Consider the following 140,455-nt stretch of genomic DNA (forward strand, 5'->3'; position numbering starts at 1 on the left):
TTAAAATCTCTCTGTGTGTGTGTGTGTGTGTGTGTGTGTGTGTGTGTGTGTGTGTGTGTGTGTGTGTGTGTGTGTGAGAGAGACTACAACTACAATTAGAGTTGAAAGAGTTAAGAGCGGATAACTAAAGATAAACTATGATGAACTAAACAAAAATGTTAACTAAAAAACAACCATTATTTTAAACATTATTTGTTTTGAATTATTTACCATTATTTAAATCTTCACCTCTGTATAGACTGGGTGTTTTCTTCTGTATTGAGGGGGAGTGTAAGGGGGGCGGAGACTGGGGGGGATTTTACACACCCTCAGGCAGTTCATTCCACTTCTGTCATTGGGGAGAGAGGATGCGTTTTTTGCTTCAGCCTGTATAAGAAACCATTGTTTTGTCTAAACTAAATAAACATTTAGCAGTAAATTGTAATCTGAAAAACTTAATATTATTTGTTTTGCTTTTATTGTTTTATTCATTTTGAATCGCTGTGTGTGGGTGTGTGCACGTGTTGAAACAATTAGTTTTGAAAGAGCCAAGAACAAATAAATGAACTACATTGCACTAAACAACACATGTTAAAAACAAAAATAAGTATTATTAACCATTATTGAACTCCAAACTGATACATTCTTCTGAGGGGAGTGTTAGTGGGCGGAGACTGGGGATGATTTTACACGCACCCCCGGATCTCACTTATGATTTAGCCATCAGGGAGAGAAGATGCGTTTGCACTGAACTCTGTAAGAAAACATTGTTTTGTCTAAACTAAATAAAAAATGTAACATTAAAATGTAATGTGAAAATAACTTAATATTATTTTCTTTTAATGAAAAGTGTGTGTGTGTGTGTGTGTGTGTGTGTGTGTGTGTGTGTGTGTGTGTGTGTGTGTGTGTGTGTGTGTGTGTGTGTGTGTGTCTGTGAGACTTGAGACAATTAGAGTTGAAAGAATTAAGAGCGAAAAACTAAAGATAAAACAAAACTGTAACTAAAAACGACCATTATTTTAAGTGTTATTTGTTTTTAATTATTTTACCATTATTTAAATCTTCACCTCTGTATAGACTGGGTGTTTTCTTCTGCTCTGAGGGGAGTGTTAAGGGGCGGAGACTGGGGGGGATTTTGCATGTACCCCCGGCTCTCACTGACGATTTAGCCATCGGAGGGAGAGGATGCTTTTGCACTGAACTCCATAGGAAAACATTGTTTTGTCTAACTAAATAAAAATGTAATGTTAAAATGTAATGTGAAAATTACTTAATATTATTTTGCTTTTATTTTAATCACTTGTGTGTGTGTGTGTGTGTGTGTGTGTGTGTGTGTGTGTGTGTGTGTGTGTGTGTGTGTGTGTGTGTTGAAACAATTAGTCTTGATAGTGTCATGAACAAATAAATAAACTACATTGAACTAAACAACACATGTTAAAACAAAAATAAGTATTATTAACTTTTATTTACCATTATTGAACTAATGCATTCTCTAGCATTGAGGGGGAGTGTTAGGGGCGGAGACTGGGTGGGGGAACTTTACGCAGCCTCAAGCAGCTCATTCTGCTTCTGTCATCGGAGAGAGAGGATGCTTTTGCACTGAACTCTGTAAGAAAACATTGTTTTGTCTAAACTAAATAAAAATGTAACATTACAATCTAATGTGAAACAACTTAATATTATTTGTTTAGCTTTTATTTTTTATTTTACTTTTATTCGTTGTACCAGATCAATGGGAGTGTTAGGGGCGGAGACTGGGGGTGTGTCTTTACACACGCTCCCACAGCTCATTCCGCTTCTGTCATCGGAGAGAGAGGACGCTTTTACACCAAGCTCCATAAGAAAACATTGTTTTTTTTTCCTAAAGAAAACTCGTGTAAGTGAAATAACATTATTCGATATACTTTCTTTGATATGTTTAATACATATACCTTTTTTGAACCTACTCTATAACTTGTCTTTATATTTACTTTTTTAAATGATTGAACATTGACTTTTTTAACAAAAAGCTGCATGTATGTCAAAAAGAAAAACAACTTTAACTTGTCTTTATCTTTAAACATACCATACCCTTGTATTTAACAGAGACGTTTTTTAAAACATCTAAAAACATCTAAAATGTATGTGAAATACAATCTTTGTTTAATAAAAACTGATTTCCATGATCTTATACTTGTCACTGCTATTCCTATGACATTACCCCACTCAAGAGTACATTTGAAACATTCTTTGATTGTTTTCAAACAGTTACGAAAACACACATACACAAAGTTACCAAAACAGTCATAAATTCCTTTGAAAGGGGGGTGTATAGGAGGGGAAGGGTGGTAAGAAAACAGATGGTCAAACTGATAGTCATAAAACAGGTGTCCGGAAATTGTGTCCAGGAACAGGTGTCCAGTCCGGTGGGAGGGAGGGGGGGGGGAAGGAGGGGGGGTTATGGAATTTTTATTACCCCATCAATCAATCAAATTTGACACATGGTGCCCTCTATTCTCTCTCTTGCCATAAAGAGGATGCTACTAAATTACTTATAACTAAGGTTCGACCTCTATATGACATATTAGGAATTAACCACTTCCATTTTTCCAGTCGACCTTTAACTTTTTCAAGAGTTCCTTCCCAATTTTTTTGTACAGTTGCTTCATCTCCCAAAAAAACCCCTAGATACTTAAAACCTCCTCTCTTCCATACTAAACCGGGAGGAAGGGTGAAAACGTTTTTTTTCCAATCCCCTACTAGTAGTGCCTCACTTTTTTCCCAATTAATTTTAGCAGAGGACAGTTTTTTAAAATCATCAAGCACACTCATTAAAACCCGCACATCACTCTGTTGACTAACAAACACTAAAACATCATCAGCATATGCAGAGAGACATACTATTTCCAGAATTAGCCAATTTAAAACCTTGTACATTTATTCTCAATTGTTGCAACAACGGTTCAATTGCTAATGAATATAGCATTCCAGAAAGCGGGCATCCCTGTCTCACACCTCTAAAAACTTTAAAAGGAGTGCATAAGCCACCATTAATTTTAAGTATGCTCTCAACATCACTATACAAAACAACATCCTATCAATTGTTGAGTTGGGGACATACACACAAATAAAAACAAAATTATAATTCTCCACTTGTGCTCTCACTTTTAAAAGTCTACCCTTTAAGAACTCTTCAACTTGATACGAGATTGGATTAAAGGTTTTTGCAAATAATATTGCTACACCTCCACTTAAAGTTGTGTTGTGGCTGAAAATAGATAAACCTTCCCATTCCTTCATCCACTCCTTTACATTTTTCACATCACTATGCGTTTCTTGAATCAAAGTAACATCTATTTTTTTCTGTTTGATAATTTCATACAGCTCAGCTCTTTTCCTGTAATCCCTTGCACCATTAACGTTTAAAGAGGCAATCCGCACTTCAGCCATACTAAAATAAATAAACAAACAAAAAAACACAAGCAACCCAAGGTTGCCAATATTCTTAGTCTTCATTTTCATTTAAAACTATGCCAACCTTCCTCACAATTTTCTTCAAACGGTACATTTCCTTATTTGAAAGGCAACCTTCTGCTATTAGGCTTTTGGCTTTATCATGGAATTGTTTCAGATCAGGGAAATATTCCTTTACAATCACACCTCTTTTGTTTTTTGTGGTATTGAGGAACCGTTTTATGTCATCAACATCATAGCTTCTGTTTATGCATTCAGTCTGTGACAACACTGTACTTGAATCAGACATTTTCACTTTCACTTTCTGACTCTTTCTGATCTTCAAACACACCTTTTTTAAAACACTTCGCACTACTGATCGTTTCAACATTCCTCCTTTTTTTTGGTACTTTGAACGTCATCTCTGCTTCTAACTCGGACACATCCTCTTCTACATCACTGTTCAACAATGGTTCTGCAAATACAGGGGTTTCTGAAGGATCCCTACCTTCATTCATTGACTCCGTTGAGGTCGATCCAGCCGCCACAGGCCCCATAACAGATGTTCCTTCACCAGCAGTTTTATCAGCGGTCGGCACTGCTTCGGCCGAACCGACCTCAGACGGCTTTACAGTACGCTCCTCATGTACAGCATCCTTACTACCTCCATTTGCGTTAGTTTTATCAGGACATGAACGGATTAAGTGGCCCGATTTACCACATCCAAAACATTTCATTTTGTCAGTAGTCACAAACACTACATATTCAAAATCGTCCACACGAAAATTTAGTGCCAAGTCTAATTCAGCGTCATCTTTGATTATCATGAAAGCGAATCTCCTAAATGAAACAATATGCTTCAGTAAAGGAGACTCGCACCCAATTGCAATCTTTTTGATCGGCGAAACCAACTTTCCATAACGTGAAAGCGCTTGTGTCAAAATATCATCACTGAGGAACGGAGGGATATTTGATATTGTGACCTTTTTTGACGGTAACAACAGAGGCAAAACAGGTGTAAGTGCTTCGTCAATGATTATACCACGCGCAACCACCTCGTTTGCCCTTTCCACCGAATTCAAAAAAATCACGGTCGCGCCATTCATTCTGGATGCAGAGAGAATATTTTGATGACCAACCACTTCTCCTACACCCAGACAGCAAACCTCCACACTCGCCACGGATACTATCTTAACTCCGTGACGCCGTGTGAGGAAATCAATCCCAGTCCCACCCTGAGCTGCCATGCTTTCTAAGAAAGCAGGCAGCACAAACAAACAACACACAAGATAAATACTAAAACAAATAAACAAACTAAGAAAAAAGAGAAAAGAAAGAAAGAAACACACATAAGAAGAGCAAATACACGCGCTCACACTCACTGCTCGCACACACTCCACAAACGCCACACATGCGCAGAGAGAGAGAGAGAGAGAGAGAGAGAGAGAGAGAGAGAGAGAGAGAGAGAGAGAGAGAGAGAGAGAGAGAGAGAGAGAGAGAGAGAGAGAGAGTGTGTGCATGGGCGTAATTTATGGGTATGTATTTATTTAAAGGCACAATATGTAATGTTTTAGCATTAAAAATATAAAAGATCACTATATCTATGTTATATATTTTTTAAAGTTGTGTGTTTACATTATCCCGACAGTTCCAATTAACTTCTAAATCCAGAGAAATTAATATTTTAATTCGAAGACACGGACCGTGTCTTTATTTCCGTTATGTCGCCCGTCTTTCACGTCATATCCACGTTTGCGTCTTGCTTCCTGCGGAACTCGGCGGAACCGCCAAACTCAAAGAGGAACACTGACAGACAGTATAAGGGGAACACCCGTATAAAAAAGTCTGTATGATAATGGATCATGACTACTCTTTGCCTGTACGTTTTGCCAGCTCAACAAAGCGCAAACGTACGGGTGAAAAAAAATGACCCGAGAAGATTTTGGGACAGTAGAAGAAGCAAGAGACGTGTAAACCTTGGAGAAGCCTTTGAAAGATGGCGAAATCTTCGTGACAAGCTCGGACTGCAGAGAGATGCTGATCTCGCTTGTGTTTTAATAAACAGGTCATTTAAGTAACCATTCAGCTAACATAATAATCATATAATCATAACATGCTGTATGTTTGCATATTGCATAGCGATCTTGACCACATTGAGACGCGTTTAGCTGAATACTTTGATGATCAATTAAAGTCAATGTACTTTTAAAACTGAAAATAGCTTGCTGCTATTTCATTAGATTGACATTATATAAAGTGAAAAGCCGTAACTAAACTTAACAATAATAGAGATGTAATATAACAATTACCTTGTCAGTGAACATGTTTTCTGCTGGAGATGCCAGATTCGCTGGTTGACAGTGACAATGACAACAACTCCCATGAGCCCACGCACTTTCCCGACGTCATCAAAGTACGTCTGTTGTTATTATTTTGAATGAGTGACCCCTAGTGGCCAAAAGTTGCATACTGCATGTTTAATGACAATAAAACTCGGGTGTTACAATATATTGTTTATAGTAAATTTTAAGGATGAAACAATCATGACATAAACATGAATTTTGTGATCAATTAAAGTCAATGTACTTTTAAAACTGAACATTAAATATTGTACATATCTGACACACACTTCTGTCGACAAAGTTACACCACTGTGTGTGTTTATATATAATTTATTAATGAGAAGGATGGGCCTGCTTATTCTGCACAATCTGGCCCAAGCCAGTTCGCAGGATGAGAGGGCAACACATGTCCGGAGAAGCATCCAGCCGGTTTCGTTTTTTCGTCTTTGTTTTGGTTAATACTGAGAATCCAGTAACGCATATACAGTGAGGAAAATAAGTATTTGAACACCCTGCTATTACCCTACCTTATTTTTTAGATTGTCTCTCTCACAGTGGATATGCACCTACGATGACATTTTCAGACCCCTCCATGATTTCTAAGTGGGAGAACTTGCAAAATAGCAGTGTGTTCAAATACTTATTTCCCTCTCTGTAGGTAGTTGTGAAGGGTAGTAGCAATGAAATGCTTGCTTTGCTTAACATGGGATACTCATTACATTTTTTCTGTTTTATGATGAATTTTCAAAGTTTGCACAGGTCAATTGCAGCATTTCTGATTCTTCAGGAGGAGTTAAATTCAGTTTAGCAATTGAATCTGGATTTTCAAAGTCAAAGAGATTTTTCACCCACTGCTTGTCTTTTAATTAATTAAATTTCTCCTGGGGAAAAAAAAGCATGAAAAAAATTCCCATCAGTGCATCCAGATGTGACTGAATAAGGCCAGCGACTGATTGCTTGGACACCTTTTCTTCGATGTGTTTCATCATTGTCGGGAACATATAGTAGCTTGAGGTTTTGAGTCGCAGCTGCCAGAGTTTGAGTGATCTCTGGAAAGCTTGAATTTGTTTGCAATGTCTGAAAATGTGTTCCTCCTGTCCTTGTAGTTTTAGATTCACTTCGTTTAGAACAGAAAATATGTCAGCAAGATAAGACAGGGTTGAATACCATTTCTCATCACTGAACAAGCTTATGTTTCTCAGTCAGAAAAGCATGCATTTCAGCTTTCAATTTGTACACACTGCTGACCTCCCTGCCCTTCGACAGCCTTCTCACGTCTGTATGATAGAGTAAATGTTTGTACTTGCAAAAATTTTACTGGCCCCAGCACAAAAAAAGTAATAAATAAAATAAAATAGGCCTAGTTATTGTTTTTGATCCATGTTACCTTAAAAAATAAGGTTAACTCCAAAAAGCCTACATTTTTTATACATTTTATATTTAAATATTGTATATACAGTCTTTAATAAAATAAACAAATAGAATTACGAGCAGCAGCACAAATAAATATAACAGAACAAACATACAAATGAAACAGTTCTTTTCAGGTTTTTCATGGGTCTAAACTAGATTTTCAGTAAGGCTACATTAACAGTAATCAAATATAAACTATCACTGCATAGTCTTCACTGTATAAATATAGATTAACAATTATTTAAATGATTCAGTCAAGAGGATTTCTTTCTGTCATTTATCTCGTCTTTTATGAGAGAACCATTGGCCGTGTAAAAGGAGAAAATGTTTCCCTGCCATTGACAATATTTTCTGGCTTTCCGTGTTTTCACTGTTATATGGCAGGGGGCGCTATTACCTATCTCCTGAATGAATACAGAATCTCCTGATCAAAACACAGGGAAAGAAGAAGCAGAAACGAGCTATCTTATATAGGCAGATGCATATGAAATTTAACGCGATCATCAGCAATAAACAGCATCTAAATCAAAACGGCTGTTATTGAATAAAATGTCAACCCAGGACGAGATATAGGACTATGAAGCTTTGAGGGTGTTGATGGACTCCATCTGTGTTTGATCATCACTCTGAATCTGATGTGGATGTAACGTTAGTCTTTGAGAAAAACATGATTTTCTCATTACAAACTCCAACAAACATCAAGTGGTATAATGTCTTTAGATCAGATCGCCCAAAAAAAGTGGTGGAGTTGCAGTTTATGTTAAGTCAAATTCAAACTGCACCTGTATTTATTCTATTAGCTTTCTTTCTCTCTTTGAACTGTTGACAATTAAACTAATTTTTCAAATGGTCCTGGCATCGTCATTGGATGTTACCATCCATCATCTGCATGAAGTGAAGTTATTACTTCACTTACTGATCTTCTTCATTTCTGTAATGATGTAAGTGACCATTGTGCTTGTTATGTGTAAGAAATTGTAGGATTTAAAAAAGTAAACCACATATTATTTTGAGACATCAGTTTAAGCATTTAAATGAGCAGGCCTTTTTACAAGAGATTCATCATAGTGTTTTATATGTGGTTTCATTGATACCTGGTGTTGATTTAGCATAGGAGTATTTTAAATTCTCTTTTTTGAGTATATGTGATAAACATGCTCCTTTAAAAAAATGTAGGGTAAGAGGCAGAGAATCCCTTGTTTAATTTAAGTTAATTTCTTCTCGAATCTAAAGCCCTATTCGGACAGGATTAGTTTAACATGGGAACGTGGGTGTAAAGTAATTTTACCTCAGGACGTCTGTAATATTAAAGGGAAATTCGCATGTGATTAAGACTTCCCAGTAAAACCATCAGAAGTGGGAGGAGTAACTCACTTTACGCACCACAGTAACCTCCTTGTCGTAATGTGCGTATGACGTTGCTGTTATCATGTGAGCAAACACAACATGAACGCCAGTCTGAACTCCGTCTCCTATATATATATATATATATATATATATATATATATATATATATATATATATATATATATATATATATATATATTTATATTTTTTAAAAAATAAAATAAAAATAAAAATAAAATAAACAGTTAGGTCCAGTTTAACGATTCTGATTGTATTGTGTTGGTAATAAACACTTTCCTCAAGCTAAAATAAGTGTTGTGCCTCTAATAAGTGCTTGATCTTCTTTTTGCTTAAAATGATATGTGGAAAATATTGGACGTTTGCCACAGAGTTGTCCCTCCACCTACAACGCAACCGAACGCTTCAAGCAAAATGCGGTTTTGTTTAACTTTTTAAACAGGAAATGACGGGATTTTACCATACATTTTTACAGAGGGTCTGTTCAAATGGGATTAGTATTACCTGGGGTAATTTTTCCAGACCTTTTTACAGAAAGTAAAAGTCTCTGTAATCTTCACTGACATTGTCCGTAAGGATTACCGAGATTCGGACGGGACTAAAATCACTGAGAACCTCTGGTAATAATTAATTTACCCCCTCGTCCCCATGTTAAACTAATCCAGTCCCAATAGGGCTAAAGAGTGTGATGCTGCATGGGTTAAAGCCAAGAAAACAAATAACCATTTGGACATGGTACATTACAGGACACAAGAAATAATTGTACAAAACTGGTAATTTTTTTAAATGTGATTATTATTTTAATAAGATAAATGAAAATCTAAATGATCCCTCTAAATTTTGGAAGTTGACCAAATCAGTTTCTGGTGTAAAATCCATTACTGGTTTACCTGACAATTTAAAAGTTAGGAAGAACGAGAGAATTATAAAGGGGAAAGAAAATATTGCGAATAAAAGTTAGTACTGAAGCTGATACATGTAGCTCTATGCAGATTTTTACTTTTCCTCCTATTTTAGTCAAGTCAACTTTATTTATATAGCACTTTCACAATGACGATTGTTTCAAATCAGCTTCACAGTGTCAAACAGGAATATATTGCAACAAAATTTAATTTGGCTATACAGTCGTTCTGGAGAAAACGGTGATGTCATCAGCTTATTTTAATTTATCATATAGCGGCAATGTGGGCAGATCAGTATTATAGTTCATAGAATTAATTTAGTAATTCATTTAATTTGGATATTTTGTTGAAAACTTTTTTTGAAATTTCAGTGCCCCCAACTGAGCAAGCCAAGCCAAACCCAGATAGCAGACAAACGCTGAATCAGCATTGAATCAATGTTAATGCATCAACTACAATATCATTGAATCAATGTTGAGATTTAACATTGATTTTTCATCAGGATTTCACCCTGAAATAAAGTTATTTCTGTAGCGACTGGGCTATATATTAGGGATGCAACAATACAGTTAGTCCACGTTTCAATACATACCTCGGTTTTTAACCACGGTTTTTCGGTTCGGTTCGTTTTTTTTTGCTACACCAGAATTGTACCGTAAAAAATACGGCAGTTACGTTTTAGTTTTTACGGGGCAACAACATTAAATTTAAAGGTTTATAATGTAATAATCACGGTTGAAAACCGTTTATTTTACCATTCAAAACTGTACACTGTAAAAAAATACCCATCAAATTTATGGTAAAAAAAACTTTACCATAAAAAAATACAGCAGGAACATTTTAGATTTTATGGGACAGCAGCATAAAATTTAAAGGTTTATAATGTGGTAATTACGGCTAAAAACTGTTTATTTTACACTTCAAAAACATATAATTTGAAAGTTTATATTGTAATAATAATGTGTACACAGTGCACTATAAACAATTACGGTAAAAAATTTTTTAACTGAAATTAAATTACCAACTTATTGAAATGCTGATATCTGTTATGTACCTTTGATATAGATTGACAGCCACCAATTACAGTGGTGATGAGAATCACATGATCAATCAATCAATCAACTTTATTTATATAGCGCTTTTACAATCACGATTGTGTCAAAGCAGCTTCACAGTGTCAAACAGGATAATATTGCGACAAAATTAGATTTGGCTGTACAGTCGTACTGGAGAAAACAGTGATGTCATCAGCTTATTTTAATTTATCATATAGCAACAATGTTGGCAGATCGGTATTATAGTTTATAGAATTAAATAAGACCTAATTCATATATTTTATTTGTATAATAAGTTGAATAACTTAAATCATATCTTTAGTGTCCCCAACTGAGCAAGCCAAGCCAAAGGCGACAGTGGCAAGGAACCAAAACTCCATCAGGGCGTGATGGAGAAAAATAAACCTTGGGAGAAACCAGACTCAGTCGGGGTGCCAGTTCTCCTCTGGCCTATTAACACACAGTGTAAGATTATTATTCTGGCAACCTTACAGTTCGGAAACCATATTAGATCGGATTATTCAAAATGTTAAGGGTATCACGGAAGAGACAGATTTATTTAGGATGGGGCGTCGATTACACAAGAGTATGAATACATGAAAGATCGGAATTATTGCGCCGAAGACGGGTTTTGAGCATGTCGTGCCAGTGAGGCAAATTCAGAGGAGACACCATTCGACACGGTCTCAGCAGACACTCCAGGATGCGTTGGTCATGTCCAGGCAGGTCCACCATCCGATCCGGACAGGGCCCAGATCCGGGATAAACCTCGGGATAAACAGAGAGACTAACATTAGCGTAGATGTCACTCTTTTTATGATGTAACGAGTACATCAGGTGTTATGGGAAGTGTTCCTGGTTCCGGCTGACCTAGTTAATGCAGCCTAAAAATCAGTCAATTGAATTGAATAATGAAAGTTAAAAATGTTCTATGTGTATGCCATAGTAAAGAGATGTGTTTTTAGTCTAGATTTAAACTGACAGAGTGTGTCTGCTTCCCGAACAATGCTAGGAAGACTATTCCACAATTTAGGAGCTAAATAGGAAAAGGATCGACCGCCTGCAGTTGATTTAGATATTCTAGGTATGATCAACTGGCCAGAGTTTTGAGACCGCAATAGACGTGATGGAGTATAATGCGTTAAGAGCTCGCTTAAGTACCGGGGAGCTAAACTATTTAGTGCTTTGTAAGTAATAAGCAAGATTTTAAAATGTATGCGATGTTTAATAGGGAGCCAGTGCAATGTTGACAGAACTGGACTAATATGATCATACTTCCTGGTTCTAGTAAGAACTCTAGCTGCTGCATTTTGGACTAGCTGGAGTTTGTTTATTAAGCGAGCAGGGCAACCACCCAGTAGAGCATTACAATAATCTAGCCTTGAGCTCATGAACGCATGTACTAACTGTTCAGCATTTTGCATTGAAAGCATGTGCCGTAATTTAGATATATTTTTAAGATGATAAAATGTGGTTTTACAGATGCTAGAAACGTGGCTTTCAAATGAAAGATTGGTATCAAAGAGCACACCCAGGTTCCTCACTGACGACGAGGGCTTGACAGAGCAGTCATCAAGTGTTAGACAGTATTCTCGGTTACTACTTGTGGAGCTTTTCTGTCCAATAATTAAAAATTCAGTTTTATCTGAATTAAGTTGCAGAAAATTACTATTCATCCAATTTTTTATATCAGCTATGCATTCTGTTAATCTTGTGAATTGGTAGGTTTCGTCAGGGCGTGAGGAAATATAGAGCTGAGTATCGTCAGCATAACAATGAAAACTAACGCCATGCTTCTCAATGATATCTCCCAGTGGTAGCATATACAGGGTGAAAAGCAACGGTCCTAACACTGAGCCTTGCGGTACCCCATACTGAACTTGTGATCGGTGTGACATCTCTTCATTTACTGCTACAAACTGATAACGGTCAGATAAGTACGATTTAAACCATGCCAAAGCAGTTCCACTAACGCCAACATAATTTTCGATTCTATTCAGAAGAATATTGTGATCGATAGTATCAAATGCAGCGCTAAGATCGAGTAACACTAATAGAGAGATACAACCACGATCAGATGATAAGAGTAAATCATTTGTAACTCTAATTAGAGCAGTCTCAGTGCTATGATACGGTCTAAATCCTGACTGGAAATCCTCACATATACCATTTCTTTCTAAAAAAGAACATAATTGTGAAGACACGGCCTTTTCTAGTATTTTTGACAGAAAGGGTAGATTCGAGATTGGCCTGTAATTGACTAATTCATTAGGATCAAGTTGCGTTTTTTTAATAAGTGGTTTAATTATAGCCAACTTAAAAGTTTTCGGTACATATCCTAATGTCAAAGATGAATTAATGATATTAAGCAGAGGATCTATGACCTCTGGAAGTATCTCTTTTAATAGCCTAGTCGGTATAGGGTCAAGCATACATGTTGTTGATTTTGATGATTTTACAAGTTTAGCCAGTTCTTCTCCTCCTATAGCAGTGAATGAGTGTAATTTTTCCTCAGTGACACTACAGCGCTCTGTCTGAAGTGATACTGTAATAGACGGCTGCATGGTTATAATTTTATTCCTAATATTATCAATCTTACTAGTAAAGAAGTTCATAAAGTCATCACTGCTGTGTTGTTTACAAACATCAGAAGCTGAAGCTTTATTTTTTGATAATTTAGCCACTGTATCGAATAAATACTTAGGGTTGTGTTTGTTTTCTTCTAAAAGAGATGAGAAATAAGCAGATCTAGCAGTTTTTATGGCCTTTCTGTATGCAATCATGCTCTCTTTCCACAAATTGCGAAAAACCTCTAGTTTTGTTTTCTTCCAGCTGCGCTCCATTTTTCTGGCTGCTGTTTTAAGGGCCCGAGTGTGCTCGTTGTACCACGGCGTTGGATTATTTGCTTTAATCTTCTTTAAGCGCCGGGGAGCAACTATGTCTAAAGTGCTAGTAAGGAGAGAGTCAATAGTTTCGGTTGCAGCATCAAGTTCATCTTGGCTATCTGTAATGCTGAGGAGATGGAACTGATGAGGAAGATTATGTACAAAGCAATCTTTAGTCGCAGCGGTTATCGTCCTGCCATATTTGAAGCGAGGGGATGGCTTTGCAGCCTTAGGTAAATTAAGTATACATGATATTAGGTAATGATCTGAGATGTCATCGCTCTGCTGCAGAATTTTAACAGTATCAACATTTATTCCATGTGACATTATTAGATCTAAAGTATGATTAAGGCGATGAGTGGGTCCCGATACGTGTTGTCTAACTCCAATAGAGTTTAGAATGTCTCTAAATGCCAATCCCAATGCGTCTTTTTCATTGTCTACGTGGATATTAAAATCCCCAACAATTAGTACTTTATCTACAGCTAATACTAACTCTGATACAAAACCAGCAAATTCTTTGATAAAGTCTGTATTGTGCCCTGGTGGCCTGTAGACAGTAGCCAACACAAATGTCAGACGGGATTTATCATTTACACTACACAACGTTACATAAAGCACCAAAACTTCAAAGGAATTATATTTGAAACTAGACTTCTGAGTAATACTGAAAATATTATTATAAATTACAGCCACACCTCCCCCTTTACCTTTCAGACGTGGCTCATGTTTGTAACAATAATCTCGGGGGGTGCACTCATTTAAAGTAATGTAATCGTCAGGTTTTAGCCAGGTTTCTGTCAAACACAGCACATCTAAGTTATGATCTATAATCATATCATTGACAACAAGCGTTTTTGGCGAAAGGGATCGAATATTCAGCAACCCAAGCTTTATCAATTGTTCATCCGTATTATATCTGTTGTTTATTTGTTGGACATCAATTAAATTTTTACTGTTGAATGGTTTTGATGGTTTTTTGTATTTACTAATTCGGGGAACAGACACAGTCTCTATATGATAATATCTAGGTGAAAGAGTCTCTATGTGCTGGGATTTAGCTGATTTTGGTGACGTGAGACAGCTAGCAGACGGTTGGTTTAGCCAGTTTGTCTGCTTCCTGACCTGGGCCCCAGTGAGTCAAGGTTTAGCTCTAAGACTATGTGCCAAATTACTAGAGAGAAGAGCAGCACCAGCCCAGGAGGGATGAATGCCGTCCATCTTCAACAGGTCAGGTCTGCCCCAAAAACTTTTCCAATTGTCTATGAACCCTATGTTATTTTGCAGACACCACTTAGACAACCAGCCATTGAGTGATGATAATCTGCTAACTATTTCATCACTCCTTTTCGCGGGGAGAGGACCAGAGAAATATACGGCTTCGTACTTGCGAGTTTACACACCTCTTTAATGTTAATTTTGGTGATCTCCGACTGGCGAAGTTGAACATCATTAGTGCCAACGTGAATAATAATCTTAGAGAATTTACGATTAGCTTTAGCCAGCACTTTTAAATTTGCTTTGATGTCAGGCGCTCTGGCTCCCGGTAAACATGTGACTATGGTGGCTGGTGTCTCTATTTTCACATTCCGTGTAATAGAATCGCCAATAACTAGAGCACTTTCAACAGGATCCTCAGTGGGTGCATCACTGAGTGGGGAGAACCTGTTTGATGTTCTAATCGGAACGGAAGAGTGGTTTTTTGATCCGCGACTATGTTTTCTCATCGTCACCCAGCCCTGCTGCGCGGGCTCAGCCGGAACCAAACAATGAGTGTTCACTAAGCTAGTCGCATCCAAAGCAGTATCTAAAGCTGTTACATTCTCACTACTCTCACATAAAGCTTGGATGCGTGTCTCTAAATCTGAAATCTTCTCCGTCAGCCTGATTAATTCCTTACATTTATCACATGTGAAGCCCTGTTCACCAACGGAGATAGATATGCTAAACATGTAGCATGCAGTGCAAGTGACAATGACAGGAGAAGAAGACATGGCTTACCGTATTTGTTGATGAATCCAAAACTTACCACAGTTGTCTGATGGAGTCTTTTTAATAATCCAACTCACCACAGTTGTCTATAGAACTCAGAAAACAGGAGACCTGGATGCTGGGATGGAAAGCTACCAGGCTAGCGAAAAGCTAACGTGTGGTAGTGATTTAGATTAAAAGCTAGTAATGTCAAATTTAAATTGATAGGCTATATTAAACACTATATGGTGATGAGTAAGTTATATTTAGCAGTGTAAATTACAAAGAAAATATATCAAATAGAGATTCAAACACAGCTATACAGAGCTACAAACACTGTGGTGGCAGCAGCAGCAGGCAGACAGACAGGAGCAATCGATCAGGAACAATCAATCAGCCAGGAGCCAAAGCCAGAGTCTCTCAGGGCGGTGTCAGGCCAGACTCTCAATGATGAATCAAAGATCATCACACGCAGCTTTTGGAGGAACAATATTAACATATAGAAGGTGCACACACACACACTAAACACCAAACACCATCATGGTAACAGATATGGCTTTTTAAAAATGCAATAAACATTAATTTAACAACATTAGATGTAAAATAAAACCTTAATGTCCATAAGTGATTAGAAAAAAACTAAGAAGAAACATTGTTAATTCAATGAAAATGCATCAAATTCGAAGTGTCACGTGGGGAATTCTGGGAATGTCAATTTACGGTTTTTCACTGTTAATTACACAATGACCTGTTCTTTTCACTTCGAAAAACTGTAAATTTAACGGTGTTTTACTGTTAAATAAAATAAAATGTATAAACTTGTAAATTATACAGTTTTAACCTGTAAAATAAATGGTTTTTAACCGTAATTATTACAGTATAAACCTTTAAATTATACGGTGCTGTCCCGTAAAACCTAAAACGTTACTGCCGTATTTTTTACGGTAAAGTTCTGGCAACCACAGCTGCCGTTTTTTTACCGTAAATTTTATGGGGAAAAACTGTTGTTTTTACGGGAAAACGCTGGCAGCTGCCGTTACCAGAGAATTATGAAACTATGCACACTATGAAATTCAAAATTAGGCGTGGTTAGAGGAGGCACTGTTTTTTTTTTTTTTTACATAAATATAAATATAAAATCAGTAAGTATTACATAAAAATGTAAAGACTAAAAGAAAAAAGAAAAAAAAGCATAAGATTTGTGTATTTATATTGCATTTACATTTTCAATGGATTTTGATTTTTTTTACATAAACAAATTAATAAACTTAATGTGATTCATATTTGTAATGTATATGAAACTGGCATATATCAATCACATTCAGTTTATTAATACAATTACACAAATCTTACCTGTTATACGTAAATTAAACAGGATGGAAAAGCACACCAAAAAATGCTCATGTTAAATTACCACTTCCCGGTGTTCATGTGTGTGCTCACTACTGAGTTAAAGTACCATTGAAGCAGTGTTGATGTTAATGAGATAATTAAGTGATGATTGAGCATTAGTGGTGAACACCTGATGATAACCATGATGGTGAACAGTGTTTTCTTTAGTTGGGATCTTGACCCTTATCTCTTTCACATTAGTTTTCTGGCTGCTTTAACTGTGTTTGTAAAGCACTTTTGTTACAGCATGGAAAGCCAAGAAAGAAACATGGCCAGGTGATTTGGCTCTTTAATGGTGATTATATAATCTTCATGTAGTGGTTGAATCACTGAGCTCATTCAGATTCTAATGCGCTGGTAATAAAGGCGATGTGTCGTATGTGTAATAATAGCCATGTGGTTCACAGTACGATATTCAGTATGGTTGTCGTAATCAAACAATATGCAGGTTTATAAAAAAAGTTTTAAACTACAGCATTATTTAGACACACACAGACATCAAGAATCAGTGTATGTGTCTCTACAATGGTGACAAGCAAAAAAAAAAAATCAGATAAACATCTACTCTTAACATGAAACAAGCTACTATAAAACGTCACAAGAAAAACAGCAAAAGTAATAAAAAAAAACGTAAGAATCAAAGAAAATTTGTCAATTCAGATGCATAATTTATTCATGCCGCAATGCATGCTGGGACCCATGGGAGAGTTTTGATTGGTGGTACCCAGCATGCACTGCAGCATGAAGCTTTTCATTGATTGTCACCATTGTTGAGATTCATACACTGATTCTTGATATCTGTTTGTGTCTAATAGTTTCCATAGATTAAAACCTTTTGCACACTTTTTTTTAACTCTGCATATTATTAAATTGCCACAAAATTGCTAAAACTCATGCTGTAGAACAAAATAGCTAGTTGACCACTATTATGAATAAATCAAAATTAACACACATAACAAGGACATTAGACTATGAGCAAGACCAGTGATCACTAGATGATGATAGCCTCATGAACAAAGAGCCAAATCACCTCGCCATGTCTTTGCTCTGCTTTCCATGCCATAACAATAGCGAGAAAACTAATGTTGGAGAGTCAAGGGTCAAGAGCCCAACTAAAGAAAACATAGCTCACCATCATGGTGACTTCAAATATAACAAATAAAAAATGATTTTCTTTTAAACATAAATTACACAAATAAAGTCAGTCTGGTTAGTAATGCATGAAGCTGGTAATGCTGTTTGTGGAGTTGTTTAATCCTCTGCTGAGATCTTCAGAGATTTAATGTCTTCTTTTATCTTCAGTTGATTTCATCTAAAGCTGTGGCTGAAGTCAGCTGTCGTTCTCGTGTTTCTCTTTCCTTCAGTGATTCTGCTCATTATCATCAGGTGTTCATCATTAATGTTCAATCGTCTCTTAATTATCTCATTAACGTCAACACTGGTTGAATAGTACTTTAACTCAGTAGTGAGCTTCTCATCTGAGAATCTTACCTGTTTCATTTATGTTTGATTTACAAATAAGATTTTCATTAAGTTTATTCATTTGTTTGTCAAAATTACATAATCAAAATGCATGGAACAATTATATGCAATTCAAATACATGTTTAGACATTTTTTTAAGTGCATAAACTTGTAAAATTACTTACATTTCTAAGAACAACTGACTAAAACATAAGTTTTTACAATATTTAGATATCAAATTAACAACATAGTTTTTTACAGTATTACAGTATTTCTCTGTTGTTGATACCAATATTTGTAGGTTTAACAAACAAATTTGTTTATAATCACATATTGTTGTAAATATAAAACAATATTCTGTTTAACAGTTTACAAAAGTTCATTTTGATTTAAACAAAAATATATGTTTTTGGGGTTCTAATAATATTCTTTTGGGATTTTACATTGTTTTTTTGTAAATTGTACAGGCATAAGGTTAGATCTATTACAGTTATTCACCGTATATAGTACGGAACCTGTACTGTTTCCTACGGAAACTTTCTGTTTACCAAATAACAGTTTTTAACCGTAGAATATTACAACCTTACACCGTTAAAATCACGGTCATTTTTTAGAGTGTATTCTATTCTTAGGCGACAGGATCAGAAAAGGGTTAAAGAGAAAATCTTTTTATTGCAATACTCTTTCTTTATTTTACTTAAGCCTTTAGAACCTGAAGCTAAAAAGAGGCGTTTTCACATTTTGTTTGTTTTTTAGACTGTAGAATTATAACAGAATGTGCTATCCTCAAGTCCAAGGTGTTATTTTTTTTCAGAAGACAACTGGCTTTCAATAAATTACAGTTATTGACCCTCACTGTATGTGGTAAGTTTGAATTTAAATAGGCAAAAAATGCAAAAACAGGAATACATTTTACTGCTTTTTATTGAGAAAAAATCAGAAACCCACTGAACGAAAGAATCTAACACTTTAAACTTGAAGAATAAACAATAATACATATATACAAGTCTTTTTGTGACACTGGGTTGCAGAGTTTTCACTCAGGAGCCTTTTTCTTTACTCCACGGCCCCTCTGAGGTGGTGGTGTGGAGGGCCCGTTTGCTTTTGTACAAGCCACACTGGGGGAAAAAACAAAACAAGCATGTATTACAAACCCACAATATATTTATAAATGTATTTTCCATTATAAAATAATACATTAGTTAAAGCAAAATTGTAAAAAAAACAAAAAAACAAATAACAATGAAGTAATAATAAAAAAATAATCACTTACACACATGCCAACACATTCATGTACACATCACACACATGTAAACACATGAACACACGCAAACACATGAATGTAGTGCATGTAAACACATGAACGGACACACATACACATGCAACGCATACGTGCGTGTACACACACACACACATTATGATGCGTGAAACAGTGGTATTTTTCACCGACATTTCTCACAGTTTCAGCATAGAAAAGACAAGCTTCACTTACCAATCCATGTCTAGATCAAGGGTAGCAACAAATGCCTCCTCAACATCTGAATATGCAGTCTCTGGGTCTGTAGAGTCCCTCTCAGCCGCCTTCCAAGTGTCAAAGATAAACTTAATCGCCTCCTATCTTGTATACACTGTCTTCGCCATGTTTTTGTCTGTTTTAAATTGTGTTTTGTAATCTAAAAATCCTCTAAAACTCTGCCGCGCTCCATCTCTCCGTTCAAATCGCCCCATCCGGCTCCCCCACCGAAAGCCGCGGTGATTTGCTGATGGAAAACATGACAGTACCGTAATAAGCCGTATATAGGCGGAAAGCGCAGGATGTCTACTTTCAGGAGCAATTTAAATTATTATAATAGTAACTTCAATACAGCTTGGTTGGCTGTGTCGTCGACGACACGTTCGGTTTTAAAGGGTCAAAAGACTTGAAAACCCTTACTTTAACTTAAAACTTTACCTAAAAAACCCTTGTACACCTTCCCAGTGTATTGTATTGTAAGGCTGCCAAAATCGTCCCAATGGAGGCTAACGATGGTCTGGTGAAGGTCGATGCGCGTTCGGTCTTTTCAGCGGGGCAAAGGGATTTTATTCCAATTTCTCTTTATCTGACTCCATTTAATCATAATTTAGAATTTAGGTTAGAATGCCAATTGGTTATTTGGTCATTTATATTTAACAGTTAAAGTACACGTTTAATTATTCCGTTTAACCCTTTGTTGAAATTATGCCCGTTCATAACCTGAATAATTCCAGAGCAAGTCAGAATCAATCAAAGTGTAACCATTTATTAACAGTCAGGTAAATGTATAAAGCCAATTACATAATCAATTCAAAGGTAATCCATATATAACATCAAATACTCTGAAGTAAAGAATGAAATATATACCTGACTTCTGAGAATTACATAATGCTGGCTATCTTGAGACATCCAGGATTACGGGCTGACCTGTTTAAAGTGTCAAGCCCCGCACTGTAAAAAAAATTGTTGGTTTTTGTTGGTTTAACTTAAAAAAGTAAGTAACCTGGTTGCCTTAATTTTGAGTTTATTGAAATTAAAAATTTGAGTTGATACAATGAAGAAAATTTGTTTAACAAATAGAAACTCAAAATATTATTGTATCTGAACCACATAAAAAATGGATAAATCATGAAAATAGCACAATTTGGCATGTTTCACTGCATCATCACAAATAAAACACACACAATTACCCAATATGCTTATACATTTTTTTTAAAAATCTTTTAATAAAGGTTGTCGAAAATCCAAAAAAAATTCATTGTATTAACTCAAAATTTTAATTTCAATGAACTCAAAATTTTAAGGCAACCAAGTAACTTTTTTTTCTAAATAATTTTTTACAGTGTGAGCTCTTTGCAACATTCCCTTAAATACCCAGAAACAAATGCACAAACTCTTTCAAATGTAAACACTAGTTCACAATGGGAATCTGCATTAATCAAGTCCTATAGACTTTGAAGCAAGGCCAAATGGCTGAAAGCCACACCCACCATACTAAGACAAGATATCTCTAAACTCTTAAAACATTGATTATCTTTTGGTTAACTTCTGTGAGGATGAGATCTTTGTACCAGTCGCACTGAGACATTTCAAATGATATCAAACACATATAATACTGTATCGTGTGGATTGACATTGTAATCTAGAGATTGTGTGTGTATTTTCAGTGATCTCAGCATGAGAGAGGGAAGGAATTGGGGGAGAGGAAGTCAACAGGGAAAGATGTAGATTAGCTGATAGTGAGGTGAGACTTGCGTCTCCAGTGGTGTGGGAGGGACAGTTCAGATGTTAATTTCCTTTATTTTCTCAGAGAGTCCTTGTTCCTCATTCAGACATTTCGGCATCTGCTAGTTTTTTCAGCCTTACAGTATAATATAAAATAAATATATAAAGATTCACAGTGGCAGCTAGGGTGACCACCCATCCCGCGTAGCGCGTGCGCGCACAGCGTTTGAAGCCAAATCCATGCGTCCCGCACAATTTAATGCTGGCTCAAAAAAAGTTGGTCACTCTATATCTCTTGCCTCAGGCAGCCAAACCAACATTACTTGACAGTTCAGCACGCTACTGTTGCCACACCCACCCCTCAGTTGAACTGCTGTTGTCAACTTTTTTGTTGTTGTCATGACAGCACATGGACTTGCATACCAGACACAATTGGAACTTTTTAGATGCGCACTTTCCGATTCGAAAAATGAGGCACGGCAATCATCAATTAAAAAGAGAATGAGTGGATACAAGAAAGAATGGAGAAATGTATATTTGTGCACTGTAAAAAAATGCTGTAAAAAAACGGCCACATTTTGACAGTAAATTGCTGTTTTCCATTAAAACAGTAATATACTGTAGAAAACAATGCATTCTGGGTAATATTTGTCATTTTCGAGAAAATAGCCAACAGTAATATACTGTGAATTAACACGCTTAAAGTCGACACTCAGAGGCTGTGTTCAAATTCACTCCCTCTTCCTTATTCACTATTCCCTACACTAGTTCACTGATATAGACCACTCGACAGAGAGAGAGGAAAGAAGAGAGTGAATTCAGACACTGATGAACACCTGCTGTTATCACTGAAGGAAAGAGAAACATGATTTCATCAACTGAAGATAAAAGAAGACATTAAATCTCTGAAGATCTCATCAGAGGATTGAACAACTCCACAAACAGCATGACCAGCTTCACACATTACTAACCAGACTGACTTTATTTCTGTCAGACGTCTACAGAAGCTCTTATTGAGAATTAACAGATGATGTTTTATTGGTTCTTCTGACGTTACCATTATGGTGATCAGTGTTTGCTTTAGTTGGGCTCTTGAACATCGACGCAATAACATTAGTTATTCTCTCGCTGCTGTAATGGTGTGTTTTCAATACATGTGTTATAGCAAGCAAAGCTGAGAAAAAACCATGAGTTGGTTATGTTGACTATTTAATAATGGTTTAATTCACTAATAATTTACTAGTCTTATCTAAAAACATGTAGTTGACGCTTTATTTTTTGCAGAACTTGAACCCTACAGTTTTATAACATCAGTATTGCAACAACCAGATAATTTGAAGAGCATGGGAACGCTTGTGGTCAAAACATCTGAATCAATTTGACTCACACAGACATCAAGAATCGGCGTATGAATCTCAGCCGTGGTGACACTCAAAACTCCCAGCATGCATTGCGGCACGAATAAATTATGCTGCTGAATAGCCTGGTTATTTTCTTTAATTCTTATTATTTGCGTTTATTTTTGGTGCTGTTGTTGTGTTGACTTTAAGTAGTGTTTTGTGATGTTCAGAGTTGATCTGTTCGTTTTTTTTATTGATTGTCACCATTGTTGAGATTCATGTGCTGATTCTTCATGTCTATGTGAGTCTAAATGACAGCAGAGAGCAAACTAATTTTTGAACTCATGACTTTATAAATTATATCTAATTCCTAATCAGTGGTTAATAATTTCAGAAGGGTCCCAGTTTAATAACGTAAAATAAGAGTTTATATGTGTTTTTAAAAGAATGGGCTTGTTTGGGGAAGAAACACTGGACAAGATTAACAAGCTAAACATCCTATTACAATTATAGCAAAACATAGTCAATCATTTCTGACCATGGTTTTTTTCTTGGCTTTTTTTGCTACAATAAATGTGTTTACAAAACACACAGTTATAGCAGACTGACTATCATTACAAAGTCAAGGGCCAAGATCCCAACTGAAGCAAACACTAATCACGATAATGGTGACCAAATATTTTCAATTAAACATCAACACCTAAAGATCTGATAATTCCCAATAAGAGCTTCTGTAGACGTCAGACAGAAATAGAGTCAGTCTGGTTAGTAATGTGTGAAGCTGGTAATGCTGTTTGTGGAGTAGTTTAATCCTCTGCTGAGATCTTCAGAGATTTAATGTCTTCTTTTATCTTCAGTTGATTTCATCTAAAGCTGTGGCTGAAGTCAGTTGTAGTTCTTGTGTTTCTCTGTCCTTCAGTGATGTTTGTTAACAGGTGTTCTCAGTTATCACTTAATTCATCTCTTAATTATCTCATGAACTTCATCAATGCTTCAATTACTCTAACACTCTGTAGTGTGTACACTCCTCAGTGTTGATTTAAAACTGAAGATTTTGCTGTGGGGTTAAAAGGGTTAAAGGGGTTAGATGAAAAAACCCACAGAGGGAACCGTAAATTAACAGTAAGAAACTGTAAATTCATTTACAGAAAAGTTCTGTAAAAAAACGGCACTTTACTGGCAACCAGAGCTGCCAGTAGATTACCGTTAAATAAAGGAAAAACAGTAATATACTGTAAAACATAACAGTCTAATTTACCAGATGATTTAAGATATTTTCACTGAAATATTAGTGCAAGTTAATAGAAAAAAGTTGTGCAAAGTCAGTAACTGATAAGGAGAGTAAATATTAAAATGACCTGTGTTTGTGTTGTTGCACAAGATGATATAGAAGAGATGTTTTAGTTGAATTCATTAGTTTTGTGGGTTACCGTTGTGCTGAAGAGTAGAGCCTGTGCTTCAGTCCAGGATGAGCAGAGAAACATTGATGATATGCTGCCTGATGCTTTATTTAACGGCAGTGACTGTGTTTGCTGATGCAGTTATGAGCCGTTTGTTGAGTAATTTATCACATGCGTGTGTGCTATTGCTCACAATGAACCGCAAAAAGTGAAGTTAAAGTCATGTTTCTAAATTATTTCACTACTACACCTTACAAGTGTGAAAGGACTCAAAGGAAGTTTTACGATACAAACACCTATAAATACTAGTTTTAAAATGAGAACTGTTTGAAGCAATCAGTTTTCCAAATGAAAAGTTACCTTTCATGGTATTATTACGGTAAAATACTGTAAAAAATGAGAGCTATATATAAACAGTAGAGGGCTGTAAATTAACAGTACATTGCTGGCAACCACAGCTGCCAGTAGATTACCGTTATTTTACGACACAATTTTTTACAGTGTGACTGAAAGCTGTTGAGGTGGATACAGCTAAACACCCCTAACTTTAGTGCATATGATTGGATATTTGCTCAAATCAGCTAGACTCACAGGCACACTCGAACAGAGCCAGAATAAACTGAGAGGAATATTTAAATCAGAGAGAAATGGAAATAATTAATTAAATGCAAAACTGAAAAAAATGCAATTCACCAGCACGTATTGAACCGTGAATGCCGTACCGAACGGTTCTATATTATATTGAGTATTGTGACTTCCCTACTACATATAATAATAAATTAAATGAGCTCAATAGGGAACTATGTGTATTAATATTTAATTATTTATAATTAATCATAATTGGTTATGAACAAACTATAAATCTCTAAATCACCCGAAAAGAAATACCTAACTTAGGTATGTAAGCAATATATTACCAATATATATATATATTAAATCATTACAGAATAACCTTTAAAGAATGAATTCATAACTCATCTGATCTGTTTGTTTAACGAACGATCAGTACAATCTCTTATCAACTCTCAAAGCTTTTATTCTTTCTACCAAATCTTCGGGAAGGTTACTCTTCTGGCCACAAAGAATAAACTTTCCGAGCTATTGGGATATTAGTCAAAGTATTCAAAGATAGGTATGAGAGCTGTAGCTGTAGATCGGAACATTAAAGTGACTTGTGTTTTGTGAGCAGTAACAATGACAATTAAACATGGATACAATGGTTTTAATAATTGATACTACGAATACATACGACTAGATAAAGAATACATGTATATACAGAGTAACAACGAAAAGAAAACGAGAAAGCAGAGAAAGGAAGTGTTCAGAATGGCATTTCACAAACATTACTACAGAGAGCCAGCAAAGAACAATATCACCTTAAACAGGTTTACGAGTCTTAAACGCATCTAAATTTCGATGGGATTTATACTTGCATGGGTTGCTTTGTGTTGTGTATAAAAGAATGTGTGTGAGTCCTCTCAGAGTGTCTCTCAGAGTCCTCTCAGTTCTTCCAAGTGATCTCCGATCAGCGGGAAGTTTGAAGGTAGTTTGAAAGTGAATGTTGCCAAAAGGAGAGGAAGGTCTCCTTCGAAGTTGAGGAAGTTCCTTGACCACTGAGATGGCGCTCAGTGCCTGTTTCCATTGTCTTTTAAGACAATTAATCCACACCCCTTCTGGGTTAGTTTACCCAATCCAGAGGGTGAATTCTGAGCGGGAAAGATTCTCTTTGTCTCTGTTTACGAGCCACTTTGCATGTTTTATCAGGTGTCGTAAAGGGGGTCGAGTTTACACAGTTTTACTCCCACGTTTGCTAAACATACTAATGACACATCTCATAATCCTATTCTGTGCATCGCTGATTAAGACAAAGAGAGAGGAATATTTAGATATCAATCACGTTATGGCTGGGAGATATTAAAGCAGAGATACATTCTTACACAGGAATACAAGCATTTAAAATGAACTTATATTGTTTATACATCATGACTATGTTGGTATGACACACGGAGCATACATACACACAGGGATACGTATACATACACATTCTGGAATAGTTTAATTGAAGGCTGCATAATGAGTGTGTGTGTGTGTGTGTGTGTGTGTGTGTGTGTGTGTGTGTGTGTGTGTGTGTGTTTGTGTGTGTGTGTGTGTGTGTTTGTGTGTGTGTGTGTGTGTGTGTGAGCCTGTTTATGTGGTTTATGATGTGTGTGTGTGAGCCTGTTTATGTGGTTTATGAGGACACAAATTTGTATTACATTAAATTGTGTAACTACATGGGTATTACACTGGTATTACACTATAAATGTGGTTTATGAGGACATATCAAATGTCCTCATAATTCAAATGACCTTAAAAACATACTAAATGATGTTTTAGAGAAAGTAAAAATGCAGAATGTTTCCTGTGATGGGTAGGTTTAGGGGCAGTGTGTGTGTGTGTGTGTGTGTGTGTGTGTGTGTGTGTGTGTGTGTGTGTGTGTGTGTGTGTGTGTGTGTGTGTGTGTGTGTGTGTGTGTGTGTGTGTGTGTGTGTGTGTGTGTGTGTGTGATGGGTAGGTTTAGGGGCAGTGTAAGGGGATAGAAAATACGGTTTATACAGTATAAAAACCATTACGCCTATGGAGAGTCCCTGTAAACCACATAGACCAACATGTGTGTGTGTGTGTGTGTGTGTGTGTGTGTGTGTGTGTGTGTGTGTGTGTGTGTGTGTGTGTGTGTGTGTGTGTGTGTGCGTGTGTGTGTGTGTGTGTGATGGGTAGGTTTAGGGGCAGTGTAAGCGGATAGACATTATAATACGGTGTAATACGGTTTGTACATTATAACATTATAAAAACAATTACGCATATGGAATGTCTCCATATGTCACAAAAACAAACGTGTGTGTGTGTGTATGTGTGTACTACTCCTATTGTGCATGCCCTAACTTGGATGAGTTAAATGCAGAGGGATACCATACTTGGCCTTCACATCATTTGTTTTTTCTACTTCTAGACTCTCAGACTGCAGTATCACAGAAGAAGGTTATAAAGCTCTGGCTTCAGCTCTGAGATCAAACCCTTCACACCTGATAGAACTGGATCTCACAGGAAATGATCCTGGACCATCAGGAGTGAAGGAGCTCAGTGATTTACTAGAGGATTCAAACTGTCAACTGAAGACACTGAGGTGAGACGAGATTAAATAATAAATGATGTGCAGGTGAATCTATTGTTGTATCAAAACAGAAAAATTAAATTAGGATAAAATGTTTTTATCTAGAACAAGGCAGATAAAGGATGATGCTTTAATTTTTGTCACTTGCCAATACTGACCCGAACCATTCCCTTACGAGGGAACTTCGCACTGGGTCGGAAAGATGAATTTGGGGAACAAGTACCCACTAGGCCACACCGAGGGTCATGCCTTCCCTAGTGTGAAGCTGGAAACAAGCCACAACTAGGACTGGACCACTCTAGCACTGGGCATTGTAGGGAGGTGTAAGCTGTAAAACCTTATAAAAGTGTTCTGATTTCCTTCACTGCGCAGACCTTTCCAAGTATATTCTTAGTGCTCTGACCAGGCAGAGCAGGTTAAGTCTCCCCTCTTACACCGTCACGTGAGGCGGAGGATAGAAAGCTTGAAGAACCAATGACCTGGCCAAACTAGATGGCACCTTAGGGACCTAGCCTCCCTAGGATGTTAAATGGCCTTAACTTCGCCTTAAGTCAGCATCACCGCCAAGGCCTGGAGGTCCCCCACTCTCCTCAGAGAAGTGATAGCAAGGAGAAAGGTCACCTTAAGGTGGCTGCGGATGTCCAGGAAAAAGCTCCTCAGAGCTTTGTAGACCGCCAGCATTTCCAGGCAGTTGATGTGCCAGGAAGAATGCTGGGTCCCCCACGGACCCATCGCAAAGCGGCCTTCCATGACCAAGCCCCAGCCAGTGAGGGAGGTATCTGTTGAAACGGTTTTCCGGCAACATGATGCTCCCAGCACTGGCCCCTGGGACAGAAATCAAGGCCTTTTCCATATGACGAGGGAACGGAGGCATCTCCACGTTACCCTGTTCACACGAAAAGGATTCCCCTTTGGGGGAAAACCCCTTGGTCTTCAGCCACCACTGTAGGGGTCTCATGTGGAGCAGGCCGAACTGAATCACATTCTAGAACTGCTTGACAGTGAGGCTGCGGCCTAGCTTCACCCTGGAGACTGTTGCCAGTATGAACTCGATATGTGCGGGGGACAAATTGTCGCATTGTTGTTGAGTCCCATACAACCCCCAGGAACGTAGTCTGCTTGGAGGGCGTCAACACGCTCCTTTTCATGTTGATTCTCAGCCCCAAGCCCCTCATGTGGGCCAGAATGGCATCTAAATGCCAACCCGCAATATCGTACGACTTGGCCAGAATAAGCCAGCCATCGATATAATTTAGTACACGGATACCCTGGAGTCTCAGCGGAGCCAGAGCCAATCCATGCACTCCGTAAAGGTGCGAGGGGAAAGAGCCAGACCGAAGGGAAGAACTCAATATTGGTACAACTTTGCCCTCAAAAGCGAAACTCAGGGACTTCCTGTGGGCAGGAAGGATGGAGATGTGGGAATACGCGCCTTTAGATCCGTCGTGACGAACCAGTCCTCGAACTGGATCTGACTCAAGATGGGATAGTGAGCATCTTGAACCTGAATCTCCTCAGAGAACGATTCAAGTTCCTCAGATCTATTAAGGGATGCAACCCCCCATCCTTTTTAGGAACAATGAAGTATCAGCCGTAACAGCCGGACTCCCTGTCTGGTGGAGGGATACACTTTATGGCCTCCTTACAATCAGGGAGCACACTTCCTGTTCCATAAGCTGCCACTGGGCTGGACACACCACAGTCCAGACCACACCGATAAACCTCGGTGGTGGAACACTGAACTGTAGTCTGTACCCTTTAAATATATTAGCTAGAGAAAACAAAAGAATACAAATCATATTCGTTGATTTAATTTGGTTGAATGAATGAATCAATGAATGAATGAGGCATTTATATAGCGCTTTCATATGTACTACTGTGCACTCACCACACACCAGCGATAGGTGGAGAGGAGAGAGGGTGATAGACCCAATTCAGTGGATGGGGATTATTGACAGTGAGGTTAGCAAATATATAGTCAGTTATGTCCATGCATGATTATGGCTGTTAAAATGCATTGTAAAATCCTCGGTTACTTCCTCTGTTAATGCATTCTCAATCATATTTTATCTCTTATTTCATAGCTCATATAATCAGAACATATCAGTGATAAATGAATGAATGAATGAATCGCGTCTGAAGTATGAATGAAACTAGTCCAATCCTTATTGGTCCTACGTCATGACGTAGATGTGACGGCATACCCGGAAGCTATAAAGGGGAGCCCGGCGAATTGTAGCGTCAGTTATCGCTCTTCAGCATAACGCTCTGTGTGTGTGTTTGAACATTGTCTGTCTATTTATTGTTGTCTGTCCCAGAAAAGAGAAATACATTAAGAAAAGAGACCTAGTATTCGTTTAAATATATATATAAATAAATAAATATGTCGAATTCTGAGTTTAAGAGGTGCGTGCATCCGTGTCCCCGCTACATCTCGGGAGTGGACACGCACTCTCTATGTGTTCAGTGCCTGGGCGTTCAGCATGCTCAGGCGGCTCTCAAGAGGGAGCCGCCTGCAGTCATTGTGAGCTGCTGACGCTCAGGGTACTAAGGTCTCGGTTGGTGGTCTTTGATGAGGCCGGCCAACCACGCGAGCCCCGTGGTTCTGGGCCTGCATCCGCCGAGGCAGCGCAGCATCGCAGATCATGGGGCAGGCAGCTGGACTTATCAGCGGAGATTGAGACTGCCGAGGCACTTTCTCAATCTTCCTCTGATAGTTCAGAGGTTCTTCCACCTCGTGAGGAAGCCTGCGAAGCGGCTTCTTCCCCCGGGGTGGAGAACCCGATGTTGATCCTCTCCGGGTCCGAGGATCCGGAAGAGATCAACATCGAGACGGGTGGAGCCGCATACATGTCACCACCGCATTCACCCGCCCAAGAGGAGCTTATTGAGGTACTGACTCGTGCCGTGGCCAAGTTAAACATCGACCACAAGAGAGACAGGAAGTCCAGCCATCCAGCAGGCTGGACGATCGGTTTATCTCGCGCCGGGCTCAGTTACCTCGCCGGGGCTTGCCGTTTTTTCCGGATGCGCGCGGAGTATTGTCTGTTCCAGGACCAGCACAACTCGTTGTGCAGGTCCTGGAACAGACCATACTCCGCGCGCTTATACAACCCCCCTTTATTAGACTATGCAAATGTTGTGGGTGCGCGCAAGGCCGGCTACGGGACGATGCCGCGGGTGGAAGATGCTCTCGTGAGCTATCTGTCACCCAAATCGGCATCGTCCCTAAAACCCCCGGTACTGGCATATATGGCGGCGGGTCGGGCTGGTAGCTCTCTGCACACGCTCTCTATCTTGCAGGCGTACCAGGCCGACCTTCTCAAAGAACTAGACAAGGGAGAAGGTCCCTCTCCTGAGGATATTTTAGAGCTCAGGAAGGCCGCTGATCTGTCTCTCTGCGTCACCAAGGAGACGGCCCTTGCCATCGGCCGCTCCATGGCCTCAATGGTGACGGTGGAGAGACACCTGTGGCTAAATCTGTCGGGGATGAAGGAGAAAGATAAAACGTTTCTCCTAGACTCCCCGATCTCGCCTTCTGGCCTGTTCGGCGACGCCGTTAATTCGGTCGTCGACAGGTTTCAGGAGGCGAGGAAACAGTTAGCGGCCTTCAGACAGTTCCTCCCTCGTCGGCCAAAATCAGGGAAGGCTGCCACTAGTGGGCAGCCTCAGCCGTCAGCCAGCTCCTCGCACCACCAGGTGCAAAAAGAGAACGTCGCCTCTAGGAGCCCCTCCTCCAGGAGCCTGGCAACAGAGGCGGCGCTCTCACCAGCAGGCTTCCGTGCAGAAGGGCGATCTAAGGAACGTCCTTATCGCTAAGAAGGCTGCTGGGAAGAAGTCCTAGTTGCGGTAGGACTTCTGAGAGCGATCCCCTTCGCGCGAGAACAACCGAGGTTGTCTCTCGCGCGACGCTCTCGAAGGGAAAACGATGTGGTAATCCCACCGTCACAGATGCTTCGGGCCACAGCGTTTTCCCCCGGACACGTCATGCTCCAGTCGCCTCGAAAAAGACCTGCGACTGGACGGGACGAGTGTCCAAATATCGAAAATCGTATTTCGTTCCCTGCCGGACATCCGCTTCAGGGATCGAAAAACGAGACTCAAGTAACACCCGAGACCAGCCTCGAGAGGCTGATTCCCTTAGTAGATAATCTCGGTGCATGGAAATGCCTTCCGAATATATCCATGTGGGTCCTGCGTACTGTAGAAATAGGGTACAGACTGCAGTTCGATCACCCCCCTCCAAAGTTCAATGGAGTGTCATGGACTGCAGTGGTGCCAGAGCGGGTTCGGGTAATGGAACAAGAAGTAAAATCCTTGCTGGCAAAGGGGGCCATAGAGTGGGTCCCGCCGTCGGAGAGGGAGGCCGGGTTCTACAGCCGGTACTTTATAGTTCCAAAAAAGGATGGAGGGCTTCGGCCGATTTTAGATCTGAGGTATCTGAACCGGTCTCAGATTCAGGTTCAAGATGTTGACCATCCCCACCATCGTGAGTCAGATCCAGCCCAAGGACTGGTTTGTCACGATAGATTTAAAAGACGCCTATTTTCACGTCTCCATCCTTCCTTGCCACAGGAAGTTTCTGAGGTTCGCTTTCGGGGGCGAAGCGTACCAATATCGAGTGCTTCCCTTCGGTCTAGCTCTTTCTCCTCGCACGTTTACCAAATGCATGGATGCAGCTCTGGCTCCATTGAGACTTCAGGGCATCCGGGTACTAAATTATATCGACGACTGGCTAATACTGGCGAGATGGTAGTTCAACATCGAGATGTAGTTCTAGCACATATCCAACGCTTGGGGTTGAGGCTCAACATGAAAAAGAGCGTGTTGACGCTAGCCCAGAAAACGAGTTTTCTGGGGGTAATATGGGATTCGGTCTCGATGCCGGCGCAACTTTCCCCCGCACAAATCAAGACCGTTCTGGTGATAGTCTCAAAGATAAAGCTGGGCCAAAGTATCACTGTGAAACACAAATAGTGTTCAAATAGTGTAAGGGCATCTAGCAGCAGCATCCAACATCATTCCGTTCGGCCTGCTACATATGAGGGCCTTACAGTGGTGGCTGAAGACCAAGGGGTTTTCCCCCAGAGGGAACCCATTCCGTATGATCAGAGTCACGCGCAAATGCCTTCGGGCACTAGGTATATGGAAGAAAGCTTGGTTTCTGTCCCTAGGGCCAGTCTTGGGAGCATCATGTTGCCGGAAAACCGTTTCAACAGATGCCTCCCTTACTGGCTGGGGCGCGGTCATGGAAGGCCGCTTTGCGAGGGGTCCATGGGAGGACCGTCATTCGACCTGGCACATAAACTGCCTGGAAATGATGGCGGTTTACAGGGCTCTCAGGAGTTTCCTCCCGGAGCTTCGCCGGCACCACGTTCTAGTCCGTACAGACTTTATGGCAGTCGTGGCATACAAAAACCGCCAGGGGGGTTTGAGATCGCACCCACTATGCAAACTGGCGCATCTCATTCTCCGCTGGTCACAAGACAAACTGCTATCCCTCAGGGCAATGTATATCCCGGGGATACAGAATCAGGGGGCAGATATACTATCGAGACAGGGGCTGAGGCCCGGGGAATGGCGGCTCCACCCAGAGGTGGTGGAGGCGATTGTCAGGAGGTTCGGCCCAGTGGAAGTGGATCTGTTTGCGTCTCGAGAGACGTCCCACTGTCCAATGTGGTTCTCCCTCCCTCACGCACCCAGCCCCGCTGGGGTTGGACGCCATAGTACAGACATGGCCGAGGCGGCGTCTGTATGCATTTCCCCCCGTCGCTATGCTCCCAGGAGTCCTGGAGAGAGTTCGGCAACAAGGAGTCAGTCTCTTTCTGGTAGCTCTTCGTTGGCCGACTCGAGTATGGTTCTCGGACATAATAGCTCTGCTGGCGGATCACTGTCGATCACTGCAGGCAGGGGGCACAATATTTCATCCCCGCCCCGAAATTTGGATCCTCTGGGTCTGGCCCCTAAGGGGGCCAGGTACCGAGAGGAGGGATTGTCAACGGATGTTATAGAGACCCTACTTAGCTCTAGGGCCCCGTCTACTAGGAGATTGTACAACCTCAAGTGGAATGTCTTCATCACTTGGTGTAGAGAACGTGAGGTGGACCCAGTTAACTGCCCAGTGGCTTCAGTATTGGAGTTCCTCCAAGATCGGTTCTCTGCAGGGCTTACCCCGTCCACACTTAAGGTGTATGTGGCAGCTTTTGGAGCTTTCCACGCTCCGTTAAGTGATGGGCCCTTGGGTAGGCACCATTTGGTTGTACGTTTCCTTCATGGAGCACGGAGAATGAGACCTGTAGTGCGTACCAGAGTTCCAACTTGGGATCTGGCAGTGGTTCTCGAAGGCCTGGCCGAGGCCCCCTTCGAACCACTAGAGGCAGCAGAACCTAAAAATCTCACGCTTAAAGGGGCGTTCCTCCTAGCTATTACCTCTCTCAGAAAAGTGGGAGATCTTCAAGCCTTGGCCATCACGCCAACCTGCTTGGAGTTTGCCCCGGGTGGAGTAAAGGCCGTACTGCACCCCAGGCCAGGCTATGTGCCTAAGGTTCCGTCTAGTACGGTCAGATCGTTGGTTCTTCAGGCATTTCATCCTCCGCCCCACGTGACGGCGGAAGAAGGGAGATTGTTCCTTTTGTGTCCAGTTCGGGCCCTAAGGATTTATCTGGAAAGGTCAGCTCAGTGGAGGAAATCAGACCAGCTGTTAGTGTGTTTTGGCTCAACCAAGAAAGGGCTGCCTGCATCAACCCCTACTATTAGTAATTGGATTGTGCAGGCAATAGCTTTGGCATATCAGGTGCGCAATCTGCCTTCACCTATTGCCTTGAGAGCCCACTCGACCAGAGGCATGGCTTCCTCGTGGCCCTTCTGTCCGGAGTCCCTATGCAGGACATCTGTGAAGCGGCCGGTTGGGCTACTCAGCACACGTTCATAAGATTTTACAGCTTATACCTCCCTGCGACCCCCGGTGGCAGGGTACTCCAGTCCTAATTGTGCCTGGTCTCCAGCTCACAATAGGGCAGGCGTATTCTTGGTGTGGCCTAGTGGGCACTCGTTCCCCAATTCGTTGTTTCGACGCAGTGCGAAGTTCCCTCGATATAGGGAACGTCTCGGGTTATGTATATAACCCTTGTTCCCTGAGAGGGAACGAGCACTGCGTCTCGTCGCCACACCGGGTATCGCCTGAGAGCGTTTTGCTTCATCGCGATAATTGACGCTACAATGCGCCGGGCTTCCCTTTATAGCTTCCGGGTATGCTGTCACATCTACGTCATGACGTTGTCAGGACTCGGGTTTGATCATTGCTTTTCCTGCTCTCTCAGTTGTTTCCCTGTATTTTTCCATTGCACCACAGCTGTGCTGTATTCTTAATCAGCACTACTGCACACCACTCTCTCACCTGTCCCTCATTTGAGTTTCCCGCTCTTGATTTTGGAGGCAGCTGTGCTGCATTATAATCAGGGCTCTTGCACACTTCTCACCTGTTTCTCCTTTCGTTTAATTTCTCACATTATTTAGCTTCCACTCTTATCTGCCTTCCCTGCCAGAGTGTTTTGACTGCTTTTTTGTCATGCTCCAGCCTCTTAGATGTCAAATCTATTTTCTGTCCTGTCAAGTTTTGATGCTGTTTTGTTTTTCCCTAGTCTGGTCCAGCCCTGCAGCTCGGTGTTGCCATCTCCATTTTGGGGATTGGCTTTTTGTTATTGAGTCTGTGCCAGTTCTTGGACTTTTCCCTGCCCTGCACCTTGCTGTGTCATTTTGTTGGCCCTGAACCTACCTGTCCCTCGATCACTCTCCTGGCTTGCCCTCTTGCATTACTGCCTCACTGGACTGTCTACCTGTTGCTGACTTCTGCCTGTTCTTGGATTGTGTCTACAGCTATTTCCCCTGACGTGGCAGCTCGGCTGCCCAGTTAAATATTGTTTTCTTTTACTTTGGTTTTTGTCCTAATAAATATTTTGAACTGATCTGCTCTTGGGTTCTGTTCTTCCATCCAGCCCTCACAGACGTAGGACCAATAAGAATTGGACTAGTTTCAGTCATACTTCAGACGCGTTCATGCTTAGGGAGTATCCCCCAATTCGTCGTTTCGGCGCAGTGCTCGTTCCCTCTCAGGGAACAAGGGTTATATACATAACCCGAGATGTTTTCCCAGTTTCCAAACCAGGTACTGACCACGCTCAGCCCTGCTTTGCTTCAGTGGGAAACCAGTCTTGGGCTACAGGGTGATATGGCTGCTGGCTAGTGAGCGGATAATGCGTGGGTTGATCCAAATGAGCGGGTGCCTGCGGTCACCCACGGTTACCCGCGGTTACGAGTCATCCAAAAATATTTTTAATGATTTTCGGGTCGCGGTCGGTCGGGTCGTTTGAAATAAAGATGCCAATTAAACCTTTGTAATATATATAGTGCTAGACACAATTTACTATGAAATCCATTGGCAAGGAGGACAATATTATTATACACAGCATGAGGAAAGCTAAAAATAAGAAGGCTAATCTTCTGTATTAGGCCATCACTTATAGCCCTTTTAAAGGGATACTTCACCGCTTTTTTATATTAAACTGTTATTCCCTTAACTAAAACAAGTTTATACATCCCGCTCTCGCTATAATGTATGGCGGAATAGCACTTCTGAGACTGTGAAAAAAACGACTTGAAGTGTTGAAGTACTCTCAGAAGTGTTATTCCGCCATACATTATAGTTCTCCTTTTTAATCCGGTTAGAAAAGTGCCATGTTTTATTTTATGTCATCATACTTGATCGTTCAACTATTAGTGTAACTGTACATTAGTGTAATCAGTACACTTTGGTACCATAGTGAATGAACTGGGCTTAGTGGGCTAAGCTAAATGCTATCTGATCGTCAGCGCGCGCCAGATCGATTAAGTGCACACACTGAGATGAGAGAGGGATGTATCAACTCATTTTAGTTAGGTGAATCACATAGTTTAATATGAAAAAGCGGTGAAGTATCCCTTTAACCCCTTTACTGACGTGGGACAAAATGCCCGATTGGCGATTTCCCAACACGCTGAACTGAGCAATGACATTGTACCATTTTAATAAGCTACTTTTAAATGCATATAGCTCAGTAATGTCAGTTTTATGTAGGCTATTTTCTAAGAGAGGGCGGGATTTTTGTTGGGAACTTCCGGGGAGAGACGCACACTTTTATTAGATTGGATAAACACATGCAGCATCTTAATTGTTAAGAAAGTATAACGAAATAAATGAATAAATTGACGCAACGATGAGCATTTAGTAGTTGTACTTTTAAAAATATGCAGATCAGGAAGCGGGTCGGGGACAATATTTTCTTTTTTCTTTTTTGCGGTCTGAGTTGCGTGCGGGTTAGTTGAATACGTCGGTCGGGTGCGGGTTGTTTATAGATTGACCCGCGCATCACTGGCGAATATTAAAATCTTCTTTAGCAGGGTTTAAAATTAAGGATTTTGGTTGGGTCAGTAGTTCAAATGTTTAGATACCAGTTAAATATATCACACTAATCTATTACAATTTTGTAATATAATATGAATAAATAACACTCTATAGTCTTCACTGAATGCATTAAATATAGACAAATCTTTATTAAACATGTGCCGGTAACAGTGTTGGGCAGTAACGTGTTACTGTAATTGGATTTTTTTTAGTAATTTAGTAATTTAGCGCTTTATAATTTCCAAAATAGTAATTAGAGTACAAACGGTAAATAGAGTAAATCATCACTGCCGACAGAATGCAGTGTTTTATTATCTAGATTTATTATCTAGAGAAATAAAGTCTCAGGTCGTCACACACGTGACATCTTCTACATGACTTTTGACTAGTAAGAACCTGTGAGGCGGGTATACCAACCAAAAACAAACTCAGGAAAGAGAGAGAAAAGTACACGTTCTTGTAATACGGTTTGTAGATGGGAAGGAAGGAGGCGGGAACCGGCGAACGTTTCAACAACATTTATTAAAAATAAATAAACAAAATGAAAGTAAAACCGCGGACAGCCCCTCACGGACGACTGCCCGCAAACACACACAAAATAAAACGTGGACAGCCCCTCACGGACGACTGCCCACAAACATATAAACAAAACATAACATAAAATTCCAGGCCTGGTCCTCTCTCCTCTTCCGCTGTCCTTGCTCCTCCTTATATGCTCCCGCCACATGGCCGCGAGACGAGACCGGTGTGCCACGCAGCTGGCACTCGTGAACGTTAATCACCGGCCCGCTCTCGCGGTCCCTCGCCCCGCTGCTTGCCACACCACATACCCCCATCGCCCCTCGCAGGCCGGGGGGCACTCCCGAGACGGCGCTCTACTCCCCCTCCCCCCCTCTCCCGGGGGGGCCGATCACGGCGGCCGCGGCACCTGGGGGTAAGGACAGAGAGGCGAGAGAAATGTAGACGGGAGCACGAGGAGCCCACGGAGCCCGCGGACGAGAGAGCGGAGAGAGGGAAAAAAGAAAGAAGGGAAAAAAAAAAAAAAATTCTGGTCCGGTTCCCAGACACACTGCCGTTCGTTCGGCCCTCCGCCCGCCGAGAGGCTCTTCCTCGCGGTGCTGTGCGATGGCACTGGACGCCTGGTGGGCCGCTCGATCCTCCTCCGCCCCCTGGCGGCCGGCGGTGACTCCTCCTTTCGAGGGACCCGGCAGCGAGCCCCGCGCTCCCTGCTCCTCCCCTATCAGGCGGATGGCAGCAGGCTCCGGCCCCCGGCAAGCGCGGCGACTCCTCCGCTCCCTCTCGGACGGCAGCCACCCCACCTCGACCCAGGGGCACGGCAGCGAGGTCTCTGTCCCACCTTTCCCGCTCCAGCACCATCGCCTCGGGCAGCCCTCGCGGTCTTTCCTCATCCGCGCTGCCCGAACTCCTCAGCACCGCGATCCCCCTCAGCAGCGAGGGCTCCCCGACAGCGCGTCCCTCCTTCCTCCCGGGCTTCGGCACCAATGTAATACGGTTTGTAGATGGGAAGGAAGGAGGCGGGAACCGGCGAACGTTTCAACAACATTTATTAAAAATAAATAAACAAAATGAAAGTAAAACCGCGGGCAGCCCCTCACGGACGACTGCCCGCAAACACACAAAATAAAACGTGGGCAGCCCCTCACGGACGACTGCCCACAAACACATAAACAAAACTAAACATAAACTCCAGGCTTGGTCCTCTCTCCTCTTCCGCTGTCCTTGCTCCTCCTTATATGCTCCCGCCACATGGCCGCGAGACGAGACCGGTGTGCCACGCAGCTGGCACTCGTGAACGTTAATCACCGGCCCGCTCTCGCGGTCCCTCGCCCCGCTGCTTGCCACACCACAGTTCTGTTTCTGGAAATACAGTCATTATTTTGAGTTTATTTCTGTCAAAGTCAAGAACATTATTGTTAGGCTAGACGTTTGCCTTGCCTAAATGCAGCAAATCATACGTGATTTCTTCAAATTCTGAACGGATTATCACCTAGAAACCGTACATAAACGCGCTTCCTTTTATAATTACTAAGCTGTCCCTCATCTTTATTAATTCCATTCTGACGAAGTTCTGCTAATCAATAATGCTAACCGTACATAAATATCTTATTTAGTCTGTTTGTTTAGACTTTTGTGTTTCTAGTTAAATTATAATGAGAGGATTTCAGTACGCAGACAATTAAAAATATTTAGTAATTGTAGTTCATATTAACATTTACTAATACATTGTTAAAATCAAAAGTTGTAACTACTGTATTATTTAATGGACCTGAGCTAACAAAGAATAATAACTTTGGTAACAAATGTAGCTAATATTGCTCATTGCTCATCCCAGGATTTAATCATATTAGCTACATAGGCCTGGGTAATAAATCGGAAAGTAATCAAAACTGAAATTCAGAACCTCTGACCGAATTTTCCCATGTCGTTTATTTTGGTTTTAGTCACGTGACTCGGCCCCGTCTACACTTCTTCTTCTTCCTCTTCTTCGGCGGTCACTCGAGACGAGTATGACTGTCCTCTCTGTCGGGTCATCTTATTTGTGGATCCTCAGGTGGCTGTAAAGGCCGATCTCTGATCCACAGATTCTGCTGTAATGTTGGCATTTGAAGGTTGAGGTGGTGTATAGTGGTGGAGCCCTTCTCTGTTTGTCCTTGCGGTGTTGCCGCCTTGCATCTGTGGCATGGCGGAGTTCTGTTTCGTGGTGTGCTGGACCTTCCTGCACTGCCTTTCTCCAGTAGTCCCTGTTAAACACTAGATTCTCCCAGTCACAGCTCATCAAAGATTCTTGTCCTAAGTTTGGCATAGGCTCCGCTGGCACAGCTCAGGCTATGTTTAACTTCATAGTCTATATCAGCTTTGGAAGAGAGAATGCTGCCAAGATAGGTGAAGTGGTCCACGCTTTCCAGAGTGGTGTTATCTACTTTAATTATGGGCTGGAGTGATGGCTGGTTGGGTGGTGGTTGATACAGAACCAGAGTCTTCTTGATGTTCAAGGCCAGACCCAGGGCTCTGTATGCCTTGGCAAAGGTATTTAGGATGCCCTGGAGGTCTTCAGGGGAATGTGCTACAATAGCATTATCATCAGTGCACTGTAAAAAAATGCTGTAAAAAAACGGCCACATTTTGACAGTAAATTGCTGTTTTCCATTAAAACAGTAATATACTGTAGAATACAATGCATTCTGGGTAATATTTGTCATTTTCGAGAAAATAGCCAACAGTAATATACTGTGAATTAACACGCTTAAAGTCGACACTCAGAGGCTGTGTTCAAAATCACTCCCTATCCCCTTATTCACTATTCCCTACACTAGTTCACTGATATAGACCACTCGACAGAGAGAGAGGAAAGAAGAGAGTGAACTCAGACACTGATGAACACCTGCTGTTATCACTGAAGGAAAGAGAAACATGATTTCATCAACTGAAGATAAAAGAAGACATTAAATCTCTGAAGATCTCATCAGAGGATTGAACAACTCCACAAACAGCATGACCAGCTTCACACATTACTAACCAGACTGACTTTATTTCTGTCAGACGTCTACAGAAGCTCTTATTGAGAATTAACAGATGATGTTTCATTGGTTCTTCTGACGTTACCATTATGGTGATCAGTGTTTGCTTTAGTTGGGCTCTTGAACATCGACGCAATAACATTAGTTATTCTCTCGCTGCTGTAATGGTGTGTTTTCAATACCTGTGTTATAGCAAGCAAAGCTGAGAAAAAACCATGAGTTGGTTATGTTGACTATTTAATAATGGTTTAATTCACTAATAATTTACTAGTCTTATCTATAAACATGTAGTTGACGCTTAATTTTTTGCAGAACTTGAACCCTACAATTTTATAACATCAGTATTGCAACAACCAGATAATTTGAAGAGCATGGGAACGCTTGTGGTCAAAACATCTGAATCAATCTGACTCACACAGACATCAAGAATCGGCGTATGAATCTCAGCCGTGGTGACACTCAAAACTCCCAGCATGCATTGCGGCACGAATAAATTATGCTGCTGAATAGCCTGGTTATTTTCTTTAATTCTTATTATTTGCGTTTATTTTTGCTGCTGTTGTTGTGTTGACTTTAAGTAGTGTTTTGTGATGTTCAGAGTTGATCTGTTCGTTTTTTTTATTGATTGTCACCATTGTTGAGATTCATGTGCTGATTCTTCATGTCTATGTGAGTCTAAATGACAGCAGAGAGCAAACTAATTTTTGAACTCATGACTTTATAAATTATAACTAATTCCTAATCAGTGGTTAATAATTCCAGAAGGGTCCCAGTTTAATAACGTAAAATAAGAGTTTATATGTGTTTTTAAAAGAATGGGCTTGTTTGGGGAAGAAACACTGGACAAGATTAACAAGCTAAACATCCTATTACAATTATAGCAAAGCATAGTCAATCATTTCTGACCATGGTTTTTTTCTTGGCTTTTTTTGCTACAATAAATGTGTTTACGAAACACACAGTTATAGCAGACTGACTATCATTACAAAGTCAAGGGCCAAGATCCCAACTGAAGCAAACACTAATCACGATAATGGTGACCAAATATTTTCAATTAAACATCAACACCTAAAGATCTGATAATTCCCAATAAGAGCTTCTGTAGACGTCTGACAGAAATAGAGTCAGTCTGGTTAGTAATGTGTGAAGCTGGTAATGCTGTTTGTGGAGTAGTTTAATCCTCTGCTGAGATCTTCAGAGATTTAATGTCTTCTTTTATCTTCAGTTGATTTCATCTAAAGCTGTGGCTGAAGTCAGTTGTAGTTCTTGTGTTTCTCTGTCCTTCAGTGATGTTTGTTAACAGGTGTTCTCAGTTATCACTTAATTCATCTCTTAATTATCTCATGAACTTCATCAATGCTTCAATTACTCTAACACTCTGTAGTGTGTACACTCCTCAGTGTTGATTTAAAACTGAAGATTTTGCTGTGGGGTTAAAAGGGTTAAAGGGGTTAGATGAAAAAACCCACAGAGGGAACCGTAAATTAACAGTAAGAAACTGTAAATTCATTTACATTTAAAGTTCTGTAAAAAAACGGCACTTTACTGGCAACCAGAGCTGCCAGTAGATTACCGTTAAATCAAGGAAAAACAGTAATATACTGTAAAACGTAACAGTCTAATTTACCAGATGATTTAAGATATTTTCACTGAAATATTAGTGCAAGTTAATAGAAAAAAGTTGTGCAAAGTCAGTAACTGATAAGGAGAGTAAATATTAAAATGACCTGTGTTTGTGTTGTTGCACAAGATGATATAGAAGAGATGCTTTAGTTGAATTCATTAGTTTTGTGGGTTACCGTTGTGCTGAAGAGTAGAGCCTGTGCTTCAGTCCAGGATGAGCAGAGAAACATTGATGATATGCTGCCTGATGCTTTATTTAACGGCAGTGACTGTGTTTGCTGATGCAGTTATGAGCCGTTTGTTGAGTAATTTATCACATGCGTGTGTGCTATTGCTCACAATGAACCGCAAAAAGTGAAGTTAAAGTCATGTTTCTAAATTATTTCACTACTACACCTTACAAGTGTGAAAGGACTCAAAGGAAGTTTTACGATACAAACACCTATAAATACTAGTTTTAAAATGAGAACTGTTTGAAGCAATCAGTTTTCCAAATGAAAAGTTACCTTTCATGGTATTATTACGGTAAAATACTGTAAAAAATGAGAGCTGTATATAAACAGTAGAGGGCTGTAAATTAACAGTACATTGCTGGCAACCACAGCTGCCAGTAGATTACCGTTATTTTACGACACAATTTTTTACAGTGTGTATTGCAGCTCCATGATGGTGGTATTCCTGACTTTACTCTTGGCTTTAAACCTGTTGAGGTTAAAGAGCCTACCATCAGTCCTATAAAGGATTGGGATCCCCTGTGGCAACTATTGGCCAATAAGGTTAAGTATGGCTGCAATGACGATGTCAAATAGGTTGGATGCAATGATACATCCCTGTTTGACCCCAGTTTCTACAGTAAATGGCTCAGGTTCAGAGCCACTGTTGAGCACTGTGGCTGACATGCCGTCATGCAATAGCCTCAGTACACGGATGGATTCGGCATGACATCCATACTTTGATAGTATGCTCCACAGTGCCTGCCCATCTACAGACACACACACACACACACACACACACACACACACACACACACACACACACACACACACACACACACACACACACACACACACACACACACACACACTGATGGGGCACATAAGCCCTGAAGCCAGATCACTTTCACTTGCGTCCTCATGAAGTTTGTCAATTAAATGCGTTTAAAGGCTTGCCCGTTTGAACATTCAAGCGATTGTACACTATTTAAGAGCAACAGTATGGCAAACATCTCCGTTCAGGGCTCGTGAGCTTCTTTCTGTGACACAGAGCCGAGTTGTGTCGTGTGTCTGACAACGCTCGCACCCTGAAGACAAATCACTTTCACCTGCGTCTTCACTAAACTTTGTCAATTGTATGTTTTAAGGCCTGCTCGTTTGAACATTGAAGCTGATTTTATCGGATGTTTATGATGTTGAACTAATGCCTGATAGATTGTGACACACAAACACTCATACAGATGTAACTCGCACATCACGTGAAGATCTCACACACAGAGAAACATTCAGGAGCACAGAAACTAAAGTAACTAAAGTAGCTAAGAAACTCAACCGTTATAGCAGATACTTTCCTAGCTTTAAAATCCCAGTTAAAAATACGTACAGTTAAATTCATTAAAATGTATTTGAGCATGTTTTTAGTACAATACAAATATACTATAATGCATTTTTAATACATTTAATCCTTTTTACCTGGGATAACTACACACCACAGCTTCATAATTAAGAGACGTCATGACTAATGGAATGACGGAATGACACACACACACACACACACACACACACACACACACACACACACACACACACACACACACACACACACACAAACACACACACACACACACACACACACACACACACACACACACACACACACACACACACACACACACACAATCACTCTCTCAATATGCATTCAAATAAATGTAATGTAGGCCTACTGTGTTATCTACTCTTCAGACCTACTCTGCATCTGATGTACAACAAACAGATATCTGACAATAACTACAATATTAGACAATAACTGCTGAAAGTGAGCAGTTTCTTTCAAGTATTTTAAAATCACAAAGAAATTCTTCTTATCAGTGATCAGACCTTATCAGTGAAATATGGGGGCAAAAAAAGAAAGAAAAAAAAAAGAAAAGAAAAGAGAGCAACATATTTGTTTATTATTCACATTCGAGTTAAAATGAGATTTTCCCATTAATCGAGATTTTGATTTGAGGTCATATTGTACAGCCCTACGGCTACATCTGTTCCACATGAATCAATTTAAACAAACATAATTTGTTCACATAATTTCAACATGATGGAATGAAGTCATTTTTAAGTAACCCAATACGGCATTTCAGAATGTTTTAAACAATCGCCTCAAGATACTTCCGGGTGGCAGAACGCGAGCGGCTTCTCCTGACAAACTGAAGAGATCAGCCAGCTACTGTACACACTTACAGAGTTAAGAACATAGTTGTTGATTAAAGTTGAAACTATGACCAAAACGTGTTGTGTTTGGGGTTGCGCTGTCAGATATACAGCAAAAGGTGTAGGATTGTATCGATTTCCTTCAGAAAAAGTAAATATATCCAGCAAAACCTGTGGGTGAGGAGGCTAAAGCGAGTGGACGCCGTTAAAACAGGCGCTACGGAGAAGTATTCTCAAAACGGTCCATCTACAAAATCACAGCAGAGCATAATTATCTACAGCTGGGGAAATTCAAGACTAATATTAATAAACTTTAGATCTCTTTTAAAGATCGAACTCATTGCCAGTCACTGCCTGAAGTAAAAGTAGGAAGAGATTGAACTTCTAGAGTCATGTAGGCTACTGATCGAATGTCAATGAAAATAGGAAATAGGAAAAGCAAAGCATAGTTGTAGGCTGATGGATGATTGATGCGTGTACCACACTGGCTTCATCATCACCGCGAGTTTAGTTTGAGGGAATGCCTAACGTTAGCGGAGGAGCGCTATAGTCTACAGCACGCTATCCTTTTGACCATCAGAAGCTCACGTCTGTGCCGTCTGATCCGACCCCAACCGAGCAACAGAAAACCATCATAGCCTTTTGAGTTAGATAACAGGGAATAGACCATCTACGATAGCCTAACGTATTGTAAGTCAAACAGCAACAGTCACTAAAATAACTACTCAATGGTAGGCTGAGGCTGATTTAAAAATGATGGTATTAGACTAGCGCTACATCTACTGGAGCAAGGTTAGGCATTTCATGTATTCCCATCTCCTGAATTAGTTAACCAGTCCCTCAATAATCATGTTAACTAAGTCTGAATCCCAAGCAATTTACTAGCGCTCGCGCTCCCATAGGAACGCTTCTGCTTTTGCCACCCGGAAGAGCGTTTATTACTGTTGTGACGTCATGGTGAATTGTCGTATTAAGTGATTTTAATATGGTTCCTTAACAGGATTCATTTATTTAATTTTGTCTCATATGGCGCTTCTCCACTGTTACAACTCGGCTCGACTCGCTTCGGCAGTTTGCTCTTCCACCGCAGTTAGTATCGCCTTCAAAGTAGCAAAATGCCACTAATAATCATAATGTTCTAATAATTCCAGCATAACTGAACATTAAACATTATTAAACCCTATTGAGTGTCCACTCCTTTTCTCATCTTGCTCAAACACACATTTTACATTCCTCATTAACGCTCCCTTCATGTGCTGTCAGAAATGTCTTACTTTCCACTCCTGGAGTCGTGATTAGGAGCTCATTGCGTTCACATTTTGATGTGAGAGGACGTTCATGTCCAATTTTTTAACTGGGAAACTGGTATTCATGCAGCATAAGTCCCAAGCAAAGCATGCTGGGAACTACAGTTTCAGCTAAATCATTTAAGTACTTGATTAGAAGAGAAAACACGGTAACACTTTACTTGAAGGGGTGTGCATAAGACTGACATGACACCTTCATAATCATGACATGACACGTGTCATGAATATGAAGGAGTTTTTATGCATGTTTATAACAACTGTCATTAAGTGTCATTCGCTTAATTATGTCATTTTTAATGCAATGATGACATTTCAGAGTTGTCTTTGTTATGACAACTTGACATAAACCAATACATCATAACCTGTCAGTGTCTTTGTCATGACAACTTGACATTACCAAGACAACATAACCTGTCATAAACATGACATAACAGATTATCAAATTTAAGAAACTTACTTAGCTTATAGGGTTAACCTTAAACTGTTATGTGGTTGGTTTTGATGTTGACTGAGGCCATTATAATGTCATACATTTTTTTCAGTGGCAAAAGTTTAATTTGTCATTAAAATGCAATTAGGTGTTAATACGCTGTCAAATTATTTTTTAATAACAGCATCATTAATATTTTTCAATTCATAATGTTTTATTTTATATTTTAAGTTTCCTCCACCAGCTTCAACAGAAGGTTAGATAATAGACAATTTCAAATGTCTTAAAAATATGAAAAGGAGTTCGAGAAATAAAATCAATCATTTAATTTTTAAGACCTGCCCTCTCACAGACAGAACTGACTCTTAAAAACACAAGGCATGAATTTATACACAGGTGACCAGCACCAATTAACGCAAAAAGGGGAAAACACGTACACAAATAATGGCCATTACACAAAATAAACATATATATATATATATCAACATCATATACACACATAAACAAACACAGAAAAATAACACTTTGTCAAATGACTTCACTTTATAAATTATCTTCCGATGTATAAAAATAAGAGGAATAGTCTTTAGAGCCCCACCCCAGGCTGAACAAGGAATGGTTGTGGCTAGAGCCTAGGCGGAACATTATATATAGGGCCAACGTTTCCGCACAAACCCCTTTAGACGGTGCACCAGCACACGAGACTCCACCATAACAAACAAACAAACAAAAAAAAATGGTAAGAATAAACTCAAACTATTCGTTAAAGAGTGAGCGAAAGTTTAAATAAAGTATATTAAACCCAAAATAATGTTGTTGTGAATTGTTTTTACTTACTGCAAACTAAATTGACATTAAACACCTAAACAAACTAACCTGACTGAGGCTCTGCCAACAACTGTTACAGTACACATTACCAGTGGTGCCACCATAGACATCATCATATAGGTGTATATGTCTATGCCACTCTATCATTTTGAGTTATATTAATAGTTTTTAATGACTCGATTAATAGTACGATTTCCTCTATGATGCCATATTTCAGGTCAAGCTAAACAGAGTATTGACACTTAATGACATGTTAATGACAAATTCAACTTGTACCACTGTATTTCATTTCATTTCATTTATTTATTTATAACCCTTGTCAAAAAATCCTATTGGAATTTCACTTTGTCCTATAGGATCTTATTAGATTCTTAGAATCCTATTGGACATTCTGATTTATTTTAATGGAATTTCAATTTGTCCTGTAGGATCTTATTGGATTCTTAGAATCCTATTGGACATTCTGATTTATTTTAATGGAATTTCACTTTGTCCTATAGGATCTTATTGGATTCTTAGAATCCTATTGGACATTCTGATTTATTTTAATGGAATTTCACTTTGTCCTATAGGATCTTATTGGATTCTTAGAATCTATAGGACATTCTGATTTATTTTAATGGAATTTCACTTTGTCCTGTAGGATATTATTGGATTCTTAGAATCCTATTGGACATTCTGATTTATTTTAATGGAATTTCACTTTGTCCTGTTGGATCTTATTGGATTTTTAGAATCCTATAGGACAATCTGATTTATTTTAATGGAATTTCACTTTGTCCTGTTGGATCTTATTGGATTCTTAGAATCCTATTGGACATTCTGATTTATTTTAATGGAATTTCACGTTTCAATGAAAAAACACAGAGATTGGCTTAATATTGTTATATAACCAAAGCAAATCGTTTGCATAGAAAAACAATCACACTTTCAAATGAAATAATTAGGTTGCGTGTTCCTATAATAATACAAAATACATTAATATAAAATATATATAAAAGTGCCACTTTGTCTCACTATCTAGTACAGGGGTGGCATTTTGCACCTATGAATGGCTCATATGACTAATTAATTTTAAATTCATGATTTAAAATCAATGAGATTTTTTATTTATGTAATGTTTTAAATCTAGATGGTTATTTATGTAAATGATGTGTGACTGTGGCGTTTTAATGCGCATGCGCGTTGGACATTCGAATCGCGTTCTTCAAACCACACTGGAGCAGAGTTGCCATGGAAACGGGGACTCGGAGTCAAACGAGCGGCACTTCCTCAGACGCTGTTTTCACTAGTTTCAGGTGAGTTTAGTCCCTAAAACCACACAAATAATACACACAACTGTTCCTGACACCTTTCTTACGTTAACTGACACACTTTATTTGAATATTTACTTGATAGAAGTGTCTTCGGGAAAAGTCGGCATCTCAACTGTTTTCACAAGAGGGTAACTTAAGCTAACGCTATCAATTTGATCGATTGAGCCCTTGTTTTTGAGAACTTGAGCTTTTAAATAAATCTTTATGTGAAACTTAAATGTTTTGATGGTTTTGTTAAGGTTTTGCTGCTAATTTGTCAATGGTACGTATCAAAAATCTAAAAGTATACACTGTAACATTACTGTTCATCGATGATGTCAGTTACATGGAGCGCGAAAATTAGCTGCAAACTGGTAAACAAATATTGTAAAAATGTTCTGTGATTTCAGGAGGGACAAAATAACCCGTCTACAACAGAGGGGAAGATTCCAACATTTCTGGAGGAAGCTGCTGCCAGAGCTGTAAGAAACGGGTGAACTGAGGAAGGTAATTTTAATGCATGTATTTCGCATAATATTTGACATAATATCAGCATGATTTTAGTTATTTTCTTTAGCAAAATTATACATATTAAGAAGGCTTTGGCATTCAAAACATAAGTGACAGTGAGCAATATTAAATTAGCAAGTAAACCTAAAAACACAAACCCTGTTTATATTAAAACAGGCCACAAAACTATTGAGTTTTACTGGTTTTATCTATAGTGGAGATGAGTGTGATGAGGTTCAGGTGTGAGTAATCAGTATTCGGGAGAGGGAGTGCGCTGTGATTGTCTGGTGTGAGAACCTGGCAGATTTATAACAAATAGAAATTGAATTTGAATCTAAAATCGTGTTCTGTATTGTTAAAGAATTAGTTCACCCCAAAATTAAAATTTCCTGATAATTTCCATCGGTCATTTACTAAATAAAAAAAAGCATTTATATACCTTTTACCTCAAATGCACGACTTTGATGTTGTTTTCCCACTGCGTATTAAGCCGGAAAGGTCAGTGCTGACCAAGTGCCGAAAAACTCCATCTCATGTTCTCCTTTAACTTTAAAATTGTCCGACATTGTTGTTTTACCTTTTATTTTTGTAAAGGGTGTTTGATTTAGTCTTTGCACGTTTGTTTTAACACTGGGACGGTACTTCCACATACGTCACACGCGTGACCTTTCCAACGTAATGACGCCACAAAGCCTTACATCAAAGTCGAGCATTTGAGGTAAAAAAGTATATGTTACATGTTTATTTATTTTCTACTGAAGAATGAAAGACATGAACATCTTGGATGGCATTGGGGTGAGTAAAAGATCAGGAATTATCATTTTGGGGTGCACTAATCCTTTAATGTACATTCTTTCTGCTTTACTTTTGGAGCCATAATAATTTATGGGTTGTGAAAACACTGAATGAATAGACATCATTGTACTTGGACATTATTAAATGGCTACTCGATAGTACAGTTAAGAATTCCAGCAAGCCGTGTGTTAATGTGGTGTGTATTCTGCTCCTACATCCTTTTGGGCTGAAGGTCAAGACAGAACCAAACCAAAGCTGGACTGTAACCTGCCGGCCTATACGACAGACTTCACACTGACAGCTGCTGGCATGGATGCTGCATCACATGTTTTTGACACTTTTCCACCTAGAATGTATTCGTCCCCCACCAGGAGACTTCATGTCTTCATCTATTGTGAGTGGATATCATTTTAAAAATTATTTAAAAAAAAAACACTAATTTCTTCTAATTTTTATTGTGTAGTATATGTATTTTTTCGTAAAAAGAAAAGAAAATTTTAGTAATGTTTTTAAGTAATAAAGTAATTAATTGTTAAGTAATGTTGTTATAATATAATCCTGTTAATTTATGTACAGTATAAATTGCAAACGTATGCTTGTTTTGGGCACATGTTTACAGCTTATAGACATTTTAGTGGAGGAAGATGCTGTGTATTTAAAGGTGCTTTAAGTGCAAGTTTATATTTTTGTTCAGATTATGTAATTTCTGTAATAAAGTTTGTATCATAGAATGGTAACTTCTTTCTGTTGTTATTTTGTAGATGTTTGTTGTAACTTAATTACTTAAATGTACTTCAAGATAATTTAGTAAAACCGTGGTTACACTGTGGTAATACAACCAATTTATGGTACATAATCCATGTTTTTTTAAAACCATGTTTACTGCAAAAAACATGGTTGCTGCAGTCATAGTTACAATGGTTTTACTGTAGTATTACTACAATATAACTGTAGTAAAACCATGGTATTAAAACCATGGTTGTTAAAAATACCAGTTACTACAGTAATTAAAAACTACAGTTTTACTATAGTATTACTACAATATAACTGTAGTAAAACCATGTTTTTTAATTAATTTTAATATTTTTTTAATTAACCTAACTATAACGACTTCCGCTCTGAGAAACCCGGAAATGTGAAAAGGGTCTAATTCTACTTTTTTTTCATTCTTACAGTGAACCAAGTATCCAGACATAGTAGCCTTGGTACACTTTGCTATCTTTGCTTTGTCCGAATATGCCTTCCCATGTAGAAAGTAAAGATAGCAAAACCGTGTGTGTGCGTGCGTGTGTGAGAGAGAGAAAGACCCAATTGGATCCAATAAAATCCTGTTAAAATTATCCTAGAATATGTATGTATTGTCTTATAAGACAATTCTCAAAGAATCCTATAGGAATCAAATAAGAATCTTAAAGGACTAGACATAAATTATCCTATAAGATTATTTCTAACGGAATCCTATAGGAATCAGATAACATTTGGAATCTTATTGGAATCCTTTAGGATTTACCCTATGGGATATTTATGTATTATCTTATAAGACAATTCCCAAAGAATCCTATAGGAATCAGATAAGAATCTTAAAGGACAAGACATAAATTATCCTATAAGATTATTTCTAACGGAATCCTATAGGAATGGTTCCAAAATATGATAGAAATTTTTAATGGAATCCTGTACAGATTTCCATTAAAAATCCTTAAGGATTTTTTGACAAGGGAAAGCACAAATAAACACAACAAAAGTTGACCACTGTGCTGTACAAAGAACAGTAATAAAAATAAGAATAATAAATAATAATATAAACACAACAATAAAAGAGAATTAAAAAAATAATTAAAATAATAATAATAATAATAATAATAATAATAATAATAATAATACATCACTAAATTTAAGCTTAAAAGGAAACCATGAGTTATAATGAATGGAATGCTTGATTTAAAAAGTAAGACTGTAACTTCGATTTAAATTCATATATCGATGATGCAGACCTCACAGATAATGGAAGACTGTTCCATATCCTAGGACCAGCCACTGAAAACACACGGTCACCTCGCAACTTCAATCTTGTTCTAGGATATGCCAATGTAATACGGTCTGAGGATCGCAAACATCTAACTGACTTATTTACAATCAAAAGATCTGACAGATATGCAGGTGCCAAACCATTTAACGACTTATAAACAAACAACAACATTTTAAATTCAACTCTATAATGCACTGGCAACCAATTAAGAGACGCTAATACCGGAGTAATGTGTTCGCGTTTACGAACCTTAGTTAAAAACCTAGCCGCGGCATTTTGGACCATCTGAAGCCTTGCAATCGAAGATTGAGGTAATCCGATATACAAAGAGTTACAATAGTCCAAGCGAGATAAAACAAAGGCATGTATAACTCTTTCGAGGTTTCGAGGACAGTAGTTTAAGATGGAAAAAACATGATTTTACTACCGAATTTATATGTTTGTCAAATTTAAGGGACAAATCAAGAACAACTCCCAAATTTTTAACCGTTGGTTTGATATAAGAGTTTAGTTTACCACAGTTAAGATTTAGATTTCCTTTTTTTACTGAAGGCCCAAAGACAATTGCTTCAGTCTTGCACTCATTTAGATGCAAAAAATTCAAAGACATCCAAGATTGTATATCCGCTAAGCATGCAAGCAATGTTTCTAAGCCATGCTTGTCATTATGATTTAGGGGTAAATAGATTTGGGTGTCGTCTGCATACAAATGAAAAGACACTCCATGCTTCCTAAAAATTGAACCTAGTGGAAGCATGTAAAGGGAAAACAAAATGGGAGCCAAAATAGACCCTTGAGGAACACCACAGGTAAGAGATGCTACAGATGAAGTAGCATGACCAATACCTACTGAAAAGGTTCAATTACTAAGATAAGATCTGAACCAGCTCAGGGCAGTTCCTTGGATTCCCACACACTTTTCAAGGCGTGATAAAAGAATACTATGGTCCACTGTATCGAAAGCTGCACTCAAATCTGAGAGTACTAAAATTACTGAGTTCCCAGAATCAACTAGTAATAAAATATCATTCAGTACTCTTAGAAGTGCAGACTCAGTACTATGATTTTTCATAAAACCAGACTGGAATTTTTCTAGAATACTGTTAGTGGCCAAAAAACTATTTAATTGCAAAAACACAGCTTTCTCTAAAATGTTTGCAATAAACGGTAAATTAGAAATTGGCCTAAAATTTGATAGGACAGTTGTGTCCAGGTTTGGCTTTTTCAACAGAGGTTTAACCAAAGCATGTTTACAAAAAGCAGGAACAGACCCAGAAAGAAGGCTCTTATTTATAATTTCTAGAATCCAGACCCCAACACTATCAAATACCTGTTTAAAAAATTGGGTAGGAACAATATCGAGAGCAGAGGTAGAAGGCTTCAGCTTAACAACTGAATCCATTAAACCCAGCATAGTAATCGGCTCAAATGAATTTATAAACTTAGTGGGAATCAAAACTTCTGCAGGGTCATCAGTACAGGGAGTAATGCACTGTCTAATTGAATCTATTTTATCCACAAAAAATCTCAAAAAGTCTTCACACAAAGAAGAAGACTCCACTAAATAATTATTACTTGTTGGATTAAAAACAGAATTCAATACTTTAAATAAAGTCCTGGAATTATTTGTGTTATTTGAAATTATCTCCAAAAAATATGTAGATTTGGCAACTTTCACCGCTTTTTGATATATAATTAATGACTCCCGTAGGATTTCATAGGATATTTGGAGTTTATCCTTTTTCCACCTGCGTTCTGCTCTTCTGCAGGCTTGTCTTAAACTACGAGTTTCACTGTTTAGCCATGGTTCAACTTTGTTTTTATGTTTTTTTAGTTTCAAAGGGGCAACACTATCTAACACACTGGTGCATACAGAATTAAACATGTTAAGAAGCTCATCCACATTTAACACAGTGGTAAGATAATCAACAGAAAGCAGATGACAGGCCTCATTGAATGCTGCTGAAAAATTTACAACATTGGTTGGGCCAAATAAGCCAACACGTGACCATTTCGCAGGTCTTGTGATTTCAGTAGTATGACAGGAAATATCAGCAGAAAACATTATAGGCCTATGATCCGAAAAACTTAAATCACCAATATGAATGTCTGAAATAGAAAGGCCATGTGTAAGTATCAAGTCTAAAATATGACCTTGTGCGTGTGTTGGTTCTTTCACCCACTGAGAGAAATCACAAGCATCAATAAGACTAATAAACTCTTTCGCTAATACTGTGGAGTCACAACAAACATGAATATTAAAATCACCAACGATTAGAATTTTCTCAAATTTAGGGGTAATGCCACCTAGGAATTCCGAGAACTCATTAATAAAGTTTTTATTTGATTTTGGTGGACGATAAACCACTGCTACCACCAATGAGTTCTTGGAGTCCACTGAAAACAGTTGAACTTCAAAGCTTGTGAAAGTGTTCGTTTCTATTATTCGGCAACAAAAACTGTCTCTAAAAACAGATGCCAGGCCACCTCCCCAGCCAGACAAACGGGGAGAATTAAAAAAATTATAATTAAGAGGGGTAAGTTCAGAGAAAGGACTATTATCTCCGACAGATAGCCAGGTCTCAGTCACAAATAAAAAATCTAAGTTGCCAGAGTTTATAAAGTCGTTGAGAATAAACGTCTTGTTTCCAAGCGACCTCGAATTTACTACAGCCATTTTGATTGAAGATGAGTCACCGACCTGTTGTGAGGCGATATGTGACGCCCGACACAGCGGACGAAGATGATGATAGTCCACCCCACCCCGCCGAAAACAAGGTGAGCGTCTGCGAAGAGGCTGCCGTAACGTATCCGCTGACAGAGGCACAATCAGAGAGTAGTTTCTGTAGTTTAGGTCAAGAAATATATTCATGACAATGTTATAAAATTATTTGACAGAGTATTGACACTTAATGACATGTTAATGACAAATTAAATTGATAAAAAAATCAGGACATTATAATAGCCTAATGACAGCCAACGTCAAAACCAACCACATGACAGTTTAATAATAATAATAGATTTTATTTATAACGCACTTTTTTAATTCCGAAGGATCTCAAAGTGCAACAAAGGGAAAAAAATAACAATACATGAATAACAAGTAAAAATGACATCTCAACATCATGCCGGACGCTGATGACGCTAGCATGGAGCAAACTTCAGCCACCATGCAGTTCAAGCCCGAGGGAGACCACCAGTGAGCAGCCGACACCCAGAAGAGAGAGCCGCCGCAGCGAGCAACATCAAATGTCCTTCAAACCAAAACCAAACACAAATTCAAACAAAAACAGAGGCGGTGAAAAAACGGCAAACAACGTCCTCTCAGTGGCTGCCAGCAATCAGCAACAGTCCCAATAGTAGCTCTGTTAGACTAGTCACAAACATAAGAAAATAAAATAACATCTAAATTTAATAGTAAAGTTAACATGATTTGTGGGTTGAGAAGTGGCGAACAGACAACGCCAGCGTCCTCTCCCCCACGTTGCCTTTAAGAAAGTAGTTTCTTAAATTTGATAAGTAATCTGCTATGTCATTTCATGTCTGTTTATGACAGGTTATGTTGTCTTGGTAATGTCAAGTTGTCATGACAAAGCCACTGACAGGTTATGATGTATTGGTTTATGTCAAGTTGTCATAACAAAGACAACTCCGAAATGTCATCATTGCATTAAAAATGGCATAATTAAGCGAATGACACTTAATGACAGTTGTTATAAACATGCATAAAAACTCCTTCATATTCATGACACGTGTCATGTCATGATTATGAAGGTGTCATGTCAGTCTTATGCACACCCCTTCAAGTAAAGTGTTACCGAAAACACTTTTATTGCATAAATCGCAAATAATATGATTGAGTAAATTAGACAGTGTCTTCCTGTTTTTTTCAGTGTTGCTAATGTTAATGCATTAACTAACATTAACTAATGAGACCTTATTCTAGTGTTATCTATTATTTTTTTAATCATTCTTTTGCACTGTAATATGTTTGAAACATTTGTTATAAATTTTTCATGTATTGTGTTTTGCAACTCACTCCAGTATCATGATAATACCGTGATAAAAGCTTCAGCATTTATCGCATTATGAAAACGTGAAACGGTCTCATGCTTAATAAAGGTACAAACGTCATTCAGTGAAGAGCAGTGAGGGATTTCTGTGTCCTTTGGTGTTTGAATACGATTAAAAAAACACAGCAGCACGTTTTATTTCTCAAATGTTCACGTTCACTTCAGACATAACCAGTAATGTTTATTAGGATACATGATTTTGTGTGAATTCATCAGTTCAAGTGCAAGAAGAGGTGAAAGAGAATTAAATTCAGTATTCAACCGCTGTCTGTCACAGCTTTCTGGACACGCGTTTCAGATGTTTGCGCTCAAACTTCTTATCCTGTAATCGGTTTTACTTTTCATATACAATTTAGTTTTCATCCGAATGACGCCTGTGTGCTGAATGAGCTGTTAACAATCTAGAGCATGCAACAGAAGTATATGCCCTGTTTTACCACCATCGGCATATCAAACCGAACTACAAACTCTCCAGCGATGTCTGTGAAAATGGATCTTGACAAGCTTTCCGTGTGTGCCGCTTGTGCGCTCAATCCTCCCAGTGTTTCTCTTATCAGCTCACACACACCTGTGTGCTCTGTTGTTTCTTTGTCATAAGCACTGTACTGTACACGCTGCGTGTTATCAGTGTTTGCTATCGGAGCGTTTTTGAGTACGTGTACATGAGCACAGCATCACTATCCCTAATTTTCAGTATTTTTAATTCTCCACATTTAGTAGATATACTAATTGAATCATCTTCTCTTCTGCAGGTTTCTGAGTCCTGATGCAGATGAAGCCTGTCAGTATGTGAATAGAGTTGTGGGTGAAAACCTGTTACTCCTGAGAGAGCTGAATCTGAGTGGATTTGAACTAGGACACTCAGGATTGAAGAAGCTTGCTGTTGTGCTGCCAGATAAACACTGTAAACTGAACACACTTATGTAAGTTTTATCATTATGATGGCACGTTTAATACTTGTAAACATGCTGTTGGTGTAGACTGAAAAGCATGTGGGACTTTTATGTTTGAAATATCAACTAACCACTAACTCTTGGTAAATATTCAGATGAAACTGAAAAACATTTTTTTCCCCTTTATGCAGTCTGAATAACAGCGATATAACAGAAGAAGACTGTCGTATTCTGACTTCAGCTTTCAGTTCAAACCCTTCAAATCTGAAAGAGCTGAATCTGAGTGGGACTAAACTCAGAAACTCAGGAATGGAGGTCTTCTCAACTCTGTTTGAGAATAAAGAGTGTAGACTGGAAAAGCTGAAGTAAGTGCACTGTAAAAAAATGCTGTAAAAAAACGGCCACATTTTGACAGTAAAATGCTGTTTTCCATTAAAACAGTAATATACTGTAAAAAACAATGCATTCTGGGTAATATTTGTCATTGTCGAGAAAATAGCCAACAGTAATATACTGTGAATTAACACACTTAAAGTCGACACTCAGAGGCTGTGTTCAAAATCACTCCCTATCCCCTTATTCACTATTCCCTACACTAGTTCACTGATATAGACCACTCGACAGAGAGAGAGGAAAGAAGAGAGTGAACTCAGACACTGATGAACACCTGCTGTTATCACTGAAGGAAAGAGAAACATGATTTCATCAACTGAAGATAAAAGAAGACATTAAATCTCTGAAGATCTCATCAGAGGATTGAACAACTCCACAAACAGCATGACCAGCTTCACACATTACTAACCAGACTGACTTTATTTCTGTCAGACGTCTACAGAAGCTCTTATTGAGAATTAACAGATGATGTTTGATTGGTTCTTCTGACGTTACCATTATGGTGATCAGTGTATGCTTTAGTTGGGCTCTTGAACATCGACACAATAACATTAGTTTTTCTCTCGCTGCAGTAACGGTGTGTTTTCAATACATTTGATTTAGCAAGCAAAGCTGAGAAAAAAACATGAGTTGGTTATGTTGACTATTTAATAATGGTTTAATTCACTAATAATTTACTAGTCTTATCTATAAACATGTATTTGACGCTTATTTTTTTGCAAAACTTGAACCCTACAATTTTATAACATCGTTGCAACAACCAGATAATTTGAAGAGCATGGGAACGCTTGTGGTCAAAACATCTGAATCAATCTGACTCACACAGACATCAAGAATCGGCGTATGAATCTCAGCCGTGGTGACACTCAAAACTCCCAGCATGCATTGCGGCACGAATAAATTATGCTGCTGAATAGCCTGGTTATTTTCTTTAATTCTTATTATTTGCGTTTATTTTTGCTGCTGTTGTTGTGTTGACTTTGAGTAGTGTTTTGTGATGTTCAGAGTTGATCTGTTCGTTTTTTTTATTGATTGTCACCATTGTTGAGATTCATGTGCTGATTCTTCATGTCTATGTGAGTCTAAATGACAGCAGAGAGCAAACTAATTTTTGAACTCATGACTTCATAAATTATAACTAATTCCTAATCAGTGGTTGATCATTTCAGAAGGGTCCCAGTTTAATAACGTAAAATAAGAGTTTATATGTGTTTTTAAAAGAATGGGCTTGTTTGGGGAAGAAACACTGGACAAGATTAACAAGCTAAACATCCTATTACAATTATAGCAAAACATAGCCAATAACTTCTGACCATATTTTTTTTCTTGGCTTTTTTGCTACAATAAATGTGTTTAAGAAACACACAGTTATAGCAGACAAAGAAAGACTATCATTACAAAGTCAAGGGCCAAGAGCCCAACTGAAGCAAACACGGATCACGATAATGGTGACCAAATATTTTCTTTTAAACATCAACACCTAAAGATCTGATAATTCCCAATAAGAGCTTCTGTAGTCGTCTGACAGAAATAAAGTCAGTCTGGTTAGTAATGTGTGAAGCTGGTAATGCTGTTTGTGGAGTAGTTTAATCCTCTGCTGAGATCTTCAGAGATTTAATGTCTTCTTTTATCTTCAGTTGATTTCATCTAAAGCTGTGGCTGAAGTCAGTTGTAGTTCTTGTGTTTCTCTGTCCTTCAGTAATTCTTGTTAACAGGTGTTCTCAGTTATCACTTAATTCATCTCTTAATTATCTCCTGAACTTCATCAATGCTTCAATTATTCTAACACTCTGTAGTGTGTACACTCCTCAGTGTTGATTTAAAACTGAAGATTTTGCTGTGGGGTTAAAAGGGTTAAAGGGGTTAGATGAAAAAACCCACAGAGGGAACCGTAAATTAACAGTAAGAAACTGTAAATGAATTTACGGAAAAGTTCTGTAAAAAAACGGCACTTTACTGGCAACCAGAGCTGCCACACTGTAAAAAATTGTGTTGTAAAATAACGGGAATCTACTGGCAGCTGTGGTTGCCAGCAATGTACTGTTAATTTACAGCCCTCTACTGTTTATATACAGCTCTTCTTTTTTTTTACAGTATTTTACCGTAATAATACCATGAAAGGTAACTTTTCATTTGGAAAACTGATTGCTTCAAACAGTTCTCATTTTAAAACTAGTATTTATAGGTGTTTGTATCGTAAAACTTCCTTTGAGTCCTTTCACACTTGTAAGGTGTAGTAGTGAAATAATTTAGAAACATGACTTTAACTTCACTTTTTGCGGTTCATTGTGAGCAATAGCACACACGCATGTGATAAATTACTCAACAAACGGCTCATAACTGCATCAGCAAACACAGTCACTGCCGTTAAATAAAGCATCAGGCAGCATATCATCAATGTTTCTCTGCTCATCCTGGACTGAAGCACAGGCTCTACTCTTCAGCACAACGGTAACCCACAAAACTAATGAATTCAACTAAAAGATCTCTTCTATATCATCTTGTGCAACAACACAAACACAGGTCATTTTAATATTTACTCTCCTTATCAGTTACTGACTTTGCACAACTTTTTTCTAATAACTTTCACTAATATTTCAGTGAAAATATCTTGATTCATCTGATAAATTTGACTGTTACGTTTTACAGTATATTACTGTTTTTCCTTGATTTAACGGTAATCTACTGGCAGCTCTGGTTCCAGTAAAGTGCCGTTTTTTTACAGAACTTTTCCGTAAATTCATTTACAGTTTCTTACTGTTAATTTACGGTTCCCTCTGTGGGTTTTTTCATCTAACCCATTTAACCCTTTTAACCCCACAGCAAAATCTTCAGTTTTAAATGAACACTGAAGAGTGTACACACTACAGAGTGTTAGAGTAATTGAAGCATTGATGAAGTTCATGAGATAATTAAGAGATGAATTAAGTGATAACTGAGAACACCTGTTAACAAGAATCACTGAAGGACAGAGAAACACAAGAACTACAACTGACTTCAGCCACAGCTTTAGATGAAATCAACTGAAGATAAATGAAGACATTAAATCTCTGAAGATCTCAGCAGAGTATTAAACAACTCCACAAACAGCATTACCAGCTTCACACATTACTAACCAGACTGACTCTATTTCTGTCAGACGACTACAGAAGCTCTTATTGGGAATTATCAGATCTTTAGGTGTTGATGTTTAATAGAACATTTTTGGTCACCATTATCGTGATCCGTGTTTGCTTCAGTTGGTCTCTTGGCCCTTGACTTTGTAATGATAGTCAGTCTGCTATAACTGTGTGTTTCTTTAACACATTTATTGTAGCAAAAAAGCCAAGACAAAAACATGGTCAGAAGTTATTGGCTATGTTTTGCTATAATTGTAATAGGATGCTTAGTTTGTTAATCTTGTCCAGTGTTTCTTCCCTAAACAAGCCCATTCTTTTAAAAACACATATAAACTCTTATTTTACGTTATTAAACTGGGACCCTTCTGAAATGATCAACCACTGATTAGGAATTAGTTATAATTTATGAAGTCATGAGTTCAAAAATTAGTTTGCTCTCTGCTGTCATTTAGACTCACATAGAGATGAAGAATCAGCACATGAATCTCAACAATGGTGACAATCAATAAAAAAACGAACAGATCAACTCTGAACATCACAAAACACTACTTAAAGTCAACACAACAACAGCAGCAAAAATAAAGGCAAATAGTAAGAATTAAAGAAAATAACCAGGCTATTCAGCAGTAATAATTTATTCGTGCCGCAATGCATGCTGGGAGTTTTGAGTGTCACCATGGCTGAGATTCATACGTCGATTCTTGATGTCTGTGTGAGTCAGCTTGATTCAGATGTTTTGACCACAAGCTGTTCCCATGCTCTTCAAATTATCTGGTTGTTGCAATACTGATGTTATAAAATTGTAGGGTTCAAGTTTTGCAAAAAAATAAGCGTCAACTACATGTTTATAGATAAGACTAGTAAATTATTAGTGAATTAAACTATTATTAAATAGTCAACATAACCAACTCATGTTTTTTTCTCAGCTTTGCTTGCTATAACAAATGTATTGAAAACACACCGTTACAGCAGCGAGAGAAAAACTAATGTTATTGTGTCGATGTTCAAGAGCCCAACTAAAGCAAACACTGATCACCATAATGGTAACGTCAGAAGAAACAATCAAACATCATCTGATAATTCTCAATAAGAGCTTCTGTAGACGTCTGACAGAAATAAAGTCAGTCTGGTTAGTAATGTGTGACGCTGGTAATGCTGTTTGTGGAGTTGTTTAATCCTCTGATGAGATCTTCAGAGATTTAATGTCTTCTTTTATCTTCAGTTGATGAAATCATGTTTCTCTTTCCTTCAGTGATAACAGCAGGTGTTCATCAGTGTCTGAGTTCACTCTCTTCTTTCCTCTCTCTCTGTCGAGTGGTCTATATCAGTGAACTAGTGTAGGGAAAAGTGAATAAGGGGATAGGGAGTGATTTTGAACACAGCCTCTGAGTGTCGACTTTAAGCGTGTTAATTCACAGTATATTACTGTTGGCTATTTTCTCGAAAATGACAAATATTACCCAGAATGCATTGTTTTTACAGTATATTACTGTTTTAATGGAAAACAGCATTTTACTGTCAAAATGTGGCCGTTTTTTACAGCATTTTTTTACAGTGCAGTAGATTACCGTTAAATCAAGGAAAAACAGTAATATACTGTAAAACGTAACAGTCAAATTTATCAGATGAATCAAGATATTTTCACTGAAATATTAGTGAAAGTTATTAGAAAAAAGTTGTGCAAAGTCAGTAACTGATAAGGAAAGTAAATATTAAAATGACCTGTGTTTATGTGGTGTTGCACAAGATGAAATAGAAGAGATCTTTCAGTTGAATTCATTAGTTTTGTGGGTTACCGTTGTGCTGAAGAGTAGAGCCTGTGCTTCAGTCCAGGATGAGCAGAGAAACATTGATGATATGCTGCCTGATGCTTTATTTAACGGCAGTGACTGTGTTTGCTGATGCAGTTATGAGCTGTTTGTTGAGTAATTTATCACATGCGTGTGTGCTATTGCTCACAATGAACCGCAAAAAGTGAAGTTAAAGTCATGTTTCTAAATTCTTTCACTACTACACCTTACACATGTGAAAGGACTCAAATGAAGTTTTACGATACAAACACCCATAGATACTAGTTTTAAAATGAGAACTGTTTGAAGCAATCAGTTTTCCAAATGAAAAGTTAGCTTTCATGGTATTATTACGGTAAAATACTGTAAAAAAAAGAAGAGCTGTATATAAACAGTAGAGGGCTGTAAATTAACAGTACATTGCTGGCAACCACAGCTGCCAGTAGATTACCGTTATTTTACGACACAATTTTTTACAGTGTATAATTTAAAGGTTTATAATGCGGTAATTACGGTTAAAACTGGTTTATTTTACAGTTAAAAACCCTATAATTTGAAAGTTTATATAGAAATAATTATGTGTACACAGTACACTATAAAACAATAATGGTAAAAAAAAAATATTGAACCGAAATATTAAATTACCAACTTTCAATTGAAAGAATTGAAATGCTAATATCTGTTATTTTCCTTTTATATAATTTGACAATCACCAATTATAGTGGTGATGAGAATCACATGATGAATCAAAGCTCATCACACACAGCTTTTGGAGGGACAATATTAACATATAGAAGGTGCACACACAAACACTAAACACCAAACACCATCATGGTAGCACACATGATGTTTTAAAAATGCAATAAACATTAATTTAACAACATTAGATGTAACATAAAACCTTAATGTACATAAGTGATTAGAAAAAACTAAGAAGAAACAGTTAATTCAATGAAAATGCATCAAATACGAAGTGTCACGTGGGGAATTCTGGGAATGTCAATTTACGTTTTTTCACTGTTAATTACACAATGACCTGTTCTTTTTCACTTCGAAAAATTGTAAATTTAACGGTATTTTACTGTAAAATAAAATAAAATGTATAAACCTTTAAATTATACTGTTTTGAACTGTAAAATAAATGTTTTTTAACCGTAATTATTACATTATAAACCTTTAAATTATATGCTGCTGTCCCGTAAAACCTAAAACGTTACTGCCGTATTTTTTACGGTAAAGTTCTGGCAACCACAGCTGCCGGTTTTTTACCGTAAATTTTATGGGGATCTTTTTTACAGTGTACACTGTAAAAAAAACTACAAAAAACTGTTGTTTTTACAGGAAAATGCTGGCAGCTGTGGTTACCAGAGAATTATGAAACTATGCGCACTATGAAATTCAAAATTAAGTCTGTGGTTAGAGGCACAGTTTTTTTTTTTTCATTTTTATTAAAAATAAATAGAAAACCAGTAAGTATTACATTAAAATGTAAAGCATAAGATTTATGTATGTAAACTGCATATACATTTTCAATGCATTTGGATTATTTTTACATAGAAAAATTAATAAACTAAAGATGATTGATATATGCCAGTTATACGTAAATGAAACAGTTAGGAATTATGTAAAAGTACACAGAAAAACACCCATGTTAAATTAACACTTCCTAGTGTTCATGTGTATGCTCACTACTGAGTTAAAGTACCATTGAAGCAGTGTTGAAGTTAATGAGATAATTAATTGATGATTGAGCATTAATGATGAACACCTGATGATAATGAGCAGAATCACTGAAGGAAAGAGAAACACGAGGGCTGTGTCCCAATTTAGGGGCTGCATCCTCCTAAGGCCGCATTTGAAGGCCGATTGCGTCACCGCAGAGCGACGAGGCTGTCCCAATTCGAAGGAGCCTTCTAATGCGGCCTGCCGTCAGTGTTGCCAAGTCCGCGGTTTTCACGCCGAATTGGGCTACTTTTATGTTGTTGTTGCGGGTAAAAAAATATTTCCACGGGTTGGTTTTCAACCCTGCAAGTACGATTTCGGCGTTCCACCATCCCCAAACGCACAAATTCTGGGGAGAATTTGGCCGCTCAATGGAGACAATTGCATTGGGAGTTTTGGGTTAGTTTTGTTGCAGAGACCTGGCAACCCTTTCTCCCCGGAACGCGAAGGATAGAACGGATTCTCCGCAGCCTAGCCCATCCCACGGCAGAGGAATACAAATATAAATGTAAGTGTTGTGTTTTAATTTACTCAAATAACCAACGAAACGTGTTAAAAACCTGGGGTCTTTATTTCTTAACGTGAACTTGACGCCTGCGTTACCACTGCGGCTTTATCCTTAGGTTTGTTTTGTTTTATGGAGCAGTTATAGCAGACAGCTTTATTAAAATAAGGGCAGCAAATTAGTATTTATTTACCCGGCCGAAAAACTCGGCCAGTGTGGATTGACACTGATCACTCTGTCGGGGTTTATTCTGCGATAGGCTGGGTGTACATTATCCCTTACTTATAGCCCCCCTTATCCAGTTGATAACAATAGTCTATCATAAAAGCTTTGTCTACAAATGTTTTAACCAAATTTGAGTATCTAGAAATATGATTTCTGGAGTATTTTGTATACATGTATAATACATACAAAATGTATAGCTGCATCATATATTTAAAATTCCACCCCTGCCTTGCAGGTATACAAAAAAAATTGGGACAACTAAAAAAAATACATGTATGCAAGTTAATAGACACATCTTTGCTGACATGTATTGCTGTTGTGTTTGTTGTTTTTAACAGGAATGTTTATTTTCTCTGCATTAGGATTGCAAGTGTCCTGGGACAGCTGAGGGAGTGGAAAACTTGGCCATGGTTTGTCCTCATGGATGAGGTGTTGGGACAGGCATTCTAACCCCCCTGTCCTCATGGCCTTCACCCCTGAGGACCATGGGCGTCGCTAGGCCCATTTCAGAGCGACTTCAGCTTTTATTTGTAAATAAAAAGTTATTTCTCTGCATTGTTTATTTTTGTAATGCAAATTACATTTTTGTTTTTGAATTGAATTGTTTACATATTTGTCATGCAAGTTTTGTAAATGAAATCAATTATTCTGTTGGCTACATTTATTTTTGTCATGTCAATTAATTTGTAAATGAAACAATAAATTGTTCTAAAAAAAATATTTACAGTACTTGTTTACAAGTATTTACAAGATAAGTTACGTTTAAGATGGGAAAAACTAAATAAAATGTTAAATGAACTGTACATAAAAAATAATGGAAGAAAGGGTTTTATGTAGACTTTTAATGAGCTGGGTGGAGACCCTGAATGGGCTGCACAATAGAGACCCTGGTATAGCCTCTGTCAGCGGGACATCATCTGGGATCAGCGCATATTTCCACCTGTCCAACAGGTTTGCAGTGGTGACTCAGTTGACTGCTGCCATGTCGCTTAGATGTTTTCAGAAAGAGTGATGAATAAATTAAATGAACTTACATCCTCAAAATCAAACCATAACATATTTTAACATGCATAACTGTTCTATGAGCTGAACTCTGCAGGACATGTTCACTTCCGTCCATTTACGTAATAAAGAGTATAAAGTATATAAACTCGCATGTTGGTTACATATTAGTTGACATTTGAATATTTATTGCATTTTTTATTTATTTATCATTAGATAAGGCTACTAGAGTAAATTGAATCCCAATGCTTACGTTGCATTTATGTGAAATCTGGCTTTCTTTTAAAAAAAAATCTGACGTCGCGGCGCGCAATGAATTCTGGGGTTGGCAAGGCTGCGAAGCATCCATCCGAGTATCCTTCGTTTCACGGGAAAAGAAGGACGCATTTGCAGGCGTTGTTTTGAAGGAGCCTTCGAAGGACCTTTGAATTGGGACAGCCTTCGTCGCGCCGCGGTGACGCAATCCGCTATACCTTCCACTGTAAACAAGTCTCGGTGCGTCCTTTGAAGGCCGCGTCGGCCACGCACTTTGAAGGACACAGCCTTCAGAGGACGCAGCCCTTGAATTGGGACACAGCTGAGAACTACAGCTGACTTCAGCCACAGCTTTAGATGAAATCAACTGAAGATAAAAGAAGGCATTAAATCTCTGAAGATCCCATCAGAGGATTAAATAACTCCACAAACAACATTACCAGCTTCATGCATTACTAACCAAACTGATTTTATTGTTGTAATTTATGTTTTAATTAAAATAATAGTTTTATATGAAGTCACCATGATGGTGAGCAGTGTTTGCTTTAGTTGGGCTCTTGACCCTTGACTCTCCAACATTAGTTTTCCGGCTGCTTTAACTGTGTTTGTAAAGCACTTTTGTTATGGCATGGAAAGTCAAAAAACCATGGCCAGGTGATTTGGCTCTTTAATGATGATTATATAATCAAAACAATCAAACAACTTGCAGGACCAAAAAAAAGGTTTAATCTATGGCATTATTTAGACAAACACAGACATCAAGAATCAGTGTTTGCATCTCTACAATGGTGACAAAAAAAAAAAAAAAAACACAATTCAGATGCATAATTTATTCATGCCGCAATGCATGCTGGGACTCATTGGAGAGTTTTGATTGGTGGTACCCAGCATGCACTGCAGCATTAAGCTTTTCATTGATTGTCACCATTGTTGAGATTCATACACTGATTCTTAATATCTGTTTGTGTCTAATGATCGCCATAGATTAAAACCTTTTGTGCACTATTTTTTTAAAATTCTGCATATTAGATTGCCACGACAGCGCTCATGCTATAGAATCAACTGGCCACTATTATGATTAAACAAAATTAATAACACATAAACAGAGTCTTAGACTCTGAACAAGACCAGTGATCACTAGATGATGATGATTATATAATCATGAACAAAGAGACAAATCATCTGACCATGTTTCTGCTTGGCTTTCCATGCTGTAACTAAAGTGCTTTATAAACACAGTTAAAGCAGCCAGAAAACTAATGTTGGAGAGTCAAGGGTCAAGAGCCCAACTAAAGCAAACACTTCTCACCATCATGGTGACTTCAAATAAAACTATTATTTTCAATAAAACATCAACATCCACACAAATAAAGTCAGTCTGGTTGGTAATGTGTGAAGCTGATAATGCTGTTTGTGGAGTTGTTTAATCCTCCTCTGATGGGATCTTCAGAGATTTAATGTCTTCTTTTATCTTCAGTTGATTTCATCTAAAGCTGTGGCTGAAGTCAGCTGTAGTTCTCCTGTTTCTCTTTCCTTCAGTGATTGTGCTTATTATCATCAGGTGTTCATCATTAATGCTCAATCATCTCTTAATTATCTCATTAACTTCAACACTGCTTCAATGGTACTTTAACTCATTAGTGAGCACACACATGAACACTAGGAAGTGTTCATTTAACGTCTGCGATTTTTCTGTGTACTATTACTTAAATCTTAACTGTTTAATTTATGTGTAACTGGGATTAATCAGTCACATTCAGTTTATAATTAAATAAATCTTACCTGTTTCATTTATAAATGATTTACAAATAAGATTTGTATTACTGATTCTTAGATAGTGATTCTTAGTAAGTTGATTAATTTGTTTGTTAAATTTACATAATCCAAATGCATGGAACATTTATATGGAATACAAATACATGTTTAGACATTTTTTAAGTGCATAAACGTGTAAAGTGACTTACATTTTTAAGATTAACAAAAAATTGTAATTGTCAACAATATTTGCATGTCAAATTAACAAACTAGTTTTTACAGTATTTTCTCAAAAAACGTACAGGTTTTTAATACCAATATTTGTAGTTTTATCAAATAAAATTTTATTATAATCACATGTTGTAAATATAACAAAATATTCTGTTTAATAGTTTACAAAATGTCACTGTGATTCAAACAAAAAATATATATGCTTTTGGGTTTTCTATAATTTTCTTTTGGGATTTTACATTGTTTTTCTGTAAATTTCACGGGCATAAGGTTAGATCTATTGCAGTTATTCACCGTATATAGTAAGGAAACTTTGTGTTAACCAAATAACAGTTTTTAACTGTAGCATTTTTACAACCTTTGACCGTTAAAATCACGATCATTTTTTACAGTGTATGCTGTTGTCCCGTAAAACCTAAAACGTTACTGCCGTATTTTTTACGGAAAAGTTCTGGCAACCAGAGCTGCCGGTTTTTTACCGTAAATTTGATGGGTATTTTTTTTACAGTGTACAGTAAATATAAAAAAGTCTGGGACCGGAGTTGCGCAGAGCAGGAAGTACAACGGCGATATCAAAAGCACACCCATACTCTCATAGATGCAGAACAATTAATTATGTTGGTGTGAAATAAATAGTTATGGAAATTAAATTAAATAATCTGCTCCCAAAAATCCCGAAAAAATGTCTGTTAGTGCCTCAGTGACAACTTCACTCAGAGAAGACGTCGATCTCAGCTGTCAATCATGACATCACACAGCTGTTTTTATAGCATCAGATAACTAACTCAAAGTAAACTTATTTAAAAAACGAACACTTGACATGAAATCATCGTGATGATAACTGCCTACAATGAAATAAATTAACTTTGGGGAAAAAATATTTGAAGTGTAATTTAACTGAAGTGTAATTAACAATGCTTTTCAGGTTTTTATAGGTCTAACATTAGTTTTTAGGCAGAGAAATTGAATAAAGTAGGCTAATCAAATGTAAAATAGCTGCATATTTAACTGTTTAAATTAAAGACTAATCCTTACAGAAGCTATTCAATAATGTTGTGCCTTGTTCCTTATATTTTGTTTGACATTAAACAGACAGCAGTAAAGGTTACTGCCCCTTTAAGACCTAATGGAAGGCTCTGCGTCATCTTTCTCGACTGTATAAAGTCCTCTTAAGGCATATTCAGACTATGTCTGCTAGGATACTCATCAAGATGGACATGCTGACATACTTCTTGTGTGAGTTGGTCCGTTTAAGCGCAAGACTTGAAAGAGAACTCAATATTTGTGCGCTGTGAGACGAGTGCGCGCTTTCGGATGATGCACAGAGACAGATCAGCGTGCGCGCTCTCATTCGCATCTTCTGGCGAATATACCCGGGGGATAACTGTGAAAATGACTACTCATATTCGACAATACGGCAGCACTCGCATGAATTGAACAAAGTTTACACAGATAGACCGTTTTGCCCACTTTTTCTTTTATTAGCGCTGTTGTAATGTATCACTGAGGAGCCAGCACGCTACAGAAACATACATAAAGCATTATTTTCAAGTTACAACCCATATTATTGATGCGTCATCAGATGTGAGATGAACCGCGGTGTAAGTGCGCACCTTTTAAACGGCACCCCTGCTCACCTCACCCCATAATATACATATATCAGAGTCCTGATCAGGATGTAACGTCCGATTCCGATCGAGTCTGAAATCACGTGATCGGATCGGGACATCCCTATTAAATTGTGTATCTAAAAGAAATGTATAAAAAAAATAGAAACATTTCTAGTTTATTTGTTGTTCAGAAAATATGAAACCATTGAAAATGGTTACCAATTAACTCATGGAGCCACAGTGAGATCCCTATATCTCAATGTGAAATTAATGGGCCTTAAAATTAAGGAACCAAAAGTAAAACGTGTTTTAAGATTTGGAATCTAAAGGGATTTAAAAGGATATTAAGGTATCTTCAAAATGAATTACAGGTGTGCAAACTTTAAAAAAAAACACAAGTGCTTTTTCCCTTTTTTTGAAACGTCACCGTTGGCTTATAATGCAACAAATATTTCTAAAGTCAACAGATTTCACTAAAAGACCTACCAATCTCTGTGTGAAAATAAAATAATGATGCCATCTTTCTAAAGTCATTTTTACACCCCTGTGAAAATTGTCATTCTGACCCCCACTACAAAATATTGAACTACTCAGTAAATATACACCCATCACATTAAATATTTTGTCTTTTTTTCTTAATTTATGACTGTCTTTCTTCAGAAACAGAAGCAAAAAATCTTCAAGAAACAAAATCTGGGAAATTTTCAGAAATTTGGCAGATTTTGACACAGAATGACTCAAATGTGTTTGTCTGAGAGCCTTTATACACACACTTAACTGCAGACACTGAAATAACTACACTGTGTGGTACAGTAGGCTACACATATTTTGAGTGTCCCTTATTATGTCCCTTATTTTCTTAAAGAACCACGATTGTCCCATATTTTCTTAAAGGGGCGGTGAAACACTCAGTTTCAGTCAATCTCATGTCAATCTTGAGTACCTATAGAGTAGTATTGCATCCTTCATATCTCCGAAAAGTCTTTAGTTTTATTATATTTATAAAAGAAATATAGGCTGTACCGAGTCTTTCCGAAAAAAACGAGCGTCTGGAGGCGTATCATGTGGGCGGAGCTAAAGAATGACAAGCGTCTGGAGGCGTATCGTGTGGGCGGAGCTAAAGAATGACAAGCGCCTGGAGGCGTATCGTGTGGGCGGAGCTAAAGAATGACAAGCGTCTGGAGGCGTATCGTGTGGGCGGAGCTAAAGAATGACAAGCGTCTGGAGGCGTATCGTGTGGGCGGAGCTAAAGAATGACAAGCGCCTGGAGGCGTATCGTGTGGGCGGAGCTAAAGAATGACAAGCGCCTGGAGGCGTATCGTGTGGGCGGAGCTAAAGAATGACAAGCGCCTGGAGGCGTATCGTGTGGGCGGAGCTAAAGAATGACAAGCGTCTGGAGGCGTATCGTGTGGGCGGAGCTAAAGAATGACAAGCGCCTGGAGGCGTATCGTGTGGGCGGAGCTAAAGAATGACAAGCGCCTGGAGGCGTATCGTGTGGGCGGAGCTAAAGAATGACAAGCGCGCAGCTACGGCACGAGAGCTTCTGAAAGCTGACATCCTCAATCGTGGAGATGAAAACATTACCCTAAATAAACCATGGCTATCAATCAGATTCAACTAATAGATATATGATCCAGAATCAGATCTGAGGCTGCAATAAATTGAACAGGAGAAACAGCAACAGCAGGACGTCTGTCTCTGTGGTATGGACTGTATTTAGTGGCCTGTCAACATTTGTGTGTGTTTACTCGCAGTTTATGAGGACATGATTCGGTTTATGGACTATTGTATGCGACTAAACCTTAGCAGTAGCAAGCAAAACGGTTTTGCACGTCAGAATACTGTAACCTTATACAGAGAACAACAATGGAGTAATGTTAGCAACAACAAACATTTGAAGCAGTTTTACTCACCGCCTGCTTCCAAAGCAGGACCGAACCTTCATCGCTGGGACCGCTCTGTCAAAAACACACTTCTTTGGTAACTGTTGATTTCGTGAAGTCCTGTGACAGCAGTGGCCGTGGAGATCCACTTTGCGACGCGACTGAAGTGATGTTGTGCCGCTTCCCATCATTTCTGCGCGTCAGAAGTGTTCACGGACGACTGGATCTGGAGCTGAGAGAGTGTTTATGGGCGGCGTGCATCTAGTCACGCGCGCGCGCGCCCTACCGGGAGAAGAGCCTGTACGGCACATATAAGGACCTTCTGATCTATTAACGTCAAGTCGACCCATACTCGAAAAAAAACTCTCCGAAACTTGTGAGAAACCGGAAGGAGTATTTTTAACACAGAAATACTCCATCAAACGTCCAACATTAGTTTTTGAAACTTTGTCTATGTTTAGGATGGGAATCCAAGTCTTTAACAGTGGAAAGAGCTCAGTATGCATGAAACAGCATTTCACCCCCCTTTAAAGAACCACGATTGTCCCTTATTTTATTTTCCAGAAGTTGGCAACCGTACGTATAAAACCCCTTCAATATAGTTGTTGTTACCTCAGGGGAGGAGAGGAGTCAGCAAAATAATAATAATAATAATAATAATAATAATAATAATAATAATAATAATAATAATAATAATAATCCGGCACTTCTTTTGGGCCACTGAAAGCACTGCTTATATGCATGTATTTATAGCTTCATTTCTATATTGGTACTTTGTTCTTTCTTCTACAGGTTTGACTGCATCAGTATTACTGAAGGAGGTTGTGCTGCTCTGACTTCAGCGTTTAATTCAAACCCTTCACACCTGATAGAGCTGGATCTGAGTGGAAATAAACTAGGAAATTCTGGAGTAACACACATCTCCGCTCTACTGGGAAATCCACAGTGTGCACTGCAGATACTCAGGTTTGAATAAAATATTAACCAACACATTGCATTTCTGGGGTGCTAAGATTTATGAATATCATAAAAAAAATAATTAAAATAATGAATCTTGTTTTTACTAAATTAGTAATTGATTACATTTGGGGGGGCATGTTTTTGTGACATATGAGGACACAAATGTGTATAATGGCATGGGTATGACACAGGTATTACAGGAGAGGGTGAAATATGAGGACATTACCCATGGCCCCACTTTACAAAAGGCTTATAAATCACACAGGAGGAGTTTTTATGAGAAAGTAAAAATGCAGAATGTTTCCTGTGATGGGTAGGTTTAGGGGCTGTGTGTGCGTGCATGCGTGCGTGCGTGCGTGCGTGCATGTGTGTGTGTGTGATGGGTAGGTTTAGGGGCAGTGTAAGGGGATAGAAAATACGGTTTGTACAGTATAAAAACCATTACGCCTATGGAATGTCCCCATATGTCACAAAAACAAATGTGTGTGTGTGTGTGTGTGTGTGTGTGTGTGTGTGTGTGTGTGTGTGTGTGTGTGTGTGACAGCGGGGCCGCCCCGCTGTCTTTCGGGTTAGTCTGGTAAGACTAAGACTAGGGGAGCACACCCTGAAATCAAAGCATGTGCTGGTAGGCGTACATTAAGGCAGTTCTCCAACAGACCGGATTTCTGGCAGCCTCCTGCAGCTGGGGGGGGGGGAACCGGTCGTCCTGGATTCTTTCCTTGCCATTGGATTACATCCCCCTACAGCAAAGTAGTGGTGTTGGAGCAGGCGCATCTCTCTCACCACTTAAATCACTTCCTTGCGCAGGTATCTTCTGTTTATCTTGTGGTGTTTCTTCAAGATTCTCTTTCAAGTCCACTGGCGATGGAGTGCTTGGTAACGGGGGCAGGACTGAATGATCTGGGAGTCCCTAGCTCAGACTCTGCACAGTGGCGACACGGGGTATATGGTCGTCAGTAGCTGGAATGAGTGGCAGCTGCTCCCGGCAGACCCCTGTGTGTCTGAGCAGTCCTATTAAGGAGTCGCACTGCTCACCCCAACTGGGGAAGGATCTAGAAAAGGTGATCTAAACATTGTCCACTCAGATCAAACCTGGATAGGATACCGCACCTATCAGGTCATTCCGTTTCAGCGGTCGAAAAATTCAAAATAAATATATTCCATTACGCATAGCAACATGGAACATTAGAACTCTCCTGGACTCTAACTATGGCACTAATCGACCTAGTCGAAGGACAGCATTGGTTGCTGCTGAGCTTAAGCGTTACAACATTGACATAGCTGCATTAAGTGAGACCAGGCTTCTGGGAGAAGGATCATTAAAGGAGGAAGGTGAGGGCTATACTTTTTTTTGGAGAGGATACCCTACAGGAGGACAGCATCTGCATGGCGTTGGTTTGGCCATTAAAAATAGCATCCTCCCAAACCTTACTGAAGCCCCAATTGGCATCAGTGAAAGGCTAATGTCACTCCGCTTCCCTCTTGTTGGAAAGCAATATGCCACTATTTTCAGTGCTTATGCACCTACTCTTCCATCAGAAAAAGAGGTGAAGGATAGTTTCTATGAGACATTGGATGAGGCCCTTAGGAAAGTTCCACAAAATGATAAAATCTTGCTGCTGGGTGACTTCAATGCAAGAGTAGGAAGGAATAGTGATATTTGGGATGGAATAATTGGACATCATGGCATTGGAAATGTAAATGCCAACGGATTAAGACTCTTGAGTCTCTGCGCTGAACACAGCCTTATCATCACTAATACCATGTTTCAATTAAAAAACAAATATAAGACCTCTTGGTTACACCCACGATCCAAGCATTGGCATCTGCTAGACTATGTCATTGTCAGACAGAATGATATGAGAGATGTGCTCTTAACTCGAGCTATGAGAGGAGCTGAGTGCTGGACGGATCATCGGATGATTGTTACCAAGGTAAACCTGAGGATCCAGCGGGCAGTACATCTTAGAAAGGCAGCGTCAGGGAAGCTAAACTGCGCAAGGCTCCAAGATACTGAAGTACGGAACAACTACCGATGCTCTGTTGCTAAGAAACTTCAGGACATTGAGTCTCTTCTCAGGAATGAAGAGACAATCGACAGCAAATGGAGTTACATAAGTACATCTCTTTATGATGCAGCAGTTGAATCTATTGGAAAGCACAAGAAAAAAAACCAGGATTGGTTTGACGAAAATTCCACACATATTACCACCCTCCTTAAAAAAATGCATATTGCCCATAAAGCCTTCCTTAATAATCCAACTTGTGAAACTCTTAAGAAGGTCTGGCACGGACAGAGAAAAGCAATGCAAGGGACCTTGCGGCAACTGCAGAATCAGTGGTGGATATCCAAGGCCCAGCAGATTCAATCCTTTGCAGATAAGCATGATATGCATAATTTTTATAATGCAGTTAAGGCCATTTATGGCCCAATATCTTACTCGATCTGCCCCTTGAGATCAGCTGATGAATTGACCCTCATTAAGGACCAAACAGGTATTGTTCAAAGATGGGGAGAGCATTTTCAAGCCTTATTAAACCAAAAGGCATCTGTTGATCTTACAGTGCTGGAGGAACTACCAACTTTACCAAGCATTCAGAGTCTTGATGTTCCACCTTCTTTTTCTGAAGTGTATGCTGCAATCAAGAATTTGAAAAACAGCAAGTCCCCTGGGCCTGACTGTATTCCTGCTGAGCTCCTGAAGGAAGGAGGGTACCTCTGCACAAGGGCAATCCATCAGTTCATCACCCTAGTGTGGCAGCAAGAAAATATTCCCCAACAGTGGAAGGATGCAAATATTGTCACAATATATAAAAACAAGGGTGACAGGTCCATTTGTGAAAATAGTAGGGGTACACTCTAAAAAATGACCGTGATTTTAACGGTGTAAGGTTGTAATATTCTACGGTTAAAAACTGTTATTTGGTAAACAGAAAGTTTCCGTAGGAGAGGTTCCGTACTATATACGGTGAATAACTGTAATAGATCTAACCTTATGCCTGTAACATTTACAAAAAAACAATGTAAAATCCCAACAGAATATTATTAGAACCCCAAAGACATATATTTTTTGTTTAAATCACAATGAACTTTTGTAAACTGTTAAACAGAATATTGTGTTATATTTACAACAACATGTGATTATGAACAAATTTGTTTGTTAAACCTACAAATATTGGTATCAACAACAGAGAAATACTGTAATACTGTACAAACTATTTTGTTAATTTGATATCTAAATATTGTAAAAACTTATGTTTTAGTCAGTTGTTCTTAGAAATTTAAGTAATTTTACAAGTTTATGCACTTAAAAAATGTCTAAATATGTATTTGAATTGCATATAAATGTTCCATTTTGATTATGTAATTTTGACAAACAAATTAATAAACTTAATGAAAATCTTATTTGTAAATCAAACATAAATGAAACAGGTAAGATTCTCAGATGAGAAGCTCACTACTGAGTTAAAGTACTATTCAACCAGTGTTGACATTAATGAGATAATTAAGAGACGATTGAACATTAATGATGAACACCTGATGATAACAGATCAGAATCACTGAAGGAAAGAGAAACACGAGAACTACATCTGACTTCAGCCACAGCTTTAGATGAAATCAACTGAAGATAAAAGAAGACATTAAATCTCTGAAGATCTCATCAGAGGATTAAACAACTCCACAAACAGCATTACCAGCTTCATGCATTACTAACCACACTGACTTTATTTGTGTAATTTATGTTTTAATGAAAATAATAGGTTTATTTGAAGTCACCATGATGGTGAGTAGTGTTTTCTTTAGTTGGGCTCTTGACCCTTGACTCGCCAACATTAGTTTTCTGGCTGCTTTAACTGTGTTTATAGCACTATTGTTATGGCATGGAAAGCCAAGCAAAAACATGGCCAGGTGATTTGGCTTGTTGTTCATGATGCTATAATCATCATCTTGTGATCACTGATCTTTTTCAGAGTCTAAGGTCCTTGTTATGTGTGCTAGTTTTGTTTTATTCATAATAGTGGCCAACTAGCTATTTCGTTCTACAGCATGAGTTTCAGCAATGTTGTGGCAATCTAATAATATGCAGAGCTAATAAAATAGAAAAGTGTGCAAAAGGTTTTAATCTATGGCAATTATTAGACACAAACAGATATCAAGAATCAGTGTATAAATCTCAACAATGGTGACAATCAATGAAAAGCTTCATGCTGCAGTGCATGCTGGGTACCACCAATCAAAACTCTCCCATGGGTCCCAGCATGCATTGCGGCATGAATAAATTATCCATCTGAATTGACAAATTTTCTTTGATTCTTACAACTTTTTTTTTTACTTTTGCTGTTTTTCTTGTGACGTTTTATAGTAGCTTGTTTCATGTTAAGAGTAGATGTTTATCTGATTTTTTTTTTTTGCTTGTCACCATTGTAGAGACACATACACTGATTCTTGATGTCTGTGTGTGTCTAAATTATGCTGTAGTTTAAAACTTTTTTTATAAACCTGCATATTGCTTGATTACAACAGTTATACTGGCTGTCATACTGCAAACCACATGAATATTGCTACACATACGGCTAATCACCTTTATAACCAGCGCATTAGAATCTGAATGAGCTCAGTGATTCAACCACTACATGACGATTATTTAATCATCACTAAAGAGCCAAATCACCAGGCCAAGTTTCTTTCTCGGCTTTCCATGCTATAACAAAAGTGCTTTACAAACACAGTTAAAGCAGCCAGAAAACTAATGTGAAAGAGATAAGGGTCAAGAGCCCAACTAAAGCAAACACTGTTCACCATCATGGTTATCATCAGGTGTTCACCACTAATGCTCAATCATCACTTAATTATCTAATTAACATCAACACTGCTTCAATGGTACTTTAACTCAGTAGTGAGCACACACATGAACACCGGGAAGTGGTAATTTAACATGAGCATTTTTTGGTGTGCTTTTCCATCCTGTTTAATTTACGTATAACTGGCATATATCAATCACATTCAGTTTATTAATACAATTACACAAATCTTACCCGTTTAATCTGTGTATACTTAGAAATATGAATCACATTAAGTTTATTATTTTGTTTATGTAAAAAAAATCCAAATCCATTGAAAATGTATATGCAATATAAATACATAAATCTTATGCTTTTTGTTTCCTTTTTTCTTTTAGTCTTTACATTTTGATGTAATACTTACTGGTTTTATATTTATAGGAGTGCCTCCTCTAACCACGCCTAATTTTGAATTTCATAGTGTGCATAGTTTCATAATTCTCTGGTAACGGCAGCTGCCAGCGTTTTCCCGTAAAAACAACAGTTTTTCCCCATAAAATTTACGGTAAAAAACCGGCAGCTGTGGTTGCCAGAACTTTACCGTAAAAAATACGGCAGTTACGTTTTAGGTTTTACGGGACAGCACCATATAATTTAAAGGTTTATACTGTAATTATTACGGTTAAAAACCATTTATTTTACAGGTTAAAACTGTATAATTTACAAATGTTATACATTTTATTTTATTTAACAGTAAAACACCGTTAAATTTACAGTTTTTCGAAGTGAAAAAGAACAGGTCATTGTGTAATTAACAGTGAAAAACCGTAAATTGACATTCCCAGAATTCCCCGCGTGACACTTTGCATTTGATGCATTTTCATTGAATTAACAATGTTTCTACTTAGTTTTTTCTCATCACTTATGTACATTAAGGTTTTATTTTACATCTAATGTTGTTAAATTAATGTTTATTGCATTTTTTAAAAAGCCATGTGTGTTACCATGATGGTGTTTGGTGTTTAGTGTTTGTGTGTGCACCTTCTATATGTTAATATTGTCTCTCCAAAAGCTGCGTGTGATGAGCTTTGATTCATCATGTGATTCTCATCACCACTGTAATTGGTGGCTGTCAATCTATATCAAAGGTACATAACAGATATTAGCATTTCAATAAGTTGGTAATTTAATATTATTTCAGTTAAATATTTTTTTACCGTAATTGTTTATAGTGCACTGTGTACATATAATTATTACAATATAAACTTTCAAATTATATGGTTTTGAACTGTAAAATAAACAGTTTTTAGCCGTAATTACCACATTATAAACCTTTAAATTATATGCTGCTGTCCCATAAAATCTAAAACGTTGCTGCTGTATTTTTTATGGTAAAGTTCTGGCAACCACAGCTGCCGTTTTTTTACCATAAATTTGATGGGTATTTTTTTACAATGTACAGTTTTGAATGGTAAAATAAACGGTTTTCAACCGTGATTATTACATTATAAACCTTTAAATTATATGTTGTTGCCCCGTAAAAACTAAAACGTAACTGCCGTATTTTTTACGGTATAATTCTGGCAACCACAGCTGCCGGTTTTTTACCGTAAATTTTACGGGGATTTTTTTGGTAAAGTTCTGGCAAAGGTAATGCTCCATAGACTTCTTAATACTATCTCAGAAAATCTATTGCCTGAATCCCAAAGCGGGTTCAGAGCAGGTCGAAGTACAGTGGACATGATATTTACCACACGCCAGCTGCAGGAGAAATGTCGCGAACAACATAAGAACTTGTTCATTGCTTTTGTGGATCTTTCCAAAGCCTTTGATTCTGTAAATCGTGACATCTTATGGGAAGTGCTTTTGCATTTTGGATGCTCTGTAAAGTTTACCACATTGCTACGACAGTTCCATGTTGGGATGACTGCCAAAGTGACATCGGGTGGACTAGAATCTGCACACTTTGCAGTAGGCACTGGAGTAAGGCAGGGCTGTGTTCTTGCACCAGTCTTGTTTAACATCTTCTTACTGTGTGTCACAAAGCTGCTGCATAAAGAAATGGAAGAAGAAAGTGGCGTTACAGTGGCTTATAGACTGGATGGTAACCTGTTTAACATCAGGAGGTTCCAGGCAGTCACTAAGCTTCAGTTGGTTCGAGTGCTGGAATTGCAGTATGCAGACGATTGTGCCTTGGTGTCACATACTCCAGAAGACTTACAGAATACTCTTAATGCTGTTGTTAAAGCATACAGCAGGATGGGTCTAGCAGTGAATATCAAGAAAACGGAAGTCCTTTGTCAGTGGTCCTCGGATTCTCCACAAAAGCCACCAGTTTTCACTGTTCATGATTCCACACTTACTATAGTGCCACACTTCAAATACCTTGGCAGTTATCTATCAAATGACTGTAGCATAGATCAAGATATTCAATATAGGATCAAGCAGGCTGCATCTTCATTTGGGAGGTTGAGGAAAAGAGTGTTCAGTAACACAAATTTAAATCTCCACACAAAGATTGCTGTTTATCGGGCAATCTGCCTCACCGCCCTTCTGTATGGTTCTGAGACATGGACTATCTATGCTCGACATCTGAAAATGTTGGAGTCTTTCCACATTAGATGCCTGCAGCGTATCCTTAAGGTGACTTGGCAAGATCGAGTGCCACATGTTGATATCCTGAAAAAAGCGAACTGTTGGAGTATAGAAGCAACTCTAATGCTATACCAACTTAGATGGCTTGGTCATGTGGTGAGAATGCCATCAAGTCGCTTTCCACGTAAGGTATTGTACGGGCAATTACATCTTGGATGTCGTTCTGCAGGAGGTCAAAAAAAGAGACTGAAAGACCAACTAAAAGCCTCTCTTAAGAAGTGTGGGATGAACCCCTTATCCCTGGAAAGTAGTGCCGCAAACCGTACACTCTGGCGGCAAACATGTCAGAATGGAGCACAAAGCTATGAAGCCAGGAGAATTGAACTTCGCCTGTCTAAAAGAGATCAGAGAAAACAGGCAATGCTTGTTCCCGCACCCCCAAGGCAATCCGGAGACACTTTTACATGCCCTGTCTGTAAAAGACAGTGTGCTTCCCGCATCGGACTTTACAGTCATCAAAGAACACACAAGTCATAGAAGAAGTCATCATCGGACATCGATGGACTACCAGAGAGAGGGTGTGTGTGTGTGTGTGTGTGTGTGTGTGTGTGTACATGTACATGTTAAATGCAGAGGGATACCATACTTGGCCTTCACATCATTTGTTTTTTTCTTCTTCTAGACTCTCAGACTGCAGTATCACAGAAGAAGGTTATAAAGCTCTGGCTTCAGCTCTGAGATCAAACCCTTCACACCTGATAGAACTGGATCTCACAGGAAATGATCCTGGACCATCAGGAGTGAAGGAGCTCAGTGATTTACTAGAGGATTCAAACTGTCAACTGAAGACACTGAGGTGAGACGAGATTAAATAATACAACAGAAATTATGTGCATGTGAATTGTTTTTAGAAATATTATTTCACTAATAAAATGTGTTGCATAGAAACCAATTCAAGAGAAACAATTTCACAGTGTTTCTCATTAGAATCAAATGCTGTTTTTTATTACATCGTGTTTAATTCAATTGATTCTAGCTTAATTTTCCCTTCTGCAGGTTTGTGAGTCCTGCTGCTGATGAAGCCTGTGAGTATGTGAGAGGAATTGTGGGTATAAACCCGTTACTCCTGAGAGAGCTGGATCTGAGTGATCGTGAACTAGGAGACACACGAGTGAATCTGATCTCTGCTCTACTGCAGGATAAACACTGTCGACTCAACACACTCACGTGAGTATTGTGTTTAATGCTGTAAAATGTCACATTACTCTTAATATATTGTTATAATAGTGGATAATGCCATTTTCCTCATTTCTTTGAGTCAGTTTTTGTCTTTCATTCAACATCCACAGTAACACAATAATATATCATTTGTGTATTAAAATGAACCACTTACACCCTGAAGGCATGTTTTAATGATTTCACGTCTAAGTGGCATACTTAAAGCTACACTGTGTAACTTTTTTAGTTTATTCTTAGCTAAAAACACTTAGTTCTTTCAAAAATATATGGGCTCATTAATGTATATTTACTTCTTTCAAGTAATAAAGTATTCTTGTAAGTTTATAATATGCCATTGAAAACACATACGGGTGATGGGTTCGAATGCCGGCCACCATGTTGCTCCTCCATCTTGAAAGTACATTAGCCAAAGAAGCCAAGCTTCTCTACAGAGCTCTAGTCACTCTCTGCTGTCTCAGACGAGCTCATCTTTGTCCTGTGTGGGCCACCGTAGCTTCTCTACAGAGCTCTAGTCACTCTCTGCTGTCTCAGTCGAGCTCATCTTTGTCCTGTGTGGGCCACCGTAGCTTCTCTACAGAGCTCTAGTCACTCTCTGCTGTCTCAGTCGAGCTCATCTTTGTCCTGTGTGGGCCACCGTAGCTTCTCTACAGAGCTCTAGTCACTCTCTGCTGTCTCAGACGAGCTCATCTTTGTCCTGTGTGGGCCACCGTAGCTTCTCTACAGAGCTCTAGTCACTCTCTGCTGACTCAGACGAGCTCATCTTTGTCCTGTGTGGGCCGCCGTAGCTTCTCCACAGAGCTCTAGTCACTCTGCTGTCTCAGACGAGCTCATCTTTGTCCTGTGTGGGCCACCATAGCTTCTCTACAGAGCTCTAGTCACTCTGCTGTCTCAGACGAGCTCATCTTTGTGCTGCATGGGCCACCGTAGCTTCTCTACAGAGCTCTAGTCACTCTCTGCTCTCTCAGTTGAGCTCATCTTTGTGCTGCGTGGGCCACCGTAGCTTCTCTACAGAGCTCTACACTGTAAAAAATTGTGTCGTAAAATAACAGTAATCTACTGGCAGCTGTGGTTGCCAGCAATGTACTGTTAATTTACAGCCCTCTACTGTTTATATACAGCTCTCATTTTTTACAGTATTTTACCGTAATAATACCATGAAAGCTAACTTTTCATTTGGAAAACTGATTGCTTCAAACAGTTCTCATTTTAAAACTAGTATTTATAGGTGTTTGTATCGTAAAACTTCCTTTGAGTCCTTTCACACTTGTAAGGTGTAGTAGTGAAATAATTTAGAAACATGACTTTAACTTCACTTTTTGCGGTTCATTGTGAGCAATAGCACACACGCATGTGATAAATTACTCAACAAACGGCTCATAACTGCATCAGCAAACACAGTCACTGCCGTTAAATAAAGCATCAGGCAGCATATCATCAATGTTTCTCTGCTCATCCTGGACTGAAGCACAGGCTCTACTCTTCAGAACAACGGTAACCCACAAAACTAATGAATTCAACTAAAAGATCTCTTCTATATCATCTTGTGCAACAACACATAAACACAGGTCATTTTAATATTTACTCTCCTTATCAGTTACTGACTTTGCACAACTTTTTTCTATTAACTTGCACTAATATTTCAGTGAAAATATCTTAAATCATCTGGTAAATTAGACTGTTACGTTTTACAGTATATTACTGTTTTTCCTTGATTTAACGGTAATCTACTGGCAGCTCTGGTTGCCAGTAAAGTGCCGTTTTTTTACAGAACTTTTCTGTAAATGAATTTACAGTTTCTTACTGTTAATTTACGGTTCCCTCTGTGGGTTTTTTCATCTAACCCCTTTAACCCTTTTAACCCCACAGCAAAATCTTCAGTTTTAAATCAACACTGAGGAGTGTACACACTACAGAGTGTTAGAGTAATTGAAGCATTGATGAAGTTCATGAGATAATTAAGAGATGAATTAAGTGATAACTGAGAACACCTGTTAACAAACATCACTGAAGGACAGAGAAACACAAGAACTACAACTGACTTCAGCCACAGCTTTAGATGAAATCAACTGAAGATAAAAGAAGACATTAAATCTCTGAAGATCTCAGCAGAGGATTAAACTACTCCACAAACAGCATTACCAGCTTCACACATTACTAACCAGACTGACTCTATTTCTGTCAGACGTCTACAGAAGCTCTTATTGGGAATGATCAGATCTTTAGGTGTTGATGTTTAATTGAAAATATTTGGTCACCATTATCGTGATTAGTGTTTGCTTCAGTTGGGATCTTGGCCCTTGACTTTGTAATGATAGTCAGTCTGCTATAACTGTGTGTTTCGTAAACACATTTATTGTAGCAAAAAAAAAGCCAAGAAAAAAACCATGGTCAGAAATGATTGACTATGTTTTGCTATAATTGTAATAGGATGTTTAGCTTGTTAATCTTGTCCAGTGTTTCTTCCCCAAACAAGCCCATTCTTTTAAAAACACATATAAACTCTTATTTTACATTATTAAACTGGGACCCTTCTGAAATTATTAACCACTGATTAGGAATTAGATATAATTTATAAAGTCATGAGTTCAAAAATTAGTTTGCTCTCTGCTGTCATTTAGACTCACATAGACATGAAGAATCAGCACATGAATCTCAACAATGGTGACAATCAATAAAAAAACGAACAGATCAACTCTGAACATCACAAAACACTACTTAAAGTCAACACAACAACAGCAGCAAAAATAAACGCAAATAATAAGAATTAAAGAAAATAACCAGGCTATTCAGCAGCATAATTTATTCGTGCCGCAATGCATGCTGGGAGTTTTGAGTGTCACCACGGCTGAGATTCATACGCCGATTCTTGATGTCTGTGTGAGTCAGATTGATTCAGATGTTTTGACCACAAGCGTTCCCATGCTCTTCAAATTATCTGGTTGTTGCAATACTGATGTTATAAAATTGTAGGGTTCAAGTTCTGCAAAAAATTAAGCATCAACTACATGTTTATAGATAAGACTAGTAAATTATTAGTGAATTAAACCATTATTAAATAGTCAACATAACCAACTCATGGTTTTTTTTCAGCTTTGCTTGCTATAACACATGTATTGAAAACACACCATTACAGCAGCGAGAGAATAACTAATGTTATTGTGTCGATGTTCAAGAGCCCAACTAAAGCAAACACTGATCACCATAATGGTAACGTCAGAAGAACCAATAAAACATCATCTGTTAATTCTCAATAAGAGCTTCTGTAGACGTCTGACAGAAATAAAGTCAGTCTGGTTAGTAATGTGTGAAGCTGGTCATGCTGTTTGTGGAGTTGTTCAATCCTCTGATGAGATCTTCAGAGATTTAATGTCTTCTTTTATCTTCAGTTGATGAAATCATGTTTCTCTTTCCTTCAGTGATAACAGCAGGTGTTCATCAGTGTCTGAGTTCACTCTCTTCTTTCCTCTCTCTCTGTCGAGTGGTCTATATCAGTGAACTAGTGTAGGGAATAGTGAATAAGGGAAGAGGGAGTGAATTTGAACACAGCCTCTGAGTGTCGACTTTAAGCGTGTTAATTCACAGTATATTACTGTTGGCTATTTTCTCGAAAATGACAAATATTTACAGTCTCTAGTCACTCTCTGCTGTCTCAGACGAGCTCATCTTTGTCCCGTGTGGGCCACCGTAGCTTCTCTGCAGAGCTCTTGTCACTCTCTGCTCTCTCAGACGAGCTCATCTTTGTCCTGTGTGGGCCACCGTAGCTTCTCTACAGAGCTCGAGTCACTCTGCTCTCTCAGACGAGCTCATCTTTGTCCTGTGTGGGCCACCGTAGCTTCTCTACAGAGCTCTAGTCACTCTCTGCTCTCTCAGACGAGCTCATCTTTGTCCTGTGTGGGCCACCGTAGCTTCTCCACAGAGCTCTAGACACTCTCTGCTCTCTCAGACGAGCTCATCTTTGTCCTGTGTGGGCCACCGTAGCTTCTCTACAGAGCTCTAGTCACTCTCTGCTGTCTCAGACGAGCTCATCTTTGTCCTGTGTGGGCCACCGTAGCTTCTCTACAGAGCTCTTGTCACTCTCTGCTGTCTCAGACGAGCTCATCTTTGTCCTGTGTGGGCCACCGTAGCTTCTCTACAGAGCTCTAGTCACTCTCTGCTGTCTCAGACGAGCTCATCTTTGTCCTGTGTGGGCCACCGTAGCTTCTCTACAGAGCTCTAGTCACTCTCTGCTGTCTCAGACGAGCTCATCTTTGTCCTGTGTGGGCCACCGTAGCTTCTCTACAGAGCTCTTGTCACTCTCTGCTCTCTCAGACGAGCTCATCTTTGTCCTGTGTGGGCCACCGTAGCTTCTCTACAGAGCTCTAGTCACTCTCTGCTGTCTCAGACGAGCTCATCTTTGTCCTGTGTGGGCCACCGTAGCTTCTCTGTGTGCTTCCGTAGGGAGGGGTGAGTGTTGTGTGATAGCAGTTCATAACCTCACCACTAGATGCTGCTAAAAATTACACACCACACCATTAATAACAAACAATCAGATACAAAATAAATATAATTGTGTATAATTTAATTTCTTTCTTTTGTATTGGTGGTGGAGAGATTGTGTGAGAACAACAGACCTGAACACATTCGCCCTGTGAGCAAACCATAGGCAGACCTGCCAACATGTACGCATTTTTCGTACTCAGCACGCATTTTGACTCTTAAGTACGCTTGTACGATTCACTGCTCTCTAGGTACGCATTTTGTTGCATTTCGCCGACGTTGATTCTGCCGCTGAGCCACAGTGTGTAAAGCTTTCGGCCAATCAGAGCGCTTCATTTAAACCCTCCGCCCATCTGCCCCTCCTAGTCAAATGCTTCGCGCCCGCACGTGTTCAGGGACTCAAGCAGGCCGGCCGGATAACTGCAGGCTTGCATGCCACGGCTGAACCGCCTCATAGAGATGCGCGGTTGGCGGTAACAGCCGCAGATCGGTCCGATGATGTGACGGAATATTATATTTTAATTAAATTCGGGCGGGTGGCAGTTGAACCAATCACATGAAAAAAATATATATACATTGTTAAATATTGTTACAGCGCCTGGTAACAATATTTGGCAAGCTAGGAGCCCAGCTGGAGGCCTACATCTCGTAGATGAGACTGCCTGGGTTATTTTATGATATTAGTCTAGTTATATTTTAAAAAAGCCAGTCATTGTAGCCATTCATTCGGGGAAAAGGCATTTAAAACAGACAGATTATGGAGTTATATCAAATGACATCGGGTAATGGCAGCGCGAGATGTTCAGAAGAATGCAAGAGCTAAACTTCTACAAGCTCAATAACATCCACAGCAACAAAAAAAAGAAGGTAAGAAACATAGTCGGAAAACTTCGTCAGCCCATTAATTAGATGTGCAAGGCAAGCAGGAGAGTTTTGGGGCTGTTATGGAAATTAAAAATGTGAACATGCACGTTGCACTGTTGTGCGGTGGACTTGCAGCGAATTTCAGAGAATGAATAGAGTCAGCGTTTTAATATCGTTGCTCCATAGTTTGTTTCTTGTATGATTGTTTGGCCTGCTGGTATAAAATAATTTGCACTATCTGCCTAAAAAAGACACGCTCTCTTTTCAATTCAGTCAAAATTACAGGTTTAATTTCTTCAGGCTCGTCCTAGTCGTCACCCTGACATGACAGTGGTTAGAGTTAAATAGCCTATAATGCCAATGACTTATTTTATTCAAGCTTTCTTTCTTTTTGCAATAGGCATTAATTAGCAGTGGGCTAAATAACAGCATGTTGAAATGATGTGCCAAATTACGTTTTTTATTACAATGATAAAATTGTACAGTAGCCTATTCAGGTAAGGTCAGGTTTGCTGATGTGCGTTTTATTTAGACTATTTATTTATTTTAGTCCCTGTGCGCCAATCGGAGACGGAGTTTACTGCTGATATTCTGGGGATACAGTGTTAGCCAATAGCTCATGCTTTGGTGAGGTAGTCAGGTTTTTTGCGTTCATTTTTATTTCCTGTGCAGTACAGGCTTTTTTTTGTATATGACAGTGTAAACAGTTCAATAACTCTTATTTAAAGGCTTACTGTAGGCCATAACGTTAGTCAATTGCATTAGGCTACGATTGCAAGAAGGATCAACAAAATCATAAAAATCGGAGTTTTATTTAAATGCATATCAGTAAATATTTTAAAGGGGGGGTGAAATGCTGTTTCATGCATACTGATCTTTTTACACTGTTAAAGACTTGGAATCCCATACTAAACATAGACAAAGTTTCAAAAGTTAAGGTGGACGTTTGATGAGAGTATTTCTTTGTCAAAAATACTACTTCCGGTTAGTCATAAGTTTCGGCAAGTTTTTTGAGATCATGCGTCCCCTTTGACGTTAATGGGGGCGGAATTTCCTTGTATGGGCCTTACGGACAATTCTACCGGAAGCGTGTGAGAGAGAGAGAGAGGGAGAGAGAGAGAGGGAGAGAGCGAAAGCAACAGGCTATGCCCATCAAAGCGCTCGTAGGCTGCGCTGCACAGGTAATGTGCACAATTAACAATGACATCAAAAAGTGCGTTTTTGGTTGCCAGACCAAGACAGTCCTGCACAGATTCCCCAAAAACCCCGCGGTAAGGCAACAGTGGATGTAATTTGCTTTTCCGGATCAGCAACTGAGTTGCGCGAATGTTTATATCTGTTCGCTGCATTTCGGTGCCGACTGTTTCATAAACAAGGCCCAGCTCGACGCCGGATTTTCCCGATCGCCTAATGCTGAAGGATGGAGCAGTCCCAACGATAGAACCGCGGGCGGTGAGTGAGACTGCTTCAAATGTCTGTGTCTATGCTCATCAAGTAGCCCAAACATGATCACGTATAGTTAATTGATCAATGGAGCATGCGATGTGTAGTGCGTGTACATTTGTTTAGCTGGCCACTATATGTGTAACTTTATGTTTGTGTATTGTAAAAGCACTCCAAACAGCAATACACAAAGAGGGGGGAAATATGTTGAACTAAATAAGCACGCTTCTTCATTCAAATGCGCTACTATTCCGTGTCTTTCTATGTAAACACTAACTTAGCCTGCCGTGCAAAACCAGTCCGCTTACTGTCTACACAAACCACGCGTAAACACACACACACACGTGCACAACTCCACTTCCCACATGTACACCTTCAAAGACAAAAATACGACGATATAATTCAAGTATAAATATGTAAATAACACAAGCCGCTAAGCATATTATATAGTTAGTGTATAACTTGTACCACATAGAGACGTCCTGCTCTAGTCGTTTTTGCTGCTGCTCCTGTTCAACTGCAGCCTCTGGGTCTGATTCCGGATCATAGATGTATGGCTGTATCTGATTAAAAGCCATATTTTTATTTTGAATAAAGTTTTTTTCCCGCTGTTAGGGATGACACAGCTTTACGACGCACTCGACTCAACACAATAGCAGCGGCGTGCACACGTCATTATTTAGCTCCGCTCACACGACACGCCCCCACCCGCTCGGCTTTTTTCGGAAAGACTCTGAACAGCGCATCTTTCTTATATAATTATTAAAAAAATAAAGACTTTTCGGAGATATGCAGGATGCAATGCTACTCTATAGGTACTCAAGATTGACATGACAATGACTGAAACTGAGTGTTTCACCCCCCCTTTAATGTTTTTACTCTACAGTTGTTTAGTTGTGTTAAATTAAATTAATTTATTAATTTAAATTCATATTTAATTTGATTAAATATTAAATGAAATTTACATTGTAAATTAGTAACAATATTTACTGTATATAATAGCAACATTTTATGTCAAATTCAAATAAAAGAAAATCTACTTTTCTCAGTTTTCATAGTCAAAATATGAAATGTGCCATAGTTTAGTGGAAGATTGCTGCCATCTACTGGAAACAAACACTTTTGCTAGTGCTATAGTGAATAGTTTGTGCATGAATGCGAGATGTTATTATGTCTTGCTCTTTGTGTTTAGGCTGTATTTGGTTCTATTTTTGTTTGATGATTCGCCATCACCAGCCTTTGTTTATAATATCATGAACTAGGGCTGAACGATATTCTGTTTAACATCGACATTGCGATGTGCGCCTGTGCGATACTCACATCGCCGGAACATGCGATGTGAAGGGTTGTAGTATTTTTATACGGTCTATGGTAGTAGCCCATGGTGTATTAAGGAAGCACGCAGTAAACACGAGTGTGTTGCTGGAGTGACATCCACGTTCCTCATGCCTGCACAGTGATTGGTTCGCTGTGCCGCTGCTCACCGCTCACGGCCAAACATTCACTGCTAAAATGCGCGACAAAGAGGGAAAAAAAAGGTTCGTACCAGAAATCATATTTTTGGGACTATTTCGGCTACATAAAGGAGGATGTTGAACAAAAAGAGGTGCTTTGCATGGAGTGTCTTGTGGCCACAAAACAAGAAAACACCACCAATTTGTCTGATCACTTAAAACGGCACAACAAAGATCTTTACGACGAATACAAAGCAGGGCTCGACATTAACGCTTGTCCGGGAGAGGTGGGTGTTTTGAAGGGACAAGTGAAAGAGAATTTTACTTTACTGACGGACAAGAGTCGGATTAAAACAAAAAATAACTAGCGAACCACCAAAATGACGATAATAAGGTCGATCTGTTGACGCTCGTGCAGTCTCTCGAGGAGAAATCACAACACTAGAGCGTTTTCCTGAAGACCATCACGACTGAAAATGACACTGATTTCATATCACAGCTCCATAAACAACTCATTAACAATCACTTAGTCACTTACATTTTAGATGCAATATTTAGTCGTTTTGTTCTATTTCAGCAGCGAAAATCATTCATAGCAGACCCGTAACGCGTCTCATAGCAACAAGCGTGAACGATTCAGCGTTCAAATGAATCGTTTGAATGAACGACTCAATGACTCACTCATTAAGACGGTCACCTGCTGCCACCTACTGGAGGTTTAGTCTCATGTTTGCACATACTTTCCAACATTTATTTTTGTCACTTGTAATGAAGCTTGCTTATCACTGAAATTATTAATATCATGGAATGGTAATTATTGACTTTAGCCTGGATTGATGGCTCTCAATATCGCAATATATATCGTTGGGGAAAAAAATATCGCAATGTAATTTTTTTCCAATATCGTGTAGCCCTATCATGAACACAATGATGGAATGGGTTGTGATGCAAGGTTTGTTTTCAATTCGATGCTGGGAGTTATTGCAGTAATTGTATAACATTTATGGTCTACTTGTATTTGGTTATGGAGTAACTAATAAATCTTAATTGGTGAAAGTATATTATGTGCATATTATGTATTATGGAGTTCATAGATTTATCATAGATGAGGTATCATAGATTTCTCACTGGCGGGTGGGCAATGGTGAAGCGCGCATTGGCGGTGGGCTGTCGGTGCGCGCTGGGGGCCCGCGTGGGGGGGGGGGTGGAAGTACTCATCAAATTTCTTCAAGGTTGGCAGGTCTGCATAAGGTGATGCTGACATGAAAGAAGAAGATGATCTGAAATGAATGTGTAAACTAGAACTTTATGACACTTCTGAGATGAAAAGGGCTGTTGTAGAGAATTACAAAAATGGCTTTCAGAAGATGTGCTGATTAATGACTGTCTGAAAAGGTCTGTGATGATCAAACTGAGCTTTTAAAGGATCTGAGTGATTGTCTTTTCTCTTTCTGTCTTCAGTTTCCAGCTCACAGAACTAGAGACTCGATTACAAGCAGATTATGGGAACTATAGACTATATGACCACTGTATGTCTTTAATAAGATCATCATCTCAGATCTGAGTCATTGTCTTTTCTCTTTCTGTCTTCAGTCTGTGGGATTGCAGTATTACAGAGGAACAGTGTCTCATCCTGACTTCAGCTGTGAAATCAAACCCATCACACCTGAGAGATCTGGACCTGAGAGGGAATAATCTAGGAGACTCTGGAGTGAAGCCCTTATGTGACGCACTGAAGGATTCACACTGTAAACTGGAGAGATTGAGGTGAAGAACTCAATATCTCATGATAGTCTGAGTTCACACTACATTTATGAAGATGATATAACTCTACAGAATAAAGAGTTTTCTCATTTCTCTCAATGTAGGTTAAGCTGGTGTGATATAACAGATGAAGGTTGTTCTGCTGTGACTTCAGCTCTGAAATCAAACCCATCACACCTGAGAGATCTGGACCTGAGCGGGAATAAACTAGGAGACTCTGGAGTGAGAAACCTCAGTGATCTACTGATGATCCCTCAATGCCAGCTGGAGAAACTACAGTTAGTATCATTATACTGTACAGTTACAGTCTGATCACAGTTAGTCATCGACCAATATAGATTTTTTTTTTTATTACCGATACCGATAATTTGCATGTTTATGTGCTGATGACTGATATATAGAACCAATATTTATTTATTGTGTAATTTCTGTTTTGTACAATTATAGCAACAGCACCGAACTGAACTTTTTAAACGCTGTAATTTTTGCAATTTCACTTCCTTACATTGAGAACAAAAGACACTTCTACATCAATAAATAGAAAGAGTGATTTAAAAAAAAGACAAATACAGTGCTAAGTCTTTTTAATATTAATGCTGTTTTACCTTTTTATTTATAAATACAGCATATTAACAATAGACAAAATTAATTTACAAAGTCTAATGTTTTCAAATGGAGAACATCAATAAATGACAGTTGAGTCTATCAACTCCCCATAACTATAAGAATAAATACAGGGAGTGCAGAATTATTAGGCAAGTTAATAATAATTTTATTATTGAACAACAACCATGTTCTCAATGAACACAAAAAACTCATTAATATCAAAGCTGAATATTTTTGGAAGTTTTAGTTTTTAGTTTGAGCTATTTTAGGGGGATATCTGTGTGTGCAGGTGACTATTACTGTGCATAATTATTAGGCAACTTAACAAAAAACAAATTTATACCCATTTCAATTATTTATTTTTACCAGTGAAACCAATATAACATCTCAACATTCACAAATATACATTTCTGACATTCAAAAACCAAACAAAAACAAATCAGTGACTAATATAGCCACCTTTCTTTGCAAGGACACTCAAAAGCCGGCCATCCATGGATTCTGTCAGTGTTTTGATCTGTTCACCATCAACATTGCGTGCAGCAGCAACCACAGCCTCCCAGACACTGTTCAGAGAGGTGTACTGTTTTCCCTCCTTGTAAATCGCACATTTGATGATGGACCACAGGATCTCAATGGGGTTCAGATCAGGTGAACAAGGAGGCCTTATCATTAGATTTTCTTCTTTTATACCCTTTCTTGCCAGCCACGCTGTGGAGTACTTGGACGCGTGTGATGGAGCATTGTCCTGCATGAAAATCATGTTGTTCTTGAAGGATGCAGACTTCTTCCTGTACCACTGCTTGAAGAAGGTGTCTTCCAGAAACTGGCAGTAGGACTGGGAGTTGAGCTTGACTCCATCCTCAACCCGAAAAGGCTCCACAAGCTCATCTTTGATGATACCAGCCCAAACCAGTACTCCACCTCCACCTTGCTGGCGTCTGAGTCGGACTGGAGCTCTCTGCCCTTTACCAATCCAGCCACGGGCCCATCCATCTGGCCCATCAAGACTCACTCTCATTTCATCAGTCCATAAAACCTTAGAAAAATCAGTCTTGAGATATTGAGATATATAGGGTGTTGATGTCATTAGACCACACCCCTTCTCATTACAGAGATGCACATCACCTAATATGCTTAATTGGTAGTAGGCTTTCCAGCCTATACAGCTTGGAGTAAGACAACATGCATAACGAGGATGATGTGGTCAAAATACTCATTTGCCTAATAATTCTGCACTCCCTGTATAAGCATTTATTTTAAACTATAGTTTTAAAAGATTTATGTGTTCAATACACTAAAGAGTGAATATTCTCTGGAATACGCAAACATTGTCAGAAAGATAAACTAAACCGCAAATACATCATAGCTATTACAGAGTCCATCTCATCTGGCACGTTAAGAGAATTATTAATAATGTTTGTGTCGGTCTAGATTATGCAATGCTGAGAGCGCTGTTTTTATCTCTGCATTTACACGTCTCACGGAGATAGAACTAATCATTTATTTTCATAGCTGTAATTATTAAGATGTTTATAATATAAATGTTATATAGCAGACGTTAATATAATTTAAGGACTTTAAAAACGGGTGGGTCTTAGAGAGAGAGAGAGAGAGAGAGAGAGAGAGAGAGAGAGAGAGAGAGAGAGAGAAATAAGTTCAGTGCTTTTATTTCCAACATGCTCTCATTCACGGCTGTTTTATTTCATTCATGTAAAGTTACATCTTTCTTTATTGTGACGTGAATGGATTACCTGACTGACTTGTGAGTTCGTCTCTATTTTTAGCGCCAAGTTTAAGCATCTCATAACTGTAACATCTTATTTGTGCATATCTCATTTGTGCATTACTGTTATGTTAAATTAAGTTTATTAATTAAGGGATGCAGGTTATTTTACCTTTGAACACTGTTGTTGACTCATCTCCCCTCAGACGCGCAGTCCTTTAATGGCGGCCCGATGCACAATTTTCACAACGTCCACAAGATGACCATTTATCTGTGAATCCGATATTACAAAACCGATAGCCGATTATGGGAAAATACTTAAATATCGGAATACCGATATATAGGTCGATCACTAATTACAGTCCACTGTTTAGTTTAAGACAACTGGACACAAGTCTCATCATTTACACTGAAGCTTTGCATCTGCTGGTCTTTGCCATTGGTCACAATTAAAATTCAGTGTCTGAACTACTAAATCATTTCATTTAAAGTATTTGAAACAATGAACTGATTGTGTAGATGTTGTTCTGCAGAAATATCATGAGATCTGAATCTGCTGCTACAATAAAAGAGAGATTAAAAGATTTAAAAAAGAAAGAGAAGAAACGTCTCGGTTACGTATGTAACCCTCGTTCCCTGAAGGAGGGAACGGAGACGTACGTCAGAACTGAACCGACGAATTGGGATCTGCCCTCAGAGACCTATCCACTTCGAGTGTGTAAAAACGAGCCAATCGGAGATTGGCATGTGATCCACACATTCCACGCTCCGCCCCGCAGCGCGGGTATAAATAGGAAGTGGAATGGTAGATCAAATGCTTTTTTTCAACTGAGGAGCCGAATACGTGACTGGGCTCCTAGCTGAAGCACAGCTCCTGGCGACGGGACGTACGTCTCCGTTCCCTCCTTCAGGGAACGAGGGTTACATACGTAACCGAGACGTTCCCTTTCAGTCGGTCACGTTCGACGTACGTCAGAACTGAACCGACGAATTGGGATCCCTTTGGAAAACGCCAGGATGCTGGCCCTTCCAGCGTCCTGCTTGAGCGCACTGGACCGTCTAGTATGGTACGGAAGTCAGGGCTCCAAGCAGGGAGGTCAGTCACTGCTGTTTCTGCAAGACCCACTTAGAGTGACCATAGACCGCTGGGAAGCGTGTTCTTCTCGGGAGAAGGTACGCTGCGGGGCCACGTCCTTCAGGGAAGGAGTGGTGGCGGAATATACATAAGGACTAACCTGGCAGGGTAGTGCAACATATGGCAGTCTCTGGGGTGGTTCCAACCTAATTGTAGGGGGGAAAGAACACGCCCAGAGACGACAGAGCGGGCTCTGTCGAGGGAAAGACACGGGGCTAGCCCGAAGGGTAGCTGATACCGTGGACGAATACACATATGGGGTTGCCGTGAGGGAACCGCTACATATGGAACCCAGCCTACAACCACGTTCCACAAGCATACGGGTGCAGGCCTAGCGTCAGACGGTCCGCAACGTCTGACACCGCATGGGGTGACGGAGGAGCTCGACAGGGTTAGCCGGTTTCCCGGGGAACACAACTGGAGACAATAAACGCACGTATCCGGCCCAGAGGGCGGGAGTGGCGTTGCAAGCCGACACTTAGAACGGGCACTTAGCGCTCCTGGCCACCATGGGCGAGGATGCGGGAAGATACCGGCTCTACACGTAAGCTATAAAACCTAGCAAACGTGTTAGGTGTCACCCAGCCCGCAGCTCTACAAATGTCTGTCAGCGAGGCGCCTTGAGCCAGCGCCCAGGAAGAAGCAACACTCCTAGTGGAGTGTGCTCTTACACCGAACGGGCAAGGCACATCTTGGGACTGGTAAGCCAAGACTATAGCATCCACTATCCAGTGGGCTAACCTCTGCTTGGAGACAGCCTTTCCCTTCTGCTGGCCTCCGTAACAGACGAAGAGTTGCTCTGAGGTCCGAAAGCTTTGGGTCCGGTCAATGTAAGCGCGAAGAGCGCGGACCGGACACAACAAAGCCAGGGCTGGGTCTGCCTCCTCCGAAGGCAGCGCTTGCAGGTTCACCACCTGGTCCCGGAAGGGAGTGGTAGGAACCTTGGGCACGTATCCGGGCCTGGGTCTCAGGACAACGTGAGAGTTACCAGGCCCGAACTCTAGGCACGATTCGCTGACCGAAAGTGCGTGCAGGTCCCCTACCCTCTTGATCGAGGCCAAACCAGTCAAGAGCACTGTCTTCATTGACAGGATTTTAATCTCAATGGACTCCAACGGCTCGAAGGGAGGGCTCTGAAGTGCTCTGAGCACTAGAGCCAAGTCCCAAGAGGGTATCGAGGATTGACGAGGAGGATTTAGTCTCCTCGCACCTCTGAGGAACCTGACGATTAGGTCGTGCTTTCCGACGGACTTACCTTCGACTGCGTCGTGATACGCCGCTATTGCGGCGACGTACACTTTGAGGGTGGAGGGAGACAGCCTTCGCTCCAACCCGTCTTGCAGGAAGGAAAGCACAACACCAATCGAACACCTTCGGGGGTCTTCCTGGCGGGAAGAACACCACTCAACGAACAGGTTCCACTTCAGTACATAGAGGCGCCTCGTAGAGGGGGCTCTAGCTGAAGAGATGGTATCTACGACTGCTTGTGGTAGTCCATCTAGAACCTCCGCGTCCCGTCCAGGGACCAGACATGAAGATTCCAGAGGTCTGGACGCGGGTGCCATAGAGTGCCCCGTCCCTGAGAAAGAAGGTCCTTCCTCAGGGGAATGGGCCAAGGAGGGGCTGTCGCGAGGAGAGTAAGTTCTGGGAACCAGGTCCGGTTGGGCCAGTACGGCGCAACTAGCAAGACCTGCTCCTCGTCCTCCTCACTGGGCTCACTGGGGGAAACGCATACTTGCGTAGGTCCCGGGGCCAGCTGTGCGCCAGTGCATCTGTGCCGAGGGTACCCCCGGTCAGGGAATAGTACCACTGGCAATGGGTCGAGTCCGGAGAGGCAAACAGGTCTACCTGTGCGGCTCCGAACTGGTCCCATATCAGCTGGACCGCCTGGGGGTGGAGTCGCCATTCTGCCGGAGGTGCTGGCTGCCGAGAGAGCTCGTCGGCTGTCTGGTTCAGCGCACCAGGGACATGCATGGCCCGAAGCGACCTCAGATGCTTCTGACTCCACAGGAGCAGGTGGCGGGCGAGTTGGAACAGGCGACGGGAGCGTAGACCACCCTGACGGTTGATGTACGCAACGGCCACCGTGCTGTCCGTACGGACCAGTACATGCTTGCCACGTAGTGGCCCCTTGAGGCGGCGCAGTGCCAACTGTACTGCTAGCAACTCGAGGCAATTGATATGCCAATGCAATTGCGGTTCCGTCCACAGACCCGCAACTGCATGCCCGTTGTACGCGGCCCCCCAACCCGTGGATGAGGCATCCGTGAACAGCACAGCATGCCTGGACACTTGTTCTAGGGGCACCCCGGGCCGGAGAAACGAAGCGTTGGACCACGGGCTGAAGGTTTGGCGGCAGTAAGGAGTCACTGGGACCCGGTACTGGCCGCTCTGCCACGCCCACCTCGGGACTCGGCCATGAAGCCAGTGTTGGAGCGGTCTCATATGAAGCAATCCGAGCGGCGTGACCGCGGCTACGGATGCCATATGCCCCAGGAGCCTCTGAAAAAGTTTCAGTGGGACCGCTGTTCTGCCTTTGAACATATTCAAGCAGTTCAACACCGACCTGACTCGCTCCTCCGTGAGGCGCGCAGTCTGGTTGACCGAATCCAGCTCCATACCGAGGTAAGAGATTCTTTGCGTAGGACAGAGCTTGCTCTTCTCTCGGTTGATCCGAAGGCCCAACAGGCTGAGGTGACTGAGCACCATGTCCCTGTGTTCGCACAACTGCTCCCGAGACTGGGCGAGAATGAGCCAGTCGTCGAGATAGTTGAGGATGCGAACGCCGCGTTCTCGGAGTGGAACAATGGCTGCCTCCGCGACCTTCGTAAAGACGCGAGGCGACAGGGACAGCCCGAAGGGCAGGACTTTGTACTGGTATGCCTTCCCCTCGAACGCAAAGCGTAGGAACGGTCTGTGTCGAGGTAGTATAGAGACATGGAAGTACGCGTCCTTCAGGTCGATCGCTGCAAACCAATCCTGGGGACGGATGCATTGAAAAATGCGTTTCTGCGTTAACATCCGGAACGGGAGCTTGTGCAGGGCCCGATTCAGGACGCGCAGGTCCAGGATTGGCCGGAGCCCACCCCCTTTCTTGGGCACGATGAAGTAGGGGCTGTAGAACCCTGTCTTCATCTCGGCTGGAGGAACCGGCTCGATCGTGTCCTTCGCCAGTAGGACCTCGATCTCTGACCGCAAGACTTGAGCATCGCTGCTTCGCACTGAGGTGAAGAGGATGCCCTTGTACTTGGGTGGCCGGCATGCGAACTGAATCGCGTAGCAGAGTCTGATGGTACGGATGAGCCAATGGGACGGTCGAGGGAGCTGTAGCCACGCTCCCAGGGACCGTACCAGCGGGACCAACGGCACCACAGGGTGTGGGGCAGCGCAACGGAGAGCTCTGGCTCGACTCGGGAGGCCCGGAGGCGGCCCGGAGTGTCGCGCGAGCTCTCCTGGTGCGGGCAGGGAGCGGGTGAGAAGGCCCGGAGGCGTCCTCGGAGCCCGCTCGACTGCTCGCTGCCCGGAGGCAGACAGGTGGGATGCTCAGACCAGACTCGGGAGGCCCGTGGGCGGCCCGGAGTGTTGTCTGAGCTTTCCCGGGAGAGGCAGAGAGTGGGTCAGAAGGCCCGGAGGCGTCCTCGGAGACCACTCTGCTGCCCCCTGGCGAGGGGAGGGGAGGGAGGGAGAGACAAAGCCCGGAGGCGTCGTGAACTGCCACCATGACCCTCTTGGGGCCCAGGGGGATAGGAAACTGCTCTTTTTGTGAGTATGTGGGTACCGCCGAGCTCCGGAGAGCTGGCGGCAGATGTATCGGACCAGTCGGGGCCCGCCGGTCCTCCTCCGGGGGGTGGGGGAGGGATGCGGACATAATCTCCCGAAGAGCAGCTCCTGTCCTCCCTGGGCTGCCTGTCTCAGGGCCGCTTCCCCTTGCGCTTGCCGGCAGGCTTAGCGGTCTGGACAGGTTGGGCGCCACCCTTGCGCCCGGCACCCTGCTTGGCCGGTGGAGGCTGCTGCTTTGGCTTGGCAGGGGCGGAGGCGGACGCCGGGGGACGCCCTCGGCGACGAGCAGGCGGGGGAGCTGCGGCCGGCAACTGGGTGGAGGCAGCAGCGGGTCGTCGGGGCAGGATATTTCTGATAGCCTCCGTCTGCTTCTGGGCCACCGAGAACTGCTGGGCAAAGTCCTCGATGGCGTCGCCGAAGAGGCCGGCCGGCCTGACAGATAGGGGCGTTCAGGAAGCGCACCTTGTCCGCTTCACGCATATCTGCCAGGTTCAGCCACAGGTGGCGTTCCTGGACCACCAGAGTGGACATCGCCCGACCCAGGGAGCGTGCAGTGACTTTCGTCGCTCGGAGAGCGAGGTCCGTCGCCGCACGCAGTTCCTGCATAACGCCCTGGTCGGAACTTCCCTCGTGCAGCTCCATGAGCGCTTTGGCCTGGTAGACCTGCAGGAGTGCCATGGCATGCAATGCCGATGCGGCTTCTCTACAGGCTGTGTAAGCCTTGCCGGTTAGCCCGGACGAGAACTTACACGCCCGGGAGGGGAGGCGCGGGGCACCACGCCAGTCCGCAGCGGTCTTGGGACACAGGTGCATAGCCACTGACCGCTCGACTGGAGGGATTCCCACGTAACCCTTCACCGCACCGCCATCGAGGGAGGTGAGGACGGAGGAGTCCGTCGATCGCGAGCGAGCGCTATACGGCGCTGCCCACGACTTCGAGATCTCCTGATGCACTTCCGGGAAGAAAGGCACCGGGGCGGGGCGCTGAGAACCAGCACGGGCCGTCCCGAGAAACCAATCGTCCAGCCGCGAAGGTTCGGGACACGGTGGAGGGTTCCACTCGAGCCCTACCGGCCCCGGAAAGCATAGCCGTAAGCTCTGGGTCAGACTCGGGCAACGCTGTCACACCCGAAGGGGGCAGCGCAGCCGAATCCTCATCCTCAGAGCCCATTAGCTCGTCCCCCGATGCAGCGACCGACATCCTGTCTTCCGCCGGAGCCCCGAAGGAAACGGCTGGCACTCCACGTGAGAGGTCAGCACGCTCCTCCGGAAACTCCACCGGCGCAGCGGAGGGGGGAGGGGCCCGAGGAGCCATATGACCCGGCGGGTTTGCCCTGACCGTCACCCTCAGGTCCCCACCCAAGTCATCAGCCAGAGTAGTAGCCCTCTGCTTAGGCGCAGAAGGACCGCTAGACCGGGGGATGCGCGAGGGTGCTCCACCTGCCTTGAGGTATTGGAGTCTGGACCGTAACACTGCGATGGTCATGTTCCCGCAGTGGGAACATGAGTCATTCACGAACGCAGCCTCCGCGTGCTGAGTGCCCAGACACGAGAGACAACGAACGTGACTGACAAGCGGGGACAGAAAGCGACCGCACCCAGAAACACACGGTTTGAATGACATCTTGAAAAAGACACAGGGTCAAACCGTGTTGCTCTTTTAGGATGGAAACTGCTCTTTTAGTTGTGCTGAAGCACTCAGGGAGATGACCGCGGTCAGCACGCAGTCCACAGTGCAAGCCTGCGTGTGACACTCAAAAGTTTTTTAGGAAAACGCCCAGCGAACCAACAGTGGAAGCTCTTTGAATGCAAACGATTGCAACAATAACGGTCACTCGCTGAGAAGCGCTATGACACCCGCACTGGCAGTTCCTCCTTCTCCAAGACTCAGTCTTTAACACTCTTCGTGGAAACAGTACTGATCTGTTCGGCTCCGAAGTTGAAAGCATTTGATCTACCATTCCACTTCCTATTTATACCCGCGCTGCGGGGCGGAGCGTGGAATGTGTGGATCACATGCCAATCTCCGATTGGCTCGTTTTTACACACTCGAAGTGGATAGGTCTCTGAGGGCAGATCCCAATTCGTCGGTTCAGTTCTGACGTACGTCGAACGTGACCGACTGAAAGGGAACAACAGTTTCCAGCTCACAGAACTAGAGACTCGATTACAAGCAGATTATGGGAACTATAGACTATATGACCACTGTATGTCTTTAATAAGATCATCATCTCAGATCTGAGTCATTGTCTTTTCTCTTTCTGTCTTCAGTCTGTATGGATGCAGTATTACAGAGGAACAGTGTCTCATCCTGACTTCAGCTCTGAAATCAAACCCATCACACCTGAGAGATCTGGACCTAAGCTGGAATAAACTAGGAGACTCTGGAGTGAAGCCCTTATGTGACGTACTGAAGGATTCACACTATAAACTGGAGAGATTGAGGTGAAGAACTCAATATCTCATGATAGTCTGAGTTCACACTACATGTATGAAGATGATATAACTCTACAGAATAAAGAGTTTTCTCATTTCTCTCAATGTAGGTTAAGCCACTGTGATATAACAGATGAAGGTTGTTCTGCTGTGACTTCAGCTCTGAAATCAAACCCATCACACCTGAGAGATCTGGACCTGAGCGAGAATAATCTAGGAGACTCTGGAGTGAGAAACCTCAGTGATCTACTGAGGATCCCTCAATGCCAGCTGGAGAAACTACAGTTAGTATCATTATACTGTACAGTTACAGTCTGATCACAGTCCACTGTTGAGTTTAAGACAACTGGACACAAGTCTCATCATTTACACTGAAGCTCTGAATCTGCTGGTCTTTGCCATTGGTCACAATTAAAATTCAGTGTCTGAACTACTAAATCATTTCATTTAAAGTATTTGAAACAATGAACTGATTGTGTAGATGTTGTTCTGCAGAAATATCATGAGATCTGAATCTGCTGCTACAATAAACAAAAGAGAGATTAAAAGATTTAACAAAGAAAGAGAAGAAACAACAGTTTCCAGCTCACAGAACTAGAGACTCGATTACAAGCAGATTATGGGAACTATAGACTATATGACCACTGTATGTCTTTAATAAGATCATCCTCTCAGATCTGAGTCATTGTCTTTTCTCTTTCTGTCTTCAGTCTGTGGAGATGCAGTATTACAGAGAAACAGTGTCTCATCCTGACTTCAGCTCTGAAATCAAACCCATCACACCTGAGAGAGCTGGACCTGAGCTGGAATAAACTAGGAGACTCTGGAGTGAGAAACCTCAGTGATCTACTGATGATCCCTCAATGCCAGCTGGAGAAACTACAGTTAGTATCATTATACTGTACAGTTACAGTCTGATCACAGTTCACTGTTGAGGTTAAAGGGATGGTTTACCCTAAAATGAAAATGATCCCATGATTTACTCAACCTCAGCTCATCCTAGGTGTGTATGACATTCCTCTTTCAGACAAACTTAATCAGAGTTATATTATAAAGGTCCTGGATAATCCACGCTTTATAATGGCTCCCTGTGTTGCTCTGTTTTTGAAGTCTATAAAACTGCATCTGTCCGTCATATAACTCCTCCACTCGGCTCTGAGAGGTTATTAAAGGCCTTCTGAAGGGAATCGATGTGTTTGTGTAAGAAAAATATCCATATTTAAAACTTTTTTATTTAAAGTTCCGGCCGATCGCCGTCTGTGTGAAAGTGTTGAAAGTGCTTCTCTGAGTTGAAGATGCGTTCTCTCCAGTCCAGTCTGACGAGCGTAACTGGAGCGTAAGCCTTTGAGCTGCAGAGGCACTTTCAACACTTTCCCCATAAACTGAATATGGAAATGTTACCTTATAAAGTTTTAAATATGATATGTTTCTTACACAAACACATCAATTCACTTCTATAGGCATTTATTAACTGCCACTATAAAGCTTGGATTAGCCAGGACTTTTTTAATATAACTCAACTTTTATTCGTCTGAAAGAAGAATGTCATACACACCTAGGATGACTTGAGGAGGAGTAAATCATGGGCTAATTGGCATTTTTGGGTGAAAATGTAACCAAAACAGTTTTAATCAATATCTGATGAAGAGCCGGATAATGTGAAGTTTATATCTGTGTGAAATAATTCCTCTAGCTATGTGTTTTGTGATGAAAGCCGGGTCTGAAGTTGACACTCGCAGGTCAGTTTAGGCCTCAGTGTCCCAGACCATAAGGTGTGTGTGATCATGTTATCATCCGTTAGCTTTATATGAGCTGGGATGAGGAGCTTCTGTCGGTCAGTAACGTCAGTCAGGAATAATGTGTTAGTATGAGATGCTTTCGGGAAATCTGCCAACACATGCATCAGACCAGACAGAGCTTACCTCATTATTATTCTTCAAACATCTGCTCAAGAAATGGTGTTAGTGTGAGAACAGTAACTGGAATAGGATTATCACATTTACTCAAATATAATAACACTAATTGTTAATGATATGAAATTCTACAGGTGTAAAGCAGGACCAGATGTGACACACACATGTGAAACACATTTCCCCAAACAGACTCTTTATTCTGCAGCTCTTTATTCTCCTGAGCAATGCTGTTATGAAGTGCAAATCAAGCGTCTGTGAATGTTCCTGTCAGATTCGACATTGATGAATTCATGTGGGGGAATTTCTCTTTTCTCTGAAGTCTCTCATCTCATGGATTCACATTGAGACGACTCTGATGATGAACATGTCAGGCCTCTGGTTTGATATCACACTCTGGGGGAAAGTTACAATCACTTCTCTTTTCTCTTGTGTCTGTTTGTCTCTGTCTAGACTACAGTACTGTGGCATTACAGATGTTTCTTCTTTAACTCAGTCTTTGACAAACTCAAAAGCACTGCAGTTTTTAAAAGAGCTTGATCTGAGACGCAATCTGATCAGAGACTCACAGAAGCAGAAGCTCAGAGACGTGATACGAGACTCGAGACTCAAACTGTGACCTGAGGTGAGGGAACATCACTTTACACCACTCACACTAACACACACATGGGAATTTACGTTTAAATGCATTATATTTAAGACATAAATATTTAGAAACAATATGTACGCCAAATAATGTAAAATCAGTAACTGATCTGATTACAGTAGTTTAATGTTAGTTACAGTCTATTACAGATTCTATTCAGAGTAACTGAAATATTGATCATAATGCGCAGCTTGTTTCTCTGAACACTGATTATTTCCTCTTCTACTTCCTCCTCACAGCCTAGAGAAAGACTTCTGTCTTACCTGGAGCCAGAGAGCCAGAGATGGTTTTGAAGGGGGGGATTCTGAAATCCACTGCCGCTTCAATATACCTGTATATATTCATATCCTAATTAACTTCATAATCAAAACTTTAATCAATATTTATCCTATATTATTATAAGGATTCTATCCAGTTATGATTTTGTTTTAGTTTCTTGTTTTCTAAAGTGTATATTTGGTCTCTGATGAGTGACTGAGGGTCTGGCCTAGAGATGTGTGATATGTCACTAAACACTGGCAACAAGGTCGTGTGTTTGGATTTTGGAGGTATCACACACCCCTAACATGTCAGGAGTGCAGTAACAGCGTTTGCTCACTTAGCCCGGCTTCCAGATATGAAATATGGATTTGTCTTTCATTTAATTTATTATGTTTTATTCCTTTTATATTTCCTTTTACTGAAACACTAAAGACTCAAGATGAATATTGCCTGTACTATTGTGTGTCCCTCTCACTAAAGGAAAGCACATGTTATCAGTATGTTTTGGTAAGAACTGGTTAGAACTGGAGCTTAATCAGCTCCAACCTTGGAGAGACTGTGTATCTGTGTATGTGCGCAATATTCTATGCTCCAGATCAGAATGGTGTACAATGGGCACCCTAAGAGATGGGTGGACTTGTTGTTCTGGGCAAGCTGGCGCCTGCTCCAGATCTGGAAGGTCACTACGGGCCTAATTCTGGGTGAAAGCATCAACAAGTCACACGTCAGTGGAAACGTGCATCAGATTAACTGACTCGAGTGGAAATTTACCATGACTGTGCATTGTCTCTGAGCCAATCAGAAGCATCCACATCGCAGTAATGACGTGGATAAGACCTTGAAAACGGTATAACTGTTGGGACAATTGTATGTACGATAGGGCGAGGCAACGAGACGGTGAGAGAGGGAGCACGGCCTACGAACTCCTTGTGAGACTTGAAGCTGGCTTCTGCTTTTGAAACTGCAAACTATTCTTAAGTAAATTTTTCTTTTAATTAATTGCAATCCTGACTCTGTCTTCATTTCTTCACTACTGGTCCTGGGTCATAAGCTGTTAACCCCTAACAGTTTACATCTAAAGCTGAACCTGTGAAATCAACAGCACAAGCAAAGCCACCATCAGATCCTCAGGAGCTTCTCAATATAATACTGTAATAAATGAATATGTGTGATGGTAATGTTGCTGAGATGCTGCTGTACAGCACTTCATGAACACACTGCAAACCTACAGCTGGTATCAACTCAAACTGTTTGCTTACATGCAGTTTTTCAGAAAGCATTGCTTTAACAAATGTACAGTTGATCATACAAGCTCTTGTGTAATATCATTTAAAATCATTACGCAGGAAGAAGAGATTCAGACGATCCGATTTAATAACGCAGCATTAATAGAAACACACACACACACACACACACACACACACACACACGATGAGTACCGGTAATGTTGACTGGTTATTGTTGATTTAAGAGCTGAAATAAAGGATGAGTAGCCCTATCTGAGATCAGATGAGCTGGATTAGCAGGAATGGGGGTCTTTAGTGTCCTACATCAGGATCATGTTGGGATTAAACTCATCATAATGAAGTATAATAATCATTTCAATTCTCAAATGTGGGATATATGTGCAGAGATTTAAATCAGATCTTTTTCAAATCTGTCAATGTCAGGTGTATATTTCTTTATACCGCTGTTATTATTAATATCATTAGTACATTAATCTGTTTTACATTTGTATTTCTTTATTGTATGTACAGAATATGTATTTTTAAATGTGAGGTCTGTCTCATAATGCAGTAAATGTCTGTGCTCATAAGACTCAAAGCTTTGCCTGCCCTACAGTGAGAGATGACGGCTGATTCCCACAGCAGCCCAGACTCAGATTCAGCTTTAGCAGTCTCAGCATTCATGGACCATAATCCACTGCATTTGGAGCGGTCACCGCTCTAGCTACTCTATTTATAATTTTCTCTTTTTGCATTGAATGTATTTTAAAATGTATTGGCATATTGTGTAAATATACAAATAAAATCATTTAGTTTGGTTTGAAAAGTTAATTTGTTCAGTTGATGCAAAAGCAGATGTGAGACAGGTCTAACTGCAGAACCGCAGAACCCATATACGTCACTCACAACAGTCCGAGTACAACAGCGCCCCGCCACAGTCTCATGCCGGAAGAGGGCAGAGCTGATTTATCGTCCTATACATTGCTCCATTTGGAGCGTTTCAAACACAAGTTTAAAACCTTGTTAATACCCATATGGAAATGTAATATATGTGTATATATGAAATATCAATATCATGTGATATATAAAGTAAAAAAATATATTTAGACATATAGGTCTCATATATTGACATATATCTTTAGTCCACATATTATATGTTTAAATTATATATGTGACAAATCATTATCACTGTCAAATGTCGTAGAGTCTTAAAATATATACTATGTATAAAACAAATGACATTTAAAATATAAAATATTTATAATGTTACTTATCGTCAGGTGAGGCAAGAGATGAAGGACTCAAGGGTGCAGAGGTTAATGGGCTTTTTACTAGACTTCAAAAATAAACAATCAAAACACAAACAAAGCCCTTCATGCTGGTAACTGGCTCGCCTTAGTTTTTTATACAATAAGAAAGCCTAAAAAAAACGGGAATTCACTTCTGCTAATAGTTTGTGTTCAAACTGTAAGATTCTCAATGTGGGAGTGAAAATAAATTGTATCTATTTAACCACTGAATGAGATAACATAGTAACTATTAGCACATGGACAGAAATCCAAGACAGCATTGTGAATATCAAAGCTCAACACTATAAGTAAACAAATAAACAGTAAATCAATTCCAAACCCAAAATACTAGTGATACACGAACAAAAAACAGTACCAAACAATTCAAAATGCCGTAGAGGGAAAAGGATATACAGTCTGCAATGCAAGTCTCGAGTGTTGTAGAAGTCCCAGTCTCAGCAGGCAATGAAGATATACAATCCTAAATCTGTGACGCTGTGACGCAATCACACTTCAAATGTGGCCTTCAGAGGTGCAGACTTCACATTGGGACAGCCTTCGTAGTGCCGCTGTGACGTAATCGCACTTCAAATGTGGCCTTCAGAGGTGCAGACTTCACATTGGGACAGCCTTCGTAGTGCCGCTGTGACGTAATCGCACTTCAAATGTGGCCTTCAGAGGTGCAGACTTCACATTGGGACAGCCTTCGTAGTGCCGCTGTGACGTAATCGCACTTCAAATGTGGCCTTCAGAGGTGCAGTCTTCACATTGGGACAGCCTTCGTAGTGCCGCTGTGACGTAATCGCACTTCAAATGCGGCCTTCAGAGGTGCAGACTTCACATTGGGACAGCCTTCGTAGTGACGCTGTGTCGTAATCACACTTCAAATGCGGCCTTCAGAGGTCCAGTCTTCACATTGGGACAGCCTTCGTACTGCCGCTGTGACGTAATCGCACTTCAAATGTGGCCTTCAGAGGTGCAGCCTTCACATTGGGACAGCCTTCGTAGTGCCGCTGTGACGTAATCGCACTTCAAATGTGGCCTTCAGAGGTGCAGCCTTCACATTGGGACAGCCTTCGTAGTGCCGCTGTGACGTAATCACACTTCAAATGTGGCCTTCAGAGGTGCAGCCTTCACATTGGGACAGCCTTCGTAGTGCCGCTGTGACGTAATCGCACTTCAAATGCGGCCTTCGAAGTGCGCGCACGTCACTTTGGGACACAGCTGATGTGATTCCAGGCATTTTCACCCATTCTCCATTGCCATGCCTCCCCTCTGTGCCAGTGGTTTTCAAACCCTGGGTCGCGACCCACTTTAAAAAATGGGTCGCCAGGACAATTAAGAAAAAGGATTTAGCTTACATTAAATATTTAAAAATATATATTTTTTCCATAAAATCATTCTATAGGCCTATATAAAAGTAATAAATACATGAAATATATATTGACTTAAATAATTAACAGATTAACAAAAAAAAGAAAGAAAGGAAAATAAATGTGTGACAGTTGCTGCTGACTGGTTCATTATCGTGAGGCGCGACACTCCTCCAAATTAGTTCACGGAACGGAAACCCAGAAGACAGAAAGCAAATCTTGTTCCCTTTCAGTCGGTCACGTTCGACGTACATCAGAACTGAACCGACGAATTGGGATCTGACCTCAGAGACCTATCCACTTCGAGTGTATAAAAACGAGCCAATCGGAGATTGGCATGTGATCCACACATTCCACGCTCCGCCCCGCAGCGCAGGTATAAATAGGAAGTGGAATGGTAGATCAAATGCTTTCAACTTCGGAGCCGAACAGTTCATTGCTGTTTCCACGAAGAGTGTTAAAGACTGAGTCTTGGAGAAGGAAGGAACTGCCAGTGCGGGTGTTATAGCGCTTCGGAGCGAGAGACATTGTTGCAATAGTTTGCATTCAAAAAAGAGCAAAAAGAGCTTTCCTATTGTTGGTTCGCTGGGCGTTTTCCCTTTGAGTGTCACACGCAGGCTTGCACTGTGGACTGCGTGCTGACCGCGGTCATCTCCCTGAGTGCTTCAGCACAACTAAAAGAGCAGTTTTCCATCCTAAAAGAGCAACACGGTTTGACCCTGCGTCTTTTTCAAGATGTCATTCAAACCGTGTGTTTCTGGGTGCGGTCGCTTTCTGTCCCCGCTTGACGGTCACGTTCGTTGTCTCACGTGTCTGGGCATTCAGCACGCTGAGGCTGCGTTCGTGAATGAGTCATGTTCTCACTGCGGGAACATGACCATCGCAGTGTTGAGGTCCAGACTCCAATACCTCAAGGCAGGTGGAGCACCCTCGCGCATCCCCCGGTCTAGCGGTCCTTCTGCGCCTAAGCAGAGGGCTGCTACTCTCGCTGATGACTTGGGTGGGGACCTGAGGGTGACAGTCAGGGCAAACCCGACGGGTCAAATGGCTCCTCGGGCCCCTCCCCCCTCCTCTGCGCCGGTGGAGTTCCCGGAAGAGCGTGCTGACCTCTCATGTGGAGTGCCAGCCGGTTCCTTCGGGGCTCCGGCGGAAGACAGGATGTCGGTCGCAGCATCGGGGGACGAGCTAATGCGCTCTGAGGATGAGGATTCGGCTGCGCTGCCCCCTTCGGGTGTGACAGCGTTGCCCGAGTCTGACCTAGAGCTTACGGCTACGTTTCCCGGGCCGCCGCAAGCGTAGGGCTCGAGTGGAACCCTCCACCGTGTCCCGAACCTTCGCGGTTGGACGATTGGTTTCTCGGGACGGCCCGTGCTGGTTCTCAGCGCCCCGCCCCGGTGCCTTTCTTCCCGGAAGTGCATCAGGAGATCTCGAAGTCGTGGGCAGCGCCGTATAGCGCTCGCTCGTGATTGACGGACTCCTCCGTCCTCACTTCCCTCGATGGCGGTGCGGTGAAGGGTTATGTGGGAATCCCTCCAGTCGAGCGGTCAGTGGCGATGCACCTGTGTCCCAAGACCGCTGCGGACTGGCGTGGTGCCCCGCGCCTCCCCTCCCGGGCGTGTAAGTTCTCGTCCGGGCTAACCGGCAAGGCTTACACAGCCTGTGGAGAAGCCGCATCGGCATTGCATGCCATGGCGCTCCTGCAGGTCTACCAGGCCAAAGCGCTCATGGAACTGCACGAGGGAAGTTCCGACCAGGGCGTTATGCAGGAACTGCGTGCGGCGACGGACCTCGCTCTCCGAGCGACGAAAGTCACTGCACGCTCCCTGGGTCGGGCGATGTCCACACTGGTGGTCCAGGAACGCCACCTGTGGCTGAACCTGGCAGATATGCGTGAAGCGGACAAGGTGCGATTCCTAAAAGCCCCTATCTGTCAGGCCGGCCTCTTCGGCGACGCCATCGAGGACTTCGCCCAGCAATTCTCGGTGGCCCAGAAGCAGACGGAGGCTATCAGAAATATCCTGCCCCGGCGACCCGCTGCACATATGTGTATTCGTCCACGGTATCAGCTACCCTTCGGGCTAGCCCCCTGTCTTTCCCTTGACAGAGCCCGCTCTGTCGTCTCTGGGCGTGTTCTTTCCCCCCTACAATTAGGTTGGAACCACCCCAGAGACTGCCATATGTTGCACTACCCTGCCAGGTTAGTCCTTATGTGTATTCCGCCACCACTCCTTCCCTGAAGGACGTGGCCCCGCAGCGTACCTTCTCCCGAGAAGAACACGCTTCCCAGCGGTCTATGGTCACTCTAAGTGGGTTTTGCAGAACAGCAGTGACTGACCTCCCTGCTTGGAGCCCTGACTTCCGTACCATACTAGACGGTCCAGTGCGCTCAAGCAGGACGCTGGAAGGGCCAGCATCCTGGCGTTTTCCAGAGGGATCCCAATTCGTCGGTTCAGTTCTGACGTACGTCGAACGCGACCGACTGAAAGGGAACGTCTCGGTTACGTATGTAACCCTCGTTCCCTGAAGGAGGGAACGGAGACGTACGTCCCGTCGCCAGGTGCTGTGCTTCAGCTAGGAGCCCAGTCACGTATTCGGCTCCTCAGTTGAAAAAAGCATTTGATCTACCATTCCACTCCCTATTTATACCCGTGCTGCAGGGCGGAGCGTGGAATGTGTGGATCACATGCCAATCTCCGATTGGCTCACTTTTATACACTCGAAGTGGATAGGTCTCTGAGGTCAGATCCCAATTCGTCGGTTCAGTTCTGACGTACGTCTCCGTTCCCTCCTTCAGGGAATGAGGGTTACATACGTAACCGAGACGTTTTCTTTAGGCTATTTTATTGCACAATCAATGTAAGTAAACACTTTTACAGATTTTATTTGTTTCCTCTGCTCTTTTGCACTGGCGCCTCAATCACGCGCACACATACGAACTGTGATGGCATTGCAAACTTGACATCGCAGCCAGTTCATTATCAAAATAAAATAGCCAACCTAATATATAAAAAGTTACATAGCTCAGTTTAAATAGCCAGTAGTAATAAATAGTTTTATTTATTGATTTCAAACTTATTTGTATGACTTTATGTAGGCTATTTATATTAATTTTAACAAAGTGCCTATTAATGACTGATTAACTAAAATGATAAATGTGTAATTGATTAAGGGTATAATAATTACATAAATTATATCTAAATCATTTTAAATAAGCATTGTTAAAAGCCAGACCCTTTAGTCTTTAAAAAACATTTGCTATGTAGTGACCTTTAATTTTGAGTAGAAACAGGGGGAGTGGCTTTATTGCATCAGAGGTGTGTCACTTTACTCACAGCTGATTGGTCCAGTTTCTGTTTCAGATCTCTTATCCAGAACATAACCTGCCCTGGAGCAGGTTAGCCATGGATCATAATGGTTACTATGGTGATGAACACAGCTAAAAGCCAAACCACTTTAATGTTACCTAAAACCCAGGATTGGCACAAACTAAGCTTAAACTTATCTGGCTAACCTGCTAAACCGGCTTCATGGTACAGGCCCCTAGATTTACAGGAAATAAAGTTGTGTAAATATGTGCAAATCAAAATTAATTTAAAGTTCTTTAGTTTAAACACGCATGTAATATATGTAAAATATATTTTATATGCTGTAGTGCCGCTGTGACGTAATCGCACTTCAAATGTGGCCTTCAGAGGTGTAGTCTTCACATTGGGACAGCCTTCGTAGTGCCACTGTGACGTAATCGTAATTCTAATGTGGCCTTCAGAGGTGCAGCTTTCACATTGGGACAGCCTTTGTAGCGCTGCTATGATGTAATCGCACTTCAAATGTGGCCTTCAGAGGTGCAGCTTTCACATTGGGACAGCCTTTGTAGCGCTGCTATGATGTAATCGCACTTCAAATGCGGCCTTCGAAGTGCGCGCACTTCACTTTGGGACACAGCTTATGCACTCGTGCCTGTGTTTGCTTCATTATTCAGCCATAAGACGTACAAACATCACATTTGGCGACGAGGATGTTGATTACGGTTCCTTTACCGGCTCCATTCCTGCCATGCCCTGGTGAGGCTTCACTTACTTTTACAGTCTGGCTCAAAATGTTTGAAAATTACCTACTTGTTATCGATGCTACTGGCGACGTATGGCCGGAGGAAAGAAAGCAAGCTGTTCTGCTACATGCTTTAGGCATAGAAGGACAAAGACTGTTTTATAACTTGCCAGACACGGGCAATACTTATACTAGAGCCATAGCTGCACTGAAACAATATTTCGATCCTGCAGTTAATGTCGTTGCAGAGAGACACAAATTCAGACAAAGAACACAGCGGACTGATGAAACTGTTAACCAGTTCCTTGCTGCTTTACGGGAACTTTCGGCTGCATGTGATTTCGGAGACATGGAAGAACAAATGCTACGTGATCAGCATGTGGAGCAAGCAGCTAATTCACGTGTTCTGGATAGACTTTTGCTAGAACCAGACCTCACTCTGAATAAAGCTGTTTCGATAGCAGCGCAAATGGAGACTGCATTAAAGAACTCTGAGATTTTTTTCAGACACTTCACAAGTACGAGCCCTTCAAAGTCACGGAATGTAAAACAATGGGACGAAAGGTAACACCTTCCTCTTCGTCAGAGTGACGAGTCGCTAACGTGAGACAACGATGTTCATGTTATCGTTGCGGATCCAACAATCATCTGGCTAACAAACCTTTATGTCCGGCGATCAAAGCAGTATGTAATTCATGCGGAAAAAATGGGCACTTTGCCAAAGTTTGCCGCTCATCACAGAAACAGGTACATGAGATTGAGATACCAGAGTTCACTGTATTGTACATGAACGATACTAAGACTGTGCCAGACAAAATTCTCTGCTTGGTGCAATTTAAAACCAATAACGGACATTGTCAGCCAGTGGAGTTAATTGTGGACACAGGCTCATCATTATCCATAATACCCGAGAACCTCTACCTTAAACATTTTTCTTCATGCACCCTCAATCCAACTAAAGTAAAATTAGTCTCCTATTCCAAAGAGACTATTCCAGTGCTTGGTTGTTTCTCTATGGACGTCTTCCATGATAGTAATACAGCGCAGGGCACATTCTACATAGTAAAGTAGTAAACGTAGTAAACGAGGGGGACTAAAAATGAAACCATCCACCTGTGCAGTGGATCCTTTTTCTTACAGCCTTGGTAAAATCTAACCTCTGTGTCTTAAGTCCATTTATTTACAAAATTATTAATAATTCCCTCCAGGCTGGCCTTGTTCCTTCATCTCTAAAAACTGCTATCATCAGACCACATCTAAAAAAAACTACTTTAGACCCAGATGTTAATGACAACCACAGGCCCATCTCCAACCTCCCATACCTCTCTAAGGTGCTGGAAAAAGTTGTTGCTGCACAGCTTCAGGTCCATTTGGAGCATAACCATCTTTATGAGAAATTTCAGTCTGGTTTCCGCTCAGTACACAGCACAGAAACAGCTTTGGTCAGGGTCACAAACGATCTTTTGATGGCGGCAGATGCTGGTTCCCCATCCCTTCTCATCCTCCTGGACTTAACTGCAGCTTTCGATACAGTTGACCATAACATCCTCCTTCACCGTTTACATTCCGCCATTGGTCTCTCTGACTCGGTCCACAACTGGTTTTCTTCTTATCTCACTGGGAGAACTGAATATGTTGCGTTAGGAGAAGCTACATCCCTGTCTCACAATGTCACCTGCGGTGTCCCTCAAGGCTCAGTGCTCGGACCCACCCTGTTCATACTCTACATGCTCCCCCTTGGCCGTCTCATCAACCGGCATGGGATTTCTTTTCACTTCTATGCTGATGACACTCAACTTTACTTTAGGACAAGTTCATCTCCCTCTGCTGACCTCACACCATCCACTTTGATCACTTGCCTGGATGAGATAATGGGGGGGATGAAGCAAAACTTTCTGCAGCTAAACAGCTCCAAGACTGAAGCTATCCTAGTCGGCACTCCACTTCAGGTCCAGAAGTCCGTTATCACCAGCATTGCTTTCTCTGATCAGGTCATTACACTTTCCACTTCAGTCACCAATCTGGGGGTCAGAATGGAATTGCAGCTTACTTTTGAAGCGCACATCAAACACCTGTGTAAGACCTCCTTCTTCCACCTCAGAAACATTGCCAAACTTCGTCCCATTCTATCACTGGCTGATGCGGAGAAGCTTGTCCACGTCTTTATCTCCTCCAGGCTGGACTACTGTAATTCGCTCTTTATTGGCATCCCTAGCAAACATCTCCAGAGGCTGCAGTGTATTCAGAACAGCGCTGCTAGGATCCTCATGAGGGTGCGCAAATACGACCATATCACCCCCATTCTAAAATCACTCCACTGGCTTCCTGTGTCGTTCAGGATCGAGTACAAGATCTCTCTCCTTACCCACCAGTGCATCCATGGTGATGCTCCCTCCTATCTCAAGGAACTCCTCACCACACAAACAGCCACTCGTAGTTTCGCTGTATCGCCTTAAAACTCCCACAGCCAATCTCCGTACTATGGGGGATCGGGCCTTCTGCTCTGCAGCCCCCAGTCTGTGGAATGCTCTCTCTGACCACCTGCGGACTCCACAGACTATAGATGCTTTTAAGCGTGGTCTTAAAACCCACCTTTTTAGCAGAGCTTTTAATTGACTTGCTTCTTCTTTATTTTATTTTATTTTATTTTTGAGATTTATTTATTTTATTTTATTAATTTACTTATTTATTTATTGTTGTTGATTGTTTTTAATTCTGTAGCACTTTGAAATTTTGGTTAATATAAAGTGCATTATAAATAAAATTTATTATTATTATTATTATTATTATTATTATTATTAAAGTCAGGTTCACCTTTGCTGGGAATGGATATACTGAAAGCTCTTCACTGCCGTATTGAAGGCGATACTGTGATTACAAATGAGAATCCGGAAATACTTCCAGTGCATACAGTAGGCTGCGCAAGTGGATTCATACACAAAGTGAAAGTGAAAGAGGGCTTCATTCCTGTTGGAATGAAAAATGCAAAAATGCAAAAATGCAAAAATTGAGAAGACTGCCATTGCCAGTTAGGCAAGCCGTTTCAGACTAACTGAAAAATCTTTTGGAGCATGACATAATCTAACGAGTTGATGCATCCTGATGGGTCCCCCCAATTGTAGTGACGCAGAAAAAAGGAGGTGGAATTCGCATGTGCGTTGATTTAAGGGAGCCTAATAATGCTATAATGAGAGATAGTCATCCCTTGCCCCATATTGCCCCATGTCATCTGGGCATGGACTCAGGGTGGGCACCTTCTTGGATAAAGTTGTGGGGCCCAGTTAGGTTGCCCATTATTGTTTATTTGAGGGTCCCATGTGGGCCACATTTGGGCAATATTTAGGATTGTAACGTTTTATTGTTTGCAGTTGGTTTTGGTTTTGTACAATTATTGGTAACAGCCTAACCCTAACAACTGATTACATTTATTAATATATATAGTATTTATTCTAAAAGTGTGCACATGGAGTGAAGTATTTCCATTCTCAAATGTTTATTTTTAAATAGATCTTTAATAAATGTTTATGTTGTCACAGAACAACTAGTTTCCACTGATCAATGAGGTCTGAGGAGCTTTATCCATCTCCTCACTCAGCTGTCTGAGCTTTTTCCCTTTTTAGTGCTAATTCAAATAACAAATGCACAAAAGATACCAAATATAGTAACACTTTAGAATACTGTTACAAATAATTTGTAATGCCTTCAGAAGGATTTGGTAATACTGAGTCATTATTAGTAGGTTACACCACGATCTTCACTTTATAATTAGGGGTTCAAGCACAAAGTGCTTGAAAACCTATTGTATTTGTAGCGGTTTATTATTCTCCCGTAAAACGCATCTTGCAGACCAAACCGTAAGGGCTAGAGACTTGAAACTTGGCCAATAGGTAGTACAAAAATCGCAGACTTTTATGGACGTCGGACCATCGGTGGCACTTTAACTGTTAGAAAGGTCAGCTACATTATCCTATGCAAAAAGACATTTAAATGACTAAAAAATGTCTGTTCTGCGCAGAACTTCACCAAATTAGCTGAGCATGTGCACCCTATTATTGTAATGAAGCGTGCAAACTTTCCTGGAGATCGGGCCATCGGTAGCCTCGGATTGCCTCGCCCTTCAGGCGCCAATTTTGAGATATTTTGTTTTTTTTGAAAAACCTATATTTACAAACTACTCCCAGGTTTTTTCCCTGATCGGAACCAAACCACTGCAGAAATGTTCTTTGGAGAGAGACTATTAATAAATACAAAAGAAATTTGAAATTTCGATGAATAGTCGCTAAGGGGAACCAAAATTTTCAATGTCTCCAGGGCCACTTTTACTAAAATAACTATAACTTATTAACGGAATTAGATATTTTCACCAAACTTGGTACACAGGTCTATGAGCTTAAATTTAGGTCACGATAAAAAAAAATTGTGACAATTGACCACTTGGTAGCGCTATAATGTGAAAAAAACATGAAAACAGCTATAACCACGCGATCGCTACTCCGATTGACCTGAAAATTGGTATGCCATGTCTTGGCCCAAGGTACTATATAAGTCTATGAGGACATTGGCATATATCAAAAAACATGGCCGCCATCAGCCAATGAAGTTTGAGCACCTATTAGACACGGTTAATTGAGGCCGATCAGAACGAAACTTGATGGGCCTGTTTGACTCAGGGTCTTAGAGGCCACTAGTTGGCGCTAACGAGTTGTATGGCTCTGTAATCACGTGGTGTTAAACACATCTGCAAAATATGCATATCATATGATAGATCTCCTCATACTTAACAACTTTGCCTCTAGAACCATTGCTGTCAATCAAATCATTAATGAAATATTTGTAATTATGTTAAAAACCTACTTTTGCAAACTTGTCCCTGTTTTTTGGCCTGATCAGAACCAAACCAGTCTAGCACAATTCTCTGGACTCTCTAGATTAATAATTATCAAAAAAAAGTTGAACTTTTGCATTTGGATGGCTGTAACAGGGCCAATTAGAAAAGAGGTGTGGCAAAATACACTCAAAAGCCTATAAATCCTAAGGGGAAACTCAAAACTTCACGAAAATTGTTGAGAATATGTGGCATAACATGTTGAAGAAGCATGCAAAGTTTGATGGAGATCGGAGTATAGGGGGTGCTATAAGTGTTAAAAAGCTTTGAAAACCATGTATTCCCTATGGTGAATTGCCTGTATTGGCTGTAAATGATATTTTCCATCTCTGTAATCAGGTGGGGTTAAAAACAACCACAGATCTCCTCATACTGAACAACTTTGCCTCTATAACCAATGCTGTCAATCAAATTGTTATTTACATATTTACAATTATGTTAAAAACCTCCTTTTGCGAACTAGTCCTAGGTTTTTTGCCTGATCGGAAGCAAACCAGTCTAGGACAATTCTCGGGACTCTCTAGATCAGTGGTTCCCAAACAGTTTGTAGCATGCCCACCTTTCTAATGTTTGATACCGGTCAAACACCCCCACCACCTTATTTCGGTTAAAGATCACATTTTTAATAGCAATAACTAAATACAAATATCCTCTGTATATAAGAAAAAATCTACATTTCAGTTGTAATATATATACATCATAGTTAGGGGGGTTGGGGGGCATGCACCCCCGATCATTTTTTTTAATTTTCTGATCTACATATGAGCATTCTAAGACATTTGAAAGCCAAAAGAATTATGAGAAATAGCTTTAAAACTAAGGCAGTAAATTATTTGTCAATTCTTTATCTCTCCTCTTCTCCATCACTCCTTATTTTGCCCTGTCTCTTCCCCTCCTAATGCATTCAACAAAACATAGGAAAAATTTATAGTTAGAATATTTTTTTATGTGAAAAAAACATATTCATTAATGTTTCTTGTCCTCTCACATTGACAGTATAGTTAATTCGTTTGCATGATTATTTTTATTGGTAGTTTAACATTTTAATCCTAAAACAGCTGCAAAATATGAAATGCTTAGTTTAGCTACCACAGTAACCACACCATACCTGGAGGAGGTCCATGTTCCACGAGTAGGAATATAGTGTGGCCCCTTTAAGAGCTGCGCGTTCCCCATTGAACTGCCGGTATTTTGTGTGTGTGTGTGCGCCGAACTGTCCCACGATTCACGTAAACAGTGAGAGAAACACAGACTCGACAACGCTGTTGTTCAGAAAAGTAACCTGCGTATTAGTTTTAGCCGATTGTAATGTATTTAGTTCAATAAAACATATGTACTGTAAGCGGTGATGGTGTTAATTATTTACCTGAGTGAGAATGAGCTTGAAGTGAATCGCGCTCGGTCTGCAGAGAATGTGCTCAGTGAAAAAAAACACACACTTTTCTTTCGACCTAAAATGAAAAGGTCAGGGCTTTGACGCAGACGCACTTGTAAAATGAAATGAAAATATGATTTACTATAATTTACTACAGCTTGTAATGTGAAATTTCTATTTATCTATAATACTCTTGACATGTGAATTTTATCCAAGTTAGATACTTAAAATAAAAAATAAAATAGAGTTTTCAAAAATTTTCTGCCTTTACAAACATTCTCTCGCGCACCCCCGGTGGTCATTCTGCGCACCTCTAGTTTGGGAACTGCTGCTCTAGATCAATAATTATCGAAAAAAAGTTGAAATTTTGCATTTGAATGGCTATACCACGGCCATTTAAAAAAGAGGCGTGGCAATAAACACTTAAAAGCCTTTTATATATATATATACATATGATAAACTAGGCTACATGAAAAACACATACAAGAATAATACAAGAAACAAGAAAAATACAAATAAGAATAAAAACATTCAAACTCAGGCAGCCTGCTCAATAACACTGGCATTATCACGCCTCTTGACCTAATTAACAATGGCAACGAGGGGCTGTGCTCAAAAAACAACACTAATAAATAACATTAAATAAACAATGTTAACGAATGAATTTAACAAATGAATCACTTAGCAATATTGCTGTGGAGGAAGAGAATGTTGCTGATCATCTGCGGTCCCAATCCCGTGCGTCTCTCTTCCAGGATGCGCCCACAGACACTAAAGGCCCGCTCTGAAGGCGCACTGGATGCGGGAATACTAAAGATGAAACGTGCCAGCTTTGATAGCGCTGGGAAGTGCTCTTTGTTGAACTTCCACCATTGAAGCACGCTGTCTGGGTCTGGGTTATCAGAGAGCCGGGAGCTGAGATATTCAGCCATTTCATCATCGATCGGCTTTGGCACTGAAAAAACGGACTTCCCAGTCTGCGAATCGGTCTGTGCTTTGCTTTTTGGCTGGTGGCTCATCCTCTGCTGTGGCTGGGCCCAGGTGAAACTGCATCTTCTGAATAAGTTCCTTTGCTCCTTTGGATAGGATTTGATTTATATAAAAATTAATATATAATTAAAATGGCTCATTGGATTTTTTATTAATCTCTCCGTTCTAATTTTTTGTACTGCTTTTTACTTATTCTATTGTAATTGCACTGTTTTGTTTATGTCTGTAATAGGTAGCCTACCTTTAACCACTTCATCTGGGGGCAGCATCCGTAGCATTCGCATTTTAGGAGTCAGGAGCGTTGCAATTCTGTACATCATGTGGAGAGGTAATGCAGATGTGTCACTGATACCCATCAGTCCTTCCAGACACGAGGCACACACATTGGCAACTCCAGAGAGCAAGGGCTCGAGCATTGCTGCTTGGCAGTGTTCAGTGAGTTTCACTGACCATGGCAGTGGAAGTGATGCGCTGGGAGTGGAGTTGTCGGACTCTAAGTCATTCGTAACTTCCTTGAATAACTTAAGGAACGCAACTACTGTTTTTAAAGTGTTTGCATTGATCTGCGCAATTCTTTCATACTGGTTATTTCTAAGCAGTATTGTGGAGATCTCCTCATGCTGTTGCAGTATGGAATCCAGCATTTCATAATTTGAATTCCATCTCGTCTCGATGGATTGCTTGAGGGATTTTTTTAAGCTGTTTTGAAGACCTGAATGTTTGAAATATTTCACCAGTTTTTTTGCACTGGTCAACAGTTCAGACAGCTCAGTACTTTCAGTGTAAAAAAGTGCACTTGATAGGGTGACGTTCAGGATCTGTGCGTTGCAGTTCAGCCTGGTGTATCCACGCAAGGCAGTGACTATGTTGGCTCCACGGTCAGTGACAAACACAACATGGCCAGATAGAAGTGACGCATCTATTCCAAATTCACAGAGTTTCTGGAACAGCAGGCTCCTGATATTCTCCCCTGTCTTTGACACACCACTCTCAAAGGGAGCCGCGAATAACACCCTGGAAACGAGGTCGAAGTTGTTATTTGTATAATGGATGGTGCCGGATATGAAGGAAGTTTTATGATAATCCTCCGTCCATATATCGGTTGTGATGGCACATCCATATATATCAAAGATAGGCTTTATCTCCGCTGCCACTGACGCCTGCAGTACTTGGGCTCGCCCCTCGACATGTCTGGATACAGTGGTTGGATGAGGTAAAACATCTTTAACATCAAATTTGCCATATTTAGCGGCAACATCAACAAAGTGTTGCGATATATCAACAAAGCCTTTCCCCGGCGACGAATTCATGGCCTTATGTCTAGACAGCACATTTCCACACATTTCTCTGTAGTTTCTTGTTTAATGTGTGTAGGGAGATGTTGTTTATCCTTGAAAACCAGCTTACTTTGACCGGGGAGAACAGAGCAGGTGTGTCGCCTCAACCCAGTCGTGCCGGATTTGTTCCCATTGTAGATTAGTATTTTTGCACATTTGTCACAATGAACAAAGTCCAGCTCCTTCCCATCTACACACAATTGAGAAACTTCTCCAAATATCAGACTTTCCTTGCTTAGATTTTGTGCTGTAAATACCTCGTTTGAGGTTCTTTTCTACATCCTCTATTGACATCTTCTCCATCATGGCGCTAGGCAACCTCCCTATCCTGCGGTGTTTTTTTTTAGCCACCCATTCCCGCCCGCGGCAAAATTCAAACCGCCCGCTCCCGTGAGATTTGCGTTGGGTCCCGATGCAGCCCTCTACACTGCTCCATGTTTGGTGAGAAGGAGAGTTGGTCCAAATACATTCTTGCTGGAGGATGGAAAGAAATGGAATGCGTCTCGTCTCACTGGAGTTCCAAACAAGGTGTTGATAAGTCTAAAAAGTACATCAGAAGGGAAACCAAGCTTACAGCCTCAGGCTCATGTAAAAGAACAGCAAATGAGTACCAGAAGAAGTGTGAGAGTAACTAAACAACCAGTTTGGTTGAAGGACTTTGTGTTAGGGAAATAAAGAGATGCCATGGTGGTGAACTAGCCATAATTCAGCAGTATGTTGTTTTGAGCTTTTTATTTGGTAAAGTTCAAATGTTATTAAGGCACTTATTAAAAAAAAGTGTTCTTTAGAGTCCTCAGGAGTAATTTACTAATAGTGCTTGTTATATTTTGGTGTTTAGAATGTTCTAGTACAATACCCCAATATAAATGCTTCAAAGAAAGGGGAAATGTTGTGTCTGCAAAAGTATTGTGTAGCCACTAGATGACAGTAGAGGAGAGGAGGAGGAGGAGGAGAGAGAAAAAAACAGTAAAGAAAGAGACTATACACTTGTGCATGTGTTTGCTTCATTATTCTGCCATAAGACGTACAAACATCACAGAATAGACATTACTTTTTTTCCTTACTGGAATTCCCAACTTTTAAATGTTTTAAAACAAAATTTGGACACAATAAATACATTAAGGCAATGCTGAGATGGCATTCTATACATTTGTCATGTAATAAAGTGTGTCTCTCAGCATTAGAGCACCACCCTCAGGCTAAATAACTTAAGGACATTACAATTCTACCAAAAGTGTGTCTGATGTGTTCAGCAATAAGCTGAGAAGTTATCATTAACTAGCGCTAAGAATCTGCTCTACCTAAATTGATGGCCTTGAGTTGCTACTGTTTATAAACCATACATATATCATCACATTCGTAAATAGACTGCATTTATAAAGCGCTTTCAAATGATCCATGGCTATCCAAAGCGCTTTACATCTTGCCTCACATTCGCCCCTTCACTCACTCATTCATACACCGATGGCAGTGTCAGCCATGCAAGAGCAGCTGGAGTTGGGTGTCTTGCTCATGGACACCTCGACACTTGGCCAGGTGGAACCGTAAATTGAACCACCAACCTTTTGGTTTATAGATGTAGCGACTCAGGCGAATCAAACACACAATCGGCAGTTACATTTAACAAATATGTTTTGAAAGTTGTGCTGAGTGGCAGACCTTCCCCCAACCCAACAGAGAAGGATTCTTCATTACCCTGGAAACCATCTGATAAGATGTTTTATGGCTCAAAAGAATTTGGCCACATGAAGTCTTATACACAAAGAGCTTAAGACACAGAGCTTTTGCCTCAAATTATAGACAAACCATCTATAAATGAACATGCACCCCAGGACATTATATGTAAACACATAACTGTCTTGTAAAATGTTTATTCCGTATGGTATTTTGCATCTTTTTGTCTTTGTCTTAACAAAGTACTAGTTCAGATAACCTCATATATGTCATGTCTCCTATCAAATTAATGCTCACTTCACGACTTACACTTCCATGTATATCACTTATTCAGAAAATGCAGTGTGTGTTTGTTGCATTAATTATAGTATGAAGACTCAGAGACCCACTGAGTCGAACTTTCAAACAAAGAGCCATAAATCTGCTGAGGAATTTCCCGCCTGGAAATCCCAACAATCTCATTGGTTAAGTCTAACCCTGGAGGGTGGGACTTCTTCCAGACCTTAAAAGACCAGTGGAGACAATCTTCTCTCTCTTCTCTTCTCCGAAAATCTCTTGCTCTTACTTCTCCAACTCTCTCCCTGTGGGAGCCAACACCCACGGGGGGGGGCTGGCACTTAAGCCATGCCACCAATGCAGGCCCTCCAAGCAGGCCTCAGCCCTTCCAAAAATCTTCTCTTCTACAATCCGATCTTCAAGAACACGAAGCATCGCTAAAGCAAACAGCCGCTTCCCTCCCAACCTCGGAAAGGACCGCCGGACACGCAGAGATACACGCACACAAGCGAGAAGCCAAAACGAAACCAAAAAAAAGAATGCAAGTATTCTTATTCTTACTGCTGTAAAGAGGGTGTGTTATGTCCCCGTTGGGATAAGTTAACTCCGTGAAGGTCGTATTTGAGGAACTGAAGGAAAGCTGTTTCTTACCCTCCCCCACTCTCTTTGTCTCTCTCTCTCTCCCTCTCTTTGTCTCTCTCTCTCTCTTTTATCTCTCTCTAACTTCCGTCTATTCATTATTCTCTTTTAAGTATTCTTTCGTTAATATCTATACTTCTACTCTCTTGATGTATATTTAGTATGTACTTTCTGTGTGAATTGTAGTGTTATTTTTAGTCTGTGTTTATTAAACCTCCAAAAGGCATTTAATGAGTTGAATCTGTTATTCTGCCACATACACAAAGTCAATGAAACTTGCGATCTAACGTTACCTAACTGCTTATGCTACTATGTTAGTAAAGTAAACTGTATGACCATTTGAAATATTGAACTTATCCTGATCAGTAAAGTTAATGTTTCTTATGCGCTCGTAAAGCAGTAATCCCTTATTGAGGATTGATTTGAAAAGTCTATAACTAATTTGCAGGACAAACTTAGTAGGATAATTTCAAGCAATTTCATAAAGGGTTACTTGTATTTAATTAAACAATTTTCCCTATCGGAAAATTTTAATACGTAATGAACAACTGGCAAATCATATTCATAAATTCATGAATATTGAATATTAAATCCCTTTTGAGTTAATTATTCCCCGAGACATTAAACTCATGAGTCGTTGTTGTTACATAGACAACCTACATGAACCACTGAGCCAGTACCGCCCCTACACTCGACCAGGAACAGGCATGGTGCAGGCATGGTCCACCTTGATACTGAGGTGTCCGTGATGCCTGTTGTGGGCTGGAACCTGGGGTTTCAGGTGTAGGAGCCACATAAACAGAAGCCCAGCTGAAGTACAGATGATGCAGAGGTCATGAGGCCCAGCATCCTCTGAAACTTTGTGAGGGGTGCGTGAAAGACAAGCTGTTGAATCATTAAGGCTCTATCTGGCATGAATGTATTCCAGGCATTCCAAATGGCTGAGGAGTAAGGATCTGTGAGCATCTAGCTCAGTCTCCGACTGGGCTTGTCGTCAAGGTAATTGAGGATGCGGACTCGCTTCTGTCTCAAACAGGAGAGTGCTGCATCCATGCACTTCCAGAAATGACATGGAGTTTGAAACGGTACGAATGGATGAACCATATTTTGATAAGCTGTATATTGACGAGGAAGTAGCGGCTGGGAGGTCTGCTGGCGAACTACAACAAGTAAGTGGCCTGCCATGCCCCGAGTCAAGTCACAAGAGGAGGATTATTAGGAACAGTAATACTGTGTTTGACCACTTCTTGCCTTAATTCTACGTGGCACTGATTCAGCAAGGTGCTGAAAGCATTCTTTAGAAATGTTGGCCCATATTGATAGGAGAGCATCTTGCAGTTGATGGAGATTTGTGGGATGCACATCCAGGGCATGAAGCTCCCATTCCACCACATCCCAAAGATGCTCTATTGGGTTGAGATCTGAGATTTATTGGAAACACACAAACTCACAGTAATAACAGCCAGAGGTCGGTAGCAAAGAATTAACATTAGTATCACAGGCAAGGCGTAAATCTTAATTATACCAGGCAAGGGTCAGGGCAGGCAGCAAACAGTCGAATAACCAGAGTCCAGGCAAACACAGGTCAAAATGGCAGGCAGCAAGAATCAGAGTCGATAAACAGGCAGGTTCGTAAACAGGCAGATCAGAAATAACAATGGGTAAACGCTCAGAAATGTCGCCGGGGCAGAACAAGACTTCGCAGTGTGTGTGTGTGTGCTCAGAGAATATATAGGCCAGCTGATGGGGAACAAGTGGATGGTAATCAGTCCCGGCATGTGGGATTATGGGAAATGAAGTCCGTGAGTGAGTTAGTACTCTGGTGAGCGCGACCTCTGATGGCCGACGGTGGGATCTTCACTAGCGTTTGTGACAGAGCCCCCTCCCCCCTCCCCCCTGCGAGTGGCTCCTGACGCGGGCACACATCCAACGCCGGGGTCTTCCTTGGGGTCGTGGGGCCGGTTTCTCCGGGTGGGTCCTATGAAAGTCATTGATTAGGTTGGGGCCCAGAATGTCCTCTGAGTTGACCCAAGTCCTCTCCTCCGGGCCGTACCCCTCCCAATCGACCAGATACTGGATCTGCCGCCCCCGGCGTCTGGAATCTAGCAACTCCTGCACGGAAAATGCCTCCTCGCCATCCACGATCATCGGTGGGGGGCCTGCTTCACTGGACTCTTGCTCCACCCTTGGACCATCAGCCGGTTTCAACAGCGACACATGAAAGGTGGGAGAGATGCGGTAAGTGGCAGGTAATTCTAGACGATATGACACTGAGTTAATCTGTTTGACTATTTTGAATGGACCCACATACCTGGGGCTGAGCTTCCTACACGGTAGCCGTAATCGTAGATCCCGAGTGGATAACCACACCCACTGTCCTGGTGTATAGTCAGGATGAGGACGCGATGACGATCCGCTTGTTCCTTGACCCTGTTTATTGCTCGTTGGAGATGTACATGAGTTTGATTCCAGATGGTCTCGCTGCGTTGAATCCAGTCGTTTACTGCAGGAACCTCGGATGGCTCCCCGGACCATGGGAATAGTGGTGGTTGGTATCCTAGAATGCATTGGAATGGCGTTAACTTGGTAGCAGGTTTGAGGATAGAGTTTTGCGCATACTCCGCCCAGAGAAGGAAACGACTCCAGTCTGTTTGGTTCTGCTGGCAGTACATTCTGAGGAATTTGGATATCTCCTGATTCAGGCGTTCAGTTTGTCCATTAGACTGTGGGTGGTAACCAGAGGTGAGGCTTATATTAACATTTAACAATTTGAAGAAAGCTGACCATACCCTTGACGTAAATTGAGGTCCTCGGTCCGAGACAATATCCTCTGGAAGACCATAGTATCTGAATACGTATTGGAGCAGGTGTTCAGCAGTTTCGAAGGCTGTGGGTAACTTAGGCAGAGGGATTAGTCGACATCAGTTGGAAAACCGATCAATCACAGTTAGTATGGTGGTGTTACCTTGAGATGGCGGTAGATCAGTAACGAAGTCAATAGCTATGTGAGACCATGGATGCTGAGGGATGGGTAGTGGTTGTAATAGACCTGCTGGGAGTTGTTTTGGGGTCTTTGCTGCGGCGCATGTGTGGCAAGCATTGACGAAGTCTGCAACATCTGCTTGTAACGAGTCCCACCAGAATCGGTTCCTTATTAGCCTGATTGTCGTGGTGATTCCCGGGTGACCGGAGCTTGTAGAGGAGTGTACCCATCGAATTACCTTCTCCCTGAGCCCTGGCGGCACAATGGTACGATCGTTGGGACATGCAGCGGGAGGCGGGTTCTGCTCGTGTGTTTGTGCAATCTCTGACATGATGTCCCATTGAACTGGAGCGACGATGAGGGTGGGTGGGATAATTGGGTCTTGCAAGGTATTCTGTGGAGCGCTGTCAAACTGACGTGACAACGCAGCTGCCTTAATGTTCTTGGAACCTGGAATGTAGGTGATAGAGAAGTCAAACCGGGTAAAGAAGAGTGCCCATCTAGCTTGCCTGGGGTTTAGTCTCTTGGCTGAGCGCAAGTACTCGAGGTTGCGATGATCCGTCAGCAGCAGGAATGGATGTCTTGCTCCCTCAAGCCAATGACGCCACTCCTCAAAAGCTGCCTTCATGGCTAGAAGTTCGCGATTGCCCACGTCATAGTTTTGCTCCGTTGTTGACAGTTTTCTGGAATAAAAAGCACAGGGGAATAATTTAGGCGGGTTACCTTGCCGTTGTGAGAGAATGGCGCCAATTCCCGTGTTAGAAGCGTCCACCTCCACCACAAAGGGTAGTTGAGGGTCCGGGTGGTGCAGGATGGGTGCCGATGTGAAATTATTCTTCAGGTTACTGAATGCTTGCAAGGCCTCGGCGGACCATCGTAGTTTGTTGCCTCCTCCTCTTGTCATGGAAGTGAGTGGTGCGGCGACTGAACTGTAACCTCTGATAAAGCGCCTGTAGAAGTTGGCGAACCCCAAGAATCTTTGCAGCTCTTTCAGCGTGGTGGGTTGAGGCCATTCCACGACTGCCCGAACCTTTCCTTCATCCATCGCCACTCCCTCTGGGCTAATGACATAACCAAGAAATGTTACTGAGGTTTGGTGGAACTCAAATTTCTCTGACTTGGCGTACAGCTGGTGCTTAATGAGGCACTGCAAGACCGTTCATACGTGTTGAATGTGTTCTTCCATGGTGTTTGAATAGATGAGGATGTCGTCGATGTATACCACCAGACATTGATGCAATAGGTCTCGAAAGATGTCGTTGACGAATGATTGGAACACCGATGGACTGTTGGACAGTCCGAAGGGCATGACGAGGTATTCATAGTGCCCATTACTAGTGGAGAATGCCGTTTTCCATTCGTCACCCTCCCAGATGCGAATGAGGTTATAGGCAGACCGAAGGTCCAACTTGGTAAATACTTTGGCAGATCGAAGTTGTTCTAAGGCAGCGGGCACCAGTGGCAGAGGATATCTGAACTTGACCGTTATATCGTTAAGCCCACGGTAGTCGATGCAAGGACGAAGGTCTCCATCCTTCTTCCCCACGAAGAAGAACCCTGCAGCAGCAGGTGAGGTAGATGTTTGGATGAACCCCTTGGCCAGATCCTCTTGAATGTATGTTTTCATTGCTAGATCCTCCGGTTCGGACAGAGGAAAGATGCGACCCCTAGGCGGAGTGGTACCAGGTAGCAGTTCGATGGCGCAGTCGGTGTTGCGATGAGGAGGTAGTTATGAGGCTTTGGTCTTGCTGAAGGCTTCTAAGAGGTCTGCGTATACCGAAGGAATACCTGGTGTGGAGTCCGTGGTGTGCTGCATGCTGGTTGATCGAATGGGTAGTAGCCTGACAGAACGGATGCAGCGGGAGTGACCCCATTTGAAGGACCCCATTTGGTGATCTGTTTTTCCTGCCAGGAGATCTGCGGGTTGTGGTCTTGTAGCCAGGGGAAGCCCAGAATGATCGGGTTGTGTGGAGAATGAATGACGTAGAACTGGATGGATTCAGTATGTACAGCGCCCACTTGTAAGTGAAGTTCGGTGGTGGTGAACTGTACTTGTCCGGTCCCCAGGGGGCGCCCATCTAGCGCTGCCACTGCCAGAGGAAAGTTGCATGGGTTTAGTGGTATTTCATGTTGACGAACCAGACCTTAATCAAAGAAGTTGCCTGCAGCTCCAGAGTCTATTAATGCCTGGGTTGTAATTACTTTAGACTGGTAGGTTACTGTGACTGGAAAATCGAGGCAGTTGTGGTGAGAAACAGTGGAAATGAGCAAACTCACCCGGCGGGGCTGTGGTTGCGATGGTCGGGTCGGGCACTCGGCTCTGCGATGTCCGGAAAGACCACAGTAGAGGCACAGATGATTTCAGATGCGGCGCTCTCGTTCCTCAGAAGAGATGTGTGTGCGACCGATTTGCATGGGTTCATCACTGCTGTCGAGGGGCTGAGAGAGCATCGGGTTGCCACCACTTCGTGGTCCTCGGCGAGAGCAGATGACGTTGTCAATGCGAATCGCCAGTTGGATGAATTGATCCAAACTCTTGTCCTCATCGCGGCATGCGAGTTCTGACTGCAGTTCCTCATTGAGGGCTTGGCGAAATAGGGTTTTCAAGGTGTCCTCTACCTCCACGGTTTGTGCTGCTAGGGTGCAGAAAGTGAGCGCAAATTCTGCTGCCGTACATCTCCCTTGCCGGAGGGCGAGCAGCTGTTTGTCTGCGCTTCATCCTCCCTCAGCATGGTCGAAAACTAGGCGTAGACGTTGAATGAAGTTGGCATATGTAGTGCTCTCGCGGGTTCGTTCGTCCCAGACTGCTGTTGCCCAGTCAAGTGCTTTTCCAGTGAGCAGTGAACAGATTAGTGAAATCTTACCAGAGTCTGGGAAGTACAGGGTTGGTTGTTGGGCCAGAAAGATGGAGCACTGCATTAAAAATCCCTTGCATTTGGCCGGGGTGCCGTCAAACTGTTCAAGGAACGCCAGACGTGGGCTGCTCGTTGGCCTTGTAACAGGTGCGGTTGGTGGCTCTTGGCGTGGTAATGGTGCATCCGCCGTTGCTGGTGTAGGATGGAGGCTCTGCACGGCCTTAACCAGTTCCTCCGTCATGCTGGTCAATCGTGTGAGTTCCTGGTGATGCATCATTAGCTGGCTGGCTTGTGCGGAGAGGTCTTGTGTGAAGCGAGAGAAGTCTGCTGGATCTGTGTTTGGCGAAGTCTTCTGTAATGAGGACTCAGGCAGATTGGGATCCATGTGCAGTTTATTGGAAACACACGAATTAACAGTATTATCACAGGCAAGGCGTAAATCTTAATCATACCAGGCAAGGGTCAGGGCAGGCAGCAAACAGTCGAATAACCAGAGTCCAGGCAAACACAGGTCAAAATGGCAGGCAGCAAGAATCAGAGTCGATAAACAGGCAGGTTCGTAAACAGGCAGATCAGAAATAACAATGGGTAAACACTCAGAAATAGAAACACACACACATGCACGCAATCCCCACCCACCCCCCACCCCACACACACGCATGTACACTTGGATATGTAGTGTATGGTTACTCTCCATAGGTATACTGGTTTTTCTAATGTACAGACTGTATAATCTATCCCCCTACTAACCATACCCATTAAACTGCCCATCACAGAAAACATGACATTTTTTGAATTAAAAAAAAAAAACACTTTTTAAAATGTTTTAGTATGAGGACACAGATGTCGTGATATACCATGTTTACGTTGTAATATCCATGTCATTATACACATTTGTGTCCTCATAAACCATATACATGAAAACACAGACTAACAGCAGGCCCTGACAGGAGGAGGACAGAGTAAAGTTACACAGGACCTACAATTTCTACACTTTTATTAGCCCTGGGTCCAGTGGACCCGAACATCCTGTGTGTAATATAAATGTGTAGGGGGGGTGTAAAGTGTGTAGTCATCGAAAATGTGTTCTGATATATATTCCTCACAGAAAATGAGCCAAGGCCAATGAGTCTCAGTTTGAAAAAATAATTATTCATATCATTTTTCTTTCGATAAAAAATGAAAACAGACCCGAACACCATACAAGGGTTAAGAAGCCAATTTGAAATTATTCCCGCTTTGAGACATGGTGCATTATTCTGCTGGAAGTAGCCATCAGAGGATGGGTACATGGTGGTAATAAAAGGATAGACATGGTCAGAAACAATGCTCAGGTAGGCCATGGCATTTAAACGATGCACAATTGGTGTGTGCCAAGAAAACATCCCCCACACCATTACCCCACCACCACCAGCCTGCACAGTGGTAACAAGGCATGATGGATCCATGTTCTTATTCTGTTTACACCAAATTCTGACTCTACCATCTGAATGTCTCAACAGAAATTGAGACTCATCAGACCAGGCAACATTTTCCAGTCTTCAACTGTCAAATTTTGGTGAGCTCATGCAAATTGCAGCCTCTTTTTCCTATTTGTAGTGGAGATGAGTGGTCCCCGGTGGGGTCTTCTGCTGTTGTAGCCCATCCCCCTCAAGGTTGTGCGTGTTGTGGCTTCACAAATGCTTTGCTGCATACCTCAGTTGTAACGAGTGTTTTTTTCAGTCAAAGTTAATCTTCTATCAGCTTGAATCAGTCGGCCCATTCTCTTCTGACCTCGAGCATCAACAAGGCATTTTTGCTCACAGTATTGCCGTATACTGGATGTTTTTCCCTTTTCACACCATTCTTTGTAAACCCTAAAAATTGTTGTGCGTGAAAATCCCAGTAACTGAGCAGATTGTGAAATACTCAGACCGGCCTGTCTGGCACCAATAACCATGCCACGCTCAAAACTGCTTAAATCAGCTTTCTTTCCCATTCTGATATTCAGTTTGGAGTTCAGGAGATTGCCTTGACCAGGACCACACCCCTAAATGCATTGAAGCAACTGCCATGTGATTGGTTGATTAGATAATTGCATTAATGAGAAATTGAACAGGTCCTTTAGGCGAGTGTATAACACTTGCCTGAATTATAAAAATTGACAGAATGATTTATCTCTCAAATAACTATTTGAGAATTATTGGACTCACTGATAAGAAACAAAACCGAGGCGGGCATCCCGGCGTGATCTTCGACATCTAGGGGTTAATGGTAGTTGGGCTTAATTATTGGCTTATTCTGGTCAGTAAACCTTAATATCACTCAATAAGTGCCATAATTGATAAGGATAAAACTTTCACTTGGTCAAATTGTCTTTATTAGTACTGTATTCGTAGTAGTTAGGCTTAATTATTGGCTTATTCTGGTCAATAAACCTAAATGTCACTCAATAAATCCCATAATTAATGAGGATAAAACTTTCACTTTAGAATACACTGTTTTAGCAATTTATAACGGCAAAACCAGCAGTAATTAAAGATAATTACAAGCTTATTGTTTAGTTAACTTAACAGAATGTCACAGAAATATAATTACATTATTACACAAAAATAATATATAGCTTATTAACTTGTAATTAATGGCTAAAAGGTTTACTGTACATTCAGTTAATCATTAATTACCAGGATATTGTATAATGTGCTATATAAATAAAGGTGACTTGACTTTACTTATTTTTGATTATTTATAGCATAAATGTGTTTAATAATTTATAAATAATGGCTAATATGCCCTTCCTATATATTCAGTAAATCATTAATTACTGTTGTGTCCATGCTTAACTAATCCATAATTCCGGACCCTTAAAATGGATAGTTAATAATTAATTTCTAGTGTGTAATTGTGAAAAAGTTCATCATTAATTAAGGCTTAACAAAAGCATTATTCTGGACCCCTAAAATAAGGTTTTTCCAAAAGGATGAGTATAATTCTTCTCTGAAAAGGATTTTGTAGCTAAAGTTTTCAGATATTAAAAAAAAAACGTATGTACGCCAGACCCTGTGGAAAGTTCCCTTCTAGAAGTCTGGAATCAGCTGGAAATCGTGTGTATTTGCATCCCCACCTTGTCTCCTCCCCAGAATAACCATATACATATACCACATACACTGCCAAGTTTTACTATGCATTTGCTATGCTGCAAATATGTATGGAAATTTAAGAGCTGTGTGAGTAAACCTCACTCCCCAGGCCTCAAGAAGCGTGCTAGCAGCTGCCGTCTTTAGCCTCCTTATTAGCACGCCCGCCTCCCACATCGGAGACTCCAGTCCAAATCCCGCACGGAGCGGGTCGAATATGACCGGTTACATTTACACTCCTATCAATGCATTTATGGCAAGGGACTTCAACCGGGGGTCCGCTGCGGTACTGCAGGTGGTCCGCAAACCAGTGTTTGATCACAAATGATTTTTGTTATATTTAAACATGGGTAAAAAAATAAAACATCACAGTCAAATTTAAATACAAGCACCCTGAAACAAAAAAACTTGGCAAACTGGCAAAAAACTTGATAAATTACACAATTTATCTGGAACTTATACATTTCTGGACCTTTATAAGGAAACAGACAAAAGACCAAACCAACATAAAAGTTAGTTAATTTAATTAAATGTGCACTGTTTTGATGAACATTATTCCCAATTATTTATATTCACGATTTTATAGTATTTGTACACCCTTTACATTTTTATTACAGTGTTGTAATTTGCAATTCATTTAATTTTTAAGTCAATTTGAAGCAGATTTGTTACATGACCGCATTAATTAAAGTTTCTTAAGGGTCCATATCAGTTATCTGCATCTCCTGTGCTGCATTAAGCCATCCCATAATATCCGTCATCACTCACATTAATGCACGGCTCAGAGTAACGTTACTGCATGTGTGTAAGACTCCAATGAAATAATAAATAATAATTACTCCATCACAAATAAATCTCTCAATCAAGTGGCTGTGTCTATATTATACGCACTTTTTATACAACATTATAATATTATTTTAAAATAAACTTTTATATTATTATTATTATTTTACATTATTATTGCCCCTGGTTCAGTAATGAAGTCTTGTAATAAAGTAGCAGTGGCTGGGACAGATTTTAAGCATCACCTCAAGATTCAATCTAATCCTGTTTCCTAAGCAGGTTTAAGCTTACAGACCTGTTGCTATGACAACATGTCCGGGATGATTGTTGAAGAACCAAACAATCCGAGATCAAGCCAAATCATCAACAGTTAAATCCAGCGAACTGAGTAAGACACATACGAAGAACAGACCCCTTTTTTGATTTTGTTTTTGGGGGTCTCTGCTCAATGTCTCTATAGTCTAAGGGGTCCTTGCCCATGAAAATACGTTGAAGACCCCTGATTTATGGCATCGCAGTCTCATGGTAATTTACCTTGTTAAATTAAATGATTGTTTGTTTGTGCTGTGACTCACCCAGTTGCTCCAGTATTACAGTCGCCCTGTCTGAAAGTGCTCCAGCAAACACTTGACACGTGTAAACTCCTGTGTCCTCCGTTCTGACTCTCTTCAACCTGAGAGAGAAGTTTCCTTTGGGGATCTCATCAGGGAAGAACTTAACCCTGTCTCTGTATTGCTCATCTGATGAATCTGGGAAAGTCTCATTGTTTTGATAGAGAAGAACCAGAATTTCTTCATCTTCACCAGTTCTTTTCCATGAAACCTCTTCAATGTGTTCAGGTGTGATGTGAGAGTCTACAGAGCAGTTCAGAGTGACGTCCTCACCATCATACACAGATACAGAGCGACTCGATCTTGAGACAAGCAAACACTCTGAAAGAATAAGAACTGTTATAACATAGACCAGAACATGAACATATAATACATATAGCATCATTTGATTGAAAGTTCACTCACCAAAACCTGTTATTTTAACCACAGTCTCTCCAGAATCCTGCGGACTGTAAACTTTACATGTGTATTTTCCTTCATCTTCAGCTGTCAGACTGTCCAGACGGAGGGAGAAGTTTCCATGTTGGATCTGATTAGTAAAGAAATGAGCTCTATCGAGATAATCCTGCTGCTGGACCTCAGCTCGACTCTTACCATCCAGAAACAAATGAACCAGAGTCTCTGAGTCTTTTCTTCTCCACTCCACCTCCAGACCCTCCATTAGTAAGAGCTCATCAACATAACAGGGCAAAACCAGGGAAGATCCCAGAGGAGCCATCAGGGGACCAGAGGGACCACGCACAGTCAACTCTGGAAAGACAACTTAAAAAACCCAGAAAGAAGAACTCGAAGGATATTTTCACATACCAACATAAAGGGATGATACATACCATCAGCGATCATCAGGAGTACTGATATAACAACAAACCTAATGTCCATCCTTAACACATAAAGCGCTATAATAAATTAGACTTGCCGGCAGTCTTTTGTAACACGTATAAATACTGCAATAATAGATTAAAATAGTGGACCAGTATCAGAAAGACTAAGTTCAGCTCAGGGAGGAAAATGGCGTGTTCAATGAGACACAGACACGAGGTTGCGATACCCAAAAGTGTAGTATATTATAGTGACATAAGCTGACAGACAGTTTCAATATTTACATGTACACAAAGATGGTATTGAGTTCATAATTGTTAATAAACACATCTAAGTGTTGTTTTCTCAAGTCATACACAATCATTCAAATGATTAAAAGCTGCAACCGTCCTTGCACAATGCACACTGGGTCAATCAGTTCATTAAATTCAAAGAACCATAATGTAGGAATGTGTGTATTGGTGTGCGGGGATGTGTAAGGGGAGCAGCTGCAGCGCCTCCTACCACACGGGCAAATGCTTGCACTCAATCTTCGGTTCAGGGCCTAGTAGCTCGCCATCCATACAAGAAACCTGGCCAGTTCTCGTATGATTAAGTCACTCAATACAGCAGTCTCAACATAAAATGGAGGCATCTGCAGCAGCTCAACACGTCGACTCCCACACACACACAAACTAACAGTGCGCGGCCATATTTAAAGGGAAATGACGCGATCTCCGTGCCAAATCTCGCGATACTTGTACAAATCTCGCGATAACGTGTGAGAGTGGAGAGTCGGGAGAACAGAGCATATAACAGTAAACCAGGGTTACATCCCCCCCCCCCTTAGATCATGCACGCCCTTGCTGCATAAAACTACAGAAGTATTACAAGTTAGAACTAGTGTCTGCCGCAGTGGCATAACTAAGGGCCTCTGTATAAGCATTGGACAAACTATGAAAAAGAGTTTGAACAACTGAAATTAAAGGGTTACCCAATGCTGTATATTGAAGTCGTTGAATGGGTTGGCGCTGACGACCTGAACGTCTGGGTATTACATCAGAGCTAACTATATCACCAGAAGTAGTAGCAGAGCTCTGAACAACAGAACCCACCGATGACTCAGATTGGACCGGCCCACAGTCTTCATCCTCAAGCTCCAGAAGAACCTCAGTTTCAGGCACATTGATGCGTACCTCTTCCACGGGTAAGTCCACCTCTCTCTGGGCATATTCATCCCTCAGTTCAGGTACCACCATAGCGTCTACATCACAGCTGGACATCAATGAACCTTCCTCAATGGTTGGCCCAGACCCTTCAGCTTCAGGCAAGTGGCTTTCAGATATTACAATTGTAGGTTGGGAAACCAGGTTTTCTGAGGGAGGCAGGACAACAATATCACTTGGGACTGTCGACGAGGTAGACACTACAATGTCACAATTCATGGGTTCTCGTTCAAATTCACCCATGTTCACACTGATATTCATTGGGACTTGAGGACAACTCCCAAGGATGACAGGGTCAACATCCACTGGATCCTCATTCTCAGAGATATCAATAGCGTCGTTACGACTCTGGCTGCGAGTGTGTGGCTTTTGAACAGGCAGATCTTCAGGAAGGTCCTCTATAGATAATAGAAAGCCACAAGGCAAAAGCAAATCACGATGGAGTGTGCGAGTAGGTCCTTCCTTAGTTTCTGGCCTCACAGTGTAAACTGGAAGATCCCCAGCCCGTTTCACAACCACATATACCTCTTGTTCCCACTTGTCTTCAAGCTTGTGCTTGCCTCGGATTCTAACATTACGGACAAGAACTCGGTCGCCCACCTCCAAACTTGCAGGTGTAACACGTTGATCGAACCGGTCTTTGTTCCTATTAGCTGACTTCTGAGCATTCTGGGATGAAAGCTTGTAACTCTCCTCAAGACGAGATCTTAAATGCTTCACATACTGAGAATGCGAGGAAGATGGAGATTCACGGACAGGCAAGCCAAAAGCTAAATCAACTGGAAGCCGCGGTGATCGTCCAAACAGGAGTTCATAGGGCGTGAACCCTGTTACCTCATTTCGCGTACAGTTATACGCATGGACAAGAGGTTTAACGTATTCCCTCCACTTAGCCTTCTGCTTGCTCTCAAGGGTGCCCAGCATGTTTAACAATGTCCGGTTGAAGCGTTCAACGGGGTTGCCCCTGGGGTGGTAAGGGGTCGTTCGAGTTTTCTTAATGCCAGCCACATCACAGAGCTCCTTAATCAGCTTAGATTCGAAATCTGGGCCCTGGTCAGAATGTAGACGCTCAGGGATGCCATAACAACTCATAAAGTCATTCCACAGACATTTCGCCACAGTCTTGGCCTTCTGGTTTGCAGTTGGAATAGCGACAGAAAATTTGGTGAAGTGATCCGTAAGCACCAAGATGTTCTTTGTGTTACTGCTATCTGGCTCAATGGTAAGAAAATCCATACATAACAATTCCAAAGGACGACTAGTTTGGATATTTACTAAAGGAGCTGCCCTTTCTGGAAGACTCTTGCGTCGTACGCACCGACCACAAGTTTTAATGAAGTTCTCAACATTAACCGCCATCTTAGGCCAGAAGAACCGCTGCCGTACCAAATCCAGGGTACGCTCTATGCCCATGTGCCCCATGTCACTGTGGAGACTCTTCAAGACAACTGTACGCAAGACTGAGGGCAAAACAAGCTGTAGAACAGGTTTATCTTCATCCTGCCTTCTCCTATACAAAATACCATCTTCCAGCTTTAACCGATTACACTCCCGTAACAACAATGCAAGTTCAGGAAGTTCCTCTCGGGCATTGGGGGGAACTTTTTCTCCTGTCTCGAGTTGATGGATAACTTCACGGATTACTGGATCAGCACGTTGTTCTTCCCTCAGGTCAGTGTGGGTCAGCGGGGATATGACAGGAAGGCCATGTGATTCCTCCTTAGCGAAACTGTCAGGAATGATATTAGCATGAACAGAAAGTGACTCAACTAGGGTCATATCACTTTGGGAGTACTCAGCAAGACAGCATGATCTAACAAGACTGCTCTGGCAAATAGCAACCACACTATCAGGGGATATTTCTGAAATTTCACCCGGGGCACACCGTTGATTCACTAAACGAGTCACAAGCTCACACTCTTCACAACCTGCACTTTTATCTAACACTTCTCCGTGACAGCGCCGGGATAGAGCATCAGCATCAAAGTTGTGTTTGCCAGCACGATACTGCATCTTAAAGGAATATGTCGACAAGGCAGCTAACCATCGATGGCTTGTGGCATCCAGTTTCGCTGAGGTCAAAACATATGTAAGAGGACGGTCTGTGACGACCGTGAAATTAGCACCATAAAGATAATCATGGAATTTCTCTGTGACACTTCCCTGCAGAACTTTTATCTTTATTAGACTGACGAAGAGGTGCATAGCCTTGAGTAAGAACGTTAAGGGGTTTTACCAGGGTGGCATAATCCTTAATGAAGCGCCGGTAATACCCTGCGAACCCCAGGAAAGACCGCAACTCTTTGAGATTTCGGGGTACTGGCCAGGATTTGAGAGTAGATATTTTCTCAGGGTCTGTTTCAACACCCTTCTCAGACACGATATGTCCCAGATAACGCACACTGGACTGGAAGAATTTACATTTTTCAGGAGACAACTTCAAGCCAAATCCAGCCAAGCGGGTAAGTACTTTGAGTAACCGGTTCTCATGTTCCTCTAAAGTGTCAGAAAAGATAATAATGTCATCTAGGAACACAAGGACCTCCTTAAGGTTTAAATCACCCATACACTTTTCCATCAGTCTCTGGAATGTACTTGGAGCATTAGTGACCCCTTGTGGCATCCGATTCCATTCCCAGAACCCTAACGGTGTAACGAATGCAGATTTAGCCTTGTCGACTTCATCCATTTGAATTTGATAATATCCAGACTTCAGATCCAGAACTGTAAACCATTTGGAACCCGTTAATGCTGAAAATGACTCCTCAAGATTCGGCAAGGCATATGCATCTTTCACTGTTTGCAAGTTTAATTTACGATAATCGATACATAACCTTACGTCACCATTCCGTTTCCGGACCACCACAATTGGGGAAGCAAAGGGTGACTCTGACTCACGGATGACACCAGCGTTGAGCAAATCTTGCAAATGGCTCCGCACAGCTTCAATGTCACGAGGATGGATCGGCCTAGCCCGCTGCTTAAAAGGGATTTCATCATGGAGCTTAATGCGATGCTTTACCTGCTCCGTGCAGCCGAAATCAAGATCATGGTGAGAAAATACTTCAGGCATTTGACTGAGCTTGAGGGTTATTCGCTCCTTCCATTCCGGGGGAATAGGAGATTCTCCAAATGTTAACTCCAAGGCGCCTCTCTGAGAACCTCCTGAATCTGAAGGGGTTTTTACAGTCTGCTGGGCCAAGATAGTGAGTGATGTGCCAATATCAGCAATTACTGTCATTGGTGGAATTAAAACATTTTGTTCAGACTCATTCATAACAAGAACAGGAACCTTGTAGGGAGCATGATTTGGAAGTGTGATGAGACAGCTCTGGACACACAGCCCACCAGGAAGTAATGATGTTGGATGTTCAATTACAGCCCATTGAACTTTTGAAGAACTGTCTACTTTAGCAGAACCTTCAAGGACAATGGTCTGACCAGCAGGAATCAAAACTGGCATCTGACTCAACAACCTCACAACTCCTGTTCTGCCCACCTGATTCTGTTGGTACTTCACTTGCAGGAGCTTTAAGACTGCACAATACCCTTGGGCCATAGGTTGAAAACTGGAAAAGTCACTGCTGATGTATCGTTCATATAAAGGCTCTAGAGTATTCATACCGATCAGCACAGGTGAAGAATCCCCTGGATGTACATCAGGTACAACAAGAGCAAGAGTCGGTATATCAACTTCTTTCCCCAAAAACTCTTTGGGAAAAGCAATATTCACCTCTACATAACCCAGGTATGGCACTGACTGACCGGCGGCACCCTCAACCTGAAGTAAGTTGTAAAGTGGCTTCACAGGGCAATGGCTGAGGCTCTGGTTATAGAAAGAGACAGGAATCGTAGTGACCTGCGAGCCTGTATCTAAAAGACAGTGGGAACTTTGTTCAGCGATCTGAACCACAGCAAAACACTTTGAGCCCACAAGCCCTTTTGGAAATTGTATGGGTGCATGCTTCATCTTAGACAATGAAATTTCTGCACAATTAACGGTCTTGGCTTTGGGACAAATTTGGTCCCCACTGGCCCCTGTCTGCCCCACAACAGGAACCGGACTCAGTTTAAATGAACAAAGTTAGAGGCGTTCTGTTGATTGCTGGTGAACTGTTTCTTCTTACGAGCAACCAGAGTAGGGTTAGGCTCATTTTCACATTGGGGACGGATGTGGCCATCCTCACCACATCGAAAACAATAACCAGGTTTGGCCTGAGTCAGTGTAGGTGGACGGGACTGCTGATTAGCTGCTCTGACATGTGGCTTACTGTAAGACGAAGTCTTTGAAATGGAACTGACCTTTGATTGACTGGCCGTAAGCATGGCTAACTGTCGCTGGACTTCAGCTAGTTGTTGTGCTAGTTGCTGGGTAATGTTAATCAAAGATGTCACTGCCCTTCCATCTTCAGGGTCAGAACGAACAACCTGAGCATGAGATGTGACCTTCTGCCGTGTAGACCCCAGGTGCTGCTTCATTCGAAGTGCTTTAGCTGCCTCCTGATCCTCTTCGGTACGCAAGAGTAGCAGCAGCTCAGAAAAGTTAGGTGGACAAGTCTTCTTTTGCTTAAGCTGAAGTTCAGCAATAAGTGAATTATCCCAGCACCCCCGACAGAACTGATTCAACAAATGACGATTAACCTCAGACTCTATGACACCTCCTCTTTTCTTAGCTGAGTTCAGGGCAACCTGGAGCCGTTGGAGGAAGGCAGATGGTTTCTCACCTCCGTCCTGAAATGTGTCCATAAATTTAGCAAATAGTTCATCCCCATCTTGCACAGTAGCATAGGCTGAATCAAGAGTATTTAAATACACCACAGGCAATGTACTGGAACTCAATTGCTTGACCATATCTGCTGCTGGAGGAAGAAGACTCTCAACTATCCTCCTAGAACGATGGAGATCAGACGCCGATGGATCTTGCAACAGCAGTTCTACCCCTGACCGCCAGGTGTCATAATCAGCTTCATGCGCAGGTCTTGGGAGCCGACCTGAAAACACCCTAAGCCGTTGGTGATGTACTGCATTCTCCTCATTCTTTACAATGTGCTCCACTACGTAACGTTGTACCTCAGGTGGATGGACATCAATGCTGGCAGATGACTGCCTAAACTCTGGCAGCGTAGGGTCAACCGGATCATTGTGGGGCTCGGTGGCTGACCTGGCCGGTATTGACCTGGGGGCATCTGTGGCTGATGGAGACTGAGTCAATAACTTCACAGATGGCACAGCTAACTCTGTGATGGATAGCTCTTTCACCTGAGTAGCCGAACGGAGCTCAGGAACCGAAAGTCCAATCTGAGTCATGGTCGTTCTGAGCACTTCTTTGTAATCCACCCCTGTTAATTTGGCTAAATTCTGCAAATCAGATAACGAACGCAGTTTTAGCTTTAGCAAAATGTTCAGTACAAACAGTAGATAACTCTGAAATGCAACATGTATATTTCCTTCCAGCAGAAACAAATGTATAAGGTAAAGTGGGACGCAACACATCCAAAGCGGCACCACTACTGAACTCAATAACAAGTGTACCATCAAATTCAGATTTCTTTTCAGAGATGGTCTCAGTCTTACTAATTAACCCATATTGGCTTAAAAATTCAATGACCTCCTTACCTCCCGGTTCTGTAATGCCTTCCACCAGCACAGCATTTGGTAATTTAATACCACATTTCAAAAACACATCCATGATTTTCACAGAACTGAAATAACTCAATTTAACAACTCAATGTACATTAAACACCCCAATTCCTCCTGGCTAGCTCGCCAAATGTAACACGTATAAATACTGCAATAATAGATTAAAATAGTGGACCAGTATCAGAAAGACTAAGTTCAGCTCAGGGAGGAAAATGGCGTGTTCAATGAGACACAGACACGAGGTTGCGATACCCAAAAGT

General features: G+C 41.0%; 2 protein-coding genes across 2 annotated transcripts; one reads left to right on the plus strand and one right to left on the minus strand.

Annotated features, from left to right (window-relative positions):
* Positions 1-56,700: 56,700 nt before the first annotated feature.
* On the plus strand, positions 56,701-103,087 carry LOC137085259 (ribonuclease inhibitor-like; the record flags this gene model as incomplete). The annotated part of the gene is made up of 10 exons (XM_067451813.1): positions 56,701-56,870; positions 80,015-80,188; positions 80,389-80,559; positions 90,402-90,575; positions 90,677-90,850; positions 100,091-100,264; positions 100,366-100,539; positions 100,966-101,139; positions 102,619-102,790; positions 103,051-103,087. Coding segments are annotated over 9 exons (1,551 nt in total), but the record flags the coding sequence as incomplete, so codon positions are not given.
* A 24,440-nt stretch (positions 103,088-127,527) lies between these two features.
* Positions 127,528-133,410, minus strand: LOC137085279 (uncharacterized). The gene is made up of 5 exons (XM_067451832.1): positions 133,362-133,410; positions 132,937-133,281; positions 132,496-132,852; positions 128,031-128,354; positions 127,528-127,802 (listed from the first exon to the last, which is right to left on the minus strand). The coding sequence occupies exons 1-5, from the start codon at positions 133,408-133,410 to the stop codon at positions 127,528-127,530; spliced, it is 1,350 nt and encodes a 449-aa protein (XP_067307933.1).
* Between the last annotated feature and the right edge of the window lie 7,045 nt (positions 133,411-140,455).

This window comes from Pseudorasbora parva, chromosome 8, assembly GCF_024679245.1.
Source record: "Pseudorasbora parva isolate DD20220531a chromosome 8, ASM2467924v1, whole genome shotgun sequence".
In the NCBI taxonomy this organism is placed as follows: Eukaryota; Metazoa; Chordata; class Actinopteri; order Cypriniformes; family Gobionidae; genus Pseudorasbora; species Pseudorasbora parva.

Excerpts from the sequence above, each read along its gene's own strand:
- LOC137085279 (XM_067451832.1), bottom strand. The coding sequence starts at position 133,410 with ATGGACATTAGGTTTGTTGTTATATCAGTACTCCTGATGATCGCTGAT. Across the intron at positions 133,282-133,361 it reads ACTCCTGATGATCGCTGATG|AGTTGACTGTGCGTGGTCCC; the intron begins GTATGTATCATC and ends TTGTCTTTCCAG. Across the intron at positions 128,355-132,495 it reads TGTAATACTGGAGCAACTGG|ATCCAGCAGACTTCTCTCGC; the intron begins GTGAGTCACAGC and ends CGCCAAACACAG.